This window comes from Copadichromis virginalis, linkage group LG14 (genome assembly GCF_057382275.1).
Source record: "Copadichromis virginalis isolate Kocher_CV1m ecotype Utaka linkage group LG14, C_Virginalis_male_GT1.1, whole genome shotgun sequence".
Lineage (NCBI taxonomy): Eukaryota > Metazoa > Chordata > Actinopteri > Cichliformes > Cichlidae > Copadichromis > Copadichromis virginalis.
This window is the reverse complement of record NC_140631.1, coordinates 24375873-24504669: the sequence shown is the minus strand read 5'-3', so window position 1 is coordinate 24504669 and position 128797 is coordinate 24375873. Positions and strand designations below refer to the sequence as shown.

The 128797-nt window shown below is 41.2% G+C and overlaps 4 protein-coding genes and 2 long non-coding RNA genes across 10 annotated transcripts in view; 4 read left to right on the top strand and 2 right to left on the bottom strand.

Annotated features, from left to right (window-relative positions):
- Window positions 1-9833: 9833 nt before the first annotated feature.
- LOC146693999 (uncharacterized) lies at window positions 9834-37872 on the bottom strand. Its single transcript, XR_014914848.1, has 4 exons — window positions 37811-37872; window positions 34320-34572; window positions 10737-10902; window positions 9834-10408 (listed from the first exon to the last, which is right to left on the bottom strand). It is a non-coding gene; the product is annotated as an uncharacterized LOC146693999 (long non-coding RNA).
- Window positions 16160-31005, top strand: oafa (OAF homolog a (Drosophila)). Its single transcript, XM_085430051.1, has 4 exons — window positions 16160-16929; window positions 27796-27930; window positions 28016-28196; window positions 29006-31005. The coding sequence occupies exons 1-4, from the start codon at window positions 16699-16701 to the stop codon at window positions 29278-29280; spliced, it is 822 nt and encodes a 273-aa protein (XP_085286177.1). The 5' UTR covers window positions 16160-16698; the 3' UTR covers window positions 29281-31005.
- Window positions 34334-36776, top strand: tlcd5a (TLC domain containing 5a). The gene is made up of 2 exons (XM_085430063.1): window positions 34334-34529; window positions 34958-36776. Exons 1-2 carry the CDS (start codon window positions 34334-34336, stop codon window positions 35488-35490), a joined length of 729 nt encoding a protein of 242 aa, XP_085286189.1. The 3' UTR covers window positions 35491-36776.
- Window positions 36517-36940, bottom strand: LOC146694000 (uncharacterized). The gene is made up of 2 exons (XR_014914847.1): window positions 36878-36940; window positions 36517-36734 (listed from the first exon to the last, which is right to left on the bottom strand). It is a non-coding gene; the product is annotated as an uncharacterized LOC146694000 (long non-coding RNA).
- A 374-nt stretch (window positions 37873-38246) lies between the features above and the next one.
- On the top strand, window positions 38247-80925 carry arhgef12a (Rho guanine nucleotide exchange factor (GEF) 12a). Of its 4 annotated transcripts, none has more exons than XM_085430055.1 (42): window positions 38247-38312; window positions 39055-39275; window positions 56727-56747; window positions 57525-57616; window positions 59615-59680; window positions 65782-65880; window positions 66961-67010; window positions 67187-67244; window positions 67339-67502; window positions 67910-67957; window positions 68310-68429; window positions 68889-68975; window positions 69373-69507; window positions 69648-69749; window positions 69880-69990; window positions 70484-70582; window positions 70757-70799; window positions 71122-71227; window positions 71426-71563; window positions 71647-71679; window positions 72301-72415; window positions 72505-72616; window positions 72704-72907; window positions 72982-73123; window positions 73209-73241; window positions 73323-73474; window positions 73696-73842; window positions 74057-74142; window positions 74899-75024; window positions 75255-75369; window positions 77955-78055; window positions 78307-78384; window positions 78552-78627; window positions 78713-78880; window positions 78994-79081; window positions 79168-79245; window positions 79328-79422; window positions 79533-79739; window positions 79833-80069; window positions 80178-80407; window positions 80534-80609; window positions 80721-80925. In XM_085430055.1, the coding sequence occupies exons 2-42, from the start codon at window positions 39244-39246 to the stop codon at window positions 80729-80731; spliced, it is 4281 nt and encodes a 1426-aa protein (XP_085286181.1). In that variant the 5' UTR covers window positions 38247-38312; window positions 39055-39243; the 3' UTR covers window positions 80732-80925. The 4 variants fall into 4 exon arrangements, with proteins under 4 accessions (XP_085286181.1, XP_085286180.1, XP_085286182.1 ...); XM_085430054.1 differs by having other exon boundaries at window positions 38311-38878; XM_085430056.1 differs by having other exon boundaries at window positions 38311-39275; window positions 67934-67957.
- A 21703-nt stretch (window positions 80926-102628) lies between these two features.
- grik4 (glutamate receptor, ionotropic, kainate 4) overlaps window positions 102629-128797 on the top strand; it is a 370076-nt gene continuing 343907 nt past the window's right edge. For both annotated transcript variants that reach the window (XM_085430050.1, XM_085430049.1), the window contains exon 1: window positions 102629-103358. The gene's annotated coding sequence lies outside the window, so the exon portion shown is untranslated. The remainder of the gene's footprint in view (window positions 103359-128797) is intronic.

Here is a 128797-nt window from a genome sequence, read left to right as displayed (position 1 = left end):
AGAGGATTCAGGGTCACCTGATCCAGCTCTAACATATGTTTTATCAAAACAGACATTTTCAGACTGATCTTGAAAGTAGTTAACGTGGTGCTTTGGGTGTCTGCTTCTCAAATCCAAACTGGAAGCTGGTTCCACAGAAGACAGGCCTGAAAGCTGAAGGCTCGGCCCTTTTACTTTTAGATGGCAAAAACAAGCAGTCTACTAACTTTATGTAGATTTTTTAGAGAAAAGTTTAAAAAAAATAAACCAAATGAGCCTGGTAAGGGCTGTAAAAGTGATCATGAGTTGGATTTTGGTATGAAAGATGTAAAAATATCTGCTATAATACAGTTTTTATTTATCTATTTATTTGCAACATTACTGCACATTAAATACACTTCATGCACAAGGACAGTAACATACTGAATTAAGTTCATATTTCAATAACTATGGTCAAGAATGCAAATCCAAACTTTCTCACAAAGTCAGCTAATGAATAACATGACATGATGACATTTTTCCTAACTTCTAAGTCTGCTTAGTTTTTAAATATTCTCACATCAAAGCACATTAAAGAAGTTATACATAGTTGTAAATCAAAGGCTTCTGCGACACCTATCCCTGAATTATTCCTGTTGTTTCATGAAGCTCTGTGCAGATATTTAAGTTGTCCTCTCTGCCCATCATCCAGATTGAGTGATATTTTATTGCCACATTTTAGACTCTAAAATACAGTCGATGTGTGTTGAAATATGACTAATTGTGGAGTTGTGTACGACCCAAAGGTGCCAATTATCTCAGCCCAATTCACGCCCTCTCGCTCCACAGTTTCCCTTCGAGCCTACTTTTTTTTTTAAACTTTTTTTAGGGTACTATGTTGCCAGTCACTTGATTTTAGGCCTCACCTGCAAGCTTCATTTGACACATACTGAATACCACCTACATAGCTTTGATGAAATCACATAAATAATACAGAGCAACTCACAGCATCACTCACCAAAGAAATTATTCATGCTGCATGTTTTTTAGGTTTGTTTGTGCTGTTTATAAGAAACGTCAGGCTACCAGTGTATACCTGAACTTAATCAATGTCCATTCAGCAATTTACTGACAAGTAATTGGCGAGTGCTTTTTGGATTCATCTAATCTTTCGTGTGCACTCCAAAGGAGCTGATTATCTCAAACAGTTGAACAGATGTAAGTGTTGCTGCTGGGATGAGAGAAAGCAGGTAAATGACTTGGGATGTGTCTCATTTGAATGGATGTAATTGCCCCTCTACATTCTCCATGTAGCGTGACAGAGTGTATTGACATTAACCGGCAGGAATGCTCAGATCATGAAAGGATTGTGCACTGCACTCTCCTGCGTTGCCTCTGATTGAACCACTGCAAGCAATAAATAAAAGGAGTGACTGTCTGACACGTTGAGACAGTGTGCAATACTTTTTCTATTATTATTGTTATTCTCTCAGTCGCTTCCTTTCTTATAACAACTGAATGCAAACGTTTTGGTTAAATCCCTTATTTTGCCCATACATGACTGACGACATAGTTGAACCTTAACCAAATCTACTAAACTTATCATTCAGTACACTATTAGATGTTTCCATGACTTCAGTGCTAATTAAAGTAACTGATATCTAAAAGCCTTTATACATTTTCTGTGCCTGGAGGCTGGGCGTTACATCGTGTTTAAGTCTCACAGTACTTGAATGGGCCTTTTTGTTGATGTGAAAGTAAATACTGTGTCTTTCTAAAACACCTCGAACGCAATTAAATGAGTAAATGTTTAACTAATCTTAGACTGCACTTGCACAATATTGTTTCCTTTAGTTGTTCCAGCCTTTCCTGCAATATTGATTCTTCTTTTCTTCTTCTTTAGATTTTTCTTCAGGTTCTCATCTTTTCCTCTGATTCTTCTTTTTCAGCTGCTTCTTCTGATTCTGCTTCTTCATTTCTCCTTTTCCAGATTCTTTTGCTTTTGCTTTGCACTTCTTGTTTCTCTGCATCTCCTTTTTTTTTATTCTTCTTTCTTCTTCATCTTCAGCAGATTTTATCTTCAGTCTTTTTTGGATGTTTTGAAGATTATTCATCTTCTTCCATCTCAGCCTTCCTTCTCTAAATTTGGTTTCAAACTCCTCAACCCAAGCTCCTATATACGTACTCATTTCTAACCCTGTCCTTTCTGGTCAATCTGAACAAAACTTTTAGCACCTAGTTCTACCACTTCCCGGACAGCCTTCAATCTTTTTGTCAGCTCGACTGTCTCCAAACCATACGTCATAGCAAGTCTCACTATCAATCTTGCAAACCTTCCCTTTGACTTTCACTGTCTTTCTTTCCTTGGTAGAAAATCTGTACCAGTTTTCAGTGAAATTAGCACAATTTCTGTTTTCTACCTGTTTCTTCACATCAAGCAGTGACTTATCCAGTCAGTTTGTGTTTAAATCCATTTGAGTCAATGTTGATTCTATCACCTGGGGTGCAAATGGTGCCAAATCTTGGAATACTACACACAGTGGCTTTAATTTTCATTATTTTCATTATCTATGATTTTGTAAATCAGTGCAACCGTATCTAAGACAATGTCAAAAAAGGTTATGAGCTGAAAATTTAGCACTTCCCGCAGCTTTATCTCCAAATCTCCAAATCATGGATCACAGCTGCTCTGGTGGTCTCACAACTCCTGATCTTTTAGCAAAGGGAAAGTTCAGGAGAAACTAAAAGGTAATTTGATCCAGCTCAAGGTTTCGAAGCTAGTTTTATCACCACATATCAGATCAAAGACGATGTGAGAAAAAAGTATACAGGAATGTTGATTAGAATTGATAAAAGATTTATTTTGTGAGGCAGCACAGAGCAGAGTGAAATCACGTCTGTGGTAGCAGGGTTATTGCGCCCTCGGGGTGTTTTTACTGTGTCATTAGCCTGTTTTGACTTGTTAATAATGGAAATAGAAATGGGTGCAGATTGATCAGAAAACTTTGCCTTGTTTATTACTATAAGGGCTTCAAGAGGCTCCAAAAGAGCTCTTTAAGTTGCATGTTTGTTCTGTGAGATACTCATAAAGGAGACAGATTTACAGATGCAGTATGTCATCCTCAGTTTTGTGTCATCCTTTTCTTACTCACTACTTTCCCAAGTCAATACACCGTGGAAAATTCCTCCCAGCTTGCACCCATCCAGGGGTTAAGGTAAGGGCATTTGTGTGTGGATGTGTGTTTGGGAAGCCTTGAAGCAGGAAGTGAATGATCCACCACACAGTTTCATGGAAAACACTAATACATAACTGGATTGCATGGAATTATTTTTTTTAAATGCTACCTGGCTTTTTTCTTTCCTTACTGCCCCATTTATCCATTCTTCACCATGCAGTTCCAGGTTGTCGGGCAGTTTCATAAGAATCTGAAGAAGGTCAGTGTGTGACCAGACAACAAGGCAGCTCAGACTTGTTTTTTGAGCACACACATCAAGACAGTTAAAACATCATGGCTGTCCCATTCTTCTGACTCCCACATTCACAAGAACGCCAAGCTCCTTGCTTGAGCACTGGACTAGAGGAGACAAGCTAGATTTACTGAAGACAGTTACATCCCTTCCAATAATGCTATGCAGTCAAAGGTCAGGCGTGACAGTCAGCCTTAAATTCTGGTCCTGCATTTTTGTGTTAGACACTGAACTGTGGGAGAGTAAACAAAGAGCTGTGTCAGTCAGTGTAAATCTGGGCAACAAAAAAACCAAAAACAGCCATGGTTGGAGGGAAATCTGTTTTTTTATTTAGTTTTCTTGTCTGACGACTTAGGTGTGTTTAAATACAGCACGATGTAATGTATTGCATAAAAACCTAAATAAATATCTACCAATGTTTTCCTTTTTTGTAATGCAAGATGAAAATGACTGCTTTTACATGTGTGTTATGATTTACAGATCATGGTGGCTCTTTAAAGGCATGAAATCTACGCATGCAAAACTATACAACAACATTTTACTACTTTATGATTCATACATCTTTATTCCCACGCCTGTGTGGAGAAGCTGGCATCACCAGTATGGGAGAAACAATGATTTTTTTTTTCATTATTGAAAAACTCCTCTGCTATTTTCTCTCGAGCCATCCAGCGCTCTGATTAGATCTTCTGGCATGCAGGCTCATGGCCCGGGGGAGTTAAAGGAATAACTTGATCCAAAACCTCACAGGTTAGCTTCTTTTACAAGCTACGACCTCACACATTCAGCCAGAGGCCTCTGAGACACCTGCACTACATCCTGATAAAACAAGTCTTAAATGTAACTTTTCCATGAAGTGTTGTCCTCAGAAACTGAAAAAATAAAGAGTTGTTATTATTATTAATTTGCAGTTGCTGCATTACCAAAATGATTTCGAACTTGCGACTTGAGCAACAAAAGCAGACGTTATTGGCATGTTACTCCGTTTTTATTGGCTGGTAAAATAAAAATTGCAAATTATATAGAATGTGTAAAAAGATGGGATTATAGTACTAGAGGTCAGAAGACATACTTTTAACCAGCTGCTCTCCATTGGAGCTGCTTTCTCATGTGTCGCTGGGTCATTCATCATAATTTCACTTGTCAACGCCACTCCATGCAATTTATCTCTTTTAGGTCACTCCAGACTTTAACTATCAAAGGCAGCTTTAGCTTGAGTAAATATTGGAAGATCTAATTTCCAAAAAGCTGTGCACATAGAGGCTATCTCAACTCAAGTATCGATTTCCTTCATACCAGCATCGTTTGGTTTGCAGTCCTGGCTTTCTGGGCTCCCACATGCAGGCATAACCTCACTGTTTAGCACAGAGTTCTTCTGTCTTGATACATGTTGTCAGAGATTGCATGGATTGCTTGTCTGTTTTTTTTTTTTTTTGTTTTTTTTTTTTTTTTTTTGGTCAGTGTTATGTAAGAATGTGAACTTTATACAGACTTTGGACCTTTGCATAGTTGCAAAGGTCATATGTGCAGAGCGTCTACAAAATAAATACAGAGAATACAAAGAAATATTGCAGTCAGCATTTCATATGCATTACTGACAGAAGAGCAGTTGTTTTGAATTTCCAGACTTTCTGTACTTTAATTAAAAGCTGGATGCAAATAAAAAAAAAAAAAAGACATTGGAGTCATAAAAAACGGCTTTCATGTATTCTCACATTTACAATTTACAGTCCTCAAAAAATAGACATTTTACTGCCTGGTTGTTCTTCTTGGGAGGAGCACTTAAATTAATAGTTTCTCCCGGCAATTACAGCCCCAGACAAACACAAATGAAAGGCATGAATTCGAAAGCGCCAAGCAAAATAAACTGGTGTGATAATGTAATCATATTCATTGTTATTGAATAATTGGAAAAAAAAAAAAACAGATCCATTTATCAGCTGAAGTGGAACTGATTGGACAGGATTTTGTATTTTTGTTCATGTCCCACACACAGTTTGTCAGTAAGTAGTAAGACCAGTTGACATTTGGAAACGCTGATCCCAGCAAATGAAAGAGTCTGACAGTTCTCTAAGGGAGAGAACTGGTGGGGGTACCAGTTTGTTTACAGCGCGATAATCTGGAGCAGGCATCTTGATTGTGTGCTGGCAGAACATCAGCGGCCGTGCCGTGACTGCGGGAGCACGCAGCGATTACACTGGCCTCTTATCTGTATGAATAGCAGGCCTGTTACAGCAGAAAGCAGGCTTAATGAGAGATGAACATATGGAGTACGGTGACAAAAAAGGCCACCAGCCGGAAGTATCTTAAACTCCTGCATCAATAATCTGAGCCTGTGGCTATGGAAGTGGGTTAGGGCTTGGTTTAATTCTAATCACTATTAAAAAGATGATTTTCTACTTGTGTAAAGATATTGTTCCAAAATATAGTCTGGTTCTTGATAGGCCTGTATCACAGAAAACGATGCCATATTCCACACTTCGCAAAACTTCGCAAAAACAAAAGTTTGCTTTGTGTTTGCCCTCAACTGCTTAATTTCCTTGGTTACATGGGGACAGATACAGAACAGTATCTATTATGAATCTATAATAAACAATACGATTGAGTATGGATACTCCATTTAGCCTAATTTTGAACTTTTCGAGAATTTAACTTCAGAGCTGTATGTGAGAACACACATTTCATGTTTGCGATTGGACATTAAATGCACTTTCATGTACCCACATGAGGACAGAGCAGGAAATTCACACAACTCAGTATGTCCCCCATGTGTCCACCCTCCCATGCACTAGTATTTCCAGTAGTGAGGACCCATCTGTCTCCTGTTTGTTGCAATACATGTGAGAAGTGTGTGCAGCTTTTGGACTGTGTACCAACTTTGTTTTAATGACAATGCCTAAAGACTCTAGTCTTTTGGAAGCTGGTATCTTTCAAAAGCAGTATTATTGATATACTGAGACTGCACCAAAACAGTAAAGCTGGAAACAACAATGCTGAAAGGCACCACAACACAGGACTGCCTGAGCTGAGCAAAGCACTGCCTCACTGATCAAATGCTCAAGTTTCTGTTGACTTCAGCTTTCAGTCAGTTTATGTTAGTTCTAAACCCACATTTGTTTCATGTTTCTCACACAGCCTTTATGCTCTCATTCACATAATACTCAGTGTGACTTGCAGCCCACGATGTAGCTCAGTTCCTTTCCTTGATTAGCAATGCTGGCTTAACTATCCTTTCTTTCAAAACTTTTAATAACCTTGGAAACACTGACAGGAGCTTCAGTAAAGAGAGCTTTAACCCTCTGACTGTTGAGGAAAATATAAAGTTACTGCATGCTGGAGAATCTATGGCACTAAGTGACAGTGATTGATGCTTGTGTTTGATGTGCGTGTGGCGTGATAATTGCGTTGCATGTCACGATTAGCAAGTTGGATTTTACTGAGTGGGCTCATTCAGAGTAGATTTATATGCCAATTTTACTTTCTAGAAGAGATCCATCCAGCAAAATGGGTGATGCATTGCCTCAATTTTTAGAGTATCAGGCATCAGAGTCAAATATTACAGGACTGAGTTTCTTCAGTGCTTTGCTGGTAGTATCTGTTGATACACTTTTACCTAGTGTGGCAACATTTGCATAAAATTATGTTTAATTGCTCAGGAAACTGGGTTTACTGATTCATGCCACTGCAAGCTTATTAAATACACCCCATTGTGAAGTTTTGCTTCCACACTGAAGGCCATACGTTTAATGATTTAAATATTGAAGAGATCTTTGTTGCATCCTGAACAGATGTTCTCTGACTCATGTGAGCTGATGTGGGCTTTGACCAAATATCATCCACCATGAGGTTTCCCACCAACAACATACACAGCTCTAAATTTTACAACTTTGCCTATAAGTTTCCTTAAAGTTAACTTTCAGCATGGCATCTGATGTCTAACATTTGCTTATGTCAACCCTTTATTACTATATGATGATTACAGAAGGAGAAACAAATCTGAACAAGGTTTGGATCCATGGTTTAGCAAACCCACTGTTGCCGTAAGGTTAATTCCGTATAAAGTTGGTTGCTTTTCTGTTTGTAATCGTTCACCAGATGTGTACACAGATGTTAGAACGAAACACATTTCCTCCCCGGTTAACTAGGAGTGCATACAGTAGAGGCTCAAAGTATTTGTATTTGAATTTTCTGGAAACACAAAGAGCGGTAGCTCCACCTTTGCTGTTAGATCATAACAGCTTTAACCTGCCACAATGGGGAACGATAAATGATACGTTCCTACGCCTGTGTTTAAAGTGGGATTGTCTTTCATCTCCTGCTGGGACTCTGCCAGGAAAGATTCTCACTGTGAGGTTTAATGCTCCGAGCTATAAGCCCAAACATGTTTATTTATTTTTACAATTCAAAAGACCCTTCTCCCCCTCACCCCTGCTGTATCGCTCTCCTACCCCACCCGCCACCCCCTCTGTCATTAACTTTATGGGAATTTCCATGGAATTCTTTCTGAATATACAGTGAGTGATTGTGTGGGGATAAGGAACCGCATGCAAGGGTGTAATATCCTTCTCAGTAAGGCATGGGTTATGGGCCCCTGCTGATGATGACACGGGAACATCTGGATACCGGTGTGAGTGTGTAATGCTAAATAATGCAGCAGAATTAAACACCATCCAAACATTTATGTACTCAAGATTATGTAACATTAAATGTAATCACATAATGAAATCAACTAATGTCTGTGCAAATTAACTTACTAACAAACTCTCTCTTCTTCAAGTGTTTTTAAGTAGCATGTCGCTGAACCTTTACATACGGTTTATGCTTCATGCTTCGGCCAAGAAGGCTGACATTGATAAATGGAAGATTAATCCTTAACTAATGTTTCAGACAGCAGTGAGAGTGGATGTTTTCAGGTTTTATAACACTCTTTTTTTGGAAGACATGAAAACATAACAGGGACAAAGATTTAAATACAGTTTGGTGAAAGTGAAAATGGCACGAACATTGTGGAGCTGTTGGAATTTATTATATGACCACATATAATTATTACACCCATTAAACACTGTCTTCACTGTGATTTAAATCGTTGCTTAAAATCCTTATAACTACATTTATAATTATTGATAGTACTTGCTTATTGCAAACTGGTTTGTGCATATAAAACAATGTGTGTGGGACTTTCATGTGTGTTTCCCACACTCACTGAAATGGCAGGTCAGGTGCCTTTGTAATCTTATGGCCCTCCAGCCCCTCTTATGATCTTTTTTAATCTCAGTCAGTTTAATCTCAGAATAAATGGAGTCTAATTTTGTTTATTTTCATACAAACTGCAGGTTTTTGCGTCTGCGTCAAAGCACCCTCTGACCTCTTTATGACCTCATTTCTTTATATACAGGGTATATGATCACTCTTGTGTGTTTTACTATTTCACTGTTTCGAGATTCCCCCATTATCCTTCAAACACCAGCATGTGTCTGCATGAAACCGGGAAAAATCTGGTAGGAACACATATAGTTCTACCAGCATCAAGAAATAAACACATAAAAAATACGCACATACATGGCATACACAAGTTTCACGACTCCCTAAAATGACTACCAGTATGCATTAGTTGATACTGGTGTTTGATCTAATATGACGCGGTAAAACATCCGAAATAGTATATTAGTAAAGCAGAAGTAATTATCATTGGAAATGGAAAATTAAAACACAAGCACCACAAATTTCTCCTACAATACTTGAGCGTATGACTGGCAACAACGGCAGACTTAGTGCCACAAAGGCTCAAAAACAAAAGATAAACTTTTTTTTTCCAAGCTGGAAACAAAAATCCAAACAAGGAGAGTAAACTGAAACCAGAAACACAAAGACTCAGAAGTGGAGACAGATTCGAAGACTGCAGCGGACAGACTGGCAAACAGGACTGTACGTACACGGCACACTGACTGGGGAACAGGACACAGGTGAGGGCAGCACGCAGGAGGAAACAATTAAAAGCAGGTGGTAACAATCAGGGGAAGGCAAAAAAAAGCAAATAAAAGCCCAAGAGACACAAAGAAAAGTAATTACCAAAATAAAGCTACACATAGACGCACAAACACATAAACGAGACAGAGGGAATACAGACACACACCGTTTCTCATTTCCCAAATTACACATCCTGTCCTCAGCACCTCTGGTTTCTAAGTTATGAGTGGACAAAACAAGGAAGCAATACAAAAACAGAGTCCAGGCTTCCTCGCTTTGAGTCGACTGCATCATAAATTACTTTTCTGTGATGTACATAACAAAGTCATTACAAAGCAATGTGAGATTTTGAATCCATATATATCATTTCCTATATGTTGTCAATTCAATCGATGACAGTAGGAATTATAGTCACAGCTCTATGTAGCATCATTATCACTTTTTAAGATTAATCTATTGGTCTTGAAGGAGAGGTCAGAGGTCAAATGTCACATTGTATTTAATATGGTATTTTCTATATGTTGCCGATACACATCACACTAACAATCATGGTTTCAAAGTTATAAGTATTTTTAATCAGTTTTAACCAGTAGATTATTAAGTTGAGCTTGCCAAAAACATAACCTACTTGGTGAAAAATGACGAAATTAATATCATCTAGGAAATTCTACTATTTTCTGCTATTTCTGAATACTTGATGTGATGACAGACTATAATCGAATACGTGTATATTTGAATAAATGGATAAATAATCAAACTTGCAATGTGTTACCCACGTCAAAACAGAGAATGCAATAGATCTGATCATCATACAACATAAAAAGGACATGTTGTTGTCCTCCTCTCGCACAGGATATATTTAAGCTTTGTGCTGCTCCTTTTTATACAATGAATTTTTAAAACCTCTAAAGAATACACCTGCGCATCCTCGATTATAGCTCCTCTGGCAAGCCTCCTCTCTCTTCTCTCAATATGAGGAATGGAAGACATGCGTAGCCAGAGAAATTGGGACAGCCTAGGGAAACACCAGGGAAAATGTATCCAAACATCAACCAAAAACTAAACAATGGCACATAAACTGAAAGTCATTCAACTATAAATGAGATCAAGAACTCAAAATAAGAAGAATCCAAAAAGCATAACCAAACCTTGAGACCACAACATGTGATGCAGATTCTTTGTAACTGAATACATCTATTTATGAATTTGTTGCCAGCTACCATCACTATTATTAGCATAGTTTCTCTTCTTCTTTCCCCTTTCTTCTTTTCTTTTTTACACAGAGCTCATTAAATTTCCCTTGTGTATAAAATGTGTTATATATAAAGCTCCGCTCTGCTTGCCTTTAGTTACATGTCTCCCCACCATTATCCAGCTCTTCTCTTCTCTCTGTTCCTCCATGCATGCCTGTGCTCCAAAAAGGGTTACTGTGGCCCCAGAGCCCCACATGTGTAAGGAGATATCTTCAGCCAGCCTACAGCACTGAGCTCGCCGAGCGACTGGTTGCTCCTCCAACACACAAAGCAGTGAGCGAGGGAGAGGGAAAAGAGAGAAGAAGGGAAGCAAAAATATGAAAATATCATCAGAGGACTGGGAAGCAGCTTCAGCTCCTGCAATCCTTGTGCAAATACAACACACTCTCATGAACACAAACACACATGCATACGCACAAACACTTCTGGCATCTGTCTCGGGGAGAGATCAAGTAGAGATCAACCACAGAGCTTGGCTCTCCCCCACCGGCTGTCCTCATTCTGCTACACTACAGAGGGGAAACATCACCAGCTTGTTGGTCTGGGAGGCTTTCTGATTACCTCTGAATCCTTTGGTTGAGCAAGCCATAAATATTGTGCTATTAGGAGCATAACTGCAAACCTGCATGGCAATCAACCAACAATTATAAAAAAGTGTCCACCAGGAGTGTTTTTAACCTTTACTGTGAGTAATAAACTTCTATTCTAAGCCAATACATTTATTAAAATGACAAATCTAATCAGTTGCAGAAGGATCGGCCCTCTTGTTATGCTCAGTTCAGTGGCAAAAATTGCTGTTTTGGTTAAAGGTGCAGTCTGGGTGGCACAAATCCCTCATCAAATGCCACCATTTCAAACCAACTTTGTGCAAGTCCATGCACGTGCAAACACATAAATGCACACACGCACGACTGGAGTGCAGTATTAGCACCTTGGGTCAAAGCTGAATACCTTACAAATAAGCACAACTGGAGCTCATCAAAGAGTGGAAAGGCGGAAGAGCCAGTGTTGGTGGTTATTTATGATTCTACATTTTACGGCTCAGCGCAGCTTACTAAATCAGAGGTTTCCTTATTCCTTATTATTCCTTATTGTACATATTTTGATTAATTTGTGATCTGTTTTTCACTTATTGAGGCGAGATATCAAGATTGCGTGAAACTCCACGGCTCTGTTGCTGGAAAGAAAAAAGCACACACATGCACGTTACATGCACATGCTTTTTCCTACATGCACGTTACGAGGTGTGCATGTAGACTTGCACAAACGAACATCAAGACATGTGAGGTAAACATTGTTTTAAGATGTGTAAGTGTAATGCACACATACAAGTCCAATCACATTTTTTCAAGTGCTTTTCACTTTCGTTTATCTCTTCCCTTTACAGTAAATTAACCAAACAAAAGTAGCTCTCCTCTCAGTCGTTGCATGACAGCAACAGTGCTCATGTAATTAACCGTAAACTGCTCGTTGTGACAGTGAATTATCACGGGGCAACGAAATTGCTGGTTAATCATAAACACTCTCTGTACACAGTCGTGTTTATCTGCCTCTGCTCTAGCTTTAACCTCAAAGCTTTATTGTACTTTGGACAACTGCGTGTGCGTATGTGTGTGCAAATATGACGTGCAAGCACATGATTTTTAAACAGAACCCCAGAATTACTTTTCCTCTTAATTATTAAGTAAGAAGGGTGGAGGAAGCTTTACATGTTTGCTGACAGTGTAGTCGGGCAATCCCTACATCCCATTGTTTTCCATTAGCTTAAGCTAGCATGTGTTTGGACGCTCTAACTAAGATGTAGCAGGAGAATACTCGAGAACTAACCTCCATCACAAAGGGGGGTGTTTGCCTGACCTCCCGTCCTCGACTCTGTGAGGGCCCAGGGCCCAGTTTGGTCTCTCCAGGCAAACCTAACAATGTTTGCTCTGCTTAATGGCTTCTCTGTTTGTTTTCCTCTTCACTGGAGCGACCATCTCTTGGTCACAGCAGCTTTAGTGTGCTGCAACGTTTGGGGTCACCAAACCGGGGCCTAGCCCACCCAGAATGCAGTGCAGCAGCCAATGGAGATATGAAAATTACTGCATGGCTGTCAAACTTAAATCTGCAACACACACACACACACACATAGTGTTAATCTACCATTTCATGTGGAGCTGCGATCTTGCTTCAGATAGGCGACTTTTATCTGTTTGTCAGCTCTCACCTCGGGTTTGTCAAGCTTTCTCTCGAGGGCATCGTAAAATGAAAAAACACATAATAAGAATAAAGGAGTGACTGTCTTTTTTCCCTGCAACTGAAACCTGTGACTCAACTATATGTTGTCATCAAAGGCAGTGATTATCTCCAGATTTATTTTAGATGCTAGAGCCACTGGAGTCATAAATACATAAATACAAACGTCTCAGGGAGATTAGGCGGATGCATAAACACCTGAAAAACAAGAAAGTGAGCTGCAAAAACTATAACCATAGTGCTTATCCTGTGTATTGCGATGGATTCATGCAAGAACTAAAATTTATATTCTACGGAAGTTACATAAAAATTGGAGACTGACAACAAAATATCTGTTTTCCTCATTCTTGGGGATAATTTTCAAAGATGTTTTAGAGCAGGGATGTCAAACTCATTTTGCACTGTGGATCACAGAGCTAGCTGTAAACAGCTTTAACTACAAATGTACTCCCCAGGATACTTTAATAAAAAAAAAAAGAAGTGTAATTTCAATGGCGTGTCTCAGTTTTTCTACATCATAATGAAACACTGTAGTAAATGAAAGAAGTCTGTCAGAGTGACTCTTTGGCCATAAATTGTAAGAAATAAATGTGTAAAATGACAGAAAAAGTTCTGATTGTGCACGAGGTCCAGTGAGTGTAAAACGAAAACATTTCTGTCAGCTGACAGAATATGTCCTTTAGGGCTCCACTCACACCCAGTGTTGAGGAAGTGCGTTGATGTGTTTTGTGGCGCGATGTGTTCAGTTGATGTGAGAAGAAGAATAAAGCAGGAGTGAGAACTAATAGCTCTGTGTCGTCTGTTTACCAGAGGTGGGACCAAGTCATTGTTTTGCAAGTCTCAAGTAAGTCTCAAGTCTTTATCCTCAAGTCTCAAGTCAAGTCTCAAGTAATGTCAGGCAAGTCAGAGTCAAGTCTCAAGTCACTGGTGTAAAAGTCCAAGTAAAGTCACAAGTCTGAAATTTTGAATTTCAAGTCCTTTCGAGTCTTTAAAAAAAAAAAAACGAAAAAAAAGCATGTTGCAGTTATATGCTAAATGTAAATATTAGACCATGTAATTTTTAAATCTGTGTTTTTCTCAACACATGACAAAATAGTGAACTTAGAAAATATACACAAATTGTGAAATTGCACCTCTTTAAAATGCAGCTCAATTAAACCTAGCTCCAAGAATAATTTTCACCGACAGTTCTGAGATAAGCTGCATGTTATTCTTGGATGCGGTTGTAGGACCGGCTTTAAAATCGCATGACAAAAATATCATACATAAATGATAAATAAATGATATTTTTTTTTAAATATAATTTTTAAAAAAAACTGCATCACCAACGTAGCCTGGAAAACATTTGCTAGTTAGATGAAGTCAGCTATCTCATCGTAGCATATTTATATGCATATTTATAATTATACGGTTCTTGGAGTGAGTGCATACACTCATGAAGTTTAGTAACTTCCGGTCACTGCAACAAGCCCAGGTACAGTTTACCGACGGATGGGTACAGGACCTTGAAATGCACCGTGTAGAAAGTAAAGACCATCGTACGTATCATAAGTTTACCAGTCTCACAAATTGTCGTCATAAATACACATTCCTTAACCGTTTATTAATAGGATCTTTGAGCTCAACGGTAATTAATTAGCAGTGGAAATAATTTCTGGTAGCATCACAGAAATGTAGCAGTGACAATAATACTGTATGCTGTAATCGTACTGGACAATTAGTGATACAAAACAACTGTTTTATCCTGTGAATAAAAGTATATGTTTTTGTCAATGTACCATAATAACAGAAGCGAAACGCAATATTGTGTCAGGACAATTCACTATTTATGCACAATAAATAAAGGAGCATAGCGCGACAATTTCTGTTCAGCGCCAGACTTGCTTGTAACCTATATCACCAATTATGTTAAGAAAAATGACGCATTAACTACAACAGCAGACTGACCTTTGTGTAAATGCTTGGAGCAGACTAACCTGTGAGCTGGAGTGTTCTGGGACGTTATATTTGGTCTTTGAATGGCTGCAATCCAGGCCATCCGTCGCGTCTTTGTTACTTCGGAAACATGGCTTGAACAATTTCTCTTCAACGACGTAATCCGATAACAACCGATCTCTTTACCCGTCGGCTTCCCGTGGCTGTCATGCGACCAGCTATTGCAGTTAATAATACAACAGCTTCTTGACATTTTTGTGTTTCTTTTTATCGCTGTATAACTGATTTTAATTGAAAGCCTGCGTGCGCTAGTACCGCTTGCCACGAGTTCCCAGAATCCTTTGCGGTTCTACCCGTGAATGACGTCACATTTTCAATCTCTATATAATATGCATGTTAAATTTTATATTTGGGGCAAAATATCAAGTCTTTTCAAGTAAACCGGTTCAAGTCCAATTCAAGTCCCAAGTCATTGGTGTAAAAGTCCAAGTCAAGTCACAAGTCTTAGAACATTTTTTCAAGTCAAGTCTAAAGTCATAAAATTAATGACTCGAGTCTGACTCGAGTCCAAGTCATGTGACTCGAGTCCACACCTCTGCTGTTTACCTCCACAGTGTCCTTTATTTCCTTTATTGACTGATTGATTGATTTTTTTTTCTTTTACGTGAACCGACTGTAAAAAATCTAATTTCTATAGAAGATTTTAAAAAATGTAGTGAAGGAAAAACACAAACTACCGCTTTTTTACTTTGGTGCTGTATGAATGGCCATGGAGAGGCCATTAAGGGGAAGTCTTTATCAGTAGGAGAGGCTGCAAAAACTTGTGAAAATACAGTTTAAAACCAAAAATTTACATGCTCCTTCACAGTCTCCAAAGCTGCTCAGTGGACCAGTTTGAAATCTTTGGCTGACCGATTTTGGCCCCCTGGCCTTATGTTTGACATCCCTGTTTTGGCGCATTTAATCCAATATTACCTCCACAAGATAGCACATCCGCGCGCATCCTATTTACTCACATCACAGGGCTTTTAAACTTAAGATAATATCTTCTATGTTTCCAACATTTTTACCTGCTTGGTTATTGTTTGCTTTACGACCACCGCCAGCTGCACGGTATAGTTTGCTCATGCATTTTAATCATCCCTACATGCCGTGAGCAACACGCACGGAGCTGTGATTTACAAATCCCCCTACAAACACCTTTTTTTTCTAATTGCTGGGGTGGAGGAGGGGGGTATTATTAGCCCATTTGCTGTGGAGTGCAGGAGGATCACATGAGGCCTTTAGGGGGATGGGCAGACTTTTCTGAGGGTGGTATGGCTTTAAGAGTTTACTACCATCAGTGCGCTATTTCACTCACACGCCGCAGAAAGTTTGGAGGCCAGGCGAGCAGCGGGATACCGACGGATAGGAAGTGACGGGACTGAGTGAGAGTCAGAAGGAGGTAAGAAAAGAGAGAGAGAGAGAGAGAGAGAGAGAGAAGACGTGAACATCAACACAAAGCAGAGTGAGAAGCAGCGTGCAATCATCGGACTCTTGACTGTGGTGCGGGAGGGAGCTGAAGTGCGCATGATCTTATCAACAACACCGGAGCGACACACATTCAATGGAAGGGAACTGGTCCCAGAAGTGAAAGGGAGAGATTGCAGTGAGGACGTGTGTTTGTCGCCTGATTCCTATGAATGTGCCCGTAATTGTGGAAAGTACTGACGCACGGCGGGGGGACCGCATGAAAGAGTGACCCACCAAACTTTGATCATGAGGGAAAAGACTTGACGAGACAACACGGCACAAGAGAAGAACACAGCTGGGATATGAGCGGAGACCTCTGGATTTCGCATCGATTTTTTGCTCTCTCGGGTACGGTTTTGCGTCTTCGGGGATGTTTGCGAGTTGCATCTCCGCGGCTCCAGGTCGGATACTGACTCGTTTCTGCGCCCTTGTGCTGCTCGTGGCTGTGGGACTCGCTGCGGAGCTGCGGGTCCGAGTCCGGCTCTCTGACGGACTGGTGACCGAGGAGGTTTTGGAGGCGGACAGCGAGAAAGACTCGATATCACTCGAGTTCAAGCAGGGAGATGGGACGCTCATCACTTTTGTGGTGGACTTCAAACGGGTAAGAGGTTGTCCTGCTTACCGCTGAACATGAGGCGGATACTTCCCCCTGGCTCATTTGAATTTTAGGTTATTGAATAACTGCAATTTCCCCTCCAGAATCAGAACTAATTAACAAAGAACTTAATTTCATGCTTCCCATTTTATACCTGCAGACTCATAACACTCCCTCGGTGGTCCTGGAAGTCACTATAGGAAGTCCCCACTTAAAAATAAGAAATTGTGTCTTGTCACTAATCCTTAAAGTCAGTCCAAATCTAACTAAAAGGCACTACTGCTGTGCCCCTCCACCCCCTTACTTTGGTATAATACACCCATCCACCCCTACAACCCCCCAAAAATCTGATCAAGGATCTGCACCGTTCACATAATCAGAACCCCCAATTCTCCCCAAATCTGTGTATCCCTTAGGTGTTGAAATCCGCAACAATGGCTTCTTGGTTCAAGCTACTTTGTTAAATTTTAATTCAGGGTCACAGATCTGAATCTTAAACAAAATCACACCTAAAGCCTTTTTTTTTTTAAATAAAGGGGAAAAATCTGAGCAGTTACTGTAGCCCATATTTAAGCTGAAGTATAAAGTTTCATTCATCCCTTTCCATCACAGCTGAGTTTCACCGAGGTCAAGACAGCTGCTGCTCCTTAGATGTGACGCCCCCAAGACCCTAATGGCCTTCGAAACCCCTGCAGCTCAAGGGTCCCGTTCAGAGCTGATCATAAGTGGCCATATTTAGCATTCTTCTAAAATATAGACAAACAGCTCAAGTGTCCAACGCCAACCAGTTGTAACATTTTGGAAAGATGACACTGTTTTGCTTTTGTCAATGGCTATCCGGAGACTCGTGAAATTGTCAGTCTTGCAAAATAAAAAAACAACTGCTTTGCATAAGAGGGGCGTGTGTGGTGGGGGGGGGGGGGTGCACAGAGCAAAGGCATGTGTCTGTGATGGTTGCTGTCACATAAGCTGACAGGCTGGCGAGATGTGAAGGGGGAGATTTACCAGGATTAAGTGGGCATGTCTGACCTTTTTGATCTGCACGTCTGGTTCACTAACCAAAACAGCTAATTTAGAGTTGAAAGAGAAGAGGCCGTCACCCCTCAATCGCTGGTGACACCCACAGAAAGAGACGTACAGTGATCTGAGAGCAGGGAGCCCTTTTCCTGACCGTGCAGGGTTGCTGTACCCCGTCACGCATGCACACACTCCAGCGCACATCACATCTGCACATATGGTTTGGTTTATTTGAACCTCTTAGATCGCTTTACTTTTCCGCTGCCTGATTTATCTGTACAGTTGTAGGTCAGCCTCTTGCTGCTCCCCCCTACCTCTCCCCTCTTTCTGTCTCACCCCCCCCCCCCCCCCCCCCCCTTGTCTCCTGCCCCCGCCTTGTTTCTTCTGCATGTGGTTTTCATTCAAGTCTTGTGCAGTATCTCCCAAGATTTATGGAAAGTTGGATGAGCTGTCACTTCCAGCTGCCATGAATATATAGTTCAGACGAGCGCCTGTGGGAAGCGGAGTGTTTTAAGAGGGATGTTAAACACTGAGTTCTAATGATGAGACACAAAAAATATGGATGGCTCGATAGATAATGTCACATTTTGAAGAGCAAGTCTCGTTCACTGAGATTTAAAAAAAGAACTGAAATGTAGTCACGGGACAGCAGCCTCATTACTATTTGCTGCTTTGTGAATACGTGGCAAAATGTGATGGTAGATGTTATAGCCATTAGACACTGGTGAAGTGGTCTGCTGAATGTGAGAGGGAAGTTTAGTCAACCTTATCCAAGCAATGAATCACAGTGTATGAGCCGTGCAGCGATTTCAGGAAGGTTCTCTGATGGTCTGTAAGCATATGGAAAAGATGAAAAGGTGGTTTTAGCTTGCTCATGACACCTCTGTGTCATGTTGACTGAATCTCAACATGTGGACACCGCTGTCTGTTCACTTCAAAGCAACAGATTTATGATAGTGCGGTTTGCTTTTTTTATGAAGCACAGGCGTTATGGGGTTGGATGGAGTTGATTATCTGCCACTTATTCTGTAATTGCATTTGAAGGTTACACTCTTTTTTTTTCTTTTCTTTTCTTTTTTCTTTTTTCAGCGTGCAGTAAAGGAGCTTTTCATTCCCGTCTGGGGTCTCCATGAAGTATTTACAGCTGAATCGACTCTAAATTATGTAAAATTGCAGCAATCTGTCTGCAGCTCAGAAATATCCCGATGAAATGTTTCACGTCGATCTGCAGATTTTTTTTTTTTTTTTTTTTTCCCCCACTGTGAGACAAATCTCAGCACAGATGTCGCTCTGAATAGAGAAGGTAGCTGCCAATTTGGTATCCCCCCCCTTTCCACCCCATTAAATTCTGCAATTTATGGTTCAACACAGGCTAGTACCCTGAGCTTAACATAAACCGTTGTCTTAAGGTCAATGCGAGGGAAATGACCCTCATCTTTCAGGGCTTGTTTTGGGTCTTTCCAGATTTGGTGTTTGTGTGTCTTGTCTTTTCTGTCCATCAATGCAGGAATGTGAATGACTTCACGGGGATCTGGGATGCAGTGGTGCACGTCATCGTACATCTATAGTTACAGGCACCTTGGCCTGCAACTGTAAAGCCTTTTTATTATCTGGATACGATTTCAGGGTTTTAAATTTCGGGGCCTATTTCGATTTATAGACTTTTTAGGTCTTCTTTTATTCCTAGATGTTTGATTCGATTCCTTCTTGACGCAAACCTCCACGCTTATCAGGGCTTGGGACTCTTATTAGAAGTACACCGTGGGGCGCACTGCAGTTACAATTTAATGTTAGGCGGCCAGTAGCAAGTGCATTGCTGTCATTTCCATGATGTCAAATAACTAGGTGTCCTTTGATACATCTAAGGTGTGCTTTAAATAATGTAGCAAGTTTGTCACTCTTAAGTGACTGCATGTGAATGCTTGTAAAGGATTCCTTTGCCCTTTAAGTGCAATGTCAGGTGGCATGTTTAAACCCAACCGCAATCCCTCTTGTTCTCTTAACTATGGGTTTGTTTTTTTTAATGCCTAATCCTAACCAGCAAGAAAAGTCAAAAGTGATTTAAAAGCATCTGAAACAAAATGCAGACAGTCTCCTGTCACCCCTTTAGCCACCTAATATGGTCGTTAAAGCTCAGAGGATCTTTTTTTTTTCTTTCTGCACTTTAAAACTAGAACTGCATAGTTTGAGATAGTAGGAATAAACAGCTGATACCATCAGTTAGAAGGAAATTTGAAAGGCTTCCGCTCACGCTAGCGTTTTTACTACTTTGGGTGACAAAGCTTTAGGAGTTTGCTGTTCTTACCAAAACCTCAGTTATTGGAACAATTTTGAAAATAGGGGTGTGGGAGAACAAAGAAACTGCTGATCCAAAAAAATCACCAACTATATTTGAGGTTCAGAGTTTTTCGATGGGGATGATCATCTGCAACTTACACCATCCCGTTAACTGGGTCAGGATCTTGTGAATGATGGCACTGATGAGCACGTCGGTGTCCGTTTTCTTTTTTTTTCTCCCTGAACCTTGCAAACTGGATCGGCTTTCACTGCGGAGGCCTGCGTTACCGTCAGCTCAGCTCATTGTGATGGTCTTCAAAGCACAGAGGCTTTATGCACACGCCCAGAAATAAGCTTGCCGTAAGAATGGATTGGAGTTTTTTTTTTTTCCACACACCCTCATGTGCTGTGTCAGACACAGAAGGAAAGTTGAGGGTGGGGAGTTAGGTTGGTTAGCTTTTCTGTGTGCCCTCCCATTGGGTTGCAGAGTGTGACCCAGTTAGGCAGGTGCTCATTCAGAGTTCTCTTCGAGCCTTCGTATGCTGTATGCGCCATTAGAATTGTTTAACTGCATTATCTGTCAGACAAACTCTTTTTCTTTTCTTTTTTTTCCTGCGTGGGAGGCCGATGACAGTCCACTTTGTTCTTTTTCTTGTTAGTGTAAAACGCAGAGGTTTGCCAAGAGTCACAACTGGCTGTTGTGTTTTTTTCCCATGTTACAGGTACTTCACATTAGTACAGTACCGTAGCAACCTTTTTTTTTTCTTTACTTTTGGCTGCCACACCTTGCCTCTTACTCCACCTTGAAACACCATCCCTCTTTGTCACTTGTACAAACTTGTAAAGTCCTTTTTATGGGTGAGTGTCACCTGTTCCAGGAAGTGTTGTTGTTGCTTCAGGTACGTTCAGTACGTTATAAGGCACACAGGTTTTCACACTCCAAACGGTGACTGTGAGCAATCTGTGAGTCACAGAAATCCATGTGGCAAATTGTTTACTCAAGGGATGAACTTTGAAGACCTCGCCTCCTACTCTGCTTTCCTTTTGTATGTTTTTTGCGTGGGAAAATGACTCTGTTCAGAGAAGTTACTGCCTAGTTCTGCTTTCTTGTCTTAAATCTTTGAGGTGGCATTCTTGAACGCTTACTTTTCGTTTTAGTACATTAAGATCTTGTAAGGTTACTCTGTGCTGGAGGAAGAGTTCAGCTAACTTTGAAGTATTTAAAAGTGAACTTTTTGTTTGTTTGTTTACCCATGGCCATAATTTTCCCTGCTTTTTTTCCCCCCCCTAAAAATCAAAAACAAAACACCAAAACAAGCTTCTTCTGTGGTCTTGTTGTTGCCATTCGGGTCTCCTCATGATCCCCCTTTGGCCTCTGGTGGCCCCTTTGCGCCTGTTGGTGTCTTTATCCTTTTCCCCTCCTCCTCTCGCCAGAAGGCCAGATGTTCACATTTAATACTGCTGATAAAGAGCTTCCCATTTTCACAGTCTCTGCTTCCAGGGAGAGACCAGAGCAGAGAGATGACTATCATCTAGCTTTTTAAAAAAAATTCTTACTGATCAGGACAGGGACCGCACGGTGCTGTGGTAGCAGCCTTTGACGGACATGAAGACGGCAGTTGTGGCTTGCAGTGTACATAGTTGTAATTTTTGTCTAACTACAGATGGTTTAAGATGAAGAAGATTGGCAATGACACTGACAAAGAATTGAAGCGTGCCAGATCTTTCTGTCTCCTGAAATATTCTTTTTGTCAAATTCATGGCTGTGTCCGTTTGGGTAGCGCCACTTCGCAAACTTCGGACTTATTTATTTTATTTTTAGGTCAGTGATAGTTCAGGCAGTTAAGTCATAGGGGTCCACACCTGGGAAGGCATTACAACACCCTTTTCCTTGTCAACAATCTGTCGTGTCACCTTTCCTGTCATAAAACAGATTCTGTTTTTTAAGAAAAAGGCTCATAAAGGATATGTTGTTACATAAAACCTATTATCAATATGTATAGTTTGAATAATACCATTATTTTTGTGGTTCCTGAAACCGGATATGAAAGATGTGCAACAACAGTTGGAGGCTGAATGGGACTGTGGCCATCTCTATTGTTTATGCCTCATCTATCTGCCTCATTTCCTTCCCTGTTAGCACTCACTGCTTGCCTCTTTCTCATTTCCTGGATGCAGAGTCCCCCATAAACTGTTTGTGTGTCTACTTAATTGTATCCAGATTCTGCATGAATGAATAAAATGATGTTGTGGGCTGTGCAGAGTTAGTCTTTTTAAAAAGAATTTCGGTTGTATTTTTGTGCTCATGTGTAACACCTAAACATTAACCCCTCATGCACTGGGAAAGGTAAGCTCCTTTTGCATTCTTGTCAGGAGAATAGCCAACAGGAAAACCTTTCTTTTCATGGCTTCCAGTGTTTTGATTGTCCACTCATTGCCAGTGTTTACTAATTGGTTAGCTCTTTGGACAGCCAGGTGTGACCAGACCTAAATGTGGCTCCACATTCCTGCCTTTGGGGCGTCTGTAATTAACTTCAGCTCAAAGCATGTCTTAGCTCAGTGGCTTTTCTCCCGTTCCTTTTGTCTGTGTGCGTCTTTCCCTCTGTCTCCCAAAAATGATCTTTAATCCCTGCCAAAAACCTGTGCTTTTTTTTTTTTTTGCTGCTGCTTTGAATGGCTTCCCTCACACACTAAAGCAAATACCCTGTCCCGTCACCAAACATTTAAAATCCATACGTGTTTTCAAAAGGCAGTCGGAGCCATTTACGTAGGTTCGGGATTTTAAAAGTAAACACAAGGTTTCATCACTCGAGACAAGCGAATAAACTGGAAGGCTGCACGGTGCTGAATTTTATGTAAAGATTACATTGCCCTTTTTTTTTTTTTTTTTACTTTTGATAGTATACAAGCTTGACTTTAATCTTATTTGTTCATTTTTTTAAAGTATTACATAAACTTTTTGGTCCTATGTCAGGCAAATATCCACACAGACCCACACTGATCCCAAATGACTCATCATAGCGTGGCTTACCAGCAGTCCTCCACAGCCAGCCATCAGCCTTATCAACAGACAGGGTCTTAGGGGGGATTTGAAAACAGGAAGAACCCCCTGCACAGGGAACACATACTGCTGTACTGTTTGTGTGCGTGTGTGTGGGTGCACTTGTGCGTGAATATCCATCCTTGCATCGAGTGTGAATCGGTTCAGCCAGAATGGCACTCAAACTGAGATACATATATCTCTTGCAAGTGCAGGTGCAATGTTCCCATGAGCGTTTGGACTGCTTTTCATTGCTGGGCTCCTATTTTAACAGCCTGTAAACCAGGTATATACTCTGCAAGGAGACGGAGTTTGTCTTGCTGGGTTACAGTGTCTGAGAATGTTCACTGTAAATGGCACCCTTTGAGTGTCTGAATGGGCTTTTGTGCACCTCTTAAATAATCTGACCCACCAAAGGTAACCACCAATGAAACGAGCCCCTACCCTCTCTCCTGATTAACAGGTCTTCGTTTGACCCACCAGTCATGTTGCATGAATACAGACTTGTTTGGCTGTTGGCCAGTGGTAGTTTGTCTGCAAATGGACTAAGTCCTATGTGTAAGCGAGCAATGTTAAGGAATTTGCACTTGTGTGGATTATTTATAGCCACCCTGACATTTACGCTGCTCTGCTAGAGTAAAAAAAACTCAAGGATACGCTGCCCTTTGATTATGGTATCGCCAGTCTTTTTAAAGATGGGAATAAGGTTGCCTTTTTAATTCGTAATGTCCGAAGGTGGTTATTTTCTGTAATGTTGGTCAGCAAGTTATTACTCTAATTTTTTTTTTCTAGGTGTAAACACTCTTTAAGGGGGGTGACTCATTTTCCAAATGTGGGCACCTCCTCTTTAGGGAGTATTTTGAAATTAAGGGGTGCTTTCAAGCTCTAGCAAGTCTACTCGATTCCAGCATTACTGTTTTTCTTGCCATATGCATCCCAGGCAATTATTGTGTCTACTTTTTGGCAGTGTGGTGTATTTTATCAGGAACTGACGAAATCTTTCTCTATAATCCATCACACGAATGAAGCAGGTTTTGTTACAACAGGAAGGGATTACCCCATACTGTGACCACAGAAGCGCCTTTCCTCCCCGTCTCATATTTGTTTGATCTTCTGTCAGTCCTCTGTTTGCATAATTCGGCGACTTTAAAAACACCTTCCCGCTTGGGAGATTGTAAAAAGAGATAGCTGTTGTTTGATCAGTAAGACGAGTGCGCACTCTCTCCTAGTGATATTGCCTGTCATCATAACAACAGGTGTAAACCTTACTTTAATCACTTCATGTTTCACTCCTTTATTGTGTTTTCTTTATCACGCTTTGGAGTGCATCTGCACACATCCCAAACGGTGGTGGTTTTTTCTGGCGGGCAGCAAAGATGATATAACTATTTTACTCTGTTTGCTGTCAGAATGTCAGTGAAATTTTACTCGAGCGTGACCTGAGCTGACATGTCCTCAGCACTGGTTTGGTGTTGTCATTCAAAGGTCGTAATTAAATTTTAACTACTCTCACTACATGACTGCGCACAAAATATACCAATGCTGCCAGCTGAATATGAAGACTACAAAACATCTTGGCCTGTCAGAAGATAAAGATAAAAGAAATATCACCATCCAGAAACTGTAAAAGTTCAATTCAGTGCAGTTCAGTTTTTCATATAGCAGCAAATCACAACAACAGTCACCTCGAGGCGCTTTAAATTGTAAGGTAAAGTTGCTACAAATATGTAGAATAAAGCAGAAAACCCCAACAATCAGATGGCTCCCAATTAGCAAGCACTTTGGTGACAGTGGGGAGGAAAAACTCTTCTAACAGGAAGAAACCTCCAGTAGAACTAGGTTGAGGGAGGGCCAGCCGTTATACACTTATGGACAAGTTATATCCTCTAAACACTAAAATGCTAAGACAAATATATATTTATGAGGGGCAATGGTTAGCATCGTCCAGGTCATAGCAAGAAAGTGTCCGGTTTGAATCCACAGACCAGCTGGAGCGGTTCTTTGTGCAATGAAAAAGTTCTAAAGCAGGTATGCAGGTGAAAGTATCTCTTTGGTTAATATTTGCAGGTATGGTTTTATATTCAACTTCTGATCTTCAGGGTTTTAATTTCTATATTTTAACTCAAATTGTGTAACACGGATAAATGGAAATCTATAGACTACTGTAAACTCTTAAGTACCACCAGCCAGGTAGTCTACTGGCAAAATGCCAGAACTAGAGTAATTTTCTGTAGTTTGAATGGTGGGTGTGGTGCACACAAACTCTGCTCTCACATCTGGTGCAGCCATTTTTTTTGGAGTTTACCTGAAGCATAATGCTGCCACATCCTAGAATAGTCTGCGCTACCCCAGTAATACATCATGAGCGTGCTTTATGTTTGTTGTGCAGCTTTGCTCTGTCCTTGGCATGGCTTCAAATCATTTCAGGAGCTCTTCAGAAGTGAAGCATTTAATCTCCAGGAGGAGGGTTGTTTTTTGGGGGGGGTTTGTATGTTTTGTTTTTTTTGTTTTTTTTCTATAATTAAGGGGATTTTCCTGCCATCCTGACCTTCTCATTTGCTCTGCACAGCTTGACATGTCTTAGGTCAAAACTGATCCGATGCTAATTCTAGCTACGTGTAGCCAGAAGCTGCTTCTGGGGAAATTATTTTCTGGAACCTGATCGCTGCCTGTTTGCTTCCTAATTAGGTAATGTAAGTCCAAAAACTTAGCCAAAACAATAAAACTAGGCAGTAAAACACATACCTTTTGGTATTTCATCATTATTGTTTGTTTACTTTGCCATAATGAGACATAACAATGGGAATGGATGTTACCCTTAGTACCCCCTGTAATATTTCACCCTGTCGACTTGCCACAGCTCCCAATCTGTGCTCCCAATTTTTCAACACCATGACTGTCAAACTGTGCCCGTAAGACTTTCCATGGTGTGCAGATGATGTCATTTTGATACAAAATTGCATCAATAAAAATCGTTGCCACAGTAAGCACTGTTAAACTACCTTTGCCCTTTTGGCCTAGACGCAGAGTAGAAATTAGACAATCATTAATCACGAGACATAATGACACAACAGGAGGGGATCAGTGTCTTCGCTTTGCTGTTGAGTCGCTTCCAGAGAAGCAGAGCTAGTGGAACTGCCATGCTGCTCTGTAATTACCCAGAGAGCCCTGGGGCAAATCCATGTGGCTGACACGAATACCTTCCTCTTCTTTCTGTCCCTCCCTCCCTCTCTTCTCCCCACCCGGTGTCCCAGCGTAGCACTATGTGTCTGCAGCATGGGAGGTCTTGAAGTCATGGCCTCTGCTTACTCCTGCACTCTGGGGCAAATGGCCCTCTTGTCCTTCTCGCTGTAGGCATTGTACTCACTCTTTTCGCTGTGATATCTCTTCCTCCGCTCTTTGACATTATCTTATTGTTTTGTGTCTGCAGGAAAAAGCTGAGGCATATAATTTCCACTGGCTCATTTCTGTGTTCCTCTGAGTACCATGTGAACAGCTCATAAAGCTATATAATCAATATTTGCTTAGTAATTTTCTTTCCAGGGGTCAAACAGGATTGCCTTGTGTAATACCCGTGCTGCTATTGTACCCTTGCCAGTGTCTCTTTTCACAGACAAAAGTGGCTGTTGGAGTGAAGATCCAAGCAGTTTGTAAAGGACTGCAGAGCGTAAACACTTGTGAGGCAGAATGCATTGCCTTCTTGCCAGGGTGTACTCTTCTCCATACAGGAAGTGGAAGAACTCAGTGGGGTTATCTCGGAGCTGTTTATCTATTCCAGAGTTCCTCCTGCTCAGGGAGTGAAAGCCTTCAAACTGTTACTCCTCAGCTGCCTGTTTGCTTCAGACGGGTGTGTGAAAAGCGGAGGAGGGGTATTTAGGACTGTGTGTGTCTGTGTTGGAGCTGAAGCCAAGGAGGAGGGGGTTTGGAGTGGGGTTCTAATGAATAGGAGGACAGGTCTACTGCTCTGCTCTCCAAACTCTCGAAGCTTCCCATCATGCTTTGCCTTGCCCCTCACCAAACTCTTTATGGCCTTTTGGTTTGGTGCCAGATCGCTCGCACATTTGCCAACGTGTGTGTGAGTGTGTGTGTGAGTGAAAATTCTCACTATTGACATTTTGCTAGTAGTACAGTTCTACTTTAAACAGCATGCTAAATTGAGTCTGACATTTCTGGCATGTGAGAAATTCTAGTAGGTCTGACAAGAAACAGGCTGGAAAGGTTTAATTTGACACAGCAGAATACTACAGTATCATAGGAGCCTCATTGCACAGGTCTGCAGACAAAAAGTATCAACAAGCTGTCATGTGAGCCTTTATGGGTGAGGTGAATATAAACCCTTTGTTTCTTTGAGTAGACAGCTGTTTGGACATCATTGAACTGCTTTAAGTACCGTAATGGAAACAGTATGTGTTCTAATTTGGATGATTCTCCTCATATAAACAACAACTTATCATAACCTTGCCTCGACTACTATTCCCGATACTTTCCGGGAGTCATCTGTTCAGCTTTTTCATTTCTCATCCCTTTGGCTTTTTCAGGATGTGAAAATATTCCGAGCGCTGATCCTGGGCGAGCTGGAACGAGGGCAGAACCAGTACCAAGCCCTGTGCTTCGTGTCCCGCCTCAACCGCAATGAGATCATCCCCAGCGAGTCCATGGCCCGTCTCAGGCAGGTATGACACGGTGGAGATTGTGCTATGGAGATTTTTCAGCTGATTATATACTGTGGAGAATCTGAGGATATTACGTCTTTCCCAGAAAAATCCCCAGGCCATTCGTTTGGCAGAGGAGCGGAGAGGCCTGGAGCAGCTGACTATGAGCGCAGCGGTCAATCTAAGTCGGGCCTGGCACCTCAGCGCCCACATCCACAACATGTGTAGCGAGGCTCGCGAGGCCATCTACACCAGTGAGGCAGATGTGAAATACTGGCTGGAAAAAGGTCAGCGGCCATCTGATTTTTGTTTATTATTGAACCTCACATAAACTCTGATAAACTCTGCTGGTGTTTTTGTACCCTCCCCCCCCCCCCCCCCCACCCCCCTTTCTTTCTCCTCTCCTGATTGTCTCTCTAATTCTGCATATGTCTCTGAACTGATTCTCCTAATCTCCTCAACACTATCTTCCCTGTTTCTCTCTTCAAGACACCTCTTTCCACTTAATTCTAGTGATATGACTTCAAGTATTATCTTGTGGGGTTTCAATGATAAGACTGTGTGACTGTGCATGTTATCTAGGTTCCTCTCCTCTTTCGCTCTTTGCTCTCCAAACTGCCTTCTTGCACACTATGAAATAGGGTGAAACGGCATGTGTGTGCATGCAGATTAATTTTGTTTATCGGAGAGGTTCAGCCCATTATTTAACCATTTGTTTTCAAAAAAGCAGTTTGCAGCGAGATGCAGATTCTTTATAGCAGCGAAATCCAAATGATTCGAGCTGAGGAGAATTCATACGACAGCACTATTGTCAGCTGACAGCTTTGTTATTAAGAAAACAATGTTGATGGTCACGGTTCACCGAGCGCTCTGCGCCGTTATCTGCACAGGGACCTATCGTAGCGTCTCCTTAGCATAACAAAGCTGCCCTTTCACTGCAGCATCTCGCCTGTTTTATGCCACTTTGTTTGCGCTCTCTAGATCACAGCCGCATTTAATTGAGCGGAATCAGAAAAGGGAGCGATCGGCGCAGACGCGCGACTGCTTGCTTTTTGTTTTTAACTGCCACATGCTTCAATATCTGTTTGTTTTACAGGAGTGGACGGCTCCATATTTGAGGTTCTGCCCCAAGCAACAGAGCTACCCAGCTTTCAGGCCTGTCATGCTACTAAAGACTTGTGGCAGCCATGTCTCTGCACGTACACCCTGCGGCTGGAGTGGTACCCGTGTCTGCTGAAGTACTGCCGCAGCCGGGACGCAACAGGCAAGGGCTCCACCTACAAGTGTGGCATCAAGAGCTGCAGCAAAGGATACCATTTCACGTACTATGTTCCCCAAAAACAGCTCTGCCTCTGGGACGAGGAGACCTAGAGTTTTGTTGTGGATGTTTAAGAAACGAGAAGACTTCTTTTTCTTTTTTGCCAGCCCAGCCAATGCTTCTCCACCCATGCTAACCACAGCAACACTGGACCTTGGTTTATATCATGTGAAGTGAAGCTGTGTCAGGTGGGGAGGGCCGACATCCAGACATTCACGTTGAAGTAGAAATAAATTCAGGTTCCAGATGAGACCAAAAGCTTTTAAGGGAGATGCAGCAAAGTCACTAATTTTTCACTAATGTTTCTGGGGAAAAATGACCTCTTGCTGTCAGTCTTAACGAGAGATATATATTTTTTTTTTTTTTTTTTTGCCAAGAAGCTGTCACTTTTGTGCCTTTTTGGGGAAAGTGAGTGGGGCAAATTAAACAAAACCTCTCAAACAAGCTATGGTATGCACAAAAGATGGACAGTCATACACCGGCAGAGGAACAACACTGTTCCACTCTCAGTCAAAAGGAGGTAGACAAACAAATTCTTCCATCCTGGTGAAGGAAAATTTGAATGTTGGAATTATCTGTCTTATAAAGTTCTGTGAAAACAGTTTATTACCAGCTAAATGCTGTTTTTTTACCATGTAAGCATGCTTACAAAGAAAAAACAAAACCTCTCCAATGCTATCTTTATTTATTTTGGTTGCAAAGTGAAATTATGGAGGACTATCATTAAAAAAAAATCTTTTTAATATAATAACCTCATCTGTTTGCTTCCCTGTAGGCATTAAGTTTAAGTTAGTTTCTGAAGTTCATCTTAAACCACAGAGCCTCAGTAACACAAAGTATTCGAACATATTTCAGGTTAACCTCTTGGCTGTTGTTTCTCATCCATATCCTGTTTTGCTTATATACTGCCTGTTTTCATTCTTGTATAGACGGTGTAGAAAAACAGGCATATTATCCTATTTAATAGTGAAGATTTATCCCGAGTTGCCCTGTCATTACCCATGGGGACACCTCCTGCCCACAACTCGCACCCCTCTCAGTCTGTTTAAAAAGTGTCAAACCAAAGTCAAAGAAATGCTGTGAAAGGAGCCGTTTAAAGTTTCAGTTTCTGGACACAAGCTCTTCGGTATGGTGGTGTTTTTTTTTTTGTTTTGTTTTTCCTCCCCAATGTGAGGATCCATTCAAGCAACAGGCGCTTTAATGATCCACACTGCCATCTTCTGGTTAACCAGCATTTTTAGACTTTTATGCGCGCTGCCAGAATTCTGGTTCTTGGTTTCCGGCTTTGCCTGCTATAATTTATACATCTCATATCTGCCCCCGATAATTTACGTGTAATTCAAGGAGCACTTCTTAAATTTGTGGGACCAAATTTAACTTGTCTGTCTGTTCTTTATAGTACTAGGTTAAAGAAAAGACTGCTTTTCCTCAATAACTTCAGCCTTTTTACTGCCATAACGCAAAAAAAAAAAGGGAGAAAAAAGAGGAAAAAAGTTTTTAGTGTGCTGGTATGTCCTGCTAACTGAAGAACCAAATGAGTGAAACACACCTATTTGTGGCCTTCTCTGGTGATCAAGTGCCTTAACATTTTACTGATGTTTTTGCTATGTAATTGTAGATTACATTGTTAAACATATTTTTTTTCTATGAAAGAGTTTTTAATATGTTGTAATTAAAAAAGCTGCCGTAACGGAAAAAAATGAAGCAATTTGGTTAAGTACAATTTTTAAGAGCTGTTTTACATAAATTGTTTTAATAAAGTCCTTCTTTGCACTGCATGGACAGCTTGGAAGTTATTTGTGGTATATTGGAGTAATTTTATTAAGCCTTATATGGGGTATAAGGAGGTGTGTGTGTGTGTGTGTGTGTGTGTGTGTGTGTGTGTGTGTGTGTGTGTGTGTGTGTGTTTGGGGGGGAGGGGCAAAGGAATCGGTGTATGGGAATTAAGAGATATACAGTTTAGATTCTTTGCATAGTCATCTGCTTCTGGGTGCTCCAATAAATTGTCCTGTTTTGCACTCGGGTGTGTTATGCCAGTCTTTCGATCAAGGTTGTAATTTCCACCATTTCCCACACGGTGTCGCCCCTGTTCCGAAAGAAAAAGAGCCTGCCATTGCTACATCAAGGATGAAAGCATGCTTTTCCTACAAAATATTGCATAAATCTACTTTAATCTCTAATTATGGTATTGCACGAGATAATATAAGCAGGATGCAATACACTTTGTAGTGCTAGCAAGTTAATAGGAGCAGAGCATGCAAATGCAGCTACTTGTAATGGGATACAAAGGATGCTGAAGGAGGCTGCTGTTGCTGCTACCCGGTGCCGTTCAGTTAAAGGACAGCAAAGTGTGTATCCAAACAAACCTGCCTCGGTCTTCTACGAGCATATATTTGCTTCAGAGGACGCAAAACAGCCAGGATGTAAACAGAGAGACAGCCACATGTGAACCGTCAAGGTAATTATATTTCACCGCATTTATAAACGTGTTGTAACCCCATAAAACAAGGCTTTGTTAGCTTGCTAGCGGTTAGCTTGCTCCCTGATCCATCTAATAGTACCAGTGCAGAGTTAGCCTGTTATGATAGCATCCCCTCGGCTAAGGGATGAGCTATGGCCCTGCTCTGCTGCTGCCCTTTCACATTGTTAGCAACAGCTGCTTTTGCTGTCACCATCAATAAACTGGCCCACGAGCAAATGAAGAAATTTCTTCATTTGTTCGTGGGCTCGGGTTGCCAGTTCCCGTCCTTTCATTGGTTTGCGTGGGAACACAATTATTACGCTATTAGTTTTTACCTTAAAACAGCTCAAATCTGCATCCATTATAAGAGTAAACATAGCTCAGGTGTCTCACCCTTATCCTAGGAAAGCCTGCAGCAGGGCATGCTGTAATGAAGAAAAACAAATTGTAAACATAAAGGTAGTTGTTCAGTTACCTGGTGTTTTCTTGTGTGTACTCTACAGAAGTCTTGAGTCACCACTCATTTCTTTATATTTTGCTAGTAAAATGAGCATATATTGAAACATGTGCAAACATTCATGGGAATGCAGTGTAATAAGGCAAAAACAGACTTTGTACAATTCTAAAGCGCCTGAAAGTCAATATTTGGCAACAATCGTTATTCCTTAGCTTTGCCTGAACTCTCTTAGGTAAGCTTTCTTTTCATTTTTTTAAAAGTTTAAGTAGTCTCTTTTGGATGTTGACTTTTGTTCTGTTCTCTGTCAAGATGATCTCACACTGCTTCAGTAATGTTGAGGTCCGGGCTCTGGGGAGGCCAATCCATGAATGATAGTGTTCCAATATGTGTTTTTTCTATCCAGGTATGTCTTTACTGCATTGGCAGTGTTTGGGATCATTGTCATGTTGAAAAACAAAGCAGCTGCAAATCAGATGCTTTCCACATTGGGCTGCATGGAGGATTAAAATCTGAGTGTACTTCTCTGTGTTTATAATTCCATCAATTTTTACATTTTACAATTTTTACATTGTTATCTGTTGATTAAGAATGGCTTCTTGACAGCCACCCTTCCACTGAGACCATTTCTGATGAGTCTCCAGTGAAAAGTAGATGGATCAACTGATGAATTGTCTGGGCCAGACGCATCTCTTAGGACTTGTGTCACATCCTTGCTGGATTTTTTTCTTATTTCTTAAGGACACGACTTTCAAATATTGTTCATGTATTACAGATAGTTTTTTTTTTTCGGCCTGCCACTTCTGCTTTTGTTCTCCTCTTGTCCAGGTTCCTCAGATCTTTTAATGACACACTGCATGCTGTACTAAGATATGCCATCTTTCCATCCTCTAGTTGTTTTTGGAATAACTGTATTGGTGCAAAGATACTATTTTATGCACGTTAAAGTGTATTATCTGTGGCATTTTTTTTTATAGATTCAAAAAAGAGAACAGTTTTGTGACTGTCTGCTACTAACAGAGTGCACAAGGCACAATTTAAAATGGATTTTCTATTATGTAGGCATAATACTTGTTTATTCCTGGAGTTAGGTCCCTTTTTATCCTTGAATTAAAAAAAAAACATTCCCAAGAAAATGGTCAGGTCAAAGGACTGGACTGAAAAACTTTCAAAACCCTTTATAAAGCATGGAGAACGATCACTCAAAACCAGAAAGTCTGGCTTCTTGGAAGATAAATATAGAGAAATGTGGAATCGTTCAAGACTTACTAGTTTTATTTTATGTCATTACATAATTTTGTCATTGCATATTCAGATCTCAGATGTTTCCTTTGTTTGCTCGTGATTTTTTTCTCCCTACTTTATTGTGCGTTTTCAGATGAACATGCAGGTTTTCTAAGACTATAAATTCAAGCCTAGTCTTCATATCATCCTTAGGTGCATCCTTTTTATCCATAGTACAAGTGAATCTGTAAAATGATTTGCAGCGGAGTCCATAAACAGATGAATTAATTTATTAACATATTCATTTTCAAGCAGAAAATCTGAAACGGTTCAGTGTCCCGCCTCTTAAATATAGTAATTTATTGCTCTTATATGTGTGTTGTAGTAACTGAATATCTTTTAGTTTATTTGGCTGGCATGTGGACATCACAAGCATAACAACGAAGATAGCAACGGGACATTTTTTGTTTGCTTATTAGTGCAGATGTCAAATAATAAGGGAGAAAGAGCCTTTGTCCCTCTCGGGAACTGTCTGAGACCCAGCACCCAGTAACCTCTCTGCCAGTTTTGAAACTAGCTTCAATCTTTAAGAATCAAGTGTACATCTTGTTCCAGTTCACTGAGGGTGGGCTCATCTGTCTGCATGGTCTCACCTCCTAGTACAAACGTCACAGCAGAAGAAGAGACGTCCCCCTCACCCCACCAGACCCTCAGCCGGCCTACTATAGTACTATTATAGTTCAAGCAAAGGCTAATTGTTGCTCCCTCACAAAGAGTGCACAGTTCAAATCTCTGGACGGTGATTCTTTCTTTTTCTACTGTAAGTGATATTACAGAGCAAGAAGTTCCTCCTTGCATTTTTCTCTCGCCATGTAATGTGAGTCAGAGTTGGCTTGATGACTGCTGAGAAGTTTGTTTAGCTGTAATTTGCTGCTTTTCTTTGTTTGACTTACCTTCAGAGGGGAAGATGGCTGTGCTTGTCGTTTGTGCTCTCCTGTGCCTATCCTGCTGGGTGTCTTTCTACTTTGTCCTGTGTAACGTTAACGGATCCAGGAGCTACGAATGGAACTGTCGACTCGTCACGCTGGTGCACGGGATCCTGGCAGTCTGCATCACAGCGTACATAGGCTATGTAGATGGACCTTGGCCTTTTACTTATCCAGGTAGGGGATGCAGCTTGTCAAGATTTTGTGTGCACATTAAAACCTAAAAAGACAGCAAGGATGCAGAGACACAGCATAGATTTTAAGCAGCTCACAGACTTAATATTATATCCTCTTATGCATTAATGTGACATTACTGTTTAGGTTCATCTATTAGTTTTCACTGTAACATCTGCTGCTTTTTCTTTGAAAATTGATGCAGACATGAGGCATCTAAACTAGTTAGCACAGTTGAGCTCTAACTACCAGTGGAAACTTTTTGTAAGGTGCTGAAAAATCTTTAGACACAAAGACAAAAAGTTCTCAAGAGCTGTTTTTGTTACACGCCAATATAAACAACTATGTGCTCATTTCACAGTAATAACTTGTTTTATCTGTTTCTATAAGAAGCTAACTAAAGCCGGTCTTTTTTTGTCTGTGGATGCCAGGTACAAAGAACACCCCTCTGCAGATAAGTGCCATGGTCCTGAGTCTGGGCTATTTTATTTTTGACATGGCCTGGTGTGTGTACTTCCGTACAGAGGGACCAGTTATGCTGGCCCACCACACCATGAGCATCCTGGGAATCCTGTTGACCCTTTGGTTGGGGGAGTCTGGCATCGAGTCGTGCGCGGTGCTCTTTGGCAGTGAAATCACCAACCCTCTCTTGCAGGCGCGCTGGTTCCTCAAGCAGACTGGACGTTACGGGACTCTGCTGGGGGACGTTGTGGACGTCCTGTTTGTGCTGCTGTTTGTGGTGATGCGAATCTTCGTGGGAGGCACAATGCTGTACTGTGAGCTGATCTCCCCCAGGCCGAGATTCTTTATCAAGTGTGGCGGAGTGGCCATGTACGCCCTTTCCTGGGTCTTTATGGTAGACATTGTTCGATTTGCCATCCGGAAGAGCAAAAGCTGGCACAAACACCAGAGAGACCGCCAAGAGCTTTTAGCAGCTAATGGTCATGAAGGGAAGAAGGAGTGATCGGCATCAGAAGGGAATCCATTTATGTCATTTCTCTGCTCTTCGCTTTGGACACTTGATGGAAAGTACATGGAAAGCAACTTTCTCCATGTTGAAGTGTGATTTTAGAAAAAGGGATTTTTAAATTAAAAAAATGCTAAGGCTTCTTTTTGTAAGGTTTGTGGATTTTGGAGCTGAACATGCATAAAAGGTGCAAACAGCACTGACGCAGTTTATATCACTGAAAACCAAAGCATGTTGTATAAACACACAAAGAAAACCTGTGGGAAGAAAAGTTGCCGTTAACTGTGACCTAGTCATGTGTGGCAGTGTGGCTCCAAAAGGAAGTTCCCTACTAGAAAAGAAAAAGTTTACATGTAATGTTGTAGTCCTTGTGAAACACTTTTAGTGATGTCAACAGACTAGGATTGGTACTCAGGGAAATTAAGTAATATCAGAAAGATTGACGTGTGTTTGATGTGTTTAATCAAATTTCTATTTATTTTGCATCCCTCCTTTAAAGCTCTATGTTACAGTTTTATTGAGTCTATTAAATTCTAAATGTGTTCTTTTTAGTGTAAATTGTAAACTATAAATACATTCTCATGTTTTCTGAAATGGTAACCCTTGTCAACTTTATTGTACCAGATGTGTGAGGGTGGTCGCGCGTGAGTAATCATTTAGACAAGATCTGTGCTCTGCACTGATAGCTCCCAGCTAATTTAATTTAATAAGCTGTTTGTTGAATGTTTCAGTCTCACAGAGATCTTGTCAGAAATTGTCCAAGCTTTGATTAAATTCATTCTGAGCTATCTGTACATTGTGCAAGTCTTTCAAAAGGTCTTTTTTTTAAAATAAACCATTTTGAAATAAACATGTTATACAATGTTTGCCTTAATAAAAAATGTGCTACTGGGATGAAGACAGGAAGTTTTTATATTAAGGGACTATAATGACTGAGCCCAGATTTTTATGTGCATTCTTGTCTTAATTGTGAGAATATGTTTTTGTCGCAATAGGTTAAAAACATGCCATCTGTTTGTTTCCTATGTCTGTTCACCTGACTGGCACTGAGAGAAGTCTCTGTGTGCATCACCAATACATACAAGAAAGTACAAACCTAACTAGTGTGTGCCTTAGTTATCTGAATGTACCTTCCTAATGTGTTTTTATCCTTTCTCATGTACTGTAAACTCATTCAACACAGGAGGCGGCGTCACAAGAGCCATTTTGGGTCGGGGTTTCATCGTTCACCTTTGTAATCCCTGTGTAAAGTGAAATAAAATAAACTTGACATGTTGTTTGCATTCACTAAACAGCAAATTTACAACTAAACTGAAACATCAACTGTGTTCTAGTCAAGCCTAGCGAAACTCGAGATGAATTAGTCGACTGAGAGTGAAGTTACCTAAGCTGTCCACATGATGGTGTCATATCAATTATTTATGAATGATGAGAGAGGAAAGATGTGGTCTTTCTGCAATTCTAAAATAGCAATGAAAAGGGAAGAAAAGCACTTTTTATTTTAAACACAAAGCATCAGCAACTTACATTAAGTTACATTAAGTCCATGTGTAACTTTTTGGTTTTTCTCATTTTAGCATAAATTCGGTCGTTTTGGACCAGTTTTCAGTCTTTACCAATGCAAAGTGGAGATAGGTGTGTGTCATGCTGTGTGTAATATACAATGTGCCTTATTTATTGTCGTATTTACAGTATAATGTAGGGTGCCAGAAATGCAGTGATGTGTGACTGCAATGGTCAGCACAGCAATCACACAGTAGCGCAGTAGTTGTGTATTTAAGCAAGGTAGTTGTGTGAGAAAAAGGTTAGAGTACAAGCCAGACGGGAATTTGTTTATTAAGAAAGATAAAATTATGTACTTTGCATTGATAAATATGACTCACCACAACCTTAATGGGACAGATGAAGTTTTTTTTTTTATCATTTTCATTTGATGGTTGGTTTTGCTTCCAGTAATATCACATGCACAAAAACTGGAGTCGTATAAATGACTCTTGGACTGGAAGGTTCAACACTTTGCATGAAATGCATGAATAATTTATTGTGTCAGTTTCATGAGTGCCTTTTGCATCCATATTTGACTTTTACGGCACACACAGTTACTTGAAGCACTATTGAGAAGGAGACTGACTAACATGAAGATATTCGTGTCTATACATTTAAAAATGATCAAATTATAACAATTTTTTGGCCCAGTGGCCATTATTTAATATCCCTGCCAGCTGCACACGCCATTGAGGCGCTGCTTGTTATATTCACAGCCTACTATAGTTGCATCATACACGAATAAATTATACATGTTTAGTATTACTGTTACCAGTAGTAGTAGTAGTGCTTGCTGTCGTTGTTACTCGTTTTTCAGTAGTGGTCCCTGATATTATGCTGAAATAAATTCTCCCCGGCGGCAGGAAGTGGTTAGTCTCTCCCAACTGCTAGCTAGGGCGTTGCTAGCGGCAGAAAGTGGGATTTTTTTTTGGTACCTTTCCTCAAGTTATTCTCTCGAACAAACAGCGTTGTACGTTGGGAAAAAATAACGTTTAATGTTCGCTACAAGTTTCAAGCCCCTCGACGCTTTTTTGTCGTTGTTTACACGGGAGCGGTGGTTACTTTCTTTCCCGTTAGCTGGCGGCCACATAGCTAGCCTGCTTTCCATCCACGGGAATTCTGTCGAGAATTGACGATTTCTTTTGGAACATGGAGTCAAGAGACGCTGTGCTGTGCTAACGGGCTCCGCTGCATTTTGTTTCCTCAAGGAGTCTTTTTGAAGGACATAACGCGAAGACGTATCGCAAGCCAGTGAAAATACACGAGGTTTTTGTGTATGTATGTTTCGCTCGTTGGCCGGCTCATTGTTGTGAACGGGAGTTTGCTTAGTTTGCACTCGAAACAAGAGCCCACGAAGCAAAGTTTTTTGCTGAAAGAGCTCATCTGTTTTGTTAGCTGGTAGCTGGTGAGATTCAACGACTGCCAGTTTGCAGTGAGAAAGGATTTTTTGGGGGGGAAACCTATGTGCTTTTTTTTAAATGACCATTTAACTCAGTTCGTTTCTTTTTAATCAAAGCGGTTTGACGTTAGCTGCAGTTGTTTTGCTAATTTCTAACACGGGTCGTTTAAACTCGGCATTGAGCGATTCTCCTGGTCACGGGAGAGTCGTCCCCACAGCCGCAGACAGGCATTTCTTGGAGCAGGGAATACCTAATGGGACTGGAGGAATTTCCAGCATCTTCACCGATCATTTAGACACCGAGGCCATTCGGCCGAGCTGGGTGTTGGCAGACGAACTACATCGCAGGGCCAAGGTGTCAGGAACGTTGGGATACGCATTGTTTACATACATCATATCGGCGGAAAACTGGGATGTGAATGCAAAGGAGACACACGAGGAGTTCGTACATACACGACAACTTGTGTCAGCTGCACCAGTATATTTATTATTGTTGCCAAAATATTGTTTATTACGGGGTAGGACTGCTAATTCGACCAAGGCCCCGATTGATTTTTATGATCTGCACTGTAGATTTTTTGCTGTCATTTAATTTTAACAAGAAGTCCTGGTTGTAGCTTAGGCTCATCTGGTGTTTGGAGGTGCCTTGCAGCAACCTCACAGTGAACTGATTCCCAGCATCGTTCTCAAAATCCCTGCCTACTCCAGACGAATGCCAGAGAAAGACGCTCCAGGAAATCGCCTCATCACACTCTGGAAAATGTTAATAGGATATAATTTGCTGCAAATCTAGAACCGGAAGCCCAATGAGTGACACACAGCCCAGCTTCACTGACAGGTACAGTAAACAACCACCTTTTATATTCTGTTAATGCACTGTTTTCACCTTCAAAGTAATAAAATCATAACATTTTTGTGAAAGTCCCTTGATACGGTTGATCTGAAAACGTGTTTTACACGGTTTAGGTAAAACACTGACCTATGTAGATGATGCTCGGTAATAACTGTTATTCAGTTACTAATGAAGGACATCAGATCTTGATGGAAACTGCTGATCTCAGCATGGATAATGGAGTTCTCTGTAGACTGTAAAATACTACTTATGGACTGGATGAGAAGGACTTCTACTGTTTGTGTGCTAGGGAACAGTCATCCAGTGATCCCTGTACACCTTTCAACATCACTATTACCCCTAAGCCTTTAAAGCTAAACCTCTCCTACACCTATTAAAACAATCTCTGGATTTAGACAAAACCCTAGCTCGGAGAGTAATCATCTTATCTAAGGCAGTTGTCACCTTAAACTAAAAGTTGGACCAGCTGACTAAACATTGTGTCACAGCCTTCAAGAATGCAGCGATGGATGTGTCCAAAACTACCCCAATGTATGGACACGTGTGTCCATCACTGATTTCTGCATTGCATCATGACAGTGGTTTTCGTGCCTGGACAATAAAGAGGTTTTTGTTCTGAAATGATGTTCTCTGGCAGTAAAACAAAAAGTGGAGCTGTTGTATTGCATCAAACCTTCCCACCTGAATGTCACATACCTGCAAGGAGAGAAGGAAGGAGTCAGAATAGAAGGGGAGCTTATTACACCAGGTTGGGATATGAAATACCCTCATGGCTAGAGCTAGAGGGAGGCGAAAGCCCAGCCCTAGTTTTTTTTTTTTTTTTTTTTTAATAAATATGACACCCCCCTCCCCCACTGCACTGATGGCAGCAGTGGCTGGCACCAGCTGCTGGCCTGTACTTGGAATTATTGTTCTGTATGTATGGTCTGTTTACATTGTTTTCCACAACAGTTGCTGGTAGTGACTGCACTGATCAATTAGGTTTTTGGTTTGTTGCTTGCTCACTCTTGCCTTATGTGTGTCTGTATTTCCCTGCTTTTGCCTTCGCTCCAGCCATGTGTGGTGTTGTGCAGTTTGTTTTTTTGCTCTGTTGGCATTGGTGGGAGGATGCATTCAGTATCTATTGGGGTTGGGCTGCCAGCCGGTGGGTCAGTTTAGTGTGCAGTTCACTCTTTGTCATAGTGTTCTGCTGATCTCCACGATTTTCCCACACCCCTGAGGCCCTCTCGGGAAGTGGTACTGAGGGGTATACTGCAAATGAAGTTCAACACAACCAGGCTTTCTTTGCATTAGCTGGCTGGACAAAACCTAAAACCCCAGCTGGAGATAACAGGTATCACAACAGTGGTTCTCAACTTTATCTCTTAAGCAGAGCTTTTTGCTTCATGCTCTGTGCTCGGAAAAGTAGTGATTCGTGAGGAATTAGACCCTTTTTCTACACAAAATGACCCCTATGAGTGACACTTACTTCAGTCAGAGATGTTATCATTTGATGATGATAAAATGGTGATTAAAACTAAAAAGAACAGAACATTAAAAAGATAATACTAAAATGCAACGAGATTAATACAGTAGAAAACTGTTAATTTGGTGGTTTTTAGTGCACAGTAAAACAGTTTAATTCAAGTTATTTATTTCATCATCAGACTTGGCAGCAGATCAGAATCAAGTAAAACAATATTTAGACATTTTCTCCATCACCAAATTAATGCATGGGCATATTCAGTGACAATATGACACACAGTTTGCACTTTATTCAGAAATTTAACAGCGCATAACAATCCTATTAGCAGATAATCTATATTGTGCTTAAGACATGCTGTAAATGAAACAATCAGTGGAACCCTGGCACTTTGACTTTAAACCAAAACTCAGAAGATGGCCTGGTCATAAGCAGACTTTTTCACCATGAGTTACCACAGTAATTTAGCCAGGTAAATAGGAAGCTACTTTTATGACACAAACCTTTGACTTGAAGAGTTAAGCTTCGTAATACACCCCCTCCAGTGTTAGGGCTGCTCGATTATGGCAAAAATGATAATCACGATTATTTTCACTGAAATTGAGATCACGATTATTTGACGATATTTATTTAACCCTTTAAGACCTACTATAGAACCAAGTCCACCAGAGCTTATATTATTTTTTTTACATGCTGTAGTGCCATTTGTGGGAGCATTTCAAGTTGCTATACATCAATACAACTGTTATAGCCCATATTTTAATAATATGTATGCATTAAGTGCATAGTAATTACATAAATTGCAAAAAAGTGCAATAAACTACAAAAAAAATTGAAAATCGCTTTTGTTTTGTTTACATATATTTCTACTTGGAGAAATTTAAGAGGCTTATCCCTCAAAACTTTAAATACAATAAAGTTGCAAAAAATAGTTTCCCACCACAGGAAATTTATTTTGAGTGTCTTCATAGTTTTATTTTGGAGATACAGCAATTTTTATATACTGCAGGAAAAACAAAAAACAATCCTATGATGCAAATTTGCAAAGAAAACAGCAGGTGCATCATTTCACTGTGGGAAGTGTTACGAACAGCTGATAGGAACGGCAAAGCGTGTTTCTGGAATATTATGTTTTTGTTCCTGCAAGCGCTTTTTATGCAATTTTTGCAAAGCTATATGTGGAACGAAACCGTGACCGAGGACAAGCTGATGGCATCAGATGTAAGTACAACTCCTCCGGTTTCATATGCAAAACAAATTATTGCGCTAGCTTAGCGGTTCAGGTTCTACAGGGATTTAAAAATAGTTACGCAAAACGGAGCGTGCTGCTCTGACCGGCTTTAAAGGGTTAACAATGACTTTAAAAAAATAATATAAAATAGTGTGCAACACCACTGAAGTTTTTTTTTTTTTTTTAAACTCTCTTTTCAACCAACGGCAGTCACTCTCCAAATAACTTCTGCTTAGCTTTCCGAGCTTCCCTCGGGTCCTCTTAATCAGCGGTCTCCAACCTTTTTTGCGCCACGGACCGGTTTATGCCCGACAATATTTTCACGGACCAGCCTTTAAGGTGTCGCGGATAAATTAGGGAGGGGCTAATAATCGGCTCAGTCATTTTTAATGATCGTTGAAAGCCCAGATCGTAATCGTGATTAAAATTCGATTAATTGAGCAGCCCTATCCAGTGTCATTACTAGTAGTAAAAAATAGTCAGTGTTTATCACCCAGGTATTTCAGGTACTTTCAGGGAGGCTGATTGGAGTGTGATTTCACAGCAAAAGTTTTAACCTATGTCTGTAATCAGTTTTCAGCTGACAAGCCTGTCAATAATCATTCAGTATCATTGATTCTTACATAAATATGCTCTCAGTTGTGAAGCCAGTATCAGTCACAACCTAATAAAGGCCAAAGTTTTCACATTGTGACATAGCCATCAGCTGAAAACGAAAGATGTGAGATGTCATGATCAGTGAATGTCTGGTAGTTTGCCGTGCTAAAGTCTTTAAAGGGGGAACGGTTAACTATATGTCAACATTGATATATTTCTGTGGGCTAGTTGAGTAATTATATCACCACTATTTTTAATAACAGGACACTGGAGTTGATATTTGCGTCACTGCAGTGAAGTTTGTTTCCTTATGATAAATGTTTTCATGAGCAGTTCTGACAGCCCAGTCTGCTTGTATGCGTCTCCAGTATTTGGCATCCCTCCCCGATAATGCACCATGCCTCTGCTCCATCTAGTCAGCGCTGATACTGAGGAAGCTGCGTCAGCTGCTCTAAACCGTGCATTAAAATGAATTTCCAGCAGTCACTTAAAGCTCTGATCATAAGTTTCCAACTTGGCAACAGAGGAAATGTGCATTTCACCCTAACATGTAACCTGCAAATGAAAAGACAAAGTCCAGCCTCTTAGAAATGTTCTTTTGTGGTGGAAAAAAACTTCAGTTCAAGTGACAATCAACATTTGAAATGAAGCAGGTTGCAGGCTGTAGTTTGAGCTTGCAGGATTAAAAGCTAGTATAGCCTGTAACATCTAGGTAAGGGCGGTCAAGCCAAATAAATTTAAACAGTTTTTCCTGATATGTAATCTTGGTAAACATTTTCTCTTGAGGTCACCTAGGTTGTAGTAATAGATGATGATCTGAGGGTTAGATTCCTTTCAAAGAATGTAGTAAATGAGTATTATTATTATTACATATTTATTTCCCGTGCTGTAGTTTCATGTGTACAAATGTACACATCCATGCACGCACTTTTTCACTGTTTGAAATGAATGTGTGTGTTAGAGAGCATACAATTGACACAAGTTTGACACGTATCTTTCGTTGCAAGTGAGTGAGGCTTGTCTGCTGGCATTATGTTCTCTTCATGCTCTGGACGGGGTAGTAAACTCTCCAGTGTGTCTCATGCTTTCTTCTCATTGGCAGTAGTTATCTCTTTTAGGCTTTTCTGTTTGTTGCTTTGCTATGCTGGTTGGATTGTGCTGTGTTACTTTAAGAAGTACACCAGCCCCTCTTGCAGCAATATATCGCCACCATGCTTTGTGGTTGGGATGGCGTTGCAAGCGTCATCTTTAGTGCTTTAAATATAATGATGGTCATTATGGTCAGACAGTAAAGTTTTTGTTTCATCAAACCAGTTGAAAGTATGTTCTTTGTGTGGAGTCACACATTGTAGTCTGTCTTTTTTGGGGGCAGTAGTTTTTTGCTTGATGAGCAACCTTTCAGGTTATATTGCTATACTTTATCTATACTGCAAATGAGTGCTTTTGTCCAGTTTTAATGCAAGTTGCTTATTATTTTCCAGGACTGATTTTCCATTGTGCATCAGACTTTTTTTGTTTTACATTCATAAGCAGTAGCTACATGTCCCAGTGGTCCCCCCTCGCCCCCCCCGTCAGATTTGATTTCTTGTGTCCCATGATGTTGAGCAAAGAGATCTCAAGCAGAGTTAGAAAGTAGAGCTCATCAAACACAGCAGTGCAATAAATTTTATATTAATAGAGCATTGCATCAAGAATTGGTTTTGATTGTTTTATGGAGGTGATGATTCATTTCAGTGGAAGATTTGGAAGTTGTAGTTCATGGTTGCGCTGTATATTACACTAAAAGCTGTTTTTTTTTTTTTTGTTTGTTTGTTTGTTTGTTTGTTTTTTTTATTATTATTTGCTGTATTTTTTTGTTTCGTTTCTGTTTTTTACATGAATTGGCTGAATGGCTAACACATCCACAGGAGAAAACGAGAATCAATTCAATGATGAGCTGAAGTGCTGCAAACACTTGTTTTTAGATAGCTTTTGATCACATTTAAAAACTAGGTTGAATATTTATTTCTAGTCTAGTGAGTCTTGATGAGCTTTTTTTTTTTTTTTTTTTTTTTTTTTTGGATGGATAGGAAAAGAACATTAATATAGCCTTGCAATTGTAGCTGTGTCTTCAGCATCTGCACCACACTGGCATGCTGCTTTACATAATCACTTCTGCAGCTGTCCTGTATTTTGTCCTATGTGAGATCTGGTGCATTTACCCCATCTTCTCTGTAATGGATTTAAATGTCCAGTGCTGATTAACAGGCATGGCTTCCTGCTTAAGGGAGCTCAAATATTGCAAAACCGACAATACCAATTATTGCTCTGGTCAGTCTTGTAAGCTTGATTATTTAACAAAAATTTTCATTACCTAAAAAGTCATACATTTGTTGTTTTAGAAAATGTATATAGAAAATGAAAAACAAAATGAAATACATTTTAACAAGGGCTATTGGAGGACACAATGTTGACAAGTTGGACCAGATCATAAAACTCACCTCTCAAGGCTTCCTACAACCTCTGTGGGTGCTGACAGGGGCAAAGAAAGGCCCCAGGCAAGGCAACAGCAACTAGCATGGCGGTAGTAGGGCATTTAACATAGAAGCCCACAGCCAGCCTTTGCAGTGATTGTGAAAGCGAAGAAACAGCAATCTGGAGGCAAATGATTCCATGGGGTTCACCTGTGAAAACGTGAGTATTAGTTTGTCTGGATGGGACAGGATTCTCTTTTCGTCCTCATGACTGGAGCTACATTAAACAGCAAGTGACTTTGTGCTGCTTTTTATTTTTTTAACCCTAACCCTCCCTAAAAGCTCAAAGCACAGCTGTTGCTAAGAAAAGGGGTGTGCTTTGTTTGGAACACAAGAAAAAGAGCTTCTTAGTAAAAAAAAAATAATGCAACAAAGCAAGCCATTTATCCGGATTGTTTTGTTTGGGTGCACGTTAGAGTTAGCATTGAAATTGTTTTTAGGTTCAATTACATGCTACATGTTTTGTTTTTTGTTTTTTTTTCCACTTTGTCCCGACCTGGGATATCTAGCAGTCGTGCAGCAAAACCAAAAGATTACTGAATTTTTCTCCAGAATGATAGCAGCGCACACAATGTACCATATAAACCACCTAAAGTCTTCACCAAACAACTGACCGTATTCTTTGTTTTGGTTATTTATATAATGTAAATACGGATCTTAGGACTACTGCTCACACCTGGGTGTCACTTTCGCAGGCACACACCAGCTCTGTTCATTCTCATCCAGCTCTGTTTCACTCTTTTTCAGCCATAATAACATGCATGTCTTTTTACTTTTGCTTTAATCAACCTCTGTCTCCTGTCATTACTACGTTTTATTGTGGTCCATGTTAGAACAGAGAATATTTTACTATTACACCAAAGTACAAATAAAAAGTGGTAAGGTGAAAACTGCAAGCCAGTGAAATTGTCTGGGTCTTTTTCATTACTTTTTTAAGATTATTAAGAATTCTTCTTATCTCAAGCTAATAAAAGGAAAGAAATATATCTAGGAAATGGCACGAAGAAGACAGAGGGGAATGAAAGAAGCAGTGGCCCAGGGGTGGTGATGTTGGAGGGTGGGTGGAGCCTGGATATTAGCTGGGGCTCTTGAGCATTGAGAGAGTTGGGGGTCTGTCACCCAACTATGTGATGTTGATGCATGTGGACACCCTCTACTGTCCTGCACCTCCTGTGCTGTTAAGCAGAAGAGCTTCAGGGCTCAAACATTACTTTCACTTCATGAAAGACAGGATCACAACAGTAAAGAAAAGGGGGACGAGGAAACAGAGCTGTCTTACCCAAGTGTCAAGTTCTCACATGTCCATGTAAGGGCTTTGTGGGCTTAAACTAGGCTGCTGCCTTCAAGCTATCTGTGGCAGTGAAGAAGCCATACTATTATGCTCAGCGCTCCAATAGATTTGAAGATAAATTGCTTTTACAGTATTTATTTCTCAGAATGTCAAGTTGATAAAGAAATTATAACTTAATTTCTGGTACTTTTTGGATCCAGTCTTTGTCTAAAATAACCGGAAATGGATAGTTGACATTAAAGAGCAGCATCCCGGCTGTAGCTCATTGGATGCATTTTACTTGCCATGCTGTGAGTCCTCAGGATGGAGATGCTCTAATTGAATGTTTTCTGTGTTTGCTATGAAAGGCTGTATTGTAGAGAGAGCCAGCAACATGCCACTGCACTGTGATTAATCTTACACTGCCTGTTTCAGCTGATTCAGAGATGACTCAGACTGACACACGCCTGCTTTCTTTTCTTTCTTTTTGGGAAGGGGGCTGGCTACAAGAACCATTGTAAAAACACAAGTTGAATTACCTACCCACAGTTTTTTAATTGGATAACATTTCTTTGATAGCAGATAGCCAAAACAAAAAAGGAAAGGCAGGACAGGGAATACGTGGTGATACCTTTTCTTCAGTCTTCTGTTTATATATTCTTGTAGGCCAGTGAATATCCCTAGGATAGACTGTTTCCCTTAGTGACAAATTATTTTTGAAATTATCTTGCTTTTCTTGGGCTAAATTGCTTTAATGAGCATAATGTCCTTGAATGAATATTTTATGATCTTCAACCTGAAAAGATGATTAGCGGGGGGAAAAATAATGTGTCATCCGCACATTAAAAGTCTTGTGAGTTCAGAGAAGTTGCTCATTGATTGGAAAAGTTTGCCATTTGTTGTATTAGGCCTCATAACTTCAAGTGTTTTGGCAGAGTAGCATATTCAGCCACCTTCCTTCCTTTCCCAGTGCTCGAGGACAGCAGACAGCATAGCGTGAAGAAATGTCTATCCCCCCGGCCTTCATGTCAGGAATCCTGATGAGGTTTATTGGGGCAGAAAGGGCACAGTTTTCCCCCTGAGGCTGTAGCTTGAGCTCCAAAGCTATTGGTCTTGTCTCTCCAGTACACACCACACCTCCCTTCCTGTCTCCCTCACTCTCTCTGTCTCATACACTTACTTAATCCTTTTTTCTGTAAATCCATATTTCAGTGTACAAAGCACCACATGGTAACACTGCTTAGGTCACATATTGAAAGTGACATCATTGCATTTGACATGAGGTTAGGGTGAAGTGCAGACAGTGGTTTAAAAAGAGAAAATGATGGTGTGTGTGTAGAGAACCTCTTTGTCATTGGCAGGGAAGCATAGGGAATGACGTCAAGCAGACTGTTTTTTTTTGTTTTGTTTGGTGTGTGTGTATGTGTGCACCCAAATTGTGTGACTCAGGTATATAGATTAGATAACAAGCAGTGTCTTTGTGTTCTCTCTTATTGGCCAGCTGCAGGCATGAATCAGACTGTTCACGTGACTGTATTATTACACAGTGGAGATGAAATCTTACTTCTAAGGAGGTGAGGTGGGGAAAAAAGCAGATTTTGCCAGTTTCATAAAGTACTTGGCTGGCCAGTGGCATAATGTAGTACTGATATTCAGCTGAGGACATGGTGCCATCACCACAGACCTGCAGTCCAGCTCTGCCAAATTTTCCAAAGAAATCTACCATCTCAGGGTGTGTAGCTGTGTGATGGTGTACACTTCAACTCCTGGAATTGACACACCTCAGTCTGATCTCTGCAGGCAACTCCCAAAGTGTCCAATCCTACACTAGTAACAGACAGGCACCACCCCTTTTAGCCCCAACAACACCTGGCTGTGCTGTGAACTGTATTGCTTTGCTTCTGGTAGGGGACTTGCATTACTGCAACTTCCTTTAATGGAAGTTACAACAGCAGCTTTGTATGACCAGAGATAGTAAAGGTAATGCTTGGTTTATGAAGCCAACTGTGTTTCCTAACTTGATGCATCCTGCCAGATCTTACCCTGAGTTTAAAATGTTTTATTTTTCTCTGTTGGCACACAAAACACATTATAATGCACATCTGAGATAAACTTTAATAATCTCCCTAGGTCTGCTTAGATTAATTCTAAGAGGAACCGAGAGTAATCCGAAGTATTTCCTCTGAATCTTGCATTACTTTGCCTAGTTCCTTATGTACTGTTTCCCTTCCTCTTTAGTGTGGGAGACCTGTGCACAGAAATGGCTGTGCATCAGAGCTCCCTTAGAGCTGTTTGTCCTCCCTCTTTCTCTTCTTTTTCCTCTCTCCACGGGCTGGTCTGGTCCCGGCCTCTCTTGCTGCCACTGTTGCTGCAGTTGGCCCAGCTCTGCCACAGTTTTCCATCAAAACACCAAACCTCAATGGAGCATTCAAGCCCAGGCCCGCTCCAGTGCTGCCCCTCCCTCCTATCCCACCCTGTTCTGACTCTGCCTTCTTTCTCCCTTTCTCGCTCACTGCACAGTTAATGGCCCCGTCCAGGAAGAGGTTCCTCACTTAGACTTTATATAACTGGATCTGAAGTATTGAATGAAGTGTGAGTGTTGTCTGTGAGATTTCATAGGGGGGAAAAAGCTGGTTTTAGCAAGTTGGTTTTGTAGCTTCTCTTAGATCTACATGTAAGCTGTGATCTAAAAATGTTCTAACAAAACCACAATGTAGAAGAATTAAGTTGTTGTCAGTTGTTGTAACAGGATTCACACGGTCCAAGATGGTTTTTTTTTTTTTTTTTTTTTTTTTATTACTAAAAGGCTGTTTAGAGTGTTGCATCAGTGTGCAACTTCTGCAAGCAGACTCAGAAGCTGTTTTGTTTAATACTTAAACAGAACCGCATATTTTCTGTTCATATCATGCTGTTCTTTGTCAAGTCAAGTCAAGTCAAGTTTATTTATAGAGCACATTTAAAAACAACCAAGGCTGACCAAAGTGCTGTACAGTAAATACAGATAAAATACAATAGAACACAATTTCGTAATAACACCTCGCTGATAAAAATAAAATAAAAATATATAAAACAAATAAATTAAACCTTTCTAAAAGCCAATGAAAAGAGGTGAGTTTTAAGAGCGGTTTTAAAAGTTTCTAGGCTTTTGGAGAGTCTGACGTGAGGAGGTAAACTGTTCCACAGTCTGGGTGCAGCCACAGCAAACGCCCTCTCTCCCTTTGTCTTTAATTTATACCTGGGAACATCTAAAAGCATCAGGTCGGCTGACCTCAAAGATCTCCTGGGGCGATAAGTACTAAGGAGTTCTGACAGGTAAGAAGGTGCAGTGCCATTTAAAACCTTAAAGGCCAGCAATAAGATTTTAAAATCAATCCTAAAGGCAACTGGGAGCCAGTGGAGAGAGCAGAGAACCGGAGTGATGTGGTCTCTTTTTTTTTTTTTTGAACCGGTCAACAGGCGAGCGGCAGCGTTCTGCACCAGTTGTATGTTTTTGTACTGCAACCAGTGATTATTAACACTCAACCAGTGATTATTAACACAAGAGTCTTTTATACTCTTGTTTGTTCTAGCAAATCTAAAAAAATGAAAAATGCTTTACTTGTTTTATACAGTCCTTGAAACCTGACATAAACTATTAATGGAGACTTGATAAGAATTAAAACTTTGCATAGTTTTCGTAGTATTATCAGGGGAGGAGGGGGCGTGGAGATTATACACTACTGATCGGCAAAAGAGTATGTACTGTGAAGTTATGGGCTTTAGTGTATGTCAGTAATACTTTTCACTAGAGCAGGGCGATATGGCCAAAAATATTTATCACGATATATATTTGAAAATTTGCGATAACGATATAACCGACGATATAATTGATGCGAGACAAAATACAACTCCACAACATTACTAGCGCAAAAAGACAACCTTCCATTTATTTTCACTTAAACAAGAAGCTGGTTTTTATGTACATTAAAGCTTTATAAAAATGTAACAGTGCAAATGCAAATTCCTTGCTGAAAGTTTAACCAAAAGGCATTTCCAGTAGAAATGGGCTGACATATCCTGAGCATAACCATGTATAATATCCACTGAAGTTAAAAAGAGGTGCTTTGCAACATTAAACTGCAGTGTGCAGTACGCATTTTTCGGACCATAAGGTGCACGGGATTATAAGGCACATTAAGTGAAACAAAGCAGTCAGATAAATCAAACTTTATTAAACTAATTCTTCTTGCTTCCTCCACTTCTGTACCATTGATTCATTAATGTTGAATTCTCTGGCAGCTGCTCTATTCCCATGTTGTTGCAGTATATTAATGACTAACCTCGTATTGTGGATGGATTATCTCAGTTGTTCTCCTGACTGAAGTTTGGTCCGTTTACAGCATCCTGCCATGCGATTGCATTTGTCTCTAACCATGAAGAACCTTCACGTTAACTTTTATAAGTGGAAAAGTGTTAGTGTTCGTCCTCCAGCTTCACTGTTTATGTTATGCTAACATAGCTGTGTCGCTAGCGATCACGTAGCACATCATTATATACCAGCTAGCCCAACTTCAGTAACCCTACAAACGTCACTGCTGTTTAGTTTCCTGTCTTCATTTATGTTGGAAGTGATAGCAGAGCTGTACGTTTGATTTTTTTTCAGAAATCTCTCAGTCAGAACATGCTATATCATGCTTAGGTAACTAGCGAAACTAGCGAGCTAACTTCCGCTAGCTTCCTGCTAACTTCTAACTCCGTTAAATGTAATAACTTTTGTTCTCATGGATGCCTGGAAGTTAAACTTTATAGTTACACCTGGTAAAGCAGCAATGCTGATCGTTTTATTAAAGATGAAAGAATTTAGACAGTTTTTAACTCTAAGTGATGCTGCAGTGTTCGTTTGACCTGAAGAATACGGAGTTTAGGACCCAGATTACTCCCAGATTTAAGAGCATCTTAGTCCGACAAATATGACAATAACGACGGCCGCTTGCATGTTCTGCAAAAAAATGTGCTTTGTTGTGTATCTGACGGACAAACACCAAACCAGTTCCACATCACGGAAGTTGCACCATTTTTACAAACCAATTCTGGTTCATCTGTTTCACTCAACAATCGGCCATGTGCGTATGAAAACAAAGGCACTGCGCATGCGCGTTTTACTCCCATTCTATCGCGATATTTCATTTTCTTTTCGTTGCCTAACATTATACCGGTATTACCGTGAACGGTATAATATGGCCCAGCCCTACTTTTCACTACAAACTATGAAGTGAGACCCTATAGTATGAACAGACTTGCAGGCTTTGCAGTCACTACAGTCAGAATCTATGCCACAGCGACCAGCTCTTATCCGAATTTGCTCATTCACAACTACTCTTTTTCCTTTTCATTGTTTAACTCCAGCTAGTACAGATATTGTTAGACAAACCTGAATTGTAAGCCTGAGCTACACTCCCAATTGTAAGCCTGAAACACTCCTAGTGCAGCCAATTAAGATACTTAACTATCCACGTGGCCATGACAATTGCTTTTCTTGGACAGTAACCCTTGGGTTAGTGTTATGAATGCATGCTGTTGTTGTAAATCGACAAACCAAGGTAGCATTGTTTTTGGACCAAAATCCACGTTCCACTTAATACCACTTTTCAGTTTCCCTTTAACTACAGATGTGATGAGTTGAATATAAAAGAAGAACCAATTACACTATTTAATGTATTTCCAGTTTACTCTTTATCTGAACAGTCCTAAGATTACAGCTTTAATCACTTATTAATATTTTTCATGCAGAAAAATATATATACCGTATTTTCCGCATTGTAAGGCGTGCTTAAAATCCTTTAATTTTCTCAAAAACTGAAAAGCCGGACCGCTTGATGGATTGTCTGAACATTATGGCTACCGTAGTCAGGACCCTCACGGAGTAATCTGTGTCCAAAACTCTGTCCATTTCAGGTCCCAAAGTCAAACGAACACTGCGGCATCACTGAGAGTTAAAAACTGTCTAAATTCTTTCATCTGTAATAAAATGATCAGCGTTGCTGCTTTACCGGGTGTAACAATGAAGTTTAACATCTAGGCATCCATGAAAACAGAATTTATTACATTTAACGGAGTTAGAAGTTAGCAGAAAGTTAGCTCGCTAGTTTCCACTTAAACATGATATAGCATGTTCTGACTGAGAGATTTCTGAAAAAATTAAAGCCTACAGCTCTGCTATCACTTCCAACATAAATGAAAACAGAAAACTAAACAGCAGTGATGTTTGTAGGGTTACTGAAGTTGGACTAGCTGCTATATAATGATGTGCTACGCGATCGCTAGCGAGCTATGTTAGCATAACAAACACAGTGAAGCTGGAGGATGAACACTAACATTTTTCCACTCGATAAAAGTTAACTTGAGGGTTCCCGATGGTTATGGACAAATGCAATCTCATGGCAGGATGCTGTAAGTGGACCAAACTTCAGTCAGGAGAACAACTGAGATAATCCATCCACAATACGAGGTTAGTCATTAATATACTGCAACAACATAGGAATAGAGCAGCTGCCAGAGAATTCAACATTAATGAATCAATGGTTCAGAAGTGGAGGAAACAAGAAGAATGAGTTGAGTAAAGTTTGATTTATCTTACTGTTTTGTTTTGCTTAATACGCCTTATAATCCGGTGCGTCTAATGTATGAAAACAGACCCGTTCATCGACAGTGCGCCTTATAATCTGGTGCGCCTTATGGTCCGAGAAATACGGAATATTTAGTTTCTGAAGAGTATATAGAATGAAAAGTATTTCTTTTAAACTCTGTCTTTAGTTACTGGTGTTATTGTAATTTAAATTGGGGAGGGGGTGTTATGGGAACCCCAAAAACTGTTATTTTTATTGGTGCTAAAATGTTTTTATGTGATATTTCCTATCTACAATTGGCATGATGTCTAACAGGGTAGAGCAGGGCAAAACACTGAAATGTAATTATTATAAAAAATTGTCACACTCTATTCTGTTTGTCTTACAGGTATAATAGAACTGTGTATTTCAGTCCTTTTTGCTTGAGACAAAACCAAAATGAGACTTTTAAGCCTTTGTCATTCTGTTACATGTATCGGGTATGATGACTTGTCGTCAGCTATCTAAGTGTTGTAGAAATATGGTTCATCTTACCCATCTTTAAATTTCTTATTTTAAGCTGAGGACACTTGCGCCCACATTGAAACTTTGCAGCTTCAAATTGGCTGTCACCAATTTAATCTTAGACAACAGTCACAGTAGCTCACATGGGGAATGAGTTATGACTAAAGTAAATAACCATTACTTCAAAGATGGATTAGCAGTTGTTATGTGTATATATTGGATTTGTTCCTTCAGCTTTAATTGCATACTTTGTTTGTGGGTTGTTGTTTTTTTTTGTTTGTTTGTTTTTAAACAACCTTTTGACTGTTAGTTTGGGCTAATATGATGAAGCCCCTATCTGTCATTGTCTCATGTCAACTGTACCTGTCCAAAAAGAAGTTTTGGAAAACTTTTATTAATGCATGTTAAACTTCTTTTCTGCATAGGCAATGTTTCCCAAACTTACAGCTACATTTACTGTTGAAAACATAATTCATAGTTCATAATATATACACAGTAAGCCGCTATATGCAAATAGACTTACAAACACTATTCTTACAGTAAAAGTAGATATGCCACAAAACACATTTAAAACTGTAATAAATATCTCTGCACATACCTCGATGCTACAACTCTGTTTATGCAAAAAAAATGTTTCTTCTTTTTGGCTACTACAAATCAGATTATCGGCTCATCCTAGGAGGGATCAAACAAGTATTATCTTTGATTCGGTCAAAAATGTATATTCATTATTCCTTTAGTGTCATGTTTCTCGCTTATAATTTGTGATGTCACACAGCAAATTACCAGACAGCCTTTACATTCAGCAGTTATTCAGAAGCACTGTTTCCATAGCAGGCCTGTCTCACTCTCAGCGGGACTGTGCTGTAGTTTTGCTGTGATGCCCGGGCATCGTTGTTATTCCTTTTCTTTCAGTTTTTTTTTCCCCTCTGCACTGGTTGAGTGCCAAAACCAATGTGACAACAGTGCTCACATCCACCCAGGCGGAAAGTTGTCCTTAGATGGAAAGTTTTTATTTATTTATTTTTTAAATTTAGCCTGTGTCTATTTTTATGATAACTTTGGAAGCATTCGTTTGTAAATGACAGAACCCAGACCTTTAAATGGTTAGTTGTAGATTTGCTTGCCAGAGGCAACTAGGGATGTTTAACAGTCAAGCTCTGAAGTGGTGTGTTTTCACAAACTTAAACCAAAAGTGTGGCAGCTTCAGGATTCTGCGCAGCGGGATATTTCTCGATTTAGGAATAGTACCTATAATTTAAAGAATATTAGTTGGTTTGATATCCTTAAACTTACATAGTGATCCCCCATTTTGTGTAGCATATAGCACATGCGAAGTTTTGTTGTCCCTTTTAAAACTTGCTGTGCCACTACTTCCTTTTACCACTTCTCTCTTGTTTGTACTATTTCTTGCATATTTTTTCACAACTACCTTTGTCCTTCCTCTCAGTCTTTATATGTATTTTATAGGCAAGTGATTTCATGCTAGGTGTTTCTCTTATTTCTTCTAGAGACTGTGCTGGCTCTGACTCATGTCTTTTTTTTTTTTTTTTTTTTTAGGACGTAAAATGATGTTGCCCTTCTGAACAAACGTTTTTTTCAGTTCCCTTCAAAAGTTTTACCAAGTGCAAGACCTCATGAAGAGGAACCACAGCATTATTTCAAAAGGCACTATTATAAGCATAATTCAGCGCAGTCATGTCTACAGTCACTGTAGACAGCTTGATGTGTCATCCATCCTCTTGGTTTCCCTGTCATGCTTTCATTTGCTCCTATACGATCAACCAAAAACACGTGCCTACTCATTTTTGCCGTCTCCGAGCTTGTGCATTTGCATGTAGCATTTCACAGTGTGTGTATTTGTGTGCTGATTTTTCCATCCTTCCAATTCAGAGGTTTCTTAGGGAATGGGTTACTTAAAACTAGTTTTTTTTTTTCCCCCTGCTGTAAGCTCTGGAACTTATTACAGTCTGAGGCATTTTCATAAACGGGCCATTCAGCTGCCCCTGCATGGCCCTGAATGAGACAGTGTCACAAGGAGAAAGGGAGTTAATGTGGCTAGTAAGTCATGACACCTCCTTTTTACCGAACAGTATTATTTTAGAGTGAGTAGTTATTTGTATTCATATACTGTGCATTTTTCCTTGTTTTTCTCTTTTTACATTTTCACAAGCATTTAGTGTAGCATACAGCACATATGTACAAGCCTGAATAAAGACTTTGGGGTATTACAGCAAAGTGTGAAAATGGATTTCACTGCTGTGTGACTATTTCCACAGTGAGACACCAATCTTTTCCATCTTTTCCACTTCTTCGCAGTTAAAAATAATAAAATGTAAAATGGCAAATTATGGCTCAGTCTTTCTGGAGAAAAATCAGTAGTACTGACTGTGTGGACCCCAACTTGGAGTGCTGACGGGTGTTGCAGTGACACTCATATAATCAACTCCAACACTAAGAGTTTTAAGATACTTTGCTAGGTTAAACAAAATAAATCAATATTAAAATCTGTGACCCTTTGCCACGTTTCGTTGGAATAGATTGTCTTTGATTCTCTTTAATCACTTTAAGGCTAAAAACACATTTTTGGCATGTATATCTTATCTTTGAGTACTGGAGTAAAATTTGGTTTAGAAATTGTACAAAGTGCAAGGTCCACCGACTCTTGTGTGCCTTGGGTGATTCTGTTAAGGCTGTCTCTTAAACATGAGAATGACCACCTATAGCTGCTGTTAACAGTGTAGCATTTCTTTAAATTTTCTAGCCTATAAATTTTCTTTCATGCTTTGTCTGCTAAAGAAAAAAGGCAGATCTCAAGTATCCTGGAAAACATTGCGTTTTCCAATATGGTGCTGACTATATCCCCTAATTATTTCATCACTGCTGCACTCTGTGGCAATGAGCATGCCACTTCGAAGGCCCTGTGTATGATTACGATATGATTATTACAGTGAAACTATGATGTCTGTAGAACTAGATTACAGCACATGCACACAGATGAGATCTGAGAGGCAGAGGACATTTGACCTGGAAAACGCTTTAATCTGTAGCTGAAGAACTCCGATGTTTGATCGGGATTATCATGTTTACTACTATATGGGTCTCATGAGAAACTGTCAGCACGACATCTTGTTTTTTGTTTTTTAACTCTGCAAACAGGAATAAGCAGCCCAGCTTTTGTGCTCTACATTACATTAGTAGTCTGCCAGCAGATTTCTGTAGGATGCTAACTGTTATTCTGTTTTATCTTGCAGGTTTCCCAAGAAAGCAAACAGGTAAGAATCTTTATCTTATTGGATTGCTGACACTTACACCCTTATGAATAGGGAATCCTGTGGTAACACAGACATAACACACCACCCAGTCCCATACATGTACAGAGCTCTGCATGAGGGAAATGAGGCAGATTTTACTAGGCCTGGTGTGCTGTAATACAGAAGTCTTTAGAGTGTGGACCAACCCCCCGCCCCCCATGCGCACACACACACACACACACACACACAGAGTGACGGACAAAGGGGTCCCTCTTTTAAGGGCGGCCCATCGCTGCCTTTCACTGTGAACAGAACAGTGGCCTTTCACAGTTGAGGCCAGTATAGGCAGAGGCAGCCATACATAGCCTCCCGAGGTTCAAGCCGGAGTCTGGCCTTGTGGTATCTCCACTGAGAAGCGTCCTTTCTCTGGCCTTGCTCTTTGGGCACTCAGGAGAGCGCCTCCACTTCCTCTCAGCGTGTCATTTTATACAGTAGACACACTCGGCATGATTCATACGCTAGGAGGTCCTCCTGCATTTTATTCTCAAGAATAAAAAGGACAGTAGTTGGTTCTTACTGTTGCTGCGGTTACTCTGGGTCTTTACTTGCATGAAAGCCAGGCTTATTCTGTAGCAGTAATGTAAGACATGCATACATTATAGTGACCTTTTCAGTAAAAACAATGCAATGTGTAAAAGTCTGCATTGTTGTATGTGATTGCTCTTACTGGACAAATGCTGGTCTTGTACTGTTCTACCACTTGGTTTACCTTTTACTCATCTGTTCCCCTTTCTATAGAACCAGCAGTATTCTCAGTAAAGACCACCCCCCAGACAAGAAACCCAAAAGTGAAAGAAATTCCCTTCCCTCCAATGAGTTTGACCCTACAGGTAACTTTGTACTTTCATTTCGATGCTTGAATGTGGTTTTCCTACTCGCTCTGCTTCAGTCCGTGACAGTGCGTGTTTCCATCTCTTCCTTCGGTCTTTGAATGCCTCACCGACTGCCTCACATGTTTCTGTCTGACAGTCTCCTTTTCTTTTTTTTTTCTCTCCAACTCTCACACTCACAAATTGTCTCATAGAACAAATGTGCTCATGATGATTTGCTCAAGGCATGTTTGTATCTTGCTCTATGCTTTGTGCTTGATTATTGTATAAGTTTAAAATGACAGCTTTACATCAGTCTTCACATGTGTGGTCTGATCTACTGTGTGTTTGTCATTGGATGAAAATAATTTATTATTAGTAGGCGTTTGAATCATCTTTTTGGGAGTTAATTCAGTTTACAGACAGTATAATGTGTCTTTAATGGTTACGTTGACATTACAGCTTTACAAGTGTTTGTCAGAAAGCTTACGTTTCATTACATGTTGCCAGTGTTAAGCCGATAAGCAGAGAACTGTTTGATTAATGGACTGAAAAATCAGTAGCTCTGTGTGTGTATTATGTTCACGTGTCTCACAGTTTTACATAAATAAGTGGGTTTTGTATGCTTGGGTGGTTGGGTGGTCTCATGTGTGCATGCATACTTGAAGGGCACAAAAAGCCACTGAGCTTATTATGCACTCCAGTTTCCAGTTTATTGCAGGGTGAAATTGTTGTGTTTCAGAGACAGACTCGTCTGATATGGTGACAGTCCCGGTGGTATTTGTCAGCAGTCAGTTGAGTGTGATTCGAGATATGACTGAAGCTCCTGTATTCACAACAAAAAAAGAAAATCCTCTGCACCACATAGTGGCTTATCTGTGAATGATGCAACAAAACACAGACAAGATGAGTTCTCTCAGTTAAGACATGCGCTTTGCTGCTTGTCTTTGTCTGGCATCAGACTAAAATCTTCTTGCATACATTTCTTTGATGTTTAGCTATGTAGCGATTAAACAAAATGTACCAAATCCAGCAAGATGCACCTCATTCTTAAATGTACTTTTTGTACATCTTTATTTTCTGCTAGTGTTACATTTATGTCCTGAAATTTTGCATGTCTGCATGTTCTGTATCGCAGCTTGTATTTTTGTTATTTGCTTGCAAGATGCATGAACTCTAATAATCTTTTCCTAGATATTCTCCATATGTGCCTTTTTTCTCTAATTTCAAAGTGGTTTGGGTTTATTAAGGATATACAGAAGTAGGCAGACACTGTAGATGTTTATTAAAACTGACTTTTTAGATCATTGTTTCCCACAAAAACTGATTATTTGTCTAAAAGAAAAAGTCAGCCTCCTTATTTTAATTGGTGGCCTAAGAAAAGTTTCTCTTCTGTTGATGGAAACTTGATTTTGGAATTATTTTTAGCATCATCCCCTTTGCCACAACTTATAAAACCACCCTCTGCGGTGGGGAGACACACCCAAAATTGCATGCAATTTCACTAGCTGCTTATTCATCACGATAAAATTGGAGTGTACAGCTACACTTTTATGGCCATTGTGTTATTAGCGCAGAATTTTTATTAAAGAAGCCAGATGCAATCTTGGCCTTTTGTAACCTTCTTTATTTTCAGGACATGTTTAATATAAAATCAGACTTGAGCTTATCATTTTAATGCAGTTTTCAGTTTTGAAAGCGTGTGGCCCCTATAATTACATTTGCCGTAAGTATCTATAGATATGTGGGTAGTTAAAAATTAAAAGGTACTAAAAAAAACAAGCTAGTTAATCTTCAGCTACTTTCACTTTTTTCAGTGCCTATCCAAATCATTTTTAATTTTTTTTTTTTTTTTTGTTAAACTGCCGATTTGTGCGTTTAATTTTTCATCTCCCATGTTTATTTCTCCCTCATGATTTTCTCTTTCCTGTTTTGTTTCCTTTCCTTGTGTTGTTTCTTTATGTGTATGTGAATGTGTGCTGTCTGCTCTGCGTTCTGTGTGGTGGGGGCTGTGAGCAGAAGCTCTGGTGGTGCAGAAGAGTGGCAGCAGCAGTGTGCTACCAGAGGGGAAGCCTGAGTCCTGTGGTAAGAAGCTCCTGCTTGAATGGCTGGTGTGGCAGCTGCATTTGTACACGCTTCCTGGTGTGAGATTGCCTATAGATGTTTTACTTATGTGACCATGCTGGCTGATATTAAAATAAACTGTCCTCATAATCACTGCCAAGACATCAGCTCAACTGGGATACATTCAACTCCTTGTTTATCTGCTCTTTTAAAAATGGAAATCAGTATAGCATTTATTAAGAGATAGGCAGCCAACACATATATTTTTTACAGTGATTATTTATTTCGTTTTATTTTATGATCAGTACAATAGCTTCTAGTAGTCAGTCTTTTTGTGAACATTTGGTATGTAGTTTTATTGTACTTTTCAAATGAATGAGATAATTTAAGTATAGGATCTGCCTACATGATTACAAGGACCAAACATTGGATTTAGTGATATGTTAATTAGAATCTATGTAAACAAAGCCACTTGGGTGTCCCTCTGGTCTTTTTAAACCCCTTCGACTTTGCTTTCATGCTTGTTACTTCATCTACACTGACACGAGTACATTTACAGGCAGAGACACGTGGTCACTGCAGCCAACAGACTGCATGTGGCTTGCCTCACATGCAATGAATTGACAAAACAAATTCTTAAAGCAGCTGTCAGAAATGCCAGTTTGAGCCGAGATAGTCTAAACTCTCCAAAGGGTACAGTTGACAAAGGTAAACCCTTATTATCATATGCAACAAAGCTTTGGCGTGTTTGTTCACTTTGAAACAAACAGATCTTTGTCTCTTATCTTTTTCTGGTCTGGTGCAACTTTAGCTTTTTTTTTTTTTTTTTTTTTTTTTTTTTTTAGACAACAAAAAAATCAGTGAGAACTGAAAGTCTTAAAACTCCAGCTTTTAATGAAATGAAATTGTTCTGCCTTTTTAATGCTCTCGGCTGTTACTTGGGTTCCTTATGTGTGGTGATGATACAATACAGAAGGTCACCTTATTCTCTAGTGTAAGTTTCGTATCATTGGTGGGTGCTGATTACATTAAAGTTGAATCTCTGAATTATACATTAGCTCAGATCATGTCAGCAGTCCCACTCCTCATGGTTTATAAATACCAAAGAATTTTAAATGCTTTAAAGCAGAGAGAGAGAGAGAGAGAGAGCTAAGCATCTAGAGGCAAATTCACACCAGCTCTTGAATTCATATGGCTTCATCTGCTTCCTTGACACCCATGCCCTCTCCTCCTCCCTTCCTCCTCGCTCCTTCATCTATACCTAACCCTCTCTCTCCTACACCCTTCCCCCCAACCCAGAGCTTTTGGCTCCTCTAACCTCTCTCCACATATTAGCTGCTATTCCTTCTATTCTCCAACCCCCAACGTACCTATCGATCGACTTACCTCTCTTTTGATGACAAGAAACCACTGGATACCTTTCTCAGTCTTTAAAATGTTGAAATGACAATTTAAGAGAGTTTGTTGTAGTTATAGAGTCTTCTCGTTTTGTTGTTTGTTTGTTTTTTTTGTTTGTTTGTTTGTTTAAATAATATGAGACTACAATTATGTATTTAAGCATTTGTGTACTTTGCGTAATGTTTTCTTTTATGTCTTGTGACGAAGTGCTGGCCAGATAAAAGATAACCTTCCCCTTGCATTTCTTAAGTCGCTCCACAAAGAACCTGAAAAGTAACGTTCCTCTTTCTAACCTGTGAGATAACATCTACTTAAGCAGAGTCGTCAGATCAGTTTCAGAAATGACCTCACACGTAACCTGTTTCCAAGGAAAGGTGCGACCCTGTGTAAAATGTAAATAAAAACAGAATGCAGTGATTTGAAACTCATTTTCAACAATGCTGGGAAACGGGTGGATGTCTGCTTGTTTTGCAGACATGTATTAAGCATAGTCCTAACTAAAGGATAATTCAGTGACCCCGAGGTGTGGAAGCTCATACTTAATGAAAAATAGTGCAAAGACAAAATATTATATATTGAAACTGTTGTTTTGTAAATAAAGATATGAGTAAATTTGAAGCTTATAGTACAGAGGACTTTTTTTTTTTTTTTTAAACACACATCTCTAAGCATTTGTAAACTGAGACGACTGATTGCTTTTTTTTTTTTTTTTTAAAGCGAAACATTTTCCGAGCATGTGTGATTCAGAAATTTAAAATGTTTTCAATTGTCTAATTGGTCGGGGCTGTAGAAAAGACCAGTTTAACATCCAGATTCTCTTCTTAGCAGGTCATGTTATTAAAGTGTTTCTAAGTAACTTAAATGTATCTTTTTAAACCCAGTTTACCTAGCTTCTGTTATTGCTGTACCAGGCCTTTGGAAACTTTAACTAACACTGTATTTAAATCATTTATTTATTTAAAAAAAAAAAACAAAAAAAAACAATCATGGTTGTGCCTTTTATAAATGTCATGTTTTGTCTTTGTACTGTTTAATTTAAATGAAATTATTAATGATGGTTCCAACTTTTTTGCATAGGGTTCTGTATTATAAATAGGTATTTTTATTTGTTTGTTGTCTAGCCAGTCTTGATGATGATTATGATAGTAATAATAATGAGAAGGACCCTTTGTTGTCGTTGTCTATTAGAAAGTGCAAGACATTAGATAAAACATTTTAAAAGAATTGAAGCATGTAAAATAAATCTGGCATTGAAAATAATTTAAGTGTAAAGGACAGACATAGACGTCTGTATATTTATGATGACTGGACTTAAGGGGATGCCAATCACCACAGAATAGGTATTGTGCTCCTTTATTTACAGCAATTGTGGGTTCTGAAGGCATAAGGGAAGACACTGTTTTAACTCTGTTTGTCTGGATGTTTGTCCACCTGTACTGCCTGCCTGAGGGCAGAAGGTTGAACAAGTGCTGTCCAGAGTAGGGAGGCTCTTTCATTATTTTCTTTGCCCTGCTGAGACGGCGAGTGCTGGAGATGTCCTCTAGGGAAGACACTGGGCAGCCGATGGCTTGCTGGATGGTGTTGATAACCCTCTGCACAGCTTTCCTGTCTGCTGCCGAGCAGCTAGTGTACCACACTGTGATGCAGTACATCAGTACATTGTCGATGGCAAAGCAGTAAAAGGCTACCAACAGCTTTTCCTCTGTGCGATTCCTCTGCAGCGCACTCAGGAAATGTTGTCTCTGGTGGTCTTTTTTTTTAACTGTCGCTGTTATGTTGGGAGACCAAGAGAGATCCTCCGCGATGTTCCTATGAAATTAAAGAAGGAAACCCTTTTGATGCAGTCTGTATTGATCTAGCGAGCAGCAGGGATGGGTCCATGCTGCGCCTCCTGTAGTCAGTCATCATCCCCCTGGTTTTTTGATGCCGAGTGCCAGATACAAGTCAACTCACAGTAGTGTTTTCAGCAAACTGTATTAACTGTGCATAGTTTGTGTTCTGGGCAACCATAAATTCGTGTTTCAGGATAATATTTTTCCAAGTCTATGATGTGTTATGCATTTACACAGTAAAAGCCTTATTGGTCATATTTCATGTCCACACTGGCTTCAAAGATGTCCTGTCTTGGGACTGTTTCAGTGAAAGTAATGGGGCACAAAATCCCTTCATCCAAGTATGGATAATACATTTTTAAAGGCAGATGTAATAATAGTAGCTTTGAGATTGGGGGGTGGGGGGATGGCCTTTTAATCGTCTGCAAAACTGTCTTATATGAAGGTAACTTCATATTAAAGTATCAGTATAATCTCAGATACTACTTTGAATTGAATGTGTGTATGGCGCCTCCTTGCAAAACAGTGATGTGTATCTCCGTATGACTGCTTGAGGCTCTCTGTTGGACTCTAAGCCAAGCTACCCTGGTCCCCAGAGGTGATCCTTTTGTTGTTTGTTAAACAGTCCGCCTATAGCACATGTGTCAAACTCAAGGCCCGCGGGCCACATCTGGCCCGGCAGACAATTTTATCTGGCCCGCGAGATCATTTTATATAGATTTATTATTATTGTTATGCATGGCCCGGCAATATGAGGCGCTAATAACACACAAACTACAGATCCCATAATGCAGCGCAGCAGAAATGTGCATAAACTACTTACGGTAGGACGTTTTGTCAGAACACCGGTAAACCTGTGTATCTTATTAGTGGAGCTAATGTGGCTGTAATTAAGGAATTTAAGACGGCACTACGAGACAAAACATCAGGATAAGCTGAAAAACTTAAATGCAGAGCAGAAACTACAGAAAGTAGAAGAGCTAAAGAAGAATCTGACATTTCAACAGACTTTTTTCACCAGAGCAGACTCACAAAGTAAAGCTGTTGTGAAGGCAAGTTTTATTGTAGCAGAGGAGAAAGCCAAATCAGCCCAGCCATTTACCGAGGGAGAGTTTCTGTAGAGCTGCATGATGAAGGTGTGCGACGTCTTGTGTCCAGACAAAACGTAGATTTTGGAAATGTGAGCCTGAGCAGAAACGTATGTCAAAGTGTAACCGACATGAAACTGCCCTGGGACAAACTTGTTGGACTTACAACAGATTGAGCGTCGGTGTTGTGTGGTGAAAAAAAGTGGACTAGTCGGCAGGATGCGAGTAAAGATGCAGGAGAACTGTACGGTGAGTTAACAGCATACAGCATCATACACCAGGAAACGCTGTGTGGTAAAGTCCTAAAAACGGAGCATGTAATGATCACCGTGACGCAAACCGTAAATTTTATCCGAACTAAAGGTTTAAATCACTGTCAATTTCAGTCTTTTATGTGGGAAATGAATTCAGAGTTTGCCGACATTCCTTATCATACAGAGGTCCGTTGGCTGAGTTGGGGAAAAATTCTCAATAGAGTTTTTGAGCTCAGCAAGGAAATCTGTCAGTTCATGGACATGGCATGTATGATGCGGTGAAGCCATTTCAAGTGAAGCTGTCACAAATGCAGCAGTGCAACTTGCCTCACTTTCCCTGTTGCCAAGTAATGTTGAACCAAGTCAGCGCAACAGTGTTCCCAAACGCGCACTTTGCTGATAAACTGAGCGCACCGAGTGCTTTAAAGTCCTTTGGTGACTTTAAAGCACAAAATGAGAATTTCGAGCTGCTTCACAACCCATTTACAGTCAGTGTTGGGAAGGTTACTTTTAAAACGTATTCCATTACAGATTACAGAATACATGCCCCAAAATGTATTCTGTAACGTATTCCTTTACGTTACTCAATGAGAGTAACGTAAAGGAATACTTTGGATTACTTAATATATTATCATGCTGTTTACAACTACGTGAATGTACTATTGCTGTGTGATTTTATTACTATTACTGAAGTTCCGCGGCTCCGAACCGTAGTAAAGGGACCTCTGACTAATACGTCGGGTTCGTGTCGGGCTCGTAGCCAAAAATAGCTTTACTTTGTTGTCTGGGTCAACTTTGCTAGCGAGAGACAGAGAGGGGCGTTGAAAGACTGCTCCAACGGAGCTTATTGTTTCGGAGGAAAACACGAACACAGTGTACAGTCGAGTCTTAATAGCTTACTTACAACTGGGCTCGTCAGGCACTCTTCTTGGCTGCAGTGGTTATTATTATATTTACATGCTTCCAGCTCCCGTTTCTGCTCGATGACAGCTCGTACTTTTCCACTATCCTTTTTCTCCCTCCTCGCACTCACAGACACATAACGGGTATGGCAGTCCATTCTCCCTGCAGCACGGACTACACTGCCCATGATGCTACATTCTTTAGGGCTATGGCTATAGCATTCTGCCTGTTAGCTTAGCACAACGACAAAAAGGCGCTCTCTCTCACCCAGGAAATACACAGTCGCAGAGAGCGTGCGTCATCCTGTAACCATGGCAACATATCTAAACCAAATCTCTATTAAAAATTTAAGAAGGCACCATGGAGCCATTATCCGTGGAGCCCACTGTTGTATTTTGATGTTTAAAAACAAAAAAGGAGAGCTTTCTAGTGGCCTACCTCACACACAGACAGCTTCAGCTTTATGCTTTGGCAGAGGAAAAAGTGTAAAGTTTGATTTTAACTGATTTTTATCACCTTCCCAGTGTGATTATTGTGGAATTCTGTCACCCTACATGCTAAGAGTGAACTAACTGGGTGAACTAAAAATTTACTCAACTTCCTGATCTTGTGAAAATCTTTCTCTTTCCGGTCTGTGTCACTTGCAGGTCTGGTCCAGCGATGTGTAATAATCCAGAAAGATGAAAATGGCTTTGGGCTCACTGTCAGTGGTGACAATCCAGTGTTTGTGCAGCTTGTCAAAGAAGGTAAGATTGACTCTCAAATTTAAAAGAGAAAAATGTTACCACATTGACCACCTTCAGTTTGAGCCTTACGTGAGCTCTCCTTATTTTGTGCTTGTGTCCTCATGCAATGACATCAAACTATCACGTCAATTTGCCATGTTAGTTCGCCAATATGAGTGGTAATTGGTCCCCAGAAATCAACAACTCTGGCATTTATTTAGACTAGTGACGTTGTTGACTGTAAACTATTTCCTCTTTCTACAAGTTTCACTTGTAGTTGCAGCTTCTGCTTTATCCTGTTGTCTTGTTATGAGTTTGCCAAAATGCTTCTGTGACCTCGAGTAGTGTCTCACGCTGTCTGTAGAGGATTATGTGGGCTTTTATCAGGTCACAGTAAACACTAGCAGGTCTGTACAGCAGTGGATGGAGACTGCAGAGGAGTGAACCAATCGAGACCTTTTTTCTTTTTTGCACTTTCATTGATGCTTGGGAGTGTCTTAACTATCACTGAATGGCTTCCCATTTTCTTTTTTTAAGTTCCATGTGAATAATGTATCAGCATTTTAAACTGAAAAGCAAACAAAATGCAGCTATAGTGTCTTTAAATGTCATCCCAACGTGGTGAAACTGAAACAGATAGTTATAAGTCCCTTTTCCCCCACCTACTCCACAGTTGAGCAGACTGAGTTATATTCTTTGTTCCCTGACCCCAAGTTGAATTTCCTCACTACTACAAACCTGAAGACCTAAAGTCTATTTTCGGCTTGCAGAGTACTTGAACTGCACTCTGCTGACTTTAGTCAGACTTGCCTCTCATAATAACCTGTCTCATGCCTAAATCCCTTTGTTTGGGGTGGAGCTGTGAAACAGGTCCTTCTTGTAATATAACCACTGTTATGGTCTTTCAAAATAGCACTTGAAATAGTCACGTATTTATGGTCTGTCAAAAGACTTTTGGCATATTCATTGTGAAGAAATGTCATTGCTGCATCATGAAGAAGCATTTTTTGTGTTTCCTTCCTTATTTGCTATTATTCCACTTCCATTGCTTTTTCACTCTCTTTTGGTTGTTAATTGCTTATTTCCCTTTGTGTTTACCAGATGGGGCTGCGATGCGAGCAGGTGTTCAGACAGGAGACAGGATCATCAAGGTATTCTGTTCCTCTGCTACCATGTCTTTTCACTGCGAAAGTTACCGTTTTCTACTCCAAGGCCAATACCGAGGCTGCCACCTTCTGGCCACTCAGTATTTCTACTCAGTAAACTATTGGGAATAAAATGCAATGTCTGGCTGTGTACTTAGAATATGGCCACTATTGTCTTCCAGGTTAATGGGACCCATGTTGCACATTCTAACCACACAGAAGTGGTGAAACTTATTAAATGTAAGTTGTTCTTTCTGCATTTTCACAAAAGTTACATTTTAAAAATAAATCCTACAAAAAGGGACTAATTCTCGTTTCTATGTGTGTGTTCTAGCGGGCTCCTATGTGGCCCTCACAGTGCTGGGCCGGCCCCCCGGGCTTGCCCAGATACCTTTGCCCGAAGCAGAGCCAGACATGAGCTTATCCTCTCCAAACTCTCCAGCACCACGGCGCCCCTGCAGTCCTCAGGACAGCATCTTACCTATTCAACAACCATGGGTACTAAAGACATTAGTTACTTCTGTTGCCTGTCCACTTTCTGCAAATTTGTCATGCTTCTTTATCTTATTCCCCTTGGTCTGTCTATGCCCCCCCCCCCCCCTCCCCCCTTTATAGATGCTGTCACATTTGTGGTACATCTCTAAATCTCATCCGCTCAAATCTTCTCTGGGGCTAAATGACTTCTATATAACCCTGACACTATCTCTGTTATATATAATAGAGAATTATATAACATATGTGAAACATGTGCATGTGTATATTTTACTATTATTAAATATTATTATTATTATTATTATTATTATTATTATTATTATTATTATTATTAATTTTAAATGATATTATTTCTATTATCTATTATATAGAGAGAGATAGATTGCACATTCGCTGTTTTGCATCTTTTTCAGCTTCTCTGGTTTTTATCCCCACAGGATGAGAAAGCTGACATCTTGGAGGTGAGTAAAGCAAACAAGTGTCACTTGCTGTGACTAAAGGTTCTGGCATTAGAAAGAAGATTTGCCCTCTTTGATGCACAGCTGTGTTAAATTGAACTATTAAAACGAGTGGTGTTTTCTCTTTGGAAAATCAAAAGATCACTTGTACCAGAACATTCATACAGAGGAGTCAAGTAGTATGTGTATTGTTTATTTAAATACTGCAGTATATATTTTAATGCAGGAAGTCGTTTTCTTTAACTTTTGCATGGGAAACAAATGTCAACATATTTGACATTTTTCCACTTTCAAGAAAACTACAGTGACCTGCTATTACTATTCTTGTGTCGATTTCCCCCTTCTTGCCATTCAGGCCATGAAGGAGGAGTACAGCAGAAACCCCTCCCCTAAACTACTGAAAGACATCCAGGAAGCTGAAAAACACATTCCTCAGCTGCAGGGTCAGCTCCCCAAGGCCATTGGGACAACACAGGTAGTTACCATAACATGCCCAAAGACATGGGATATCTAGGGACAGGTATCTAACGGCAGCATCCACGGAGGTGTTGTGGGATTCTTTTTCTTTTTTGTAGAACATTTAGAGATTGTGCCAGACAAACATTAATCCAAAGCCCATCAGAGGATTAGACTTTCTCTGTGGGAAGCCACTCTTTTGTGTCTGAGTGACAGCTTATTTTATAGTCATCACACGCTGAGCCTTGTGCTATGTGCGTCAGCTAGTGTGCTACATTTAAATTTTTCAGTATTTATATTTTATGCAATTCCACTCGTGAAATGATCTATTGACTATTACCAGTGTATGTAGTTTATTTTGAAAAGCTGTTTGAACATGTGTCATAAAGAACATTGTAAATATTACTTGTTTATCATTAAAATATATAAATCTTTATAATTATTATTTTTTTTAAAAAAAGTATTATTAAATCCTCAGGAGATTGTTCCAAGTGATGATGCAGATGAAGATGCATTTGTCCCCAAGGGAGAAAACAATGCAGACCTGTTCTGGACCAGGACCCCTGTAAGTAATCACATTTTTAAACATCACAATCTAAAAATCTCTCTCAATACCATATTTACATCAAATTCCAAGACCTGCTATGCTCTAGAATAATAATGTAAAAGTAAATGGAATCAGTCCTGCTTGGCTTTGGGGCTTATTTAGAGCTAAACATCACCAGAGCAAGGATTATATTTATGCATACCGATTCTACATTCAGATGACTCTCAGGCATAGCAACCAATCTGTAATATAGTGTTTTAGGTCTCTTTTTTTCTCTCTTTTTCTGTTTTTAATGAAATTTAGATTCATTACAAAGTTGTTGCGTGTGTGTGTGTGTGTGTGTGTGTGTGTGTGTGTGTGTGTGTGTGTGTGTGTGTGTGTGTGTGTGTGTGTGTGTGTTCCTTCCCACTTTCAGATATCTCGCATATTTGGGCCGTCATCTCCAGACAGCCAGTGTCCAAGAGAGTTCTCCTGCCCCAGCCCAAAGACCACACCCAGGAACAGCTACAACTCCTTCCACTCCCCAGAGACAGAGGACACCACTGATCTGGTAGCTTTATGGAAATTATCTTCACACATATTATTTACTCTGTCTTTCCTCTAACTGTTACAACCACACAATAAGGTCAAGAGGTTATGAATGTCCAAATGGGGGAGACATATTGACCATACCTGACATCTCGTCTACAGGACGCCCTTTCCCCTACCACAGTCAGCAGTCCCTCCTCGTCTCGCCTGGTTTCGCAGATCATTGGAGCTGAGGATGACTATTTTGATTCAGACCAAGAGCAGGTATTTTTGGGGGACATTATCTCTTTTATTTATTTGCAAAACCCTACAATTTTACGGAAAGCCCAAATACAATTTCAAGTGACTTATAGGTTAAGATTAGAGGTAAACTGTTGTACTGACTGTTTTTCAGACAAACGGCCAGTGTAACAGCTTTAATAGTATTGAGCTGCTCAAGTCTCGCCCTGCCCACCTCGCAGCCTTTCTGTATCATGTCATCTCTCAGTTCGACCCTGCTCCTGTGGTAAGACTTCCTTCATATTTGTTGATGGCTTTTATGCATTATTTACAGTTTTTACGTAACCTAGGCCCTTTGCTGTGAAGAAAGTTCACCCAGTCACACAAAGCTGGTTATCAATTTGCTATGTTAACCCAGTGTTTGCTGTCCCATGTATGCGCCAGTCACATGAACATCTGACCAACAACACTGATTTAGTGCACTGACAGCTGAGAATCTCATTTTACAATGCAAGAATAAAGTATAATATTAGAAACATATGAAGCAGTTGCACACATACAACAGAATGAAACTAACATACCTGCTGCAGATAAACCAGCGATGGGTTCACAGCATAAGTTTTTGTGGCATAAGTTATCTCAGTAAGAAGTGAACCACCACAGGAAACCCCGGCTTAACTATGGGAAGAAAGCTTAACTTGTCTTAAAACAAAATCTTGCTGTTTAGGAGACTCTGCAGTTCCTATTTTATTTTGATTTTTAATGTTTTGTTCCCTCAGCTGTGCTACCTCTATGCTGACCTCTACAAGCAGACCAACTCCAAAGAGACCAGACGGGTGTTCATGGGCCTTCACAATTTCTTCATTGACCGGGGAGCAGTGAGTCTTTATCTGTCTTTACACAGCGAGCACACAATCTAGTATTGCATTTAGATTACAGCAAATTATTGTAGCAAATTGAATTTAATCACATTTCCGGCCCGGGTGTTTCCAAAATCATACTAATTCGACCAAACAAAGCCTAAGAATCGAACTGTTTCATTTTTGTTGCAGAATTTAAAAGTTGGTGTTCCTGAATCTGTCTCCGCTGATCTTGGTAAGTATTTCGTACACAGCTTCTGTCTCATTCAGTTACCTAACCAGCATCATTTAGAGCTGGTGATATTTATTTTGTGCTAACTTTTTGTGCTTCTGCTGAGTAACTTTAGCAATTTAAGCACCCTCATTATACAGTCCCTGTAAGTCGATTCCTCAGCCAGCCAAGCACAGTCCTTGCCAAGGCCTTAAGAAATCAAATGCTCTGATGGTTTGGAAAGTATTGCTTAGCTTTAATACCACTTATTTATTGTGGACATGCTGCAACCCTTTGATATTTATTCTGTGTATGTGTGTGTGTCCGTGCGTGCGTGCGTTTGCAGATCGGCGGCGGACAGAACTGATCCCAGAGGAAATAAACAGACAACATGTTCAAACACTGCAGGACTCTCTGCTCCCTGATATTCAGAAGAATCTTGAAGATTTCAGGTAAATTCAGAATTTGTATTTTTTGTGATGCTGCCGATTTAGCTGGGTTTCAGATGTTAAGGATTTTGTTAGCTCCCACATTAGGCATATATAAAAGAAACAAGCTTTTCTCATCCTCTTCTTCATTGTTTCTCTAAAACATTATCAACCTGGTCACAGTAATAACAGTATACCTCCTTATGTGTTTGGTACTTGCAGGCAGAAGCGGAGTATGGGCCTAACAGTGGCTGAAGCAGAGCTGGGCAGACTGGACCAAGAGAGAGTCAGAGACCGCGGCACTCTCGAGCGGGAACGCTCATATGCTGAAAACATCATCGCGAAAATAGACGATATCCTGTGAGTAACTGATACATATACATGCTAGTTGGAAGCTCATAATATTCAGTTTTATCAATTTTTATTTATCGTACTGTTAACAGGGTAACTACTCAACTCACAGAGGAAGAGAAATGGTAAGAAAACTTTGGCTGAAGCAGGTTTCTTAAATCAAGAGATTTCTAAGAGTTAACAACTCCCATGGCCCCTTCAGCCATCTGTGTCTGTGCTATATTTACATTCTGTAATATGCCTCTCAATTATCTAAGGGAGCTGTCATGTCTTGGCTTATTTTTATTAAATCTTTTCAGTCCTTGAAATTATCATTAGACAGCAATCTGCTCCTAATTTAATAACTTGCCAGTGGTAGTAATTATTCACCTTTAAAGTACAGTCTTTGATGTTTCAAGCAAGAATACATATCAGTGTCATCCGAGCGCCACTCTGCATCCCCCACAGTTGACAAATTAAGCGGTGGAGCAGTCTCTTAAAGAAAACATGTAATTTATGCAGTATGTTTATATTAAATAATTCAAAAGTGTGACTGATTGAAACAGTTTTGTTTGAAATGCCATATGGTCGCAGCACAGCCCAGATGGTTTGTGTAGACGTTGTATGAGGAACGACTGTTGTGACATATGGTACAAATCACAATATGGATACTTGCTCTCTTCAAATTTTAGCATTGTCTTGTTTTGTTAATTATAATTCAGAAAGCATCCAAACTCATTGGTTGTCATGTTTGTTTGTTTTTTAAGCACTACAATGCAGTATGTTATATATACGTACATGAAGCACCTTGGTGTGAGGGTCAAGGAACCTCGCAGCCTGGAGTCCAAACGGCTTCGGATCAGCTTTCTTCCCATGATTAAGGTAATCTAAATTTGTCTTGCACAGTGAGACTTCTTCCTCTTCCCCCATCACCTACATGACTCTTTTCTTGTTTTTGATGAACTCTACAGCGAGGCAACAAGACAGAAAAGGAAAGGGAAGAGAAAGTGAAAAAGGTTCCCAAGAATAATAAATTTAATATTCGTGTACCTCAGCGGCGGCCCAGCCGCATCGAATCGTCAGGTAAGATACGAGTTTGAAATGACCAAAAATAACAACGTAGCTTTCAAAGCTTTATATTATTTTGATACCACCTGTCTGTGTATTCAGGGGGTACGACCCAGGAGGGACGACCACGGCCTCAGAAACAGATGTCTCAACCTGCACTGTCTACAAGTGATTATAAAGAATCTAGTCGTCTCAAAGGCAGCCAATCAAGCGAGGGCCCTGAACTTATACACTCCATGTCTGTCAACTCATCATCTCCAATTAGCGCCACCTACAGCTCTGACACCAGCAGAGACGCTGATATGGGTGAGCAAGCAGACAAATGAATTAAATGAAAAAACACTTAAAGGAGCGATGGCTATTAACTTGTTATCTGGCAGGTGGGACTCCAATATTTGGCCCCTGCAGGGTGAGTGAAATCCTTCCATCGGACTCTCTGGACGGGTTGCCATACTCTGCTTCGCAGTTTGACCCTCTATATAACCTGGACCAACTGCCAGAGGATGACAGAGAAAGTGACAGGTGCCTTTAAAGTCACATCTGCAGTAACACTGTTTCCCTTAAAAGTTCTTATTTTTATGACTGATTTCTCTGTCACTTTTTGTAGAACTCACGAGGGAACACCAAAAGCTTTAAGAAGGCAAGAATACCAGATCATTTGGACTTTCTTATATTGATCTAAAAATCTAGTTTAAAAGCTAACTTTATTGTATTACTGTAGGCTTGAGGGACTCGGTGCTGCTGATATCCAGAGCGAGGATGACCAGGGAACAGATTCTGAGTGCGATCCCCCAAACTGGCAGCATCTGGTGCGTCCAGAGGTTCTAGCCGGTCTCAGGCCTCATGAAATCAAGAGACAGGAAGTTATCCACGGTGAGGACTGGCACTGTCAAACTCCCCTGAAGCTTATATTGTATTTTCAAAGTATACTCTCCATATGCTTTAAAATACTACAGTATACAGAATATAGTGCGTAGACGGGAAGACAATTATGCAGCATTTGCTGGGATCCAACCCAAGCTGCTGTCAGATGTGTTTTATGCTGAAATGTGCAAATACCTGCCAGCTCGAATTAACATCTTGCGTGTCTGCAGAGCTGTTTTACACAGAGCGTGCACATGTACGGATGCTGAAGGTTTTGGACAACGTTTTCTACCAGAAGCTCACCAAAGACTCCATCCTGCCTCCTGCTGACATCAAGAATATTTTCTCCAATCTGGAAGAGGTTCTGCAGCTGCATGGTACACTATAAACACACATCTCCTCTGCCTCTGAGCCATTAAGAATCAATAAAATGCCTGAAAAGTCCTGTAGTGTAAATTTAATTCCATTTTAAAGTAAGGCCAAACTCTTAACAACATACAGACGCTCACATTATCATTTTGCATTCCTTTTTTTTTTTTTTTTTAATCTTGTACACACACATGCTGATAGTTCCTCCTATTTAAATTTCAGTTAACATATCAGATCAAATGGCTGCCGTTCGGAAGAGAAATGACTCTTCAGTAATTGATCAGATAGGAGACGACTTGCTTTCCTGGGTGAGTACAATTTTCATGCCAAAATTCTATTTTCTCTTTCATATAATTCCTTCTATTGAATAAAATTCAAGATGACTGATGTGGTGGGGAGAAAAAAAACATTGTGTACAAAGAAATGGAAGTGTTGCCCAAAATTGCTTCATAACGAGAAAAAAACTGTTGACGTTGGCTTGAGATTGCTTTTCTCAGCTTTATAATTCGACAATCTTTTGGGATGACGTGTGCACAGGGACATGGGTATGTGCAGTTTATATATGACAGCCATGGTAATAGGCCTTTTTCGCCACTTAAATCCTTCTAAAATGGGGGGAAAAAAGAGGGGGAAAAAATCAAAGACGACAGAGAGGAAAATCTGCCCTCTCCAGTAAGATGAAATGGGAGTGAGAAAAATGGAAGCCCTGTCCCTAGTAAATGATGTCACTCAATACCCTAGATCTGGCTGACATCTCAGCATCTTAATATTGTCAGTGATATATGAGATGTGAGGTAGCGGCGTAGGAGCTGGAAGTCTTGTATAGAGTCTCTCAATGGGAGACGTGGCGGGAGTAGGATAAGTAGGCTAATCAGTCCCCTAAGGGTCTAAACATTGATCTAGTCTGGACTGAAACTTAAGCTGTCTCTGCTGCAAGGACATAAGCCTGCCCCCCCAGGAGTCAGCCACTCGTCATAGCGGTTAAATACTAAATCTACTACCTCTGACCCATATTGACTGAGTTTCTATCCATCTCTGTCTTGTCTTGGGTTGGGTGGTAACAGTTCAGCAGTGGAGAGGAAGAGAAGATCAAGCAGGCGGTGGGGACGTTCTGCAGTAACCAGCCTTTTGCTCTGGAGCTCATAAAGACCAAACAGAAGAAGGACTCGAGGTTCACTTCATTCATTCTGGTACGCTTGTCACTGCGCACACAGTGTATACAAGGTGTTCACAGGAGATAACTGCTCAGAAGGCTCACAATTTGTCAATCAGATGGTTTAAACAATGGTTGTGTGGATCTAAATAAAAACCCAAGCTTACTCTTATTCTAGCTCAGTCTCTATTTATACTGAAAATTATGCATTTGGGCTGTTTTTATGGCTGCTTAAGGGTACTCCACTTATATTTTGCTTCTTTGCAGGAGGCAGAGAGTAACAGGCAGTGTCGCCGACTGCAACTCAAGGACATCATTCCTGTGGAGATGCTGCGGCTCACCAAGTACCCTCTGCTGCTCGACAACATTGTCAAGTACACAGGTGTGGTTGTGTTTTCTTAGTAATCAGAGCTCTCTTACCACAGTTGGCAAGGATTTGTTCACATTGTAATTACTTTGCGTGCACAACGACCTTAATGCACAACTCGTGAAGGATCTAATCTAATAATTGTGACAGGCCTTCAGGCCTTTACTTAAACGAATAGCTGCAACTCTATTATTATTATTATTATTATTATTAGAGCACATTTAGTTTGCAGATTATTTTTGTAAACTGTGAAATAAAATACTGCAAACAAGTCCAAGTACTTAAGTACACAGACTCTTTCACACGGGAGTCCCCTGACTAGATAAATAGTTTTCTTTCTTATTTTTAAATTATTCATTGCTTAACATATTTATTAGGCTTCCTGTGATTAAAAACTGCTCTCAAAATTAAATAAAGTGTTAATTCTGACGGCAAATTGTGATTTCGTTTTAGCCTTTTACTAAAACATCATTTAGTTTTGGTAGTTATTTAGTCTACTAAGTATCATAAGATTAAAATAGATTAAATCTAAAATTGATTCAGTGGCTAAAATATAAGGTTTAAAAGTCTGATGCGTTATGTTCCGTGACATCTTTCTCCCCAGCGTTGACATCAGAAAGAAAACCATTTTCTCAGGTGCAAATCAAATGCGTTCATCTAACCTTTCTGCAAAAGGGGATTATTTCTGATTGGATCACTTCCAAACTCATCCTGTCTTTCTACACAGCTCAATTAGTTCTGATAGGATCTCACTGTCTCTCCAGAATATTTTTATCTTGGTTTTTTTTTTTTTTTTTTACATGTATAAGAATAATATTCTTATTTATTTGGCAAATAAACTGAATTCACATTTTTATATCCAATATGGACTTCTCTGAGGAGTCAGAAATTATTCAAGGTTAAAATTATTCAAATTATTCAAGGATTCAACAACTAAAAAAACTAGTTCTTCTTCTGTGCAGAAATGCAGGTAAATAACTGTAATTTGGTATCTTCATCTATAAATAATATGCTTTTACTATTTTTACTGCTTTTTCTGTAAACCTGTGAATTTGAAAATTCATAGGTAACAACAGTAAATATTTTATAGCTATACAAATATTATTTACATAAAATGGCATATGTGTACCAGTGGCTTGACCATTGCAGACACATAAAATATGATTTTCATAATTACCAATAATGTTAATTTAGTGCATCGGTAACATAGAGCACCACCCTAATGTATGTTTAATACATTTGATGAGCACTGTATATCAGCAGTGTTGGGACTAATGCATTACAGTAACTACGTTATTATTGTGGTAACGAGCACGGTAACTAGTTATTATGCCAAAATCAGGAACGCGTTAATCGTTACTGGGATTTAGATAGGCTCGTTATTCGTTACTTCGTGTGGTGGCATCGCGGAGCTTCCACAGATTCAGTAACATTAGCAAGTGGTGGAGGGCAGCAGGTGGATGAGGGAAAGGGGAGGCAGGAGGAGAGACCCGAGGCAGCCGCCGGTGTCAGGTGAACTGAACTTCAGGTAAGAAGTTATGACATGCAGTCTATCTGGGTCAGATATAAACCAAGTTTAGGTGGAGTTTATTTTCGTTATGCTGACTTTTTCGTACTGCGTACTAGCTAGCATGACGGAGTAGGGCTGGGCGATATGACCCAAAATTCATATCTCGATATTTTTTAGCTGGATGGCGATGTACATCTCAATAATTTTTTTTAAAGCTATAAGGTAAGAACAAAAGGAGAGTTTAGTCAAAGCTGTGTCCCAGATGTCACACAGGCACTTTTATTAACATACAGCATAGATGTACATGAAGCAATTACTCAAAAATAAATTATGAGCATTTATTAAATAATAATGCTCCATAATTCTGAGAATTCTGAGTAAAACCAAAGTTACTTTCCCTAGTAACTAGTTACTTTGAACGTAACGAGTAACTTGAAGTAACTGAGTTACTTTTGATAGAAGTAACAAGTAATGTAACTAAGTTACTAATTTAAAGTAACTTACCCAACACTGTATATCAGCCATCTAGTTCATCACAGTAGCGGTGCAGCCTGGCTTACCAGTAAAAGTGTGTAAATGTCAGATCAGAATTAATTCTTGCTTTAAGTTTGGCTGCAGTGCTGCAGCACGCCCTCATGTGACCTGCTTGAGCAGAGTTCAGTTATCATATCCAGCTTTTCTCTCACATTCATCATGTCACAATCCCCGTGCCAATTAGTTCTTATTGGTGACTTAATACAGCATGTAAATGAATTTACCCATAACTATGGACATAAACAAAAAAAATAATAATGGTATCTCATTTGCATTTGATAATCTGAATGCAGCATAAAAGAACGGATGAGTTACAGAGACAAATAGAGAGATTATCATTTTAATGGTCCTGCGGCAGCAGTGCACATTTTTGGGGAATGTCGTGCCCATTGTTTGGGCCATCATTTTAGTCTGCAGCGGTCTTTGGGTCTCACTCGAGACAATGCACTAACGATAAAGAATAACCAGCTATTAGGGGACTGAAGTGTGCTCCCGCTCCCCCCAAAGCCCTGTCATAATTTTTTGGGAATGATGGCGTGTTAATGTCGTCTTTCAGACAATGCAGAGGAGAAGGAGAAAGTTAAGCAGGCAGCAGACTGCTGCAGAAAGATCCTCAGTCACGTCAACCAGGCTGTGAAGGAATCTGAGGACAAACAGGTGTGTTGTTGTTTTTTTTTGTTTTTTTTTGTTGTTGTTGTTGTTGTTTTTGTTTTTTTTAATTGAATCTCCTTTCCATGTTTTTTGCCATTAGGATGATTTGTTTTCCAACTTCCTTTTCAGCTTCCTTTTTACTCAAACTGCATTTTATTTCCACTGCTTCTGCTCCACAGGCAGCAGTATCCTCTTAAAGAGGACTTACTTATCCTATTTTTTTTTCCCCATCTGTTTATTTCACTCCCTTCCTCTAGAGGTTGGAGGACTATCAGAGACGATTGGACCTCTCTTCTCTAAAGCAGACAGACAACCCAATGATCCTGGAGCTAAAGGTGAGTTGTCTGCCCAGCCCTCTTTTAGCTTCAGTTAAAGCATACTCACTTGTTGTACACCCACATTCACTGTTTGAAATATGTGCTAGATAGAAAAATAGCACTGCACAGAGCAGAAGCCAGTAGTTTAAAGCTTTTGTTTTTATTTCCTGTTCCATAATATTCAGAACTTGGATCTGACAAAGAAAACGATGGTGCACGAGGGTCCACTGTCATGGAAAGTGAACAAGGACAAAACTATCGGTTTGTTCTGATTGATAGTTTCACTATTGCTGTTTAGCTGGAAGGTGACCACTACTTACAAACACATCTTTCTATTTTCTCTCAGAGCTCTACACACTCCTCCTGGAGGACATCCTGGTTCTCCTACAGAAACAAGATGAGCGTCTGATACTGAAGTGTCACAGCAAAAACCTGTCGGGCACTGCAGATACCAAACATATCTTCAGCCCTATCATCAAACTCAACACGGTGCTGGTGCGCTCAGTGGCCACAGGTCAGTTACCACATAAACTCTGAGGATTTATTACTAGAATAAGGTATGAAATAATACAGGCTCCATCCATAGAGGGTAGAGTAATATTCATTAATAAGCCTCTCTTCTGCCAGACAACAAGTCCTTCTTTGTTCTTTCGATGTCGGAAAACGGAGCCCAAATCTACGAGCTAATGGCGCCCACTGTCTCAGATCAGAGAACGTGAGAGCAAATCCCCTTTGATTCATTTAAATCTCATTGTTCCGGTTGTTATACGAGCTGATGACTGTTTCATTTCCCTGCACAAGGTGGCAGCGTCTAATCACGCAGAGAGCTGAAGCCATGAAAGTTAAGCCTCACAGCGTCATACCATTACCTCAGACCGTGTACGTTACTTACTAATTTGAGCACATCTAGTGGGTCAGGGTTTATGCTCGTTATTAACACATGATTCTGCTCGTGTGCCAGTGGGGAGAGAGACGGCGTGGAGATCATTACAACGGGAGTTTCCAGGTTGAGTAGAGACACGGACCGCACATCCACTGGCAGCACCCAGTCCACAGGTAACTGGAGCAACTCATTTCCTCGATCCATTTCTTCGTCCTACTTAAATATGTGTCGCTATACTTCTGTAATTAAACCCCTGTGATAACTCTTAATTATACCTTCATAGATAAGGAAAGCAGTCCAGTCTGTAGAAGCGCACTGCAGACTTCGCTACCTGGCAGTAATCCGTTTGAGGGAGTGAAGACTGAGGAGGAGAAGGAGGAGGAAGAAGAAGGCTTTGTGGACCCAGAACTTTCTTATCCAGTGGCCGAGGATTGCAGAGGAGCCTCGTTTAGCATGTTCCCCTCGAGGGCAGACGAAGCACTGAAAACACGTAAGGGGCACAGAACCGATGGATTGATGCACATGAAATGCGATCCAGCTGTACTCTGTAAATCTATCACTTTTTTCTTTTTTTTTTGCTCAGTGGCAGCATTAAAGCACGTGTTAGTGACCCAGCTTATGTCCCAGGAAGCTGCAGAGCAAACTAAACGCTCCACAGGGGCTCGCCTCCTCAGGACCACCTCTCTGCGCACCCCCATAGACAGCCGTGCACGAGTGACGGTCCACAACGGCTCAGAGAAAACCGGCTCCCAGACAGACGACCTGGCTCAGGACCTGGGTTCAGGAGACACCGGCTTCTTTGACTCGACTGATGACTATGGTAGGTCTGGGCAGTCAGAACAACTCATGGTTTAAATAGAATAAACTGACATTAAACATAAATGTTCGCCTCGTCCTGATCCTTCCTGTTTTCCTTTGATTCTTTCAGCTGCGTATTTAGTCCTGGAGGGTTACGGTGGCCCAGGGGAGAGCAGCACAGACGATGACATCTTGGCAACAACCACAGGGAAGCAGCTGAGCACTTCCCAAGGCTGCGCTGCTGACTCGGGCATCAATTTGAGATTTTCTTCAACATCACAGGCCGGCAGCCTCTCCTCTTTCAGCAGACAGGTCCTCTCTCACCTTCGAAATCTTCAGGCCAACCTCAATTATCTGAAGGTAACCGACACTTAATCCTTTACAGCTCTGAAACACACACACACACACACAATAACTGGTATCATGCACATACACAGTAGTCATTTTTATTGTGTAATCTGGCAGTAAATTATTTTTCTCCCACAGGAGGTTGAGGCCAAGTACAACAGTCTAATACAGCAAAGGCCAGAGAGATCAGCAGCAGACACGCATGGAAATAAAGGTATCTCACTTCATGCTCAGCGCTGACAAATGAATAACTGGTTCTTAATTTATGAATCACTTCCTGTATCTGTTCCTTTTCTGATCCCAGATCTTGCTCTCTCTCCCTCAGATAAGAGATAGTGGAAGTCTGTGCAGCAGCTTTTGGCTGTGGTCCCAAAGAGGAAGTACCGACTTGTAGTCTGTTCCTACTTCTCATGTCCTGGACTTTCTGGACGACTTATAAGCTTGTCCTCTCACTGCTGAGCCCTGTTTTTTTTTTTTTTTTTTCCCGTTTTGTTTTTTCCATCAGTTGCCACAGAGAATGAGAGACTTAAGTGTGAGCAAACATTTGAAGGGAGGAGTCATCTTTTCGATGCCGAGCCCCCCCATCCTCTTCCTCCTCCGCCTCTTCTTCCTCCTCAGCACAAGGCAATCAGGGATGTGGGATTGCGCCAGAACCTCACCCCCCTCCCCTTTTACCATTTAACACCCATATCCCTTGAATCCCTGCAAGAAAGAGAACTTATACCAAAATGTACAAAGAAGTGTGTTGAGAATATATATATATGAAACACAAAACAAGAAAAGGAAAATTTTAAGATAATGTATTAAGATTTTTTTTTTTTTATCCCAAGATGTATTTATTTTCTCTCTTTTCATTTTTTAAAGTGTTTCCCATATTGCTTGCATGCTTTAGGCCATGGTGTTACAGTTTTTGGCTGCTTCTCCTGCTTCAGTCACACGAGGGTTAGTGGGAGAGCCGAGTGCTCGCTAGCATAAAAGCACCCTAGCACACCTTGCTGAATTGCAGGACTGTATTCGGACTGAAGAGGCCAGAGTTGCACTGCTGATGGATCCCATTGTGTTAAAATGACCTGTGTTTTGAGTCTTGAATTTCAGATAAATTCTAGGCGTGGTGTTAACTAGAATGAAGAGTCTGCCGGCTCTGATCTGGTCCTGTTGCATTTCTGTGCTGACTCCTTCGTCCTCTTCGCTCTGAGGGGTGTTTTGCCTCTCATCTGCTCCTCTTCTCCTTTTGCGTGTGATTCTCCCTCTTCTTTTTCCCTGTGACCATGTTTGAGTGTTTTCCCTCTCTTCCTCACAGCCTAGTGGCTTTGATGCTTATTTATCCCTTCCAACACTTTATGTCATGCTTCCTCATCTGCCTCTGGGTGTCTCGCCCTGTTCCCCTCTTCTCCAAGGAGCGGTCGTGCTCGTTCAGTGTCAGCTCCTGGCAAATGCTGCTTTCTTTCTGCTACTATTGGCAATGCTGATCTGACTCCCTGATATTCTAATAATGTCATGAAGTTCAACATATTCTGTACAATGATCAAGTTGGAAGGTTTATGCATAACTTTACAAAATAAATGGTGCCATGACACATTCAAAAAAGAAACCGGTGTGCTGATGTTTTCTTTCTTTCTTTTTTTTCCCGTCTAACAAAAGAAGACATCTAGTCTGGTGATGTTTTCAGAAATTGCTGAATGATTGGGAAATTATTATATTTGGAGGTCAGAGTGACAAAGAAATGATCAGTTGCTTGACTTGTCTAAACATTAAATAATAAACACATTGTGACTGTAAACCTATTTTTCTTTTTTCTTTTTTAATCTGTCTGGTTGAATTTTAGGTCCTGCTGAAAAGACTGTGCCTTCTGTTCACAATATCCCTCCTCCTGTCTTTACACATATGGAGTGGAAATTTTTCAGATGTCTATGCCGATAAATTCACTCCAGGCATCTTTGTGTGACATTATTGTGCACAAATTCTTCATGGTTCTGCTAATTTATGCTGTCCTAATATAAAAAATTTACAATTATGGGTGCAAATTCATTCATTCATTTACAGTAACATAATTCCCTAGAAGGTTACACCTTAAGACCTACAGTAAGCAACTTTTTACCACTTTCAAGCAGGATATAGGGAGAGAAACAGTGAAAGTTACCTCTATGTAGATATCCAGTATATGCAAAGCAGCAGTAGGACTTAGTGGTAGTACAAGTATTCAGTATTAAAAGTCTTTTTGATAGAGAAAAAAATCTAAATGTATTTTGTTATTAAAGCTAGTTTAAACTTAGTTTCAGAATTGTTTTCTTTTAGCTCCAACACATTTTGGGGAGTTAATTATGAGCTATAGTTGTAGTCTCTGGAGTCGCTTGCTTTCAGACACAGTTCAGGTAAATCAATTTAATATTAAAATAGCTAAACTGCACTTTAATCTGTGTAAGTGTGTAAGTGACAGTCGGACACTTGCAGGAATTCACTGCACTGTGAATGAATTCAAGGCTTGAACTTTCCAACCACTCAACAGATGACATCCTGTATGCGAGTAACTGAAAAATGGATGACACATGAAATATTACAGATCTCTTTCCCCCCCGAAGCAACTTCACAATTGAAAACTGGGTTGAAAATGTGGACAGCGCAGGCAGTGTGGACCACTTTAATGTTACCTTCATAGTCAACTATACGTTTGACCTTAAACAGAATATATTTTTCTAGACATTCGGCAGCACTAAATGTCAGAGTGCGTGAGCCGTCGTAAAGGAAACCACGAGAGAGGTTTTGATCAAAGACGCCAGAAAAGGTGTTCATTACCAGCAGGTGGCAAACTTCCACCATTAAACTTCATGTGGAGAAGACCCACCCTAAAACCTGCAGTGACATCAGTGTTTTAAATAACCTAGGGTGCCCATTGATTTTCCACATACATTTGACTCCAGAGTCTAACAAATAAATGACCCAAGAAATGCATCTTGCCGGCCTCCATAATGAGACAAAGCCACAGTCAAGAGAATCCCACAGAGGACTGTGTAGCATTTATTGTGACTTTGTTCTGGTTTACTGCTACCTGTCTTGTGTCTGGCAGTGATTTTTGCAAAGTGTGTCTGAGTGGAAAGCAGGATGAAGAATCGCAGCCCGAATGACATGCTCCCTCTTTCTTTCTCTCTGTCAGCCCAACTGTTGGCTTGCTGCAATGAGAGAGAGGAGAGGATATCTTATGAGGAGACAATGTGAATCCACATGAGGTATAAATGGTGAAAGAAAAAGAGGGAGAAAAGCCAATAAATTAAGAGTAATAGAAAGGAAGTGGTGAGGGCAGAGTGTGATAAAGACACAGGGAAGATGAGGAGAGGACAGAGGCAGACGAGAGGGGATGGTAATTGATTGTCTTGTTTCTCCACATGCACCTGTCATCGAGCTAATTGGAGTGGCGAAGACAAAGAGGAGAGAGGTGTCAGTCACAGCGGAGCCTTCCAAGAGGGCAATTCAGGTCAAGCTCTGATAAGACGACCCCTTTCTCCTCAGCACCTTCAGCTACGCAACAGTGTCACGAGGAGACGGGCGGGGGAAATGAATCCAAAATATGTCCCATCCAAAAGCAGAGGTCCTGCACTGTCGTTGTTCTCTTTTTTTTTCACCCACTAGGCATTTTGAGTTGTGTCATCTTTTAAATATAGTATAAAAACATAACAGAGCACACTTACCCACATGGTTTCGGATGCTGATTTGCATAAATTTTGCATACATGCCCAATGTTGAAAATCAAGTTGAGGATTGATGTGTTTACCTGATGCTGTGTAACACAAAGAGCTCGAGCTCATGATTATAGTGGAGCGCATCATTATGGTTGTTGCCACGGGGCTTAATTCTAAGATAAGGATGGTTGACTAAATAACTCGGCTGTGACAGGAACAAACAGGAGGGGTTATTTCTTTAGAATCTGGGCTTTTTTATCCACACTTCCACAAAAATAAGAAACACAGCACTGCAAGCATCGCATTCTGAACAGCTCCTAAAATCAAGGTTCTGTGTGAACGTCTATGCATTGACTTTTCTATTCTACACGAGCACTGAAGGCATTTTATGCAACATCTCTCATTCACCCAGGCATTTTTCTGCGACAAAGTGCTATCTATCTAATTCTTACACATCAGGAGCAACTCAGGGCTCAGTGTGCCAAAGGATGCTTTGTTATGCACACTGAGGCAGCCGGTGACTGAACCACCAACCCTCCAATTAGGACATGACCTGCTGCACCTCCTGAGCCACAGTTAGCTAACTAAATAATGTTTAAAACCAACTGCCCAATTTTGTGTAGTTCCACCTCAAAGAAACAGCTCTGACCTGCTGAGGAGTCTCTTTAAGACCTCTTAAGACATCCCAGTAATGTCCTGAAAGCTGAGAGGCTTTAAAGAAACTGACTTGCTGTTCCAGCATGGTGAGGTGGAGTTGAGGTGCAGGACACGCTGGAGAGATCATCTCTGTGTTCCTCTGGATAAACTGGAGGAGGTGGCTGGGGAAAGGTAGGACCTTTCTGCTTAGGCAGCAGCCCCCTCAACGCGGGCATGGGTATGCAGAAGAAAATGGAGGGATGGACGTTCCAGCACATCCCACAGATGACTGATGGGATCGGGTAAGTTCAAGGCCAAGTCAACACCTTGAATTCCTTCAAACCATTTCTGAACACTTCCAGAATGAGAGGTTCACTGCTATTGGCAATAGTTACCATGAAGAGGTGTCTGCAGCAGTGCATCATTCACAGGTATACCAGGGTTCAATAACACACAACGCCTCCGAAACGTTGCCACTTTCCCATAATTCATCTCTTCCGCAGGTAAATAAAACACACTCACAAGGCTATCTGCACGATGTTAAAGTAAGTAAGTAAAATTTTATTTATATAGCACATTTCTAGATAAGAGATCACAAAGTGCTTTACAAGGTATAGACACAGATTAAAAAGACAAAGTACAGTCAAAAGTTAACAAAATGCAATTTTAAAAAGATGTGTTTTTAGCTGTTTTCTAAAAGTAATCAGTGAATCAGCAGATCTTAAGTTCTGAGGAAGAGAATTCCACAGTCTGGCGGCCACAGTAGCAAAAGCTCGATCACCCCTAGTTTTCAGTCTCGTATACTTAATAACAAGTAGGCCCTGACCACAAGACCTCAGAGACCTACTAGGGGCATAGGGCTGTAAGAGTTCAATGATGTATGATGGTGCTTGTTCTTGAAGAGCCTTAAATGTGAGAACCAGAATCTTAAAGTGGACTCTGAATTCGACAGGGAGCCAGTGTAACTGTATAAGCAGCGGTGTTATATGTGAGTATTTCGATGTTTTCGTCAGAAGCCTTGCTGCAGCATTTTGGACAGTCTGCAGACGCTCCAGGGAACTCTTGTTTAGACATGTAAACAGTGAATTGCAATAGTCCAGTCGTGATGAAATAAAAGCATGAATAACAATCTCCAGTTCAGTATGAGCTATTATGGGGCTCAATTTAGAAATATTTCTTAAATGATAAAAGCAAGACCGAACCAGAGATTTGACGTGAGTATCCAATGTAAGAGCAGGATCGAAGGTTATCCCTAGGTTCCTGATAGATGGTTTCACAAACGTTGAAAGGGGACCAAGAGCATTCATTATGCTGGGTACATGTCTGTCTGGAGCACATAACAGGACTTCAGTTTTATTTTCATTTAGTTGGAGGAAATTGTCGGCCATCCAACCTTTGATGGTTTCCAAACACACATTTAAAATCCGCAGTTTAGAAGCATCTTCAGGTTTAAAAGATATATATAGTTGGATGTCGTCTGCGTAGCAGTGGTAACAAATATCCTCAAAAGGGCTCAAAATATGCTGGAGAGGAAGTAAATAAATTAAAAACAATAATGGCCCCAGCACAGAGCCTTGTGGCACACCAAAGGACAGGGACGTAGAAGATGACCTGTACTTAGAAACTGCCACAGAAGAGTATCGTTCACAGAGATACGAGGAGAACCACTCTAAGGCAGACCCAGATACACCGACCCAGTATTTCAGCCTATCAAGCAAAATATAATGGTCAACGGTGTCAAAGGCCGACGTGAGATCCAACATTAAAAGAACAGAACACTTACCCGCATCGTTTTGCATCAGAATGTCATTAGAAACTCTAAGAAGGGCTGTTTCAGTAGAATGAGCTTTACGAAAGCCAGACTGAAATTTATCAAAGATGTTATATTTTTCTAAAACTGCTGTAAGCTGCTTAGCCACAATCTTCTCTAAAATCTTAGCAATTAACTGTATTTTTGAGATCGGTCTGTAGTTGCTAGTGAGAGATGGGTCCAGCATAGGCTTTTTTAACAGAGGGTATATAACAGCAGTTTTAAAATAGGCAGGAACTTTGCCAGATCCCAAAGAGGTGTTAATTATAGTGAGCATACAGGGACCAATAGAGTAAAAGACATTTTTAAATAACGATGCGGGTAAAATGTCGAGTGCACAAGAGGATACTTTTGTTGCACTAACTATTTTACCCAGTTCGGCTAGTTAAACAGGTAAAAATCTTTCTAAAACAACAGGCCGAACTGGCGTAGGAACTGACAGTGCAGATGCTGATGGGGACAATTTTTTCCTTATATTGCTAATTTTTTCTAAAAAGAAAGCAAGAAATGTTTCACAGTCTTCAGCAGAAGAAATAATGGCAGCAGGTGGAGCAGGAGTAATGATATCAGTAATAGTATCAAATAAAAGGGAAGTTAGATGCTCATGTGCCTATCATACATAGCTGGACTGGACTTTTTCATTTTTATGGGCCGATGTTTTGTTTTTTCGTTTTTTTCCGTAACGGTATAAACACTGAAAGGTGGTGGATTGGCCAGATGCTGGGAGATGTGTAAAAATAACTCAATTGTTTGGTGATGGCTATGGCGGAGCTTCCACAGATTCAGCAACATTAGCAAGTGGTGGAGGCCAGCAGGTGCAACAGGCTGGCAGGTGGATGACGGAAAGGCAGGAGGAGCAGAGACCAAGTTTAGGTGGAGTTTATTTTCGTTATGCTGACCTTTTACATCAGTTACAATAACTCGTACTGCTACTAGCTAGCATGACGGAGTTTCTATACAGCTGGGCGGGTGCTATGGTGTTAATGATGTTGAACTTGTTTTGTCTTATTTTATTTATAAGGTTAGTTGGTTATCTGGTGAGAGGGAAACATGAAGATGAAACCAGGAGATGTCCTTACTGAATCATCAGAGCTGAACAGGTGATGGAGAAACAGGTTTACCTTTTAGGTGACATGAATTAGTTGAAGGGAAGTTATGAACTGTTTCTGAGAGACAAATAACACCAGGATCTTCTTCTATGTAGCTGACAGCTGGTAACTGTGCAGGGGCGGGTCTAGCAAAGTTTTGCCAGGGGGCCAGGTAGGGCATTAACAGGGAAAGGGGGGCACAAAGAAATACTTTTCTTTCTTATTCTCATTTAAAATGTCTAGCTTTTAAAAAATAATTATCTGAATCTTACAACAAACGTTTTCATCGGATGTAAAATGTATTGAAATCCATTATTGTACATAGTAATTTTTTTAGGGTCCCATTTTAATTTCTTCAGAAGTAGCTAAGTACTGTATATGATGCCAGTATTTTCCCACATTTTCTAGATACTGTACCAGTACTGTGTGTAAAATGCAATATTTTGCCCTGCCATGCTGTTTATTGATGTGGCAAATGAATGGTTTATGAAAATATATCTAAATCTGTCATCAGTGATCAGTAATGATCATGATTCACGTCTAGCCTTCTCTGTCTTAATTTCAGGTTTTCACCATGTGTTGTAGATAGTTCAGGAGGTTAACTCGACCAAGCAGTCTACTTCCGGGTACTGTTTAGAATACCAGAATAGGGAGGATGGTGTCAGCATGACCGCTGAATGATCATGGTGATCTTCCTATTATAGCCGGTACTCAGAGCATCGTGCATATTGTCCTTCCTTGAGGCACTTTTGGCAAACGCTACCGACTGTAAATCAGGAACGCCTGCAAGACTTGCATTTTGAAGATGACTCAGTTGTGTAACTATCAGAGTTTGGCGCTTGTTAAAATGAGTCAGATTTGTATTTTTTGGTCCAGTTTTCAGCTGCCACAGTAAACTCCAAGAGGTAGCTGATACATCTAATACATCCCAACGCAACCTTGATAGGCGGTAGTGTGAGAAGATAATCAATATCCTTCCCAAAGATTTTCTCATGTATCTCGGTAATGTTTCCAGTGGGGACACACTCGCATCAGTATTTACACCTTCAACCCGTCCTCACTCCCAAAGCGTAACATTTTAGGTGACAAATCGTCAACATATTACGTTTTCAGCCACCCTACACGTTCCTAAATGACGACATTGGAAACATGGGGAAATATGAGAACCGTTTGGGCTCAATCTACACGTCTGCTCTTTTTATTAAAATCGCTTGGGAAAACACTATTTAATGTCATTAAAGTGCTGGTTAATGTTAGGAATAAGGCTATGGTTAGGCTTAGGGATAAGGTTAGGTTTAGGGCTGGAATACAGGGCTGGAACGTCTATTACCGCGGGAGCGTTATTCCACTGGATTTCATCCATAACTTGGTGTTCTGAGAAACCATCCTACTCTGACAAAACGTCCTACCCGTATTATAATTTGACGGTGACTTGCGACTAAACCTAACTCTACCCCTAACCATAACCCTAACCATGACCATAACCCTAAGAAGTATCAAGGATTGGTGAGAGAAAAAGAAGTCAATTTGGCATTGGTGTTGTGCGCATGCGCCGCGTCTGCGCAGAAACATTGGGTAGGATGGTCATCAAAAGGTCACCTTTTGCATTCCCCAGGAACGCCGCGGGACGTGACAAAACGTCAGGATGTTACGCCTCGGGAGTGAGAACGGTCTGACACCTCAGGTAGTCTGTCAGCAGCCTGTGCTCATCTTTTATCATTGTATGGAATTGGGCTGGTTAGTTGGTGCTTAACTCGTTGCTGCAGCTGGTGGCATTCAGCAGCACCACCCAATAAAAGTTTCAAACGTAAAAACATAATGCTGCTCCTCGTTTAATCCCTTCATCAGTATTCATTGGCAGCATGACGCACACGAGCCTCAGCGTCAGCCGCTGTTCCTATCAATATAAAGTCAGTCACCAGTGTGAAGATTGTGTGAGGTCAAACTTAAGATCAGTCAACAAAATAATTAGTCATAGTCCTCCATTACTTCTGTGTAGCTCTTCTAGCAGAGGCACAGTGGGGTTATTTTTTTCTTTCTTTTTCCTTTTCTGTGCAATATATCACTGACTAGTTTTGTGGTGCTCATCAAAGGCTATTATATTTCAAACCGTGGAGGAAATAAATAAATAAAGAAGAAAAGAATGTGAACAGCTTAGAAAAAGTTATAGTGGAATTTAAAAAAAAAATCAGCTATTCAGATTGTGATTTATGGCTACAGCCACTCTCTCTCCACTTTCCAGGGGGAGAGAGGGATGGTGTCTGCACCTGCTTGTCAAACCAGAATAATTAGGTTGTTTTCTCCTCACCACCTCCACCGGGTTTTAACAACTTTTTTTTTTTTTTTTAATATTTGCATTTTTGGATGCCCTCCCCATTTATTCAAATCCGAACAAGATGTTTTTGGAAATTATTTAAGTCAATCAAAGACAATTCTTTCTTTTTCCTTTTTCATCCAACAGAAGTCACCTCAATAATAAGCTGTTTCCACAAACGATGCCCGTGACCTTATAAGATTGATTTTCATGCTTCTCTTCTCTCCTTTCATCGAGCAGAAGCCAATATCGGATGGATTGGGGCTGAAGATCAATGTGCCATCCGCAGTCCGGTTAATCCATAGCCTCTCTGGAGTAATCTGTGTCCCAAGCACAACAATGAGCCAGGCAAGCCGTGGAGAGGGTGAGTTAAGCCAATGCAAAGAGATGAATGAACTGACTCCTTTAAATGAAAGCAATATGCTTTAAAAAAAACCCTGAGAGAGCAAAGATCCATGCATACCAAACAACGAAGAGGATGCCTGAACCCATTCAGCGACTGCTGCTGCTGCGGGATGCTTTTTAATCAACCTGTCCAGTAATGAATAGGCACCTGTGGCTCGGCGTGGCTTGGCTCAGTGTTAACCCTGTCTAATTACGACACCGCGGTTTGATGGAGTATCTGGGTAAAAAGCTCCAGGCAGGGCCAGCTGGCACTGGGCTCCCTGGTTCAGTCTGCTGTGAAAGAGAAACCGGAGAGAGTGGAGCACATGGGCGCTGCGCTGTTGAGCTGTGACCTGGGACCACACCCGGGCTTAAAGAACCTCAGGGCCGCGGCAGAAATCGATGGCGCTGTCGGCAGCCACGCTTCTGCTGATTTTGATAACCAGAGCTGACGAGGTGCACAGCTGCCCCATCTGGCTGGCCGGCTCAGTCAGGCGGCAGGCTTTTTCTCAGACATGGAAACAAAAGTGAGATGTGGAAAAAGTTTAAGTGGGGCTAACGGACATATGGCTGGAGTCAGCTGCTCTGAGTCCTCTGGGCGTGAGGCGAACCCTCTCTTACACTATGTGACAGCAATGAATGGAGGCTGCCATGCTCACATGGATGCTTGATTTGGCTAAAAGGAGAAAATGATTAGTTATTCATTATCCTTAATTCATTGCTTCTATAATCAAGACACACAGGGAGGAGAGTAATTCAAAACAGAGCCCAGAAAACTAGAATTAAAGGGAGAATGTGGTATTTCTTCCCAAGACATGGATGGATGATGATTGGTGCCAAATCCAGATCTGGATGGTAAACGGGTATTTGACAGCAGATCATCTTATTGCTTGAAAAATGTCACATTATTTATCTCAAATAAACTATGTAAATCAATGGATCTGTCTTAGCGGATCTGTATATTTATAGCACCTTTAAGCTGCTGGTGTGCTCACATTTTATTTAAAAAAAAATCTGTCTGCCTGTACTCAAAGCAGAGTGTGATGCAGCCCCCTTTTTTTTTTCTTTTAATTTTGCAGAGTACAATTCTAGTCATCATGAATCATTGAGCGTGAGTCATCTAGGAATCACGAGTCTTTCCTTCTTGCATGAAGCCTACATTGCTTCCTTTGTGCGATCGTTCCTGGTGAGCATGTACAGTACAAGCAGGCGCACTGGCAGCGCTCTTTAAAGCCCACATCCATAATTACAACATGCTGTCCTCTTACGAGTTGCATCTACCCCACCACTGGCTCTCTTTATGTTTTAGGCATGAGCATGAATTTTGCATGAGCTTTGAAGCAGAACAGGTTTGTTTTACATCGGCAGTATTTGTAAACAGTGGATTAAAAAAGAAAAAGAAAAAAAAAAGGTCATGTAAAATGTAAGCGAGCATATTTTCCAGGTAGCGGTGAAGCTTTTCAAGAAGCCAGAAGCTAATTTCTAAGGTGAAATTAACTGAGAAACTGAGATAGAAAGAGTTTAAAAATGTGGACCTGGGGCACTTCATCTGACCCCAGTCTAATCCTGCTTATTTCCTATTATCTCTCACTGTGATGCTATTGCAGGAGAGTATGTTGGGGTGCTGTGAATACTGATTTCTTAATGTTTGGGGCTTTTAAAACATTTAAAAGTTACACAAGCTTCATCGTCAAAGTGCACTTTTAAGACAAATCTGGTCCCTTGCTTCCTTTCAGTTTCAGTGTGACTCGGAGGCCTGACGTAACCTCACTAAGTTTTCACAACTCCAGCTGCATCTTTGCTGTAGATAAGCAGCGGCAATGCACAACTGGCGTGGATGCTGTGAGTCCAAGCTGGGGTCAGGTGATTTAATCTAGCAGACATGCTCCCACAGAATGCTAATCAATAATGCTCCCATACTAATGCCACCATCAGGAAGGAATGAATCTACTTCAAGGAAAAAGATAAATAAGTAAAAAATCTACGTGAGCGCAGACAAAACCTGACTGGAATTGAAAATGACTCTTTTGTTTGGTCGTTTGTTGTGATTCTCTCCACGGTCTCGAGGCCCCCTAAACCAGTCATTTGGAACATCCAAGAGGGTCTCCTGCCGTCAGCGTTAACTCATCTGACAGCATCCTGCTGGCTTCTGAAAAGGGCACGAATTCAGTGGACGCTAATAATCCTCGGTAAAGGCCCGGAGGTGAGCTGTCTCTCAGGACCTACTGGAGCAGAAGTTCACCCAGGGGTTCGGCAAGAGAATGACTCCAGTCAAGAGCCCTGCTAATCTGGCCAAACTAGTTCACAAGGGCACTATTTGACAGAGGGGAAGAAGTGAGGAATGGATTATTACGTTGCGGCCCACAGAGAAGCTTCGGCATTAACATTTTCACCTTGAAAATTGAATAAAAGGTGCTTTCACCTCTAAAAAGAACTCTGACATTGAATGTATTTTAAATTATAAGGTATTTGAAATGTGCAGTACAGTGGAGTGGCACGTGGTTAGCACTGGTTGCCTCACAGCATTAAAGTCCTGGTTTCAAATCCTGTGTGGAGTTTGCATGTTCTCCCACATGTCTGTGTGTGTTCTGCCTCAGTACACTGGCTTCCTCCCACAGTTCAAAGACGTGGAGTTAGTGGGGTTAGGTTAACTGGGGGTTCTAAATTTTCCATAGGCGTTCTCTGTGTTAGCCCTGTGACAGACTGGAGACCTGTCCAGGCTGGAGCCCGCCTCTCGCTCTCTGGCAGCTGGGATAGACTCCAGCACCCCCTCGACCCCGAATTGGATAAGTGGAAGAAAATGGCTGGATCCAGGTATTTGAAACGATACGCTTCACGTCACTCTTCCCTTAAATAAGCAGAGACAGCGCATTTATCTGATATGGAATGATTCTTTTCAGTGTCTCTGTTTATGGAGGACTTGACTTGACGGTCAGAGAGTGCAACTGCCTATTGCATTGTTTTCTGACTACAAAGAAATATCCTCTCTCCACAGGGAGGGGAAAATATGGATGATAGAGTCAGTACTGATGCATCTGCATGTTAACCTGTAGGTGAATCTTACTAAATTCAAACTGACTTTCTTTTTTTCTGGGGTCAAAGATGCACCTACTTGAGTCATACACAGATGAGCTGTGAGTTTTTGACCACGCACAAAGATGGAGTGAATCACGTCTGTCATCTCTGTGATGTATGCCAAAGATAAAACTACTAGACAGTAGGTGAACCGTCAGTTCTCACAGTAAGTGTGCTAAACCCAAGCAAAGAACAGAGGCCAAGTCAACAGGGCCAGATAAACCGCGTGCCTTGAGCTGCTGGGCTGCACGCAAATAACCAGCAGCAGGATATCAGGCAGGTGTGATCATAATGTTTGGGCTCATTGAGGTAATCTGATTACTCTTGAAAGGGGCAGCAAAAGCTGAGCAGCACTTATAACAGAGATCTGTATTTGATCTGACTTATACACAAGGACAGCTGTGAGCATTTTGTGCTTGTGTACTCACCAGGTGCCCCCGAACAGTGATTGGAGCTATTCCTCAAACTATTAGAGTCACTTAAATCCCCCCACCTGTCCTCATTGCTCATTTCTCCTGCCAGTTAAGCGAAACACTTAACTGCCCGTTCTCCTTAGCTGAGTGCAGTACAGCTCTTCTGTGCGCTTCAAGTAATGGTTTGCTACAAGCGACGAAATTGTCCAAGCAGAGCACGTAACCCTGGGCGTCCCTCCTCACACTCCACAGGAGCTAACTCTATAAGGAGACATATCCGCTGTAGCATGTGTAATTCAGACCCAGGCGACATCAGTATTACTGTATGATTACTTTCAAAACTCTCATGTAGAGTCAGAGCTTGGACTCCTCTGGCTTTGGCACTAAAATGGGCGGCTGCTCCACGTTCACGTCACTTAACTGTTCTTCGCTGCTTTATCCCTTATTACACACTCTCTCCTTTTTTTTTCTGCCATCCCTCATGTTGCGTCTTCTCATCTCTCACTGGCCACTGGAAGAAAGCCAGAGCCATTACCCTGCTGTCACTCCGAGAGAGGAGGAGGATCTATCCTGATAGCTGATGTGAAATGAACAGCCCCACTTGGTCACACAATGCACAATACAGGCGGTTTTTGGGGATGGAAGGTGATGCGGTGTGAAGAGCATTTGTGTGCACACACGGACACCAACCCACTCACACTGACACATCAACACAGCAGTGCTGCACCGGTGCAGCAGTGGTCTGATTCATAGCTGATGAATATTTACCAGCTGGCCATGCCATGTCTAAAACTGTACTGGCACACGGGGGGAAACAGAGGTGTTGAACCACTAGCGGCTGAAAGTTGTAAATGTCTATTGCAAGCAGCTGCCGAGGCGGAGGGTTCACTGGCTATATGTGTGTGTTTGTCGTGCACCAGTGCGTACTGAAGACTTTACATTTAGAGTACGTACAAATAAAGACAGGTGACAAATTTAAGGAAAAATCATAACCCTTAAAGTAAAAGCAATCTCCCGATGGTGGTAGGAGAAGTGACTGCAAATCAATACAATCTAACGCAAAGTTACCATTCACAAAGGGTCACTGAATGTGAAGTGTATGAAAATATGCTGTAGCCTTTGCAGTCTCCACATTTCAAAGCAACACCAGTGGGAGAGTTTGGACCAGTGTGTCCGTACTATCCACAAGCATCATCAAAACACCTTAAAGAATCGATTAAATTGTGGACTGCAGCTGCTCTAGTGTCCTGCACTGGTTCATCAACTTACTAACTAATATACGATGGTGATCTTTTCTTTAATTTGTCACCTGTTTGTATTTATGGATGTGTGCTTATCTCTGAGGCACCAGATACATTTTCCTATTCCCAGAGGGCTCCGACAGGTGGACTGTGATTGAAAGCTGATCATCCCCGAGGAGTATGAAATACAGAATAACCATCTGTGCAACAGGATTCTGATTATTTATTTATTTGCAAAGATTCTACTGGAACAAATATGCCTCAATAAAAGACATATTGACTCTGAGCAAAAGGGAAACATCACAGCTCAAGGACAGCTGGAGGAGTGTGAAGTGATGAAGGATGAAAACTTTGTATAGCATCAAAAGAGACTTCTTCCTTGCTTTTTCCACAAGTAGTGTGGGACATCACTCAAAGGCCGCTTTGTTAGGTACGCCTGTTCAACTGCTCGTTAACACAAATATCTAATCAGCGACTAAATGCATTTAGACAAGTCGACATATTCAAGATGACTAGCTGAAGTTTAAAATGAGCATCATGCTGAGCAAGAAAAGTGATTTAAGTGACTTTGAACGTGACCTTGTTGCATGACCGGCTGACTGCTGATCTACTGGGATCAGCTCTGGAGTTCACAGAGAAAGGTTTGAAAATTAAAAATGAGAAATTAGCCAGTGAGGGGTCAAAATGTCTAGTTGACGCTAGAGGTCAGACTAGTATGACCAGACTGCTTGGTGCTGATGGGAAGGCAGGAGTAACTCAAACAAACAAAACAAGAAAAGCTAGTTAGAACTGAGGTGTGCAGAAGAGCATCTCTGAACACACAACACATTGAAACTTGAAGAAGATGCACTACAGCTGCAGAAGAGCACATTAGGTGCCGCTAAAACAGAAAACTGAGGCTACAATAGAATAATAGAAAACATTGTCTAGTCTGAATTTGGCATAAACAACGTGAAAGGATGGATCCATCCTTCCTCGTGTAAACAGTTCAGGCTGGTGGTGTAATGGTGTGGTGCATAACCCTTAGTACTGACTGAGCATCGTTTAAAGAACAGGGCCTACATGCTGACCATGCCCATCCCTTTATGCACACATCGTCCGATGGCTGCCATCTCACAGAGGTCCAATCATCTCAAACTGCTTTCTCAAACACCACAATGAACTCGTTGTACTCAAATGGCCTTCACCAGGCCTCAGTTTTGAAATGTTTCCAGCTCCTTGTTGAATCTATGCCATGAAGAATTAAGGCAGTTCTGAAGTCCAAAGCGGGTCCAACTCGGTTCAAGCAAGCTGTAACTAATAAAGTGTGCTATGAGCATATACAGTGTATTCAAATGCTCTAGAATTATGGTTTTAGAAGGGAAGTATTTCTCAATAACATTCAAAATACATCACTAAATGTATAATGATCATATTTAACATTCTCAGAGGGTGGGAGATGGGCTTTACCAGCAAAAAACTCAAATATGTCTAAATCCTTTAAAATAATCAAAAAGTGTGACTTCTTCAATGGCATTTTCAGAAAATCTGTTAAGCTAACCAACCAAAAGTGCTTCGTTTTTGTCAGTTCACGAATGCGCCCATTGCTCATAGCGAGAAGCTGTTTGAAAAGAATTCAATCGGCCCGCAGAATAAGCGCAGACCAAATTTACTCAGCATGATGAGCAGTATTTGATTCTAGTTAGGAAAGTTAAGTGCAGAGTTCACTCCAGTCCTCACAGAAAAGGAACCTCTCGGGCTGACAAGTGTATAAGGTAGTCAATGCCAAAGCAGTTGTCAATAGAACGACGCTTTGAATGCTAATGAGAAAAATTGCTGACAATCCGTGTTCTGATTTGTCAGTAAATTTTATTCGCTGTTAGCGCACCTCGCCAGCTTCCTTCAATCGATACACCAGTGGGGATGCACCCACAGCCTGACTTCAGCATAAATGTATCATTCTTTGTGCTTCGCACCACGCACCCTTGTTCGCATCATAGCGAGGTGACTGTACCCTTGTCCTGCCATATCAGCATCAGCAGCCTTATTCACATCCATCCCACCCACACTTTCCTGCAGCTCATTGGGGATTTAAGACTGTCAATAACGCTTATTGCAGCGCCAGTGTACTGCCTAATTACAAAATGGCTCTCAAGCAAATATGGCTTGTTTGGAATCACACGTGGCTGCACAAACATAAATAAAGGCGCACAGAGTTCACTCGCACTAATGGCAGATGGATGAGACTCTCAGATTGCTTGAATGCATTATATTTATGAACACGTCTATTTTTACAGGGCTGATTTTCCATCTTGCTTCAGTGACTATGTTCCTCAGCGCCGGTGCAACGTAGTCACTAGAGCTTACTTCCCCACGTCTCGGCAAATGCTATGCAGCTGTCAATGTGCCAGTTCCACAAGTCAGATTTTCAGCCACAGTTAAAGGATCCCCCCCCCCCCGCATGCTCCATTAACATTCTATCTCACTTCAGGAGACGCACACCTCTGCGGCTGTTGTTGAACTGGGACATCAGATATGGTGGTTCAAGTTTTAAGCACTCTTAAGCTACAGCTCTGCGCAGAAAATCGGTCTTGTTCAGTGGTTATTTGGACACTGAATTGCTATCTAGCACTGCAGTGACCTGTGGAAAAATTGGCAGTGCATTTTCATATGTCTTCAGCGTTTGGCTGTGTCAGTAATGCTGAACCGCTCCTTCTCATGGCCTCTAAAACGAAGTGGGTGTGACTGCACCAGTATGTTCATAGGTGAGATTAGTGACAAACCAAATGTCCTAACTGAAAATATGAAACAAAAATATCTTCTTCCATTAAAAATATATATTTACATTTTGATTCTGTTTGTTTTAGCTGCAAAGGGAAATTGATATTGACACACATTTATATTGTGCCGTTTAACTCATGCTCTGACTTCAGTGTGCTATTTAAATCAAACTCTGCGTGAGCCGCTGCTTTATGGGCACAGCTGGATTTTAAGTCTTACCAGCAAATGTGATTCACAGAGCATTTTATCCAAACATACTCTTTTTTTTCTACGAAAGCATGAAAGACAAATACAGCAAAGTAGGGGAAAAGCAATATTGGAAGATTAAAGGCATCCTTGTTCTCTTTTTGTTTTCAGTTTAGCCTGAGGAAATTCAGCCCCAAAGATTACAGACTACTTCGAATGAGGCGTAAAGGTCTGAGATGTAGCAAAAAGGAGACCTACAGATATTTTTAAAGTGATCAAGGAATTATTAAAATAGATTTTGACAGCATGGGAATGTTGAAGTTTGTTTTTAAAAACGCAGTAGTGCTCTTTCTACACCTACAACTTTGAAATGTGTTCACTGTTATTACTGTTATTAAAAAATCATAGAATCAAAGCAGACTGCTGTGTGTTGGAAACCAGTGGTCAGTAGGATATTATTATTAAAATGATCCGACCATATGAGTAAAACTGCCACTTAAACTTGTTTAAAAATGTTTTCATTAGTTTATTTCTTTCCCTTTTTGCAGTAATATTATTTTACTATTGTGTATGAAATAACTGCTCTGTATTTTAGTGCACATTTTAGTCAAACTCAAAGAAATACTAATATTTTAATCAATATAATTAAGACAAACTTAAGGAGTTTGCAGAGTAATTGGGTGAGAGGTGCAGTCAAACATATTTTATCTCATTGCAGACCTGTGATCTTTGCTTGTGAGATCTGTTTTAATATTGTAACTGAAACATTGCTTATGTGTGTGTTTGCTCACTGCAGAGAGCAACCATCCTGACTTTAGTAATTTATGGAAGTACTAGAAGTGTAATAACGATTATTTCATTAACATTAACATTGGTCTCCAGGACAGGATTTTTCCTCTTAATCAAGGAGAAAGCCCAAACATTGTGTTAATGCTAGAACAAGTCACCCCATACAAAATTTTGTGGGAATTTAAAGAGGCACTCTGCCAGTTTTACCCACCATCAATGGGCCTTTGGAAGCGGTATTGCATGAGCTATGTGGAAAAGCAATATTAAGTCTTCAATGCTTGTGGAGGCAGCTCCATGAAATCTAATAATTCCCTCAGGAGATGTCAGTTGAGTCAATTGAGTCTGAGGACTACACATTTGAAAACCAACAATGTCTGGAGCAATGAGCAAGACCAGACCTCTGCAGCTCACTCATCACCTCCATCTCAGCTCGAGGCTAGTGGCTCAGGGCTGTACTAGCTACTGCTAGCATAAATCCCCAGCCAAACTGTTGCTGGTTGAGTTTGTCCTGTAGGAATTGTACAGTAGATGCCAGGCTGATGAGCATTATGGCCACTTGCTTTCCTCTTGTCACTGTAGGGTTTCCTCCTGCAGGACTCTGAAGGAATGGATGGTCATTAGGTCAGTATGGGTTCCAGTCAGGGGCGTTTCTATGATCAGACCTTTATAGGGGCTCAGCTCCCAATCATAATGTCATACAGTGTCTTGCAGTTAATATTCATGATATTAATGGAGTATGCTGCTTGCAAACATATACAATCCCTTTCCCCTTTGCAAGCTTCAATTCAACTGGGTACGTGTTACAATGTTACCACCAAAAGCAAACTAATTAGTTGGATGACCTATTGCAGTGTATAACACGTGCCTTTAGGATAGACATTTTAGTTATTAAACTTGAGGCAAAGGCTCAGTTGTGTTGACTATAATTTTCAAAAGTAAGTTGAAGAACAATTTGTAGCAGAGTAGATTAGAGGAGAAACATGCAGCACATCATGAAAAATCACAGTGCCACTCCGAACACCTGGAAAAACGAATTGGTACTAGAGCTGATTTCACTTTACCTTAAAGTTTTCCAATTCTTACAAACTCTCCCTTTATTGTGCAGAATGAGAACAGGATGTCAGCTACACAACTCAAGAAGTGGAGAACAGATTTGAAACCATCCTGTTTAGGTGATGTGAATTACACCCTAAACGGCACCATTCATGTCCATTAGTATCTTCTACTTAGAAAGTAAAATCAACATCAATGACTGGCTTTGTAACTTTTGTTAACTTTGACTGCATGTCTATGCTTGCCTGTTTTAAGTTCCTTTCTCTCCTTCTCACCCTATACCTACTCTGTCTTCCTTCCTCTGTCTTTGTGCTGTCACCAAAAGGTAAATGTAACAGTGGAACAGAATTTACAGCCCAATAAAAGGCTGATTTACATCATTTTATAATAATATTCTAATTGAATATAAGCTGCCTCTGGCCATTGACAGGCGACATTCTTCTGCCTTGCTCTCTGGAGCTCTGCGGTACTGTAAACAAACAATGACGCCCAATTCAACCAGAACAGAAAAATAATGAAGTACATCAGCTCCTGGGCTGACAGCTAGTGATACGGCAGCAGATTTATGGCTCCGAAAGCTAAAATTAGCTAATAATCTCTGGCATCTAGCCTACATTCCCAACATTTTTTTGGTCTTATGAATGACCCTGCATTATTAGAAGAATTTGCCATTTCCCTTACTATGTTCAGATAAAATGTGTGAATCTGCACCACTTGTGTCCTGAAATGAACTTATTGTCCAATTTCAGTGAGACAAGTGTCATTTTTCACGACACGCCTCTGTGTGAGCGCACTGTAACATAATGATAAAAACAATGCTGGAAATTTAAACTTGTTGTCGTTGTAGCCTTGAGTGTCTCCAGTAGACAAGTTGGGAAAACACATTAGCAGACAATGTCAGAAAATAATAAAAAAAAGACATTTATTATCACTTTTACTGCAGTTATTTTTACGTGAGCTATGATGAACTATGATAAACGCCCTCAGAAGAGGGTCTTAACTCATCATTTGTTCCAGTCAGTAATATTGTGACTCCTTCCTAAAATCTCCACCTCCTGGTTTGTTGCTTGTTTGTAATTTGCTTTCCATTGTCACCACCACCACATTCTTACTCATCCTCGTGTTTGTTTTTCTTTGTCCTAATCTTTTCTCATAAACGGCATCTTAGCCTGTCTCGTCTTGCCTTATGTGTCACTAGCTATGAGCTGGGTTGTGACACAAAAAAGAAGTGTGCATGTAATAAAAAAGGATGCAGGTCCTGCTGCATCTCTACACGTCTAAAGAACTGGTTTACCTATGTTGTGACAGATCCGCCTGCCCTGATTGGATTTTGTGTTAGCAGGTACAAACTCCTGATAGGCGTAAGATAATAACAGTGATTTAGCCAATACGTTTAGAGAGTAGCAAATACATATTCGGCATATCTTTGTGTTTGTCCCATGGGGCTTATGAAAAATTAATATCAAGTCCCAGCCTGAATTACTCAACGCAAATATCCTATTAGATTTCCATTCTGGCCACATATAATGGAATGTGGATGACGGGTACCACTTCATTGAGTCCCGCTTTAGGCATGCTGATTTCATTTTTCATCAATAATAGATCAGAAATTACTCAACGCATAGCTGACTGTGTGGTATGCAAATTGCACCAGTGATAAAGCACTTCAGGATGTGGTAACTCTACTGTGGTATTTGTGCATAAAATTCATTCAGTCGCTCTTCTTCCTGGGGCTACATCTAAACACACCTGCAAGTGATTTCTAAGAAATGAAGCCCTTGAGAAGTTGAGATCCGAAAGCAATGCAACTAAAAAGGCATCCCATCGGTCCCATCCTGGGAAAAACAATCCCTGAACATCTCTCTCTCTCTGTCCCTCCTATATGCTTGTATATGACACAGTTGTGAGACTGTAGGAAATTGTCTTTAGCAGTTCTCGGCAGCTTCCCCACTTTGATGACAGCATGACTGGTGGACGCAATGAGGGTGGGGTTAAAATGTCAAGACATTATTCTCGTCTGTCCCTCCGCAGCTCCCATGAGCAATTACATCAACCTTCACCTTGCACTAAAGCGTTTGGTGTTTAAACAGACATTTACTGCCACCGGGGCCCTGTGATTCATCTGGAGGGGTTACAGGACTGACATCCTTTTAAACACAGCTCGCCACAGTGAACTGGTGGCCTCTGTGGGGTCTTGATGAGTGCTGGAGATGTTTGAAAAACATTCTTACCCACCAGTCTAGACAGAGAGCAAGACAAAGCAGCAGTGTGACTAAATTGTTCATCCATTAGAAGCACTTACACACGCTGACAGATGCAAAAGTGCAAGTCAAAGCTGTAGAGTTGTTTGTGGATTGGGTATAAAGTCAGTGGGAACTTTTCAAAACAATTTCCACCTGCTCAGGAGGGTTGGGAAAACGTATTGATGGGTTAAAGGAGTTAAAATGTGCTTCCAGCATGACCCATGAGAGCAGCGAGCAGGTAAGAAAAATAATCCTAGAAATAATCAGTTTCACTCCGAGGCTTTTTTCTTAATCCTATTAATCCTGTCCGGTTTTAAGATTATATTAAAGCTAGAACATGAATAATATAGACTTTCCCCTCTTTTATATATGTTCCTGTAATGTCAGATGACCTTTTCTTTGTCATCTGTAGTTTGTGTTATTCTAGGTCCCCCCCCCACACACACACACTGCTATAAATACATTAAGAGTCAGGAGCATCTTCCTTTCCACGTCTGAGGACAGCACAAAAAAAATCCCCCCTCTGTGAACGTGTGCGCGGCAGCGCGTATGAGAAGAAGGGGAGACTTCGCCCGCACCTCTATCAGTCTGCCCTGCATCTTTCCACCGGACCGCAGTGGATACAGCCGACTGTACACGAGTGCGTCTGACATACAGCACAATGTAAAATAGGTGTTTTCTACAGAGAGGGTTTCACAGGTACGTTTGTTTGGAGGAGCACCGCACAAAGCGCGATCGTTCCCTGGCTTTTTCCTCCGCGCTCGCTCTTACCTCAGCCGCAGCCCGTAAGTGGGATGCGGGATACGCAGCATCACCGGTGCCGTTAGAATAATCCCAACAGATAAACCTTGCAGTTCAGCGGGCCTATCAGATTTTAAGGCAACTGGTTTTCTAAAGGCTGAGCAGGGAGAGTAAAACTGCTCGCTGGTGTGTGTGGGGGGAAGAAAAAGACACTGCTTTTCTCCGGGAGATAAAGTGAGGAGGGATTTTCCAACTAACGGGGATGTGGCTGTTTTTCCACTGTCCTATAAAGCGGGAAATGATTTGGTCATCCAAAGATCAGATTTAAACTGGACTGCTCTTGATCTTATCAGTAACGCATTTTATCTGCCCGTTTATCTGCCCTGGGAGTCTCCGTGGTGGAGGGAGACGCGGAGCAAGATCCAGAGAACTATACAGAGGGAAACTGAGTTACTCTTCAATTACGCTTTTTCTTGCAAATTGACGTATTTCTGGGCAGCGGACGTAATGCAAAAGTAAGGGAGAATATTGGAAACGCAGACAAGACGCAGCACAGGTAAGGGAAACTGCTTATTAAGATGTGAAGAGAGCAATATATGCAGCAACAGAAACCATTCTTAACGGGTTTAACGGCAGTTGGGGGGGAAGCAAGAAGCTGTAAGATGCGGCAACGAATGACTAAACATTTAATGCTGCTGGATCTGTAGATCAGAAGTTAAGGCACGGACTATTCTGTGGTCACTACTTAAACGGGGGGTTTAACCTGTCTGATACCAAATACTTAAGCTGGCGATTTGTACCCTGTGAGTCTGTATGTTACTGGTTTTAATGAGCCAGTTGCGTTGGTGAACTGGAGCCTAATTGTTGCACGCTGGGCTGAATGGAAACTGTCCTTGTGCAGCAGTGACTTGAGAGCGCGGCTCAATAAGCAATCAAACATCATTTGCTGGATACGAGGCAGAAGTCGCAGACGTTTCAGTCGTGACGAATGACAGGAGAAAGTATTCACTTTAAGTGGGCTGATTCAGACCAAGTGTTAAATTCACCAAGGGTGTGATCAATAGGCTGGCTGCTCTACTCCAGTTAGATGCTGATTTATGCTCTTTACAGACTTGGAGTGATATACTTGTACTCGTTCGTTTTTTTGTTATTGTTTTATTTTTAATTACACGGGAATAAAGAAGGGACGGATGAACGTGAAGATGAAATGAGATACACAGAAGGAGATGGCTAAAAAAACACACGCACTTATTTTTGGCTCCACCTTGTGGTTCAGCTTGGTGCCTGAGTTTGGCTCTGCCCGTAGCATCCTCTGACTTTTTATGTTATTTATAGCATGATGGTAGAAAAAACCCTGACTTATTATAGTCTCTTATAATTAATGTGATGTGCAGTGATGCAGTGCTTAATTGAAATGTGTGCTCGGTGTGACCAGAGATAATGGCGGGTCACAGTTACAAACAGGGTAAAAAAGAGCTGTTTTGCTTCTGTCCATTAAAGACTTCACAGTCTCTTCGTGTCACAAAGACAGGCGTCTATTTTCAATTCCACAGGTCTTGTGTTATGTGGCTTTGCCTTCCACAGCATCAATGCAACCCATTGAGAAGTAATTTATGATAAATTGTACTTTATTTTCTTTTAAAAATATATCATTTCTGCTGAGCTTTTTTTTTTTTTTGCCATTTTGCAAAAATAAAATAGTTCCTGAGAACTTGATTGGCAGGCACAAGGTAACCACCTGTTTGTGCCAGCTGATGTTTGCATTTCTGCAAGCTCAAGTACTTTTTTGTTGATCTCAGAATGAGTAAATGCTTCATCCATAACCACAAACTGCTTAGCTGGCTCTCCCTCTTGTTATAAGTCAGATATTTGTGCAACAGAATCAATTTCACGTTCATAATTTTATCTGTAGCTTGGCAATTCAAGTTCACGGGATTTGGATGCCAAGTGCTACAGCTGATGCCTGAAAAGAACACTTTAGTTTGACAGCCCATAACCGGGATTGTTGATAGTCTTGGAAAGGTTTATATGTAATCACAAACTGGGTACATATGAACTATTTATTGTGCTGCAAGTTATAATTCAGATTTTGTTCCAAGCGATATAGTGTTTGGGGGCAGACAGTCATACAAATAACTGGTCAGTACTGCCAGGTAGCTAAATTATACATACACATCCACCCTAGACAGGTTGCCAGTCTGTCACAGGGCTGACACATGGAGAAACAGAAAGATTCACCTCTACAGCCAATTTAGAATCACCAACCTTAACTCTTGCACATCTTTGGACTGTAGAAGGAAGCACACAGGAGTACAGGGAGAACATGAAAACTCCACACAGATTGCTGTATATCACTTACTGTACAAAACTCTGAATCCACTGTGTGTTTTTCTGTCCAGGTATGCTTTTACTGCATAGCTGTGTGTTTGGGATTGTCATGCTGAAAAAAGTTTGTCACAGTCTGGCACTTTCCAGATGGTATTGCACGGTGGATTCAAATCTGATGGCACTTTTCTTTGTTCATAATTCCACCAATTTGAAATGTAGCACTCGCCACGATTTGCATGTGGCCGTAGTCAGTCACTGTTTTACCTTTCTCCATACCCCCGTCATATAACAATTGACAAGAATTTGAACTTAAAATTTCAAATTTGGATTCATCACTCCATGAGACCTGTTGCCACTCATTTACCGGTAGTCTAGTTGTTGTGTAATTTGGCATACTGCTGCTTTTTCTCCATTTCCCTTTCTTAAGAATGGCTTGTTGACAACCACCCTTCCACTGAGACCTGATGAAGCTTAAGTGACTGTATCGGGTCTGATTTTTTCTTATGGACATGACTTTTAGACACTATTCATCTGCTCCAGATGAGATGCCTTTTTTTGTTCTTGAATTATTCACAGTTAAGTGTTAAGTGGCTTAAGAGACAGATATTTCCTCTAAAAAAGGTCAGGTGCAAGGACTGAAAAAGGAAAAAACTTTGAAAAACATTCAGAAATGTTGGGGAATTACTGCTCAAGACCGCTTTAAAAAATGACAAAAATGTATAATTAGAAGTAATGAGAGGTGGCTCAGGATTTATTGCACAGATAACGACTGTCAAACACATGTACAAACCTTTAGACACTGATCTTCAGCTAAAATAAGCATTTATTAATGTACTTGGATTATAAACCTTCACACTTCATGCAAGTTCCACTCCTAGGCTTGGGGTATAGCATTTTCTCTAATTTGCTGTGGGTTTGTATCATTAAATCAAGCAGGACATGTTCAGGTGCTTTCAGCAGAGTATGTGTCATTTTCACCAAGATTATTTGAACACTTAAAAGTGTGGGTGATATGCACATTTTGTTTGAAAAGCTTACTCCATTAGGCTAAATTTAGGAAAATTATGTTCAGCCTTCAGAATCAGAATCAGAATACTTTATTGATCCTTGGGGGAAATTATTTTGTACTGGAGATGTATCCCCTCATCACCTGCAGACTAAAAGTTCAGTGTGAATCTAGTGAGTGTATGACTGCCTATTCGAACTTCATTTTAAACCCTAATGACTAAATTAGCCGCAAGCATTCTCCTGGGCTAATGCTAATATTAGCCGCAATTAGCATCTCGCTAAGCATTTAGCTAAATTTAGCAGCAAAGCTGCACATATTCTGACTACAGTGAATTTCATATATATAATTTATATGCTACTGTGGAAGGTTGTTCATTTTATCCAGTTTGTTTTTTATTGCCAAAACAATGCTAAAAGGTTTTAGGGATTAAAACAACCAAGTGATGTTCATTAATTGTTGTTGTTTTTTTTTTTAAACTGCCCTCTTATGCATACAAAGCAAGCTGAAACAGCTTCAGGTCTAGTGGAATTTATTTTGAGATAATCTTCTCACATTTCACCCTCACCTCTTCCTTTTAATCTTCCAACACTGCCAAACTGTATTCCTTTAGCCTCATATGCATGAAAAGCAAGCATATGTTGGGTATAATTTTGTTATGACTTGGCTTGGTAGGACTTCAGTGGTGCCTTTAATTCATTTAAATGTCTCCATTTACTGTTAAGCTTAACTATCCACCTGTGACAGATTAAAATAAAAAAGAATTCAGTTTGGTTATATCCAACCCAATTCAGCTTCAGGTCTCCACAAACCAGGTTTTTCCAGGTCCCAGACCAGCTGCACAGGAGTGGCCCACAGGTAAAGTCTCTGTCACAGATGTTTGAAAGTGGGTGGGAGGATTCCACTTGGATTCTCACACAGATGTGGATTTCTATTTTTAGTGTCGTGGGTTAAGGCGCGATGGTTCTGTTTTTGTGTCGCACCAGGAGAAGGTGTGCATGCTGGTCAATTACACAATTTTATTTGGTCAAATTCAACTCCTCTGCTTGCGTTTGTAAATTTCATGGCTGTGCTTTATGGTTTCATTTCTGAGATGGGTGGAGTGCAGCTCACTTTACCTCTCGCTGGCTTCTATTTATTTGTTTGTGTTCTCCGGAGTTCGCTTGTTTGCGGCGGGGTGCGTTACAAAACAGTTCCAATGATTTTATAGCGCACCGCGGGGCAGTTTACAGCAGTTTTTCAGTATATTTTGGGTCTACATTGGTCTTTTGTTGCGGTGGAGACACACTGCAGACCTTAATTTTGACTTTTTACTGTCGATATATCTTATTGTTTGTTATGCTCTTATTAATAGCTCTCACATTATCCATTTTATACCTCCTGTAATTTATGTAACATTTACAGCTGGGCCATGAGCCACATTTTTCTCACAGACTGTTATTCGCTGACCTCTAGACTAGGATAAGTGAATTTATGCTCTAACACGGGCTCCAATTACTGAAAAGCCGCCCCGGTTAGCTGCAGCACTGATAATACTCTAGAAATTCCTAAATTAAGAATTTTGTAGTGATGAATATTTATGACTATGGTAATTCAAGGGCCTTCATTTGCTACAGCTTTTTAAAGGGTACACGATTACTAGCAAAACAAATAATGATTATTATGGTAGCAGTGCTGTAGAGGGAAGGGTGAACACCTCATTTGCAGAAACAAGAGCCTGCTATTTATTGAAATGTTCATATTATCTAACAGATGAACACGTCGGCACAAATGGATACAAATTCTGCTGAGAATTATTGTTATTGGGTCGGTGAGAGGTCAGGCAGAGGAAGGAAGTACAGCATCTACTAAAAAATTTATTATCGTCAATTGGTGACCCATGTTCTTAATTTTTAAGAATTTCTGCTTTCACACACTGTGGTCAGTCAGTGTTTATATGGACAGTGTTTAAATCTGCTGGGATGCTTGTGTTTGCTGTCCTTGTTAGATACACAAGTTCATCTCCTTGTTAATGCAAATATCTGATCAGCCAATCACATGGTGGCAATTCAAAGCTTTTAGGCACATAGACGTGGTCAAGATGACCTGCTGAAGTTCAAATTGAACATCACAATGGGGAATGGTTGTTAGTCTGAGTATTTCAAAAGATGCTGATCTTCTGGGATTTTCCTGCACAATCATCTGTAGGGTTTCCAGAGGATGGTCTGGAAAAAGAGAAAATTTTCAGTCAGCTGCAGTTCACAGAGGTCAGAGGCGAATGACCAGACTGCTTGGAGCTGATAGGAAGGCAACACTAACTCAAATAACCACTAGTTACAACCAAGGTATGCAGAAAAGCATCTCTGAATACACATGTTCAGGCTGGAAGCAGATGTATTAAACAGCAGAAGACCACACTGGGTGCCTCAGCTGTCAGCTTAGATAGACAATAGAAGGTTGTCCAACTGATGGGTCTTAATGTCTGTTGACACATTCGTATGGTAAGGTCAGATTTTGCTAAAAACAACATAAAAGTGAGGATCCATCCATCCTATGAGGGATATTTTCTTGGCACACTTTGGGGCCATTACTACCAAATGAGAATTGTTTAAATACCCAAGTAATCTTTTGACCATGTCCGTCCTTTCACGACCACAGTGTGGCATTCTTATGATGGTTGCTTGCAGCAGGATAATACTCTTTGTTAAAAAGCTCAAATCATCTTAAACTGGTTTCTTCAGTGTGACAATGAGTTCATTGTACTCAAATGGCCTCCACAGTCAACAGATCTCAACCCAAGAGCACCTTTTGGATGTGGTGGAACGTGTGACGCTGTCATGTCAATATGGAGCAAAGTCTCTGAGGAGTGTTTTCAACAGCTTGTTTAATCAATGCCATGAAGATTTGAGGCAGGTCTGAAAGCAAATCTGGTACTGGTATGGTGTAACATAAAACTATGAGTAACTGTTGTTCAGTGAAGTGAGGGGTATCACAGATGTTTGGGTATTCATTTTCATTTAGTTTACAGGTGTGTTGCATACTGTAATTTTATACATGACCCAGCCCTCATGGTTTGTTTGATGGTGCTTTTGAGGTCTTAGCTGATTATGTTGAAGGTTAATTATCATCAGGTACTCTCTGCCTCTCAGTGAGGGGACAGAGTGACAATCATTAGTCCTTAACAAAGTCTCTTTTCCTGCGAGTAGGAAGGAACAGCGCTGTCGTGCTCTGCATCTGCCTCACTTCATTTAGTCTTCACTGCAGCTTGCTCACACACACACACACACACACGACTGAATGCTCACACATAGTTGGTATGCATTAAATATGCATTTAAAACAAAAGAAAAAAAAGGTTAAATATTGTCTGCCAGCTGAGGAGGCTTCCTGTTTTCATTCTTGGAGCCATGGGTCATGTTTAGCATATTCATTGTGCTAATATGGCTGGTGGAGTTGCTCACTCAAGGTTACATTAACAATGTCCTTCTCATGGTAAACACAGCATTCTAATGGCACTCAGGTATTCCTCTCCACTTTTCTAATTTCCACCCATACTAGTGAGCAGTAGTCAAGGCACTCACCTCAGTGCTTTTGAGTATAGATCCACAAAATTATTGAAGTTGGAGAAAAGTCACTTACCAACTACTTCTAGTACGGTACACTGCCTTTTTCCAGTTTCTAGTTTTTTTTGGACTAGCTTCCCTCATTTAGCTTCTCTCACTCATCATTTTAAGTTAAACTTTACTCGGGCTGAGAGCAAGGTTAAATTCCCATTTTGCCGAACTTGATCATTCAATCTGACATTTTCTCTTTATGTGTGACAAGATGTATTTTGCTTAGTTTTGCCGTCTAATGTTCTTCTTCAAACAAAGCAGAAGCTGTGATAATTATTTGTTGAAGTGACTAACACAGGATCTTCTACTGAAGAAACATCGATTTAAGGTTTATTTACAGAAAGTGGTGTAAAAAGATTTCTTCAGATTGATATTTTTTAAGCTAGTGATCATTGGTCAAAAGGGACAGAATACCCTGGACAGCACATCAGCTCAAACTAGTGAGGTTTGGTCAGAGATTCAGAGGTTTGGAACCAAATAGATTTGTTGTTATTTACTTACACGATACACCATAATGGAAGTATTAAACTCTTGTTTAGCCTGTGAGTAAGCCAACTTAAAGAGAGAACATTATTGATGGTGTCATTGATCTCTGTGTGTTAGCTTACAGAACAAAGACAGCTCTCCAAGCCAATATACACTTTGTCTTGTAATTACTAAATCTAACTACTTAAGGCACTTTGGAAAGTTTTGAGGTTAATCTTAACTTTGTCACCTAATTTCAAAGAACAACAACAAAAGTACAACACAATCAGCTTTCCAAATTTGTAACTTCTAAAATCATAGCTTTAGGCCTTAAGATTCACTTGACAATATGAAACCTGGTGGTTATTTCTCACTCTTTCTGACAATTATTTCTGAGATGAATAGCGTGTCTTTATTTTGTCATCCAAGCTCCCACCAGACAGCACAGACTTAATTAAGGTAATAATAGAAAGTCAAGATTTAGTCAAACAGATTTATATTCTGTCAAAACAAAATCAAGGTCACAGTTAGAACAAAAACAACTATAATAGACAAATTTTGCTGCCAGGGCGCCGGAGGAAAGCCCAATTTGCAGCCACCTTTGCAGGGATCAAAGGTCATCATACTGAGTCACATTCTGTAAGCGTGGAGCCTTCAGCTCAATTTCATGGACTTTCCAAGTGAACACGCTGGAAAAAGCAATGAATCTTTTAATTATGGCTCACAACATGCTGTTAACTGCTGTGTAGTGAGATTTTATAGTGAAATGAGAATTGTAATTATAGATGACATAAAGTAATTAGGAGGAAACAGCTTGTGAGTAGCCTAGTTCATACAGTATCCTATGATTGGAGATTTCCATCTATACTTAAAAATACAACACCTCTCTTACTCATACTACACAACTGTCTGGACACCTTTCTTGTGTCTGTGAAGACAGCAATCATTGATTTTTATACTATGCCCTTTAGATGTAATCTCTTTATGCAAATTTTCTAACAATGTATACTGTGGGTATACATTCAGCCCTATTTTAAAAACACCTTAGTGTTTCCCTAGCTTTCAAGCGAGGGGAGACAAAAGACAAACGTTATTTGAGTCGATGAGAACTCGATTGCTTACTGTAAGTTCAATAAAAGTCTCCCAACAACAGATAATCTAAAACAAAAGCAGGACAGACGCCGGCCCCAGACGTCTGAAAGTCTGATAGCAAAGCACCAGCAGCCCTCCTGCTGTGTTACAGCTGAACCACTCATCAAGCACAGGAGGACAGGCTTTGACCCACGATTCATTTAAGAGGCGGAAGAGGGATAACAGTTGTTATTAACCCAAACGGTCCAGTTTTTATTGATGCAGAACACAAAACACTTAAATTACAGACAATATAAAACTCTTTTGTCCACCTCCTGTGGCTTCCTGTGGCTTTGACGGAATAAACGAGAAAATACAAATGCACAAAGGTTATTTTTTGAATATTTTCATTTTTGTTTATCGTTGCTGTAAGTGATTCTTCACATTTTCCAAATGTGGAGTCTACACAGTAAATAAAGAAGGTGTTGTACTATTTGTATCGCAGCCTGTGTCTGTGCATTATGCTTGTAATTGGTGGCTAGCATGGATATATAAACACAAACTTGCTGTTGGCAAACTTGCTTGCTTTCTCTGCCAGCGCCACTAGCTTACTTTACTTACTTTGAAATCAGAACTGGCCTTTTTTTAAAGAAACTTTTATTGTTTCAAGTTGCTAAATGTTAGAAATATGATCAAATGGCTGGGGCCATAAAGTGTTTGCATGTTCTCTCTATATCTGCATGGGTTCTCCAGCTTCCTCTCACACTCCACAGACATGCTATCAGTGGGGTTAGGTTGTTTCACTGGATTTACATCCTATAGGTGTACCCAGTGAGTGTATTTTCTAAGCTAAACCTTTAGCACACATTCCTAGGTTTCAAATAAGTCAATCGTGAGCCATGCTTTCTGTTGATCTGTTTGCTTGAATCTATCTATTGGAAAGATTTCTATAAAGCCAGACGAATGAATAAATAAACAGTGAAACTATATAATAAAGAAAAAGAGTTATAGAAGGAAAAGTGCTAAAGAAAAATTTCTGAGTATATTGTGAATAAATACTAGGCTGAGCAAACACGGTATTACATCTGCAAGGGCCATTTGCGAGGCGCTGACAAGAAAAAGTGAAGTATGATTCATCGTCTCGTTGCGTTCTCGATCAATTGATGGATTGGACAGGGGAGCCCAACTCTCCAAAGTTGTGAAGGTTAACCAGCTGCCACACATCCATCGTTTAGCCTTTGAAGCCTTCACGCAGCAACTAGAGATAGTGAAAGTCAAAGACATGCCATTTACTCGCATGCTGTTGTACTCAATGGGGTGTATGCACAAGGCGTTTGACAACCTCAGAATACATGCAAGATAAATCCTCCTTCAGATTCTCCTCAGCGTTTTCACAATGTAACAGCAGGAAACGCTGAACATGAGAGACCTACTCTAAAAACATAATCATTAGGGATAAAAGCTGAACAGGCTGCACAGAAATTTAGGGTTTTTTTTGCAGAACATTTCTGTTCTACTCGTGTCTTTGTGGCCCAGCTGCAGCAATGCACTAAAAAGTGCCATTTCGTGTATGTATCTGTGCATGCACTTCACTTAACCTTTTCTATTTAATCAGTTTTCTTACAACAGTTTGCCCATCTGTGAGCACAGTGTGACTTTGAGAGCAGTGTATCTGTCTGTTTGTGATGATCCATATCAACTGCGCTGCTTGTCAACTGTTTAGACAGTGATGAATGAGATGCAGAATATGTGCAAAGCAGGCGGCCACAGATAAAACGCTTTCAAGAATCGAGATCTACCTGTTGTGAATAGGAAGGAGAAAACCTGAATGGATACAGCTCATTTATATGTGTGTGTGTATATATATGAAGTACTGCCACAGTTTTTACATCCATAGCAAGCTAGTTCTAAATCAAAGTTTAGATCAAAGAGTGTGTTTCCTAACTAGGAAGTCGCAGGAATTCAAAGCTATAACTGTCAACTTCATTGCCTAAGTTAAATGAAGTGAAAGAATTACTCTGCAAGCGTTGATTTCATAGGCTATGACAACTGTGGGTGGCAAACCCAGTCAGTTGCAGCCATTTAATAAATGTTAATTCAGTGAGTTGGCTCAAGTACAAACTGCAAATATTGGCTGCCTGGTTATTGTACTCTCAGTCAGAGCACTAGTTACTGATTGTCAATACGAAATATGTGCTCACTATCATTTTGATTATTATAAATAGATGCTCTAATTTACTCTCTCTTTATATTAGTTATTTGTCTTTATTAGTTTTAATAGTAGTTTTATTGTCACTTCTTTTTATATATACTGGTAGTTATTACTTCTTATTTTCTCAGTCTACTTTCCTTGTGTGCGTGTTTTTTGACACTTTCTTTCTAAGCAACAACAAAAAGAAAAGTCGGCGTCATGGTGTCCACCTGTTCCCCATTAGCTCCCAATCAATGCTTTGTATATATAGCCTTTTATTTTCCTGCATTCTCAGGTTTTGCTCAAGTTGTGTTTAAGTACAAGCCGTGCTAATTAAAGCTCACCATTTATTTGCATTCAGTTTGTGTGTGCATTCTCATTAAACATAACAATTGGTCTCTGTCTAGGTTGAGGCATCCTAGTGTCAACGAGCACCTACGAGGAATTTTTAAAATAACCTTTTACATCAGGAAGCTTTTAGTCTTTTTATAAAACCTTAATGGGAGTCATTGGAGGATAGTATAAAGGCTGTGTATATAGTAGGTGAGTCCCTACACTACACTACAAAGCAGAATTTAAGCCTTAAATTTAAGCCCAGGTTTTGAGTGTCATAAAGGTGCTTTACTTTTTAATGGGGTGCCATGGTAACTGCTGCAAACCTAACCTTCTGCAGGCTAGGTTTGAGATAAGAGAGTATCACTGTTCACCGAGCAATCGTTTCTCTGAAAAATACTGTCACTGTTCATGGAAGAATAGAACAAGATGATAAATCGTTTTTAGAGACTGTCAAAAGTTGTCTTTCCCTTGATAAGCTTTGGCGAGAGCATTCTCAGGAGCAGTTTTACATCTTGCTTTTTTAGTGTTGGCTATAATTAATAGTTTATTTTCCTATAAATAAGCTTTCAAAAATGCAAATACTTCTCATGTAAAATGTACTTACAGGTGTAAATGATGTTTTTGTAGTTATTATTTGCTGTAGTTGAAAGACAAAATGCTAAAATTATCGCCATGAAAAACACTTTATTTATGTAACTCATTGTTATCACTGCCCCATTATAAAGACACAGGAATGAATATGTCTAATAACAGACACAGTCAGGACTTTTTTGCTTTTCTTTACAGACTAAATTTCTACTTTTCTAGTGATGCTGACCAAACCGTGATTCCCGTGCACATACATTAATGTGGAGCTGTTCCCATCGCAGATATTCAAGCATCATTACTTTGGCTGAAACAGCCGTGGTGTGGTATATATTATGTAATCCACCTCTTCATATGTTTTTTTTCAATTTTACAACTTTATCTTTGTAAAAATATTTAAATCTACTGCCAGTACAGCTGTCCGTGTTTGTGGTTGCTGCCGTGACAGCCCCATTTATTTGAATGCTTGGTGTATTGAAAAGCTCTGGGTTGATAAATCAAATAAAAATGACCTTAGGGTGACAGCTTAGCAGAACTGCCGGTGTTGGGGTAAGAGAAGTCAAATGAACCTCTCAGTGAGGGTTTTGTTTCAGCTTTTATCAACTTTTATTATCAGATTTAATTTTATATTTATCTGTTAAGGTTTTCAGTTAATAAACTGTCCGTGGTCTCTTAAAGCTGCCTCCTCAGCTTTAAACATGGCATTGAAAAAAGTTCATCCAGACCCTTCCTGATATACTAAAGGCCCAACTCAAAGCCTTCTTTTATCTCTAAACTATTCTAAAAGTTGTTGGAGCACAACTCAGGAAAGTTTTGCAGAAGCATAATGTTCTTGATAAATTTCAGTGAGATACATTACACTTTAAGTCTTCCTTAAAGTCTCGAATGACCTAATGTTGCCTGCAGATAACGGTGACTGCTCAGTCCTTGTTTTACTGGCCCCAAGCTAAGCCTCTGCTACCGTCAACCATCAGATTTTAATTCACAGGATTTCCGGGCCAGGTCTGGATTAGCTTACTTTGAACCTTTCCAACCTTTTTTTAAAAAAAAAAAATCTGATTTGTCTGTCTTGTGATGTGGTGTCCCACAAGGATCTCTTTTTTCATTATATATTCTCCCATCAGGTCATGTTATCAGTAGCTTTAACATAACTTCTCATCATTTGCATGATGAGGACATTCAACCATACCTTTCTTTTAAAGCCTCATGAACTGAATAAATTACTGTGGAATACACCAGGCACAGACACACACACACACAGGTAGGTACAGCCAACTTCCACATTTATTCAAGTGTTTGTTGTTTTGACAGCTGACTCAGTCACACAGTCTGACAGCTCACGAGCCCAGCTGATCTCTCTCCTGGCCGCTCCTCCTCGTCTCACTATAAACACAGCGGAGGGAGACCATCATCAGTCCATAAACAACATCAGCTGTTCTTACCGGCCTCGCAGCGCCGCCCTGATGAGCCTTCCGCTCCACTCCTCCCCTGCAGCTGCGCCCGGGGCCACGCCTCCGCCACACACCCCCACCGCCCGTTCGAGGCCGGGGAGCCGTCCGGCCGAGCCAACTCCCCCCCCCCGCGAGCGAGAGAGGAAATCGGCCACTGCCATCTGCGCCCCCAGCCTATGGATCACCTTGAACTTAAAGGGCTGCAACGCCAGATACCACCGGGTGATCCGGGCGTTGGCATCCTTCATGCGGTGGAGCCACTGCAGCGGGGCGTGGTCCGAACAGAGGGTGAATGAGCGTCCCAGGAGGTAATAGCGCAGGGAGCCGACCGCCCACCGGATGGCCAGGCACTCCTTCTCCACGGTGCTGTACCGGCGCTCGCGCTCTGCTAGCTTCCGGCTGATGTATAGGACAGGGCGGTCGGCCCCCCTTACCTGCTGGGACAAAACGGCTCCCAGCCCTCTGTCCGAGGCGTCAGTCTGCAGAACAAAAGGGAGGGAAAAGTTAGGAGTGTGAAGCAGCGGCTCCCCACAGAGAGCCTTTTTCACCTGCACAAACGCCGCCTGGCACGGCCCCGTCCACTGGACCAGATCCGGGGCACCCTTTCGAGTGAGATCGGTCAGGGGGCTGGTTAGCTGCGCAAACCCCGGCACAAAGCGACGATAGTAACCCGCCAACCCCAAGAACCGTCTCACCTCCTTTTTCGTCCTGGGGCGCGGGCAGGATGCGATAGCCGCCGTCTTCTCCACCTGTGGACGCACCTGCCCGCCCCCCAGGTGGTACCCCAGATACTGCACCTCCCTCCGTCCAACCGCGCACTTCTTCGGATTGGCCGTGAGCCCCGCCCCCCTCAGGGACTCCAGGACCGCGGCCACCCGCAGCACATGCTCCGCCCAGGTGTCGCTGTGGATGATCACGTCATCCAGGTAGGCGGCAGCATACGCTGCGTGCGGACGCAGTACCCGGTCCATGAGACGCTGGAAAGTGGCCGGGGCCCCGAACAGGCCAAACGGAAGTGTCACGAACTGGTACAAACCGTACGGAGTGGAGAAGGCCGTTTTCTCCCTGGCCTCGGCAGACAAGGGAATCTGCCAATAGCCCTTGGTTAAGTCCAGTGTCGTGAAAAAGCGGGCCGTGCCTAACCGGTCCAGGAGCTCGTCGACCCGAGGCATGGGGTAGGCATCAAAGCGTGACACTTCGTTCACCCTGCGATAGTCGACACAGAACCGTATAGACCCATCCTTCTTCGCCACCAGAACGATGGGGCTACACCAGGCGCTGTGCGACTCTTCTATTACTCCCATCCTCAGCATTTCCGCCAATTCCCTCTGCACGATTTTTCGCTTGTGCTCCGGGAGCCTGTAGGGCCGTGAACGCACCGTCACGCCAGGCTGCGTCACGAAATGGTGCTCGATGAGGGACGTCCGGCCGGGCAGGGGGGAGAACACGTCCGCAAAACGCTGTTGCAACGCGACAACATCCGCTCTCTGGGCCTGTGTGAGATGGTCATCACAAGGGAGGGAGGCGGGAATGATAGAATTTGGCACCTCAGGCCCCAACTCATCTCTCTCCTTCACCAAGCTCACCAGAGAAGCGGTTTCAACCTCTCGCCACAGTTTGAGGAGATTGAGGTGATAAATCTGCGTGGCTCCTCCCCTGTCCGACCGAGCGACCTCATAGTCCACGTCCCCGACTCGCCGTGTGACCACAAAGGGTCCTTGCCACTTGGCGAGCAACTTCGAGCTGGAAGTAGGGAGTAACACAAGCACTTTATCTCCCGGTGAGAATTGCCTGAGCCTAGCCCCTCTGTCATACAGGCGTTGCTGACGCTGCTGAGCCTGGAGCAAATTCTCCCGTGACAACCTCCCCAAAGTGTGGAGTTTTGCTCTCAGGTCCAACACGTACTGAATCTCATTTTTGGCGGGGCTCGGACCGTCCTCCCAGCTTTCTTTAATCAGGTCGAGCACCCCACGTGGCCTCCTGCCGAACAGCAGTTCAAAGGGAGAAAATCCCGTGGAGGCCTGGGGCACCTCCCGCACTGCGAATAACAGAGGGTCTAGCCAGTGATCCCAATTGCGTTCATCCTCGTTAATGAACTTCCGAATCATGGACTTTAAAGTCTTATTCAGCCGCTCCACCAGCCCGTCAGTCTGAGGGTGGTAGACGCTGGTCCGAATAGATTTAATGCCCAGTAATTCGTACAGTTCCCGCAGTGTACGAGACATAAACGACGTGCCCTGGTCAGTCAGTATCTCTTTCGGGATTCCGACTCGGGAGATGACCTGAAACAGTGCCTGCGCCACACTCTTTGCAGAGATGGTGCGCAGCGGAACTGCTTCCGGGTACCGCGTTGCGTAATCCACCAAGACTAACACAAAGCAGTAGCCGCGTGCACTCCGGTGAAACGGCCCGATGAGGTCCATGCCGATGCGCTCAAACGGGACCTCGATGAGGGGGAGAGGGCGCAGCGGCGCCTTCGGTATGGCCGGCTGGTTAACAAGTTGGCAGTCCGGGCAGGACGCGCACCAGCGGCGCACATCCGCTCGGATGCCCGGCCAATAAAACCGGGCCGTTATTCGCTCCAGAGTTTTCTCATAGCCCATATGCCCTGCCATGGGGTTATAGTGGGCCGCCTGGAAAAGCGTTTCCCGGCGGCCCTGCGGCACCAACAACTGGGTGTGTGTTTCCTCTGTCTGAGTGTCACGACTCACTCGATATAATCGGTCGTTTAATAAGACGAAACGCGGGTAGGTCTGCGCGGCCTCAGGGCGCACCACGTGACCATCAATAGCCATCACTTGGTCAAAGGCTGAGCGTAGGGTGCCGTCACGAGACTGCTCCAGTGGGAAATCACCCATGGGGGACACTTCCGGGGCCGGCGGGACGTCCCGTGAGGGACCCGCCGGCTCCTCCCCCCCGGAGTCAGTGTCGGACGACCCCGCGTCACCGCTGAACGCCGCGCACACGCTACACCCCGCTTCCGGTCGTGATCGCACCCCCGCGTACTGTCCCAGTAGCTGATGAAACCCCGGCCAATTGGTACCCAGAATCAGGGGGTGCGACAGGCGCGGGCTAACCGCCGCCGTTACTCTATGCGTTTTGCCCTTATACTTTAATAACAGCGGCACTATGGGATACCTGTGAACGTCACCATGCACACACCTCACCTCCACCCATTCTGCCTCCAGCAATGCCCCGGGGCGAACCAAGCTTTGGTGTACGAGGGTCTGCGTGCAGCCCGTGTCCACCAACGCCTGGCGTATACCCCCTCGAGTCCTTACCGGAATACTGTATGTCTCTCCTGGACCGGGGGAGGGTGCTGGGGCGCCAGCAACACGAAACACCTGCCCCACTTCCATAAGCGGACAATCCCTCCTCAGGTGCCCCGGCTGCCCGCACTTCCAACACTCCGGCCCCGGCGTCTGTGCTGCTCTCCGTGGCTCGGGGGCGGCTCCACTTGGCTCGGCTGCCCTGGACGGCACCAACGCCGCGAAAGGGTTAGTGGGGCTCAGCGCCGGCAGCCGCTCTGCCTGCCCTGGTGCCGGCACACGGCGCCTCGGGGCCGGCACCGGGGCCTGTTTGTTCGGCCTCCGTCCGGCGTCCCCGGGTTCCCCTGCTCCAGCGGCAAGGTGGTCCTCCGCCAGCGTCACCGCTACCTCCAAGCTTGCGGGCCGGTGGCACCGGACCCATCTCGCCGTCTCCGCTGGCAATCCCTCCGTGAACTGCTCCAGCACCACCTTGTCCACCAGCTTCGTCTCCCCCTCCGATGTTCCCGGTTGCAGCCAGCGTACCGCCGCGTCGCGCAGCTGCCGGGCCCAGGCGAATGGTCGGTCCGTTGTAGCCAGCCGACAGGCCCGGAACCGCCGGCGGTGGTCTTCGGCGGTGAGCCCTAGCCTGTCCACCACCGCCCGGCTCACGTCCGCGAAGCTGCTCCTCGACGCTGGAGGCAGACTCAGGGCCGCTGTTTGTGCCTCCCCGGACAGCAGGGGGAGCAGCCGCGGAGCCCACTCCTCCCGCGGCCATTGGCAAGCCTCCGCCGTGGCACGGAAGGTCTCCAAAAAAACCTGTGGGTCGTCCCCGTCCCCCATCCGGGGCACCGCCACCGACAGTGGCGAGGGCTTCGGCGTGGCAGCGGCCCCGACCAGCCGCTCCAGAACTTGCGTCTGCCGGTCCGTCTGCTCCCGCAGCGCGGCCAGGTGGGCACGCTGGTCGGCCGCCTGATCCCGGCTCATCGTCGCCATCTCCGCCAGCATCTGCGCCAAGAATTGCAGAGGCTGGGCGGGTGGCGCGGCCTGTGGGTCGGACATTTCCCCACCGGCACTTTCCTGGGTTTCGGCACCACTTGTGGAATACACCAGGCACAGACACACGCACACACAGGTAGGTACAGCCAACTTCCACATTTATTCAAGTGTTTGTTGTTTTGACAGCTGACTCAGTCACACAGTCTGACAGCTCACGAGCCCAGCTGATCTCTCTCCTGGCCGCTCCTCCTCGTCTCACTATAAACACAGCGGAGGGAGACCATCATCAGTCCATAAACAACATCAGCTGTTCTTACCGGCCTCGCAGCGCCGCCCTGATGAGCCTTCCGCTCCACTCCTCCCCTGCAGCTGCGCCCGGGGCCACGCCTCCGCCACAATTACCTATTCTAAATGCAATCAACGATTAGACTGCAAATAACTTTTTGCAGCTCAAAACAGACAAAGACAGCATCACTACCCAAGTCAGACTGAGATTGCAGTCTTTTTCTTCCACTATAGATGGTAATGTGCAGAACCTTGGGGTCATTTTTGATCATTTTTATGAGATTTGATTCTCACATCAAGATTTTAACCCACTGTTGTTTTTGTTTGATCTAATAAATACTGCTAAACCCAAAACATGAATTGGAGATGCTACATACTTTCATCTCTTCACATTTTCGATTATTGTATCAAACTCTTTTCATGTCTGATCAAAGTATCTATTAATCACTTCCAATCTGTCCAAAAGGCTACTGCAAGGCTTCTAGCTCCCATAAATCATCACACGTTATCACATAACGCTTTTGCACTGGCTAAATGTCAAGCTTAGATGTCATTTTAAAATTTTTCACTTTTTCACTTTTACTGCCTTCTTGGGTTGGGGCACCAACTACATTATTGAATTACTACACCCCAGTACTACAAGCCGGACTCTTAGCTCCTCAGATATGGGCCTTATGATACATACCTGATTTAAGCTGTGCATAAACAAATACCCCAAAAGCTTAATGAACTTTATAAAAAAAGTCATACAAAAAAAAAAAATAATAATAACTCTGAGTTACTGTTGCAGAAAGTGGTTTTACGAGCGACTAAATCATAGGTTGTACTTTTCACACACTTTAATTTTTCACACACAGTTTCATATTGTTAGTCTGAGGTTGTATTTATGTAATTTTAAGACCTGGTAAGGACCCTTTGAATTAACAGAGAGAGCACTTTCTTTTCTTATAGCATGGAACATCTGAGTTAGAAGAGAGATGAAACCTAAAACAGATAACTTAATTCTTAAAGAAAAAAAAGAACTTACTTAGATTGAGGTTAGAAGGGCAGTCTTCTTTTATTTTCACTCTTAAGTCCTCATGTACTACTCAGTGGCATGCAGTGTACAAATTAGATGGCATATTGATCATTTTCTTTCAAGGTAAACTAAAGCTGTTGCATTGACCTGGGCAGTATGCAGTCATTTATTAACACAGTGTCACAAAGCTCTTTAGGTCACTTTAGTTCAGGATGGATTTCCAAGAGCACGTCTATAACGGGTTCAGAAATGGCCTGAGACACTCATAAAGAAGGAGAGATGCATAATTTCTCTTTGTGCCATGCTGAGCCAGATAAATGGCTTTCTTGTGTTAGCCTCATCCTCATTATTATGCTACAAGGGAAGTTAGATTTTCACTACTACAAATCAATAACACATTAAAGTTGGGAACCAATAAAGGACATACAAGTGGACTGAACAAATCTTGCAACACTTTTTTTTGAGGTAATCATCCATGATTAACCTCTAATTTCACGGGTGGCTTAAACTGCCAGGGATTTGTGTTTGAGATGAGCACGGTGTGGTGTCATTTGCATGACTGAGCTCCTCTCAATCATGCAAATGACACCAACCAGACAATTTTAACTCAAACCAAGTTAAGTTAGAAATGAATATAAGAGCTCATTCAAAGCATGATTCAACAATGAAAGCATGTCCATTATTAAAATGTTAGCCAAAGGTAAAGTTGCTTGCTAAATGGAGTTCATCGGCGGATGTGATTTGGAAGAAAATTTTGCCACTTACCGAGTTGGGTTGTCAGTAAATAGAAGTAAAAATACCTTGAGGTGTGCTTTTCAGTCTTAAACACTAGTTTGCTTGAATCCACAACTTTTAGCCTTTGGGTTATAGCTGCACTGGTGGATTTGTTGGAATTGAATTAGAAAATAAATTAACTTTACTGACCCTAACATAGCACAAGGACAGGGTCTACACAAAAGCAGGCTCCAGTCGGACTGGGTATGTGTCAGCTGTGATGGGATTAAGTTTAAAGCCCCTTTCAGACGTGCACTACTTTCCATTTATCTGAAGGCATCTGAACATCTCAGCTTCATGTTTGAATGAACACCCTGTTCATTTTTTCATCATAATAGTTGTGACAGCACAATTCCTTGGTCATACCTAAATCTGAAGTCATGTTGTCACATTATTGCAGCTATGCCTGAGTCTCCCCTGGATCTTGAATTGCTCAGCTTGGAGAACGAAGCAATAATGAACTGAGGGAGGAAAATGTAATTTTTGAGTCGATTGTATACGAATAACATCAGAAAGGGGCACAATGTGTGCCTTAACTGTGACTGAAAGTGAGAGAGTTGCGAGGCACATTAGCAATGTATTGTGCTAAATATCGCATGTTAATTCTGAAATGTAACTATTATTTGCATGTTCTATTTAATGTAATGTTACATGTAACAGTCAGCATTACTGAACATGACACCCCAACGGATGTAACCCAGGGCTTATAAGGACACTGCTGAAAAGAGGGCTCAGAGGTATTCAGTAGTTTGGAGATATTTTGATTATTTGAGTAGTGTCTTGATGCATGCTCAGCCATCCAGGTAAAGAAAAGCCCCAAAAGTTGATTCTGTTCATCTGCATGTAGCATTTTCAGTGGGAGAAATGAGTTCAGTCAGACTGAAGAAGTCGCTTGGATGAGTGACAAAACATTTTTCCCACTGAACTTTCTGGGAAGTAGATTAGTGCGCTGCAAACTGAGTCAAAAGCATGTTTCCACAAAGGCAGGTAACATTTTTACCATTTGAAACTTTGCCATCATTGCTCAGGGCTGTTTAACTGTACAATTCATTGCAAGCGCAATGCAAGATTCTTTCGTAATGTCTAGTCCTAACTGGATTGAAAACCAAAAATAAAAATATATTTCCAGCTTTTTTAGAGAATGCTGAAGGTCGGACTGGAGGATAACATGGAGAGAAGTGACTAATGTGGTCTCATATTGTCTCAGTATTGACAATATTGGTGAAGACATGCTATACAAATAATGTATATTAGTGGATGTTTTAGATATTGTATGGAAGGTGGCAGGACATCTCTCCCGTGCCACTTTGCCCTTAAACCGCTCCTTCCTCCTTTACTGCGTCAGTTAAAATTTGCTCCTTTATATTTCTGATTTTCAGGGTCATTGTTAAGCAAACACTTATACCAAAAAAAGAATGAAAAACCTAAAACATTGACTGGCGCTTTCCTGTGAAAGACAAAAACGTCAGTTCGTGTGGGCATCTAATGAAAAGAAGAGGCTGTTAGTAGATTGATTTTTTTGAGCTTTCCAAGTTTTTGTTAGTGCAACTTTCTGATCAAGGTGTTTGCCAGGTGAACAAGTCTGAACATGTTTCCCAATGAAGACCTATTAAACTGAAGTGTTGCAAAAATAAAACTTTGGCTTGTGCATTGTAGTCGGTGATTGCCTCTTTATGACACTTGTTGCCATAGCAGCCAGTACCTACCTACTATTTTGTGTCATTCGAGAGATGAGCCACAAAATCTTAACTTAACATACAAGCCCATTTATATGTATACACAGGGGAATTAGGCCCCCCTCATATTGTCAGTTTGTGGTTATTGTCTAGTTAGGAAATATCATGGATAGGTGAAAGTATGCCGAACCATAGATGTATATACATATATATTCAGACACAAAGAGCAAAGGTTTTTGCTATCCAGCCAGCAGTACCAGCTGTGTATAGGCAGACACAACATACATACACAACAAGTAACCAGGGAAATCGACAAATCTGAGAACACATGTTTTATTTGCTGTGAGGTAATGTGTCTGGCCTTGCTTGTGCTGGGTAAACACAACTATGGGTAGTATAAAAACTGGACAAATACGCATTGCCTCAATTTTCAATCTTTTACTAACTTTTACTTGTGACGAAAAATAAACAGTTTTATTAGAACTTAGCAGAATAGTAACTCTGGCCATATCCACACTCTTCTCTCCATTTTGGCCTTCCGTCCACACTGAGACGGCGTTTTTGGTCAAGGAAAAATGAGCTTTTTGAAAACTCTCTCCAAAGTGGATACATTTGAAAATGCAGTTTTTGCGTGGCAGTGTGGACTGCAAAAACGGAGGCTTTCGAAAACGATGACACATTTTAGTCATGTGCTGCAGTCATGTGACCAATTCAACTAAGATGGCGGAGGGCATTATACAGCAGGTGTTTTGTTTGCTGTCAATTTTGACAGCCCTATTAAAGATTAATATCAGTTTGCACATGCTCCAGAAGTACATTGTACATACAATGTTTACTCAGAGCTGTTGTTCAGCAACTTTCTACTCCACCTCATTGTCAGTCCATTTAAAAAACTCGGTGCTTTTCCTCGTCATTTTTCCACGACGTTTCAAAGAGCCGGAAAGTAAATAAACGGAAGACGGAAATTACGCATCGTCTTACGTTTCACGCATGCGCAGTACAGGAACGTAAGCGTTTTCAGTGTGGACGAACAACTCTCGGAAACGGTTGAAAAAAATAGTGTGGATGCGGAGCGTTTTTAGAGGAAAACGCCATTTTCAAATTTATACGGATAAGTGTAGACGTAGCCTCTGATTACTTAAATCCATGACTCAACTGTTTCATGTGGCTGACCTTATTAAATGTTAAAAGTTTGAGTATATTTAAGTTAACTGAGAACAAAGAAGTACAGGTAAGATTTTTTTGATAAGAAAGGTTGAATGACGCAACTTTTCCTCGATATGATGATTAGACTCAAGATGAAGCTACATATCATCCCAGTGAAGGTAGGATGTAGGACAGAACCCCTTGGAGTCTAGACTCTGGTGGTGGCAGGGGAAAAGCAGATGGACACTTGGACAAGGATCTCCATCTGGACAGGATGAGGAGGAAACGGGTCACACAAATGACAGTATGAAAGGCAGATTGATTAAAGAGCTGTGAGATTTAAAGCATGTGGTATAGAGGCGAAATACAGATCTTCCTTATTGAATATACTCAGAAGCTTCATGTGTACCTTACAGTTATGTCACTGTAGACGGACAACTTATCAATCGTGTTATTATTCATGTTATCATTTGTGTCGTTCTAATCTTTATATAAATTTCCAGGTTTGAAATTCTACTTCAACCCTACATGATGATGATAGTAATAGTGAGCAAAGGCATTTTTTATACCTTTTTATTTAATGACACTTCACCAGTGTATACAGCCATGGCAATGATATGTGCGATCACTTAACAAAACGATTAGCCAGCACAAGAAATACTAGGTGAATAAAACAATTATTCAAATTTTATGAATAGTGTACTGTTGTGTAACCACAAGTGCAGTGTATACAGTCTCTTCTGGGTTCAAGCACTCACGAATGACCACAAAAAGTGGAATAGATGACATTTGGAAAGCCAACCAATGCAATTAGGCCGAATTTTGAAAATGTAATTATGTGTGTAAGTGCCATCAAATTACTGGCATTTTTCCACTCTTCCTGAATACATGCTGTATAACCACATTCAGCATAGGCATCTGAGTGTTTCTAGTTGTATTTAGTGTATCCATTGGTGATTGAAGAAGTCCTTACATTTTCTTTTCTATTACAAGTGTGATAACGTCCATGTACTGATAAAAAAACCATTACACGCACTATGATGTGAGATGCACAGAGTCGGTAAATAGTACAATATCGCATTACATTAATATTTATTCAGGGAAAACTCAAGTTTTCCACTCCAGGTCTCAGGCCTGAAGACTATCATATTAATCTATCTCTGTTTGACTATGTTTCCCAATGGTGCATGCAGAAAATGAACATTGTTAGAATTGATCCTGGTACATCATTCCTAAAGCTCCCCATCTTGTGAACCAGCCCTCCGTGCATTCCTAATTCCCCCTCTCCGACCTGTATGCCAGCCAGCTCGGCTGGCAGCCTTGCACTTCACTTTGATTTGTGAATGTGAATTTTATCAAACATCAATATTATCTTTTGAATCATATCCAAATGGGTATTTTATAGTGCTGCAGACAAGAAAAGTGCTCTCTGCTTAATACTCTGTTCTTCCTCTTATTGCCAGACCACCTCCTCTCTTAAATTCTTTAAGATGAATATTAGAAGTACACTTGCCTTTTTTGTTGGCCACAGCAAAATAATCGGAGTAGTATACTGTATATTTATTGTGTTGCTGTTATTAAAGTCCAACCTGTTGTCTTGGAAGCCGTTCCTAGTAGAGTTGGATGCTCCATGCAGACTGAGGGAGACACCGATGCACAATAAATTCTTCAGGCCCATTTAATCCATAGGGGTAAAACAAGCAAACAGCAACAACAAAAAAACCCCTCAGATCAGGTCAGGTCCTACTACTAAAACTAAAACTAAAGCTGAACATGGTGATCTTAAGTACACTGCCATTCTTGCGGTTGCTGTTCTGCAGCTCATTCATTGCCTTATGCTGTGAATACATGGGGCACAACTGCATTGGATTCTAGACCCGATGTAACCATAGGAGCTGATCTCATCCACTCAATACTAAGCTTGCAATTCCACATGCAGCAGGAGGGTGGGAAGTCAGACTAAGGAACTGCATAATGAACCTGTCAATTTTCAAAAATAAAAGACCCCATGCAGAATGCAGCGCTCTTAAAATGCTCCTGGTGTAACGTGAAGCTGTGCAAAAGATGGACCAAAACTCCCTTGGAGACACGATGTGAAAAACATACATCGGAACGATTCCTGGTGTTATTCTCCGTTTTGCCTCTCTTCCCTCCTTCGATCTGATTTCCATTTCGCGAGTTTTACTGTTTCAATGTCTGTAGTTTCACGTGTCCCTCAGGAGAAATGCTGAGTGACTATGCTTTCCAGGTTTCTAACCCTAGCTATATCTGGTTGCACGGTGGCGCGCCCTGCACAGTTTTATTTTCCTTCTCTCTGTCTGCTTCCTTCACTTTAATTTCTTTCAACTCTCCTCTGCCTTATCCTGGTTTTCCTTACAGATTTGGGCCTCACTTGTTTACCACTAATCCCCTCACCCCCAACCGGACACGGTAGATGGTTGCCCCTCCCCGAGGCCGGTTCTGTCTGAGGTTTCTTTCTTCTGTTAATAGGGAGTTTTTCCTTCCCACTGTTGCCAAGTGCTTGTTCAAAGGGGGTGGTTTCATTGTTGGGGTTTCTCTCTGTTATTATACAGTCTTTACCTTACAATATAAAGCACCTGAGGCAACTGTTGTTGTGATTTGGCGCTATATTTGGCGCTAAACACACACACCCGCCCGCTCACATCATCTCACATCATCTATAATTGACTGAGACAGGACTCTCTTCCAGACACTAAACCAAGGAACAATGTACATTTCAAATTCCTTTAATTTTAAACATGTTTATATTGTCTATCCTGTAAAATAGTCAGATGTCTATTCATATTAATGTACAGAATTCACCTGCTTGCTGCTACTACTGCACATTCACCCAATGTGTGTATATATATATATATATATATATATATATATATATATATATATATATAATGTTCTTCCTCTACAGCCCCCCCCTCAATTTTTGCACATGTCGAGGAGCGTGTCAGGCTACATTTCACTGTGTGTTATACTTGTATAACTATGCATGTGACAAATAAAGAACCTTGAACCTTGAACCTTCATATAAATAAAATTGAATTGAATAGAAACTGATCAGTTGCAGCTGATTTCAGCCTGTCTCCCGAAGTGTAGTCAAAAGTGTAGAGCTGTGTCTTCATCAACACACACCTGTAGCTTTGTGCAATTTGGCTATTTCTGCTAGGTCCACTTAATGTACAGCATATGCTATGTGACTCTCCAGTCATTCTAATTGGTCGGGGTCACAAGTCATTGCAAATCTGCACCTCTCAGCTTGATTGACATGCGGCAGGGAAGACTAATCATATCCCAGGTGCAGAGGCAGTATGTCCTGGCCACTTTTTAATCATGTTCTCCAGGCTGGGGCTGATAAGAGATGTAAGGGTTCAAGGAGGACGTCCTTGCGCAGGGGCCTTGGGATTATGGCTCTTCACTTTGTTCTGACGTGAAGAATGAATACATCAGTATTCAGATGGGGGCCTCCTCAGGGGGTTACGGAGGTACTTGAGAGATTTGGAATGGAGAAGAGAGACTCACTCCGTCAGGGAACTCAAATTGAACGCCTTAGGATTGTGTGTAATCTGTGAACTCATTCCATTCTGATGAGCACAGCAGATGACAGTAAGGGTGTTAATAGCATTTTAGATGTGATAAGCTTGCTTGACCTTAAAGCTCTGTTCTCACTTTATTTTCAATATATGAATAGCGCAGATGTGAACTGAGGCAATGTTTCCGTGTAAAAGGTGTGAAAAGAAGTGACTGCATGCCCTTCTTGATGGTTTCTAGGCTTTCTATCAGATTTGCAGAGAAATGGCACTAAATAGAGAGAG

Excerpts from the sequence above, each read along its gene's own strand:
- tlcd5a (XM_085430063.1), top strand. The coding sequence starts at position 34,334 with ATGGCTGTGCTTGTCGTTTGTGCTCTCCTGTGCCTATCCTGCTGGGTG. Across the intron at positions 34,530-34,957 it reads TTGGCCTTTTACTTATCCAG|GTACAAAGAACACCCCTCTG; the intron begins GTAGGGGATGCA and ends TGTGGATGCCAG.
- arhgef12a (XM_085430055.1), top strand. The coding sequence starts at position 39,244 with ATGAGTGACACACAGCCCAGCTTCACTGACAG. Across the intron at positions 71,564-71,646 it reads GCGAAAATAGACGATATCCT|GGTAACTACTCAACTCACAG; the intron begins GTGAGTAACTGA and ends TACTGTTAACAG. Across the intron at positions 80,070-80,177 it reads TGACTCGACTGATGACTATG|CTGCGTATTTAGTCCTGGAG; the intron begins GTAGGTCTGGGC and ends TGATTCTTTCAG.
- oafa (XM_085430051.1), top strand. The coding sequence starts at position 16,699 with ATGTTTGCGAGTTGCATCTCCGCGGCTCCAGGTCGGATACTGACTCGT. Across the intron at positions 16,930-27,795 it reads TTGTGGTGGACTTCAAACGG|GATGTGAAAATATTCCGAGC; the intron begins GTAAGAGGTTGT and ends TGGCTTTTTCAG. Across the intron at positions 27,931-28,015 it reads CCATGGCCCGTCTCAGGCAG|AAAAATCCCCAGGCCATTCG; the intron begins GTATGACACGGT and ends CGTCTTTCCCAG.